The following is a 144,179-nucleotide window of genomic DNA, read 5'->3' on the forward strand; positions in this document are numbered from 1 at the left end:
AAGGTTGTCATTAAGTGGCACCTCTTACTGGGATGGAAGCCTGACAACCTGGGCTTTTACCTATCTTTCATCTGGGCTGTCACCCAGATCAGCCTTCTTATCTTCTTGCTGACCTCTCCTTCTCTGTGGTCGATGACAACCTTTTTCTAGCTCATAGAACAGTGGCCCTCAAAATTTGTTTTTCATAAGAATCCTCTGGAATGCTAGTCAAGGACACACCTTACCGGGTCCCATTCCTCAGATTTTCTGTTTCAGTAGGTGGGGTGGGATCCAGGAATCTGAGTTTTTATCAGACACCCATCCCCACCTTGCCCACCAGGCAATTCTGACTTTGGGAAACACTGCCCTGGGATTTAGAGAAGGCTGACAAAGCCTGGTTGACTTAAAAGCAAGATATTTTCCTAAAGACTAAAACAGAAATGCATACTCCCTCAAACTCCTTTGGATGTACAATTTGCATAGTCATAGCCCCTTTTCATCAAGGGCAAATGAGATCCAAATCAATCCTTATTTTGACCCATAAAGAATGGGTTGGGGAGAGATAGAGCAGGCCGAATGCCATAGGGAAATTAACACCAGCCCACAAGACACCTGGGTTCTGGCTTTGCTCTGTAATTCACTAGATGTGTGGCTTGGCGTAAGCCCGTTAGCATCTCAAGATGTGTTCCCTCTCTTGTAAAATAAAGTGGTGATCCTTGCCCTGTCTGCGTCTCAGGGATGCTGTGGGTTTTGGTAATATGAACAAGTTTTGAAAAGGACAAGCTTCTCAAGGAGGATGGAAGACAAAGAGCTCTAATATTGACTGGGCTGAGAGGAGAGGTTAATTATCTCCTGTAGCAGTTGGCATCTAACCAAGAAAACAGAAAGGAGCTCAAGTGTTGGCAACAGAGGGACTCTGATGCAGGCAATGGGTCATACCAGTATTGGAAGCTCTGTGAAGCCGAACAGCATGGCAAGGTAACTGAAAGGTTAACCGAAGCAGAAAGTCACTAGTATAGAGAGAGAAGGGGAGGAGGTGGTGTTACCAGAGTCCCTGATGGGCTTGTCTGGAGGGAGCTGGAAAGGAAGTGGCTGCTGGAGCCATGCCCAGGAGAGAGGGCGAGGGAAGAAATACCCTGGCTTCCTCCCTCCAGTCTCTTGCTGGCACCCTCACTGGCTGCCTCTGGGCTGCAGCTGGCTGGCAGGGGAGCCGGGAGCCCCAGAAAAGCCTTCAGCCTCAAGTATCAGACAAGGAAGAGGCAGAGAGTGGAAAGGGAGGGAGCCTCTGAAGGAAAAGGGGTAATGGATCTGAGGGCAAACGGGCCAGAACAAGCATATCTTCTAATCTTTTGCCTGGACATAGGTCTACCCACAGATCTTCGTGAGTGGAATTTGTCCCGGAGCTAAAAAAGCTCCCACTCTCCATCCTGTGCCTCAGCCTCACTTAATGACGAAATTCAGAAATTAAAAAAGTCTCAAAGGCAAAGATTCAAAGATTACCTCCACAAAGACCAAGATTCATGAGAAAAGACGTGGCATGGAATCAAGTTTTTATTTGAACCTTCAGTCAATATTAGTTTTCCTTGTCCACAGAGGCAGGGAAGTAAGTATGTGTAGGGAATTCGGCCAACATTTGTCTGAACCCTACCCAGTTCAACAGCAGTCAAATAATGAATCAGATATTCTGGGTCTTGTAGTTTCGGTATCAGCCATGCATGTGTTGCCTTTTTCAAGCCATTACAATCGTATTCTCTCCATTGGGTTGGGAAATGGTCTCTAGATATACTTAGCGCTCTTTTTGTGAAAACATGCTGGGATTTAGAGAAGGGACCATGGAGGGATGGAAGGAGCTGGCAGTGCTCATTCCCAGAGAGTTCTGCTTAAGGGAGCGCTGTCGAATATAGAGGCTGCTGGATACAGAGGCAGGGCTGTGCAGTCCCTTGGAAAACTGCTTACTTACGGGACAACAAGGCCACGGAGGGAGAGAATCACAGAAGCGAGAACAAATGGAGCCGTCCCCCAGTTTGGCTCTCTTGTACACGCGAGGACTGGGTTCCATGGAGGAGAAATGCATCCCCCTCCCTGCCTCCCCTAGTCCCTTCTCCACTGATCCTGCCGATCCAGGTGATCAGGACGCTTTGCCTAGTAAATGATGAGTAAGCAGGGGCCCCATGTGGCCCGTGGAGTTTTGTAATCCAGCTTGAGATGGAACCTCAAGATGAAGGGTCAGATACAATGTGACTCGAAGACCACATGTGTTGGCGTCAGGTGCTGCCCTCCCAAGCCCCTCCTCCATCCGCCTCCCCACACTGCCTTCGACACCTTCCCAGACCGAAGACTCAGACTCTGAGGATGGGGGCAGAAATTCTGCCCTTTAAACAAGCCTCCCAAGTGATTCTTACACCTATTAACAAGAGAAGGAAAAGTGCTGAACGGAAAAAAAGTGAATAAAGCAACAAATGGGGAAGCCGTGGATTTATTTATCAACGTATGTATCTGTTCTCCTACTGAAGTCCTTTCCCCAGTTGTTCATTTTACTAACAGTGACGTGATGACTCTCTGGGTACTGTCACCTTGCGAGCAGGCGCTGAAGTGTCCTGGGGCTCGTACCTGGATGTGCGTTCACGACTTTGCGGGCTCTCTGCTCAGCGGTGAGTCTGCTTCTCCCTCTCCCTCTGCCTCTGTGCTCTTTTTCTCTCTCTCTCTCTCTCTCTCCCTCTCTCAAATAAATAAATAAAATCTTTTGAAAAAAGACCATAAGTTATACAGACACTTGGCTTTTCTTTCTCAATTTCGTTTGTGCAAAAAGAGCCACGCCCCCTGGAGGAGACAGTGGGAGTTGCAGACTGAAAGTGCGGCTGGGGCAACCCTTAGAAAGGGCTGCCTCTACCGGAGAAATGATGGATCACATCTGCAAATCAAGGCAATCTACCCAATCCAACTTTCCTCTGCTATGATTTCCACGGATTTCTCTGCTGCTGCCATCTGGTTCTCTTCCTTGGGTCCTTCCTGCTGTCTGAAAAGAGGGACTTTGTGACCCAGAGTTGCCTCACTTCCAATCTTGGATTCTCCCAGGAGTTATTGGTAGTTGCTGCTGGAAGCCATTCTAAGAGATGCGGGGAAGGCACAAGGAGGCGGAGAGCCTTCTGCCGATGGTGTCATCAGAAGCAAAGGAACCAGGCTGCACCCCACAGCTCTCTCCTGGTTGCCTTCCCTGATGTATCAGTCATAGTTCTGAAATCATTGGTCCCATCCCTTTGCCCTCCTCTTCCCTCCTGGCTTTCCCAAGACTAGTGCTCATGAGTTTATGTCTTCCATCTCTTTTATAAGGCAACCTGTTCCCTTTCCCAAACCAGCCACCAAAGTCAGAGTCATCACCCTCACAGGAAAAACCAGATAGATGTGGTATCACCTCTTATCATGCAGGGACGTCATGTGGAACTAGTTTCTATTGAGCCTGCTCACTTGGATTTCCCACTCCTGTCTTGGAACGACCATGGGGGAAGGGCAGTTTCCAAATATGAGCTCTCTTTCTCTTGCCACTTGTCCAACTTCACTAGCCCTCCTTCAGCTATGTGCTTTCCCCTGGACCAGGCAAGAGCCCAAGACCATGATAGGATAAGCAGAAGGGACATGGGCTGTGGGATGAGAGGTGGGCAGCTCCACAGAAGGGTAGCCCAGGGCAGGAAGTTGGGGGAGAGAGCTGAGAACCCTTAGGTCTCTATGGGTGGGTTGTAGCATGATCAAGAAGAATCTGTTGCCATTAGTCATTTTTATGGAAATGCTCTTCACTGGGGTCCTCTGTCCTAAGAAATGGTGATTAAGAGAACCAAGGCTCTGTGTTGTTACTTGTCTAATTTAATCACTTTGTAGATCTTTACTGAGTTCCTACTGTGTGGCCTTTGTTATGCTGGATAGCTTGGTGGGGGGGAAATAATACAGAGAAAACCTGTCTTCATGTCTGTAGTCACTTCACACAGAGCAGGAACTTAAGGGAGGAAAGGGACAAGAAAGCTTTGATCTTTGCAGAGAGAAATGTCTAAAAGAGAAAATGCTATGGGGAGGGGTCAGAGCCGTGTCCCTTAATGGCAGGAGAGGTGGCTAGATGGTCAGTAGGCCACAGGTACTCAGAGGAAGCACAGCATCTGGGGATGGAAGCTTCTTGATCACAGATTTTGCCTCTACTTGAAGTTTTTGTCTAGACTTGAGAAATGAAGTAGGTAGAGCACCAAATGCAGTACATGGCACATAGCAGGTGCTCAATAAAATCTTGTCTCCCTCTTCTTCTTATTGTTTCTCTTTTCCTTTCTCTCTTTTATTTTTATTCTTTTCCCTTCCTCCGTTCCTTCTTGGATCCAGTTGGATTCCACCCCTTCCTCCCTTTTTAGTATTAGTTAGAGTAGGGTGGGCAAACTTCTTCTGTAAAGGCCTGGGCAACAAATACTTTAGGCTTTGCAGCCTATGCAGTCTGTCACCACCATAGACACACCCCCGAGAAAACGTCAGTGGGTGACTGTGGCTTTGTTCCAATATGACCTCAGTCATGGACAATGCAATGTGCATTCCATATATATTTCATGTGTTCCTAAATATTATTATTCTTTTGGTTTTCTTCTCCCATAAGAAAACACAAAACATAAACATAAAAAAATTCTCAGCTTGCAGGTTGTCCAAAAACAGACCGCACATAGACTTAATTTGCCTCAAAGGCTGTTATTTGCTGATTTCTGATTTAGAGCCATAGTTGTTAAATTTGGGGGTTTACCACCAACTGCTCTGAGGACTTGAGGACAGCTTCATGTCCATTTGGTCAGTCTACACACGTTTTGAACGCTAGGTGCTCTGCCAGCCGTTGGAGTTACAGCAGTGACAGTCACAGGGTCCTGTCTTTGGGGAGGTTATAGTCTATACCTTCAACAAACAAACGAAGCAAGACCTAGTCTGTGCTCTGGAGACATGGTGGGGGGCTGTGGGGAACTGGGGGTGGGGTGGGGATGAAGCTGACTCGGTGAGAGCAGTTAGGACACGCCTCTCTGAAGGTGAGATACTGGCCCTGAACCTGAACTCTGAGAAGGGGCTGCCGTGAGAAGAGCTGGAGAGGAGCTGGAGGCAGAGAGAGGGAACCGCAAGGGCGAAGGCCAGGGGTCCGGGCAGAGAGGGAGCCGGTGGGGCCTGAGCTTCGTGATCCCGGGGTTCACAGGCGGGGTCCCCTTACGTCAGGGGAAGGGTTTGCCCCCACTTGCAATAAAAACGATGGAGCAAACAGGAAGTGAGTAAAGGGTTTTAGGGTGAGATGTGATAAGGTCTGATTCACATCCCTTGGGCTGAGTATAGAAGCCCTTTCCTAGAAAAATGTGCTTACACGTGTACTCCCAATCATTCTGCTTACTGTGTGTCTTAGGGCCTCCTAGATCTCCCTGAAAGTCCCTTTATGGAGGTACAACCTCAACTCAAAAGTCCTGGCATTAAAGAAAGGGAAAGGCGGAGGCGAGACCCACATTCTGGAAAGGAAATGGTCTTTATGTCTTCTGGAAAGTTCTGGACAGTGCTCATCCAAATCGCAAGGGCGATCTGGTCTCCCTCGTGGGTCATCTGAGATGGGGCTGGCTAAAAAGGAGGGGAAAGTGGTATGCTCCAAACTTTGGGGATGTCTGCAAACGTATCTCCTTTCTGATAGAAGCCCCAGAGTCAAGGTTTATACTGAAAGCTCCAGGGGGTGGGCAAAGGCAAGGATGGCGGATGGTGAGAGAAAGTCAGGTCGCTCTTTCCTGGGTCCTGGTTGTCATCCACCTTTCCCCCAAACACACACACACACACACACACACACACACACACAGAGCACCTGCAGACACACCTCCCAGGTGCCCTTCCCAGCAACCCCTGTTAGTGCAGCATCAAACCTCTTGGCTTTGCTCCAGTGGGCCCATGACCCAGGGGCTGCACCTCTGGGTCCTCCCTGTCTCTCGCAGGGAGAGCTAGGCTCTGAGTCAGGCTCTCTTGCTCCAACCCAGTGGCCACCTGTGCTCCCTGGGAGCTCTGGAGGCTGGGAAACCTTCAAACAGCAGTTAATCTCTAACTAGCTGGAGATAAGAGAGAATGAAACAATGGAGAAATGCCCAACCCAGAGCTGAGAGCTTCCCTGCCTGCACACGCCGGGACCTGGCCTCCCAGAGGAGCGGAGATCAAACCAAGGTGCTTCATGGGGGAGAAATGGCAGGCCAGGAGAGCAGCCGCTGCCCCTACCTCACTGGACCCTCTCCCTTCAGCCAAGCCTCAGCCCCGAGGACAAATGTGGGCAGGGAGCCAGGGAGGGCTCTCTTTATCTTGAAGTTCAGGGTCTGGAATTCAGATTGGCCCATTTATTATGCCAGTCTCGCACAAGACACAGAGATCCAAGATCAATCAGACAGGGTCCCTGCCCCCGTTGAGGTCACAGTGAGAAATGGAGAAGAAAGGAACAGACACGAAAAGAAGGACTTCCAGCCGTCCACCTGCTAAAAGAGCAGGATGGATGCCAGGCGGGGATCTAGGAGGGCAGGGTCAGCCCGAGCTGGGGAGGTCATATCAACGGTCATTAACGGGGGTGCCACTGGCCGGCATGCTCCTTGGCACTTCCTGTATGTTACCTCGAATCCCACAGCCTCTCTGCACAGGAGGAACTAGCCCCACTTGACCGACGAGGAGCTTGGTGTCCTGCCCAAGGACACACAGCTGGCAAATGCTGGAGCCTGATTCAAACTCAGGGCTTCCCTACCTCAAAACCACATCACTTTCCTTCCAACTGCCCCTTCCCCGTGGCTGACGTAGAAAATGTTCTTAGTGGAGTGTTTCTCCTTCAGCCAAAGACTTGGATTCCGGGGGAAAACAAAAGTCCACACTTTCACTCAGGCTGTTGGGAGCCAATCGTGTCTCTGTGGGCATGATGTGGATGGGAGGTGACTTGCTGGGGGACAGGAAAGCTGGGCGGGGGTGTGCCAGGAGTAGAGATAAAGAATCCCCCAGCCAGAGAAAGAGGAACCAACCTCTGGGTACCTGGTCTCTAGTTTTTCCCAAGCCCTTGCTGACCCGATGACCCCAAGGACTCTGAATTTATGCCTTCTGAGAACACCCCTGATAAGCACGCCCGCCTTCTTTTTGACGCTATCTGCAGGGTTCTATAGAGCTACCGCATAGATCTTTATTACCTTCCAGCTCTTCAGGATCTTGGAGATAAAAATGTTCTGCCTCCTGAAAGCTTGGAGAGGCTTTTAGAGAAAACAGATGGAAACGACTGCCAGCTGGGACCTCAGCCCTCCAAGGGGGAGCTCTGCTCTCTGCCTGCTGGGGCACTGTCCTCTGCTCAACTCACGCCAGCCACAGCCATAGGGGGTGAAGGGGGAGGGGCGCATGGTGCCCTGGGCCGCGGGACCGTTCCGTGGGCGATGCTGGCTTATCCTTCTTGGCCCAAGACTAGCTGGATGTCCAAGAAGAATGTGTTGACTCGTCTGGGGTGGGTGTCTGGGACAGAAAGCAGGGCGATGGCCTTATGATAAGAAAGGCTCTCCTCTACTTTCTGATGACAGTCCATAGTTTCTGATGTCTTATATGTGCCAGGCACAGAGCAAAGTGATTAACATGTGCTAACTCATCACCTCCCGCCTCCAGTGACTCTGCAAAGCAGGCACTAGTACCACGTCTCGCCCCTTTATAGGCAAGAAAACCAAGGCACAGTAAGTGGCTCAAGCCTACACGGCTGGTGAGAAGAAGAGCTGGGCTTCGAGCCCAGGCAATCTGGCTATATGATGTTCAGGTTACGGTCCGGGGCTGGCCGTGTCGGCATCACCCAGAAGCCCACCAGGACTGCAGAAGTCAGCATCTGCCTTTCTTGCATGTTCGGCAGGTGAGTCCCGTACATGCTGCAGCTGGTGAAGCGTGGCCCCCACCACATCCCACACTTTTCTCCCTGTAGTAGATTTGGTTCCCCAGCCGTTCACTCATTCCCCCATTTGTTCAATGGGCCATTTACCAGTGAGTAGTTCCTGAGCTCTGGACGTTGTGCCAGGTGACTGATGGCGTCTGAGAACCAAATGTCCTTGTGGAGCTGTTGCTTGTGCCTCTTATGTGCACAGTGTGTGGGGGGTGGGGGGGCGTGGCCAGGGCTTGGATCCACATCTGGCACCCCCAGTGTGCTGGCTGGTGGCAAGACCAAGGCTGAGTCATTTCACCTTCTGGGTTCCAGGTTGTACAAAACGAGGCAGGGGAACCAGAAGGCTCCCAACCTTGTACTGAATTTTCGATGCACAGGGCAGGCTAGCCAGCAGGCCATGTGCTGCAGGAGGGAGGGAATGAAGAAAGAGGTGCTGATCCCCAGCATGGGCTTTCTGTTTGTCCCTCAATTTCCAAGTGAAGAAAAAAGTACTTCAGTGTAAGAGACCCAGGAGGGCCTCCTCTGTCGGGGAAGAGGCAGGCTGCCCCAAGCCTCCCATCCATGACATGGGGTCCTAGGTGTCCCCCTCCATGCTCCTCGATCCCTCAGTGTATTTTTCTCCAGGAGAGGCTGCCTCACGTCTGTGGGTCACTGGGTAATGTTGGGCACACATCACTGTAGGCAGAGAAGTGAGGAGGGACAGAGAATCCCAGCCTCCGGCTTTGGGAACCTTACAGCGCGGGAAGGGAAGGAGCAGAAGAGTCTGGACCGCAGCAGTGGTTTGGGCTCTCCCCCTACCTCCTTCCCACACTTCTTCCTCTTCCGCCCTTGTCCTCTTGGCAAACCGCTGTGACTCCCTTTTGGTTACCAAGATAGAAACCCAACCCTGTGTTAATACTGGCCCGTACTGGGGCACCTGGGGGGCTTAGTCAGTTAAGCATCTGCGTCCTGGGATCGAGCCCCCCATCAGGCTCCCCGCTGAGCAGGGAGTCTGCTTCTCTCTCTGCCTCTGCCTCTCCCACCCCACCGCTGTGCGCTCTTTTACTCACTCTTTCTCTCTCTTAAATAAATAAATAAAATCTTAAAAAAAAAAAATACTGGCCAGTATTTCGGTAGTTCCTTCTTGAAGCCAGTCACTGAGCAATGCCCTTTTCATACCTCGTGGAATCCTTCAAACAATCCGAGGACGCACAGGAGCCCCTGCTACCCCCCTTTCACAGCCCAGACGCTGTGGTTCAGAGAGGTTGAGCGGCTTGCCTGAGGCCGCTCAGCCCCTGCCTTGTGCTGCTTGCAGGATTTGAAAAGAGCTTTGCTCAACTCCAAAGCCCACATCAGTAAACCTCTCCACTTACTAACTTGTGAAGATAACTGTGGGTCCTCCCTCAGCCACACCACCCAGCTGAAAGGCCAGCTCTGGGAAGAGCACAGAATGCTGCTTGCCAGGCCCCCCCTTGGGCGACTCTGGCTCGGGGAGTCTGTGTGGAGCCCTAAGGTGCCTTCATGGTGCGGTCGCGCTCCCCAGGAGCTCCTGATATGGAGCCTGCGCGGGACCCATCCTCCCCCCAACCCCTTCCCCTGGGAGAAAGCCAGGTTCCCCAGAGGCTGGCCCCAGTTCTTCCACCGGCTGAGTAGGAGAAGAGCCCTTGGCTTCTAAGAACGAAGGCCGATTACCTTCTAGAAGCTTCCCGCGAGGGACCCTTGTCCTCAGTGAAAGTGTGGAGATTGAGATAAGGGAGATAAATTGCCGGCGTCGCTGGCGGTGGCGGGAAGGTCGCGGTGTTTGCTGTCGGGCTCCAGGCCCGGCTCCCGTGGCCTCTCTCCCGGAGACTGCGTGGCGCGAGCCAGCGGTGGCGGCAGGGCTGGCAGGGGACCGCGGTGGCAGGTGCAGCTTTCAGGAGGGCCCCAAGTCATGAACCTCGGAGCTCTCGCGATACTGGATCCTCATAGGCCAGGAGCCCGGGGCCAGGAGCGCGTGTGGCTCTTGGGAAGCAGCAGGGCTCCTGGCCACGCGCGTGGCGCTGTCTGCTTTCAGCTTCCCCGACGCCCAGGGCTCTGCCCCGGCCACTGACCACCTGTCCTGGCCGCCTCTCAGGTGCTTCTTCAAAAATGATGTACTGATCAGAGAATTTACCTTTAAGAGTGGCCGTATCACCACCTTTCATGGAAAATTAGCATCACTTGCCCCCCACACGCGTTAACCGTTAATAAGCGGGATGAGAACCCACAGACGGAATTAACTTCTCGTGGGTTCCTGCAGCTGCTCCCTTTTCCTTGAAAGGGGTATCCGCAGACTGAGGCCTCCTTCAAAGTCTGGAAAGGATCGAGAGACAATTGGAGAGGGCACACCTTTCTCACCAGGTAATTCAATATTGTTCAATTCCAGGCCCATGTGTCATCTAAAATCACGTCATTTATAGCTACTTATAAAAACTGCAGCACCAGAATATAAGCTCCAGGAGACCTGGGTTTCTTTGTCTTTCTTCATTTTTCTTTCTTCTTCTTCTCCTTTTTCTCCTCCTCCTCCTCCTTCTTCTCCTTCTTCTTCCTCTCCTATCCTTCTTAATCGTTTTTTTTTTTCCCCTTCTTAATCGGTTTTAGTCCCTGCTCTAGTCCTAGAGTCTGGAACAGTGCCTAGAACATAGTCAGTGTATTTACTCATGTATTAACTGTATTTACCGAAAACTCATGTATTTACTGAAAACTTGGACTGCGGACCATGTGGGCTGGGTGGTCCCATCCCTCACTTCTTCCTGGATGGAGAAGCAGAATGTCAAAGTGTGGATGATGTCAGACTAGCAACTAAATGTCCTGGTTCCTTGATCCTAGCCCAGCCACCTATTTAGGACTGGGACCTCTGGGAAACCAACCCAAAGCCTGCCACGGCCTGAGCTTCTTCCTAGTCCGACGCCGCACGCACCATCCTGGTTTTATGGGGACCCGATGAGATCATGGATGGAAGAGGACTTCAGGCGCCATAAAGCCCTGTGCGTGGGGGAAGGGCTGAGGTGTTTGTAAATGGTGGGGGAGATCGCTGATAGTGACACTGATGACTTTGTGTCCCTAGGACCTGACTCTAGAACATTTTCTTTGCCCTCTTAAGGAGAACCCACTTGCTTCCCTTTCCCTGGCATTGGGCCATCCTGTTAACATCACGGATATAGTCAGACCTCACACAGTTGAAGCCATGTTGGTTCCATGGTCCAATGACTACTGGGAGGTTATGACACCATTTTCCCTGTGAATGCTTATTTTTAATGGAGCCATTATTATACAGCTAATAATAATAATAATAATCTCCTATTAATAATATAAGGAAGCTCCCATCTGTCTGTGATTGAACCAGTCTTGCCTGGAGGCAGGGGAATGGACTCTTGACCTCCTGAGCCTGGTCACAGCCATCAGGTTCTATTACCACCTTGTAAACATGAGGGTGTTCTATTTTTACTTCCAAAGAATTGTGGTTGGAACCTACCAGAAATTTCTCACAACACACCTCCCGACTGTTGCTGCCCTTCATAATAGACCTTGTCATTTAAGACTTAATACCTCCTAGACAATGGCAGAGAGGAGCTGGCCGTATGCATCAAGGCAGCAGGATCTAGGTGATGCCTGCCAGGGCTGCCAAGGCCAAGTTCCACTGCTAAAGACAGGTACCTGTCATCTACCATGGGGTGACAGCCATACCATGCCATTCTTCATTCATTAATTATATAGTTAGGGATTCCTATAACACATCAGCCACGCGGTGCTAGTCCAGCGGGGAGAGACACAAGCAAATAAGTCATTACAAATGCAGTGTGGCAAGTGCTTGAGAGACAAAGACTCGGGGAGAATGGGGGCACCCACTCAGTAAGTGGGTTGTTGGGGATGTTGGCAGGGGAGGCCTATCTGGAACTCTCCCCAGAGGAAGGCAGAGTCTGAAGCATGCAGATCAGTTAGCCAGCAGAAGGGGGAGTCAAAATGCTCTGGGCAGATGGTACAGATTATGGAATAGTCTGGGAAGGAGGGAAGACAGAGCAGGGAAGAGCAGGGGAGGGAGGCCTGCCCATTGAGGGTACTGAGTGACGTCAATGCACAGAATGTCGGGGGAAAGTGCCTGGAGATGTGGCTTAGAAGGGGATGGCAGATCACAAGAGGTCTTACAAATTATGCTGGGGAGGCTGGACTTTATTCCAAAGGGCATGGGGCCACTGAAGCATGTGAAACAACTAGGTGCTTGTTATAGAAAGGCCTCTGAGATCTCTACTCCTATGGTCGCTCTGAGGACAAACCCTTGTGGGTGTCTTGAGCAGCAGTTCATGCGGCATACCTAGGATGGAAGTGCTCCCACCACCACACTGGGGTTTAGGCCTGCCTCCATTCAGCTTCGAGCAAGGTGGGGATAAATGACTCATTCCCAAACAACGGAGCCATCCTGGGATGGAGGCACATGTTGGGGTGTGCTTACCTGGTTTGCTGATGGAATTATTAAACAGGATAATTAAACAGGATGCCAAGCATCTTGTCCTTCTCAAACCTTTTTAATCTCTCCCCTACTGCTTTTCCCCTCCCCCAGCCCCAACACCATCCCCCTCAGCTTTGTTAGCAATGCCAAGGTACTCTGGTTTTCGCCCTGTGCTAGAGAAGGTGGGAGGCCAGCATCATCTGATCTGGGCCAGGGAAGGAGTATTGCAGGTCTCGGCTGGGAGGGCTGGGAAGGTGCCACTCTTGGAGGAGGACAACCTGGGCTTCTCGCCCTGGCTTTACCCACTACTAGCTGTTTCCCACGCCGCTGAACCTCTTCTCCTCTAGAAGCCTGTCTAGGAAAGATGGGGATAATCAGATGGGATAGTGTGAGATTCCAAGGAGATTCTGTTCATGAAAGTGCTTGGTAAACTGCAAAGCACTGAGGAAGTGTTTATTTGGGCGTGATTATGCATTCTTTGCTAGAAGAATCTACCAGAGGGATGGTGGGGAGAAAAGCTGAGATCCATTGTGTTGGGATATTTTTGTCATGTAGACATAAATACACCTGTCACAAAATCTAAACAAAGACGAATGTGAACTTTTCCCCAATCCCACTCCTGCAGGAGCCACTGTTCCTGCATTTGTCACATATTCACCCAATGATAAAAATACATGTGTTTAAACAAAAAGAATGCATCATATTTTAAGCTCTATGCTTAGGCTTTGTTTTTGCACTGTTTCAGGTCATAGCATATAGCTCTGTCTTCCTAACAGGACTTCATGGTGTAAAGGGACCATAGTTTATTTAAGTATCCTACCGATGAGCACTAATGTTATTTTCGATTTTTCATCATATATTTCTGTGGCCTTATGTACATATCTCTACAGGAGAAATTCTAAGTAATGGGATTGCTGAGTCCAAGGATGTAAGCATTATAATTTTGATAGATTCCCCCAAAGTTTTCTCTATAAAGATTGCACAAAAATACACTCCCACAGTGTTCCTGCTTCCCCCTGCTTGAACCAACGCTGGGTGCTGCCCGTTCTGTTGGGGGTTTTAAAGCAATGAAATCTTCCTGCTCCCTGCACTGGTCCTGGGGCCACTGGCCAGCAGTATTCCTAGCTCCTCTGCTGGAGTGTTATATGACAGCTGTGGACAAGTGCATGCGACAACAGGTCACCCAATAAAATGATAGGCACCAGGCCTGAGCTTATCTGGAAGGCTTGCTTTTAGGGCTAAATGGAGTATCTCCATTTCCAAACAGAAAGTCTAGAAGCAAAGGGTAATCTACTTGAAGTACTTGGCACTTAGTATCTGGTCAGGATGGTTTCTGTTATTCTAGAAAGTTCTGACTTACAGATCTCCGTTGTGCTCAGTGGGATGGTAGTTAGAAGAGGAAGATGTGGAGGCTGAGGTGTTAATTTTTGAAAAGTGTCACTTTGTCAAGCTGTGCTGGTCACGTGTCCTGGTCACATCCAGGCCTGGGGTGTCACAAAATGCAAAACACCAGGTAACCAAATTACATTTCCATGGAAAGAGCCCATGACCTTTGGGAGTGAGCACTCACAGTGAGGGGAGGGGCAGGAGAGTGGGGGCAGGGGGAGAACGGGGAGTCTTTTTAGTCTGTGAAACCTAAAACAAGGGGCCACTGGAAATTTCCAGGACTGGATTACCGACAGCAGAGGCCCCATGGCTGGCATGTCTGGGATAACCAGAGACTCAGCAACCCGAGACCTGGGTTGATGACCAGTTCAACTGGCTCCATTTTAAAAGTCGCCCAACTCAGGCAGGGAGTCAAGCCCAGTGGTCTATGGGGAGACAGTGACCAATGGCAGTTGTGGAAGATGGATGGCTAAGTACGGGGAATAAGGAGGCAGAATTCAGCATTATAGAAATAATGCAGAAAATAACTGACAAAGTAGCTCTTTACATAGGTTATCTAAGGTAATCCCCTTAGTGACCCAACACAGTTAGTACTGTTACAGTCCGCATCTAACAGATGAGGAGGCAGAAGCTCAGAGAGGTCAAGTCACTTGGTCAACATCACACAGCTGAAAATAACAGCTCCGGAACCAAACTTACGTCTGTCAGACTTAACAACCAAAATGCCTGGTAGAGCCTCTATTGCGGTGTGGCGGGGCTCACTCGGCGGGGTGGGGGATGCTGTCCCAGATTGCCCGATATGATAGCGGCAGGTTTTCATTTTCTATTTTGAAAAAGGATCTATTTCTGCCTGGTGGTAGGGCCGCACGAAGAACCACGACTTCCGTTTTTCAACCACATGGCTGTTTTTTGCGTATTTGACAATTCTGTCACACTCCCAACAGTGCGATCCCAGCCATCCTCCCACACTTTCTGAGAATATTGGATGAAGTTGTGGGGGGGGGGTGGGGAGGGGTGGTTGGCATTGGATTCTTTGGCACCAACTTCCAGGGGAAGAGAGGCAAGTGGGTTGTGTGGTGTACTGGTCAGGATGGGGGAGGATTTACTTTTAAAATTCCAATGGGGTCTATAATGGCCAGGTAGAGCCCTTGGCCTTCATGGTGCCTCTCCTGACTGTAATTAGCAAATTAGTTCTGCCACAGGCTGCTGCCTGGCCTTCCTCTACAGGCAGGAGCTCATCCCTGAGATGCAGGTCCTTTGGGATTCCTGTCACTCCCGGGCTCAGATGTACCTACCGGGACTGAGGAGTCAGTGCCTCACTGCCACTGGGGAGGGTGATGCAGTTGGGAAAGAGCGAGGTGCTCCCACGGCAAGGGTGCTCCAGTGGCGAACCCCTCTCTTCTCTCTCGGCACTTGTCAGGAGGCAGGGCTGAGAACTTGGGGAAGAAGGACGTGACTACAGGGGGCCTGTGAGTGGGGCACGTTCACATGGGTCACTTCATGGAAAGCCATGGGGTAGGTACATGCTACAAGAGATAGGATGTGGGGGTAAGGAGGGAAAGCAGGAGAGAGGGCAAGGGTCTTGGATGGCCTGGCTTTCAGACCCAGGCTGGTTCGTTTACTCCATGTTGACTTTGGCTCCATTTCCTAAATCCTCTGAGCCCCGATTTCCTCAACTGTAAACGGAGATTAAAACAGTGACTGCATGGGGCACTGGGTGTGATGAAAAAATAATGAATACTGCTATGCTGAAAATAAATAAAAAATAAATTAAAAACAAAACAAAACAGGGCGCCTGGGTGGCTCAGTGGGTTAAGCCACTGCCTTCGGCTCAGGTCATGATCTCAGGGTCCTGGGATCGAGTCCCGCATCGGGCTCTCTGCTCAGCAGGGAGCCTGCTTCTCTCTCTCTCTGCCTGCCTCTCCATCTACATGTGATTTCTCTCTGTCAAAAAAAACAACAAAACAAAACAAAACAAAAAAAACAGTGACTGCCTCAAAGCGTTTTTGGGAGGAGTTGAGGCTAAGATGCCAGTATCGTGCTTCACATAGTGTGAATTCTCCATGAGGGATGATGTTATTGCTGATAATCCAAGGGCAAAGTTCACACCCACTCTGCAGATGGGAAAACTGAGACTCAAGTTGTCCCAGGTGGCATAGTTACTAAGTGGTAGAGTTAGGATGAAAACTGTCTGTTTCTGGAGTGCCTGGTTGGCACAGTGGGTTAAGGGTCTGACTCTTGGTTTTGGCTTAGGTCATGATCTCTGGGTCCTGAGACCGCACCCTGGGTCAGGTTCCACGCTCAGCAGGGAATCTGCTTCTCCCCCTCTCCTGGGGCTATTCCCCATGCTCTCACATGCGCTCGCTCTCTCGCTCTCTCGCTCTCTCTCAAATAAATGAATAAATCTTTCAGGAAAAAAAAAAAAACACCCTATCTGTTTCTAAGTCAGGAAACCTTTCCCCTGTGATGGACAGTCTTCAGGAATGCGTCTCTGTATTAGACCACTGAGGACTGAAAAACAACCCATTCAATCTGGCTTTCATTGGTGTGAGTTGGTCCTATGTTCTCTTCTCAGTCTGAAGCCAGGAGCAACGTAATGAGATTATGGAAATATTTATTCAGGGTTCTAGGAAGCCCAGCAGGGTTTAGGGCAAGCCATCCCCCAACAAGCAAGGGCTCACCTGCTACCACCTCCCCTTCTCTCCAAGGCTGATGAGATTGCTCGGTGCCCTGTTTCCTTCTCGGTGCTGGTGGAGATCAAGTGTCCACTCCTGCTGATGCACAGCAAGAGGATGCTTCCTATATACGGGCAGGTGGCGGCGAGGGATCTAGGTTCCAAGGTCCAACAGGCTTGGTTTCTGTCTGTCCTTTCCAGCAGTGTGACCTTGGGCCAGCTACTAAATATCTCTCAGCTCCAGCTTCCTCATCCTTAACATAGGGGATTATAACGCTACCTTGAGGATTAAGTGAGAAATCACGTGGAAATAAAGTGTTTCGTATCTGGCACGTAATAAGTGCTTAAGAAAAAGAATAAGGCAGTGTGGAGTGGATTGTGGGTTTGGTTTACAGTGCTTTGCCAGCAAGTCTCTTTTTTCCTGCTCAATCAGGGACCCTGGTGAGATGCTATCTGTTTTGGCCACAAGGTCCCTGGCACACTGGCTCATAGGTCCTTTGATTGAACTGCAGCGATCCCTTTTTACACAGCTCCCAGTCCACCTGCAAAGGTATTCATGGCAGCACTTTATGGTGCACTGGTGGCTGTCTAGACCTCTTACATCACCTCTTTAATTCCTGTGGCAGCTCTGGGGGTGGTATCTCCATTTGCAGCTGAGAAAATAGAGACTCAGAGATGGTGAGTAACTGCCCAAGGTCACACAGCTGTTAGAGAAAAGCAGAATGTCTGTGCGACATTCAGCTAGGCTTTCCTGGGCTCACAGGGTTTCCTGCTAAACCCGGGGGGAAATCTGGGATGAGTGGGTTACTCTATCTGCAGCCTCCCTGCCAAGGCTTGGCTGTGGTTCTGGAAAAGAGATGGGGGTGAGACAGAGGAGATGCAGGGAGAGAACAGGAGGAGCAACTTCACACTGTTTCTGGAAAGATGTCCAGGGCTTTTCCTCCTCCTGATAGGATTCTTGGGGGGGAGGTCCTCCTTTTCAGCAGTTGCGAAAGAACTTTGCACAGAGAGGCTCAAGACCCCCATAGGGTCATCAATTCAACTATCTTGGGTGTGTCACATGCCCCAGGATGTTGGGAGGCTCTAAGAAGATACACAGAGGGAACAGTTTCTAAACCACCACACATCCACAGGGTGTGGGGTTTATATCACTGCTTCTAGAACACTGACCCCCAGGTCTGGAGTTTCAACCTCTGGGAACGGCCAATTCAAAGTCCCGCTGCTCGAGAGGGAGTCAGGTTCAGTCTTTCTGGGGATAGGACAGTGAAAACCCTGTCTGTCTGCGTAAGGCAGGCTGGCTGGGGGAGGGGGAAAGCAGAACCCCAAAGTGACCCCACAGAACAGAATAGGGAACGTGCTGACATCTTGCTTCATCAGATTCTACATTCTGTGATGGCAGGAGCTGTACCTTTTTCCCTCCTCCTACGGCTGCATCCCCATTGCCAGCCCAGAACTTGGCACATGGGAGAACCTCAATAAACTTTAGCTCACTGTTGGCTGTTGAGTGGTTCCCAAGTACAGCTCTTCTTTGATGCACGGTGGGATTACATCCTGATAAACCCATGTAAATTGAAAAACGATGGAGTCCGTAATGCGCTTCGTAAGCCTGACCTACCAAATCTCCTAACTTAGCCTAGCCACCTTCAGTGTTCTCCGAGCACTTACGTTGGCCCACGTCGGGTAATATCCTCTAACACAAAGCCTATTTTATAATAAAGCCTGGAATATTTCATGTAATTTCTTGATTACCATACTGGGAGTGAGAGACAGAATTGTTGGGTGGGCACACGAGTGTTTGGGGTGTATTGGTTGTGGACTCCTGGGGTCATGGGGCTGATGGGGTGGCTGCCCCACCCAGCATCACGAGACAGGATTGGACCACGTATCATTAACCGGGGAAAACATCCGAATTCAGAATCTGAAGTATGGTTCCTATGGAACGTGGATTGCTTTTGTCCCACCACGAAGTTGAAAAATTATTTGACCCAACCATGGTAAGTTGGGGCCGTCCGTACAAACGAACTGTTCTGGGTGATTTCAACCTCGATGAAGCAGTTGTAGGAGACCGAAGGGAGGAAATGGGATGCGTCCCACCGGGCAAAGATGGGGACGGGATGGTGCAAGGGGTGGGACATGCTGGAAGCTGATGAGCTCGTGACGCATGCGCAGGAGTGGTGGGAGGCCACCGCGCCTGGGAGGCGCCCAGTGAGATGCAGCTGGGGGCCCACGGACTTCGGGCATCGGTGGGGACCAAGTAGGGGAGGGCAGGTAAGTGGCTTGCCCTCAGGGAGTTAGGACTGTGCGTCTTGAAGCCACTATTTTCCCAATTTTCATCTTATATTTTCTGAACACTATTTTTGCCATGTCTGTGTACTTCCCTATTTATTCACTTCGTAATTTTCACATTGACTTACATGGACCCCCTTTATGCTATACTAAATTTGACTTCACGTCAAAAACACAGAACTGTTAAAACATACAAATTATGATTTGCACTGAAAGTCCTCTCTCGCTTACTACCCTCTGTAAGGTAGACTTCTCTCTGAGGAACCAGGGAGTGGAGAGGTGGCAAGGGTGCTGACTGAGGGAAGGATCTAGTGGCTTTTTGAGAAGGCGGCAGACATGAAGAATGGGAGCGTGGGCATGAAACTCTCGTACAGTTGTGACAAAAATGGTAAGAAATATTACCAGGGTGAGTTTGTGGGGGCATTTCCCAGTCTGTCTGCGGGCATCAGGATAAAACACGCAGCTGTCTCTTTCCTTCTTGGTCTCGCTACACCCTTTTTCCTAGCAGCTCAGCCCTAAGACCTAACGCTGGCTGCTGGGAGCCTGGAGAATGACGCCTGCGGTTAGGGGAATGGCGCACTCTCAGTGAGGCTGTGGGCCGTGTAGTGATCCGTGGTGGCTCTGGAAGCCTCTTGACTATATCCACACTGGCATGGTGTTGTGACATCCTTAGACTTGTCTTACCTGGTTGTTCAAAGAATCTTACCCCCAGCCAAGGCTTGCAGAGCATTGACCCATCCCCTAACCAGCCTATTTTCCGTAGCTGTGCATTCAGCTTCCAAGTTAAGGTGACCTGCCAAGCTGGAAAGAAAAGAGATCAGCAAAAATCAGACATTTGCCAAGGGTACCCCCCCTCCACCTCAACCCCACACAATTGTGAGATCTGGCGTTGGAGGCCCTGAGGCTTTCTGCTCTGGTGGCTTTGCAACAGCAACGTGGAGACCCACAAACTGGTGAGTTTGAGGACGGTAAGCCTTGGACAGACCTTGAAGTCCTTTGGAAAAAGTCCATCAACACCGAATTTGCTGTTACTGAGAACCTCCCCAGGAAGATGACCGTGACTTTCTCACACAGTCACCTTGTCAGAGGTTTTTCCTGCCCCTCACCCTCTGTGTCCCCTTCCTTCTAGCACAACAGAACTCGATGGCTTCCATGTTTTCCACTGTAAGGAAGTGGATAGACTGTGGCTGGTCCCTTTTAAAGTAGGGCTGCCCCCCTGCCCACTGACAGAGAAGTTTTCAGATGAACCAACAGTATAGATTTTGGGTTAAGTTTGTAGAGAAGGAGTTCCTCATTTCAGTTTTACTGTACACCCACCTACACAATATTTTTTGGTTCTCAGAATTCCGGAGCCGTTAACCTCAAACCTTAAATCGAGATTCTCATAAAACTTTCCTGGGGCACTGTCATAAAAGAAACTAGGTCTCAAAATATGACTGTGTGGTACACTGTCCTTGTCCAGGAAGACAGACTGAGTAATTTCAAACCCTGGACTCACATGTAGTTCCTAAGAATGGGGGTGAGGGAGAGAGGGGAGAAAAATCATAGACATGCCATGATACACGAAGGAAAATTTCATCTGGACTTCCCCCAAATATGGGATAATTATTCAGAAATAATTCTGAGGGCTTCTTTCTTGACATTCCACCAGTGTGCAGGTGCACATATTTTGAATGGACTGAATGGATAATTTATTTATGCAAATGAGTTTTTTGCACAGTCCCAATGAATGTGCTTGTCAGCTCCCAGATTCTGTTTCCAGGAGGTGTCTAGATGCATTCTTTCCAGAGGCATGAGCAGACCCAGAATTCCTAATTTCTTTTTTTTTTTTTTAAGATTTTATTTATTTATTTGACTGACAGTAGATCATAAGCAGGCAGAGAGGCAGGGAGAGAGAGAGAGGAAAGGAAGCAGGCTCCCCGCTGAGCAGAGAGCCCCATGTAGGGCTCGATCCCAGGACCCTGGGATCATGACCTGAGCCAAAGGCAGAGGCTTTAACCCACTGACACCCAGGCTCTCTGCCTAATTTCTATCTGGAATGCATTTAGGGGCAGAATCTGATTAATTAGCATTTAATATTGCCTTGACTCACTCTCAACTGCTTATGGAGAACTGGGATGGAAGAAGACTAGGAATTGATAGCAATTCGTACCCTCGACTAGATTCCACTCAAGCTTCATAATAATGGCTTCATCACTGCACTGACTCTTTGATCTACACCTCTGCCATTTCTGGACCAAGATGCCTACAGGCTTCTCACTGTGGTATTTAGCCTGCCTCGTGCTATTAAGCCTGGTGGGTGGCACAGTGACCTTTGTGTCAAAAGAGTCTCATGAATTCCCAGGCGAGACCAAGTCACAGCTTTTCCAATGGGTTTCCCCTCTACTCTTACTCTGAGCATTTAGCTTTTTACGTATTTGGTACTGAAGGGCAGGGGCTGAGAACTTTCATAATAGGATCCAGACCTGTTTATTTCATACTTCTCTCATTTCAACTTTACCATCTCCTTCTTCCAAGAAACATTCACATTTCCAATTGCCTTCCAGAATGGAGCTTGGTTTTCCCTGCCTCAGTAAGTTATTATAGTCCAAATTTCAACAAGCTGTTAAGCTTCTCTTTTTTGGTAGAGGGTTGTGGTTTGGAGATCTCGTTTTGGAATGACACTGACTGTGGTCTGAGCTCTAGCCTTTAGCTTTACTGTGTGGCCTTGGTCAAATTACTTCTCAGCCTTATGAGGCTTAATTTCCTCATCTGTGAAGTAAGAATGCTAATAGCACCTTTCTGATGGAATTTTATGAGGATTCAATGAGCAGATGCAAATTAAATTCTTGGTCTAGTGACCAGGACATGGTTAAAACTTCATAAATGTGAGTAGTTATTATCACTCTCTGTTCTTATGACTTTTCCATCTTCAACCCCCTTTTCCTCTTTTCTCTTTTGAAACATGGAGAATTAGTTTGCTGATCACTGTACACAGACAGCCTCATGTATCATTAAGGAGATCACTGAAGACTGAAGGTTCCTACTTAGAGGAGACAGTACACATTTCCCGAGAGCCCACTGAATCCTAGGCACTCTGCTAATGCTTTACACAATTTCTCACTTAACTCCCTACAATTCCCCCAGAAGTCAAGATTCCAAAAGAACAGCTAGGGAAACTGAGACCTAAAGTTTAAGTAGATATGACAAGGTTGTTCTGACTCCAAAATCCATTTCCTCTCTATCATACCAGGCTGCTGTTGAGAAAGCTGAGCCATGTTGTTTTTTTAGGGTGAGAGAATAGGTTCCGAGCACCAGCCTTCCAAAATGATGGGTTCTCCCAAGTCATTAGGCATCTAGGTGGTGATTTCACACATTTTCTCCTTGGGTCTGAGAGTCTGCAGTCTCTCATAGTCCCTGGGTTAAAGAGACCAAGCAGGGAGACCTTCACCCAAGGTCAGGTCCATTCAATGTCCTTTTAGATGATAGGAACCCAGGCTTCTGGTTTATCATGAATGGAGTAATATGGGAGCCCACAAAATATAAATAGATCGTGATGAACAAAAAATTGCTTATTGTCTCTGCTGTCACCGACCCCTGCAGGTGTCACTCTGGTAGGCGTGGAGAGAGCCTCTGGAGTTGTGAAGGTGATTCTGAGGCTCCGTCGGCTTAGAGCAAGGAACAGAGTCAGAAGGACCATCTAGCAGAAAGCTGTGTGCTGCCGGGGGAAGCCAGGAAGGGCAATAGATTAGGGGAGAGGCCAGCTCTGTCCCCTCGTTCACACACAGCGGCATCTCTTCATTCTGTTTTCTGTCTGGAGGCTCCGTGAGAGTGGCACACAGGATTCTTATGCTAAAACAATATAAAACATCTGCTATAATTGTAAGAAACCTCCCCAATCAAAACAAAAAAAAAAAAAAGAAAGAAAATACTGGCTGCAAGCAGATTGCCTGGAAGTGGCCAACTTTTGCCTCGTCTCCTCACCTGCTCTGAGAATGAGAAATGTGCCTTCTCGAAGTCGCTGACGGGCATACCATTTCAACACTCAAAGCTGTTGGGTTGGAGAACCGAAGTGCTTATCTCAGCAGTGGAGTTGGCACTGAGCATAGAGCTGTTCGCGAGGAAAGATAAGGTAAGAAAGAGCACGATACCTTGCAGGTGAAGGAACAGAGCAGGGTGATTGAAGTCAGGCAAGAATGGGTATGTTGAGAATAATTAAATATGAAGGGGGAGTTCTGAAAACTCTAGTCTGTGCATGGTTGAGACTGGCGATTTACTCCGTGACCCGAAGGGGAGCTGTGTGTGTGTGTGTGTGTGTGTGTGTGTGCATACATGCCTGTGGGAAATGGGTCATCCTTTCCAGACAGGGTAAGCCACCCTGTCCCTTTCTAGCACTAGGGTTGTCCCCCACCTCAGAGGCTCATGGTATGTGCCATTGGTGGAGGATTTGCTCAGCTTGTAGGCACAGAAGTGATGGCAAAAGGCATGATCAGAGAGGTGCCATGCATCTGTTAGGACAACTGTCAGTGTCAAATCTCCTAGACAGAACCTTCTCCTCGGGGCATTCGAAGATTCCTGGGAATCTAATCTAAGTCAAAATGTAAGGATTTGGGGAACATGGCTTTTAGAGAGGAGTAAGCTAAGAGGCAAGACATTATTTATGAATCCTAGTTCTTTATTTGACTCTAGCCAGCATAATTGGTGATCATGTTCTGCTCTGTGTAACCCTCCTTCCACCATAGACAGAACTTCTCATTGCTGTCTGTCCTACAGTGATGTTCTCGTGTGGCTCTCACTACACAGTTGTCAGGTTCTGCCCTGGAGGTAACTCCATGTCATGAAGAGGGGATGATAGAAATATACACAAACACACACTTGCCTTCAAAAATAAATATAGGGCCTCTAGTTAAAAGGTGCTTTCTAAAGTAAGCAAGCATCCTCTTTCTTGCAAAGCAAGCACGGAACTCTCATTAACCTTGTAACCACAGCCTGTGTTGGTATTAAAATTCAGACCCCTTAGGGCTTTATACTTGGCTTGAAGAGATTCTTTATCTTGGCCTTGTTTTAGGAAGTAAGGTCTCCTGGGGTTCTTTGGTTCTATGTCTACTAGAAAAGGGGAGTCTCCTAGTAGACAACCCACCTGAACTCAGGGTCCCGGGCTATTGCCCACTGCCTGGTCTGGTGTGCTCTACCTTTCTTTTCTTCTGTGGGAACCAGCATCAGGACCTGATTTGAGGGTCTTTGTGCAGATCTGGGACAGATCTGGGTCTTTGTGCAGATCTTGGGTCTGCAGGGAAGACCAGGAAGAGTAACTGGGTTTGTAGAGCTGGTTCTCGATCCCAGTATTATCTGGATCTTCACCTGAGAGCAACCTACATTTTCTTCCTCTCTCTTAAGACTTCCCATCTGTAAAGCTTGGGCAGTCGACTCTGTCTCAGCACTCTGTTCACATTCCTGTGTCTTCTCCAATCTCTCCCCATGCCACCACCTCCACCCCAGTCCTGGGAACACAGAATGGAAGGCATCTGTGTTAGGATTAGAGGTCTGACATGATAATGAGAACCTTGCCTGATTTCTCCTCAAGAAGGTTATGACTTTTAGGAAACAAAGGACATATCTGTGTAAAGGCTCTGGTGCATGTGATGTTTTTGTGGTTACACTTGTAAATTTCATATCCAGGAGAGACGTGCTCGATGTATTTTGAGACTCTTGCAACAGAAGCTCTCAGCCCTAAATCCAACTTACAGCATTCTCAGTGAACAATCAGGACTTCCACCCATTTTTTTCTCTATCGATCTATCTATTGATCTATCATCTATCAGTCAATCATCTAATTTGATGCAAGTGCTTTCTTGCTGAAACTGACCATAGGTAGGGTGAAAGACCTTATACTCTGAATAAATTTCTCTATGGATTTAACATGCCAAAAAAAAAAAAAATCCAGGTTTGGGTGTTTTTTGGGTGGGGGGAAGGAGAGAGGAAGTATTGTTTCTGTCCTTCTTCTAGAAGGTTCAGCTAAGATCCAGGTAAAGAAAAGAACCAATACTTGGTTCTAGAACCAAGTACTAGATACATAGAAGAACAGAAGAACCCAGTACTAGATACATCGCTATTTACTTTATATACATGAAGACTCCACAAATAGAATAGCTGGTGAGTATGAGGTAACATCTTTCCATCCCCTTCCACTGCCACCATCCCCAAATGGCTCTTCTGGGGACTGCCTTATGGGAGTAGTCCTTTGATGGAAAATAGCAGGAGAAGAGTGAATAAAGGAATGCAGATGTACTCGGAACTCTTCAGCTAGGAATGAAAGGGAATGTAAATTTTAAGTGGTTGGGCCTGGAACAGTGAGCCACACCACTTTTGGGATTGTCTTTAAGTGTACCCTCTTGACCACACAGCCCCTCGCTGCCACCTGCCCCACCGTGGTCTCAGGTTCATCTCAGGCAAAATCGTCAAGAAGGCCAAGTTCACTTCCTGGAGTCACACTGGCACTAATAACAGCCCACAGCACCCCGCCCCGAACACACACACACACACACACACACACCCTCACACACATGTGCACGTGCGTGCACACACGCACACACACGCGCGCGCTCAAGTACTCGCCTGTGGGTGGTGGTGCTTCTTGAGATTGCTCCTGATTCATCTCTCAAGCTAAACATCACCAGTCTGTTCCCTCAGGGCTCTGCTCTCAGATCTGGAGCTGATAGACTAATTGGGGCTAATGTGATAATGCGCAGTAATGACATTTACTGTTTTTATCAGACATTTGCATTTTAACAGGGCCCTTGGGAAACACACAGGTGGACAACAGGGGAGGGTGGCGATGTTTGGTGGAGGCTAGGAAGCAAAGGGGCTTTTCAGCTGCCTAAATTGCACTCCCCAAACCTTCCAAACATCTGAGACCTGCCTGAGTTCCAAGACCCTCCCCAATGCACCCCTGCTCTCCCACCAAGTTTTTCACACATTCCCAAACCTCTGCATTCAGATTACATAAAGTAGGAACATAGGCAAGGAGGGAACGTTGCTTCCCCTCACCATTCCACCTGAATAGCACAGACACTTACTTCTTGTTCTATTCAGTCTTTGCCCACATACACACTTTCTTTTTTATACAAGGAACTTCTTGGTTTTGATCACAAAATCTTTGTTTCTTTGCCAAAACTCAATTTCCCTTTTCTTTCCCACAAAGGGGAGTTCTGATGAGTTAAAGAAGTCTGCATGGACCTTTGGCTCATATCAGGCCAGTGTCCAGGAAGACCCAGGAGAGAAAGTTAATGGTTAGGGGGTGGTATTTTTCCTCACCAGCAGCTGTCACTCACCTACGGGGCGGGAATGCATTTGTGACCCAGTGAAGCAGGCCCTTGGCCCAGGGGAATGGCGGTTGCCAGGGCACTTGAAATTAATGGATCCTCTCCAGGATACCCCCTTGTAGAGACTGGGACTGTATAGTTCTTGTGCACACTGTTTTCTTTAAAGATTTTTTTTAAAATTTATTAATTTGATAGACAGAGATCACAAGTAGGTAGAGAGGCAGGCAGAAAGAGAGTGGGGGAAATTGGCTCCCCACTGAGCAGAGAGCCCGATGCAGGGCTCGATCCCAGGACCCTGGGATCATGACCTGAGCCGAAGGCAGAGGCTTTAACCCACTGAACCACCCAGGCACCCCATTGTCCACACTGATTTGTTTTATTTCCAGTTTCAGCTCTTTTTCTCTCTAGTTCCTTCCTATAGGGAGTGTCAACGTAAAAAAAACCATGTTAAGTGTCAAGAAGGGACAGTCGCCAAACTATGGAAAGAACCAAGATGCCCTTCAACGGATGAATGGATAAGGAAGATGTGGTCCATATACACTATGGAGTATTATGCCTCCATCAGAAAGGACGAATATCCAACTTTTGTAGCAACATGGACGGGACTGGAAGAGATTATGCTGAGTGAAATCAGTCAAGCAGAGAGAGTCAATTATCATATGGTTTCACTCATTTGTGGAGCATAACCAATAGCATGGAGGACAAGGGGCGTTAGAGAGTAGTAGGGAATTTGGGTAAATTGGAAGGGGAGGTGAACCATGAGAGACTATGGACTCTGAAAAACAGTCTGAGGGGTCTGAAGTGGCGGGGGGGGTGGGAGGTTGGGGTACCAGGTGGTGGGTATTATAGAGGGCACAGCTTGCATGGAGCACTGGGTGTGGTGAAAAAATAATGAATACTGTTTTTCTGAAAATAAATAAATTGGGAAAAAAAAAAAAAAAAAAAGAAGGGATAAAGAAGCTGGGTGATCCTCCAACTGGATCGTCAGACCTTGAGGGTTGACTGTTCCGCCTGAATAGCTCAGAGTGGACCCTCCCTCTCAGGACTCTTTCTTCAGATTTCCCAAAGCTCTTATCTGGAGCTGGGGTCAGGGGGAGCGTGACTTTTCCAAGTCTATCGACATTGCCAAGTGTCTCTATCAAAGACGTCATCATGGCGCCTGGGGAGAGCCCCATCAGACCCTGATACCTGCACAGCCAGGACACAGGTCTTAATACCAAAGCAGAGTTGACTAAATACAGATTAGTACACGAGACAGGTGTTTAAGAGGGCCCCCACTCCCCAGTACCATCATATATATCCTCCATGTTTGAACCTCTGCTTAGTTCGCTTCTACGTGTCTTGGGGGAGATGGTGTCTTTGGGGGGCTAGCACGGCCCTTTTCACCTGAAACAGTCTCTAAGCTGTAAAGAACAGTCACCACCAAATCAATTCCTCATCCATTAACAGGTCGTCTCTCTGTTCTTGAGACACAGGCATAACCTGGTTAGACCTGTTTTGTTTGAACACTAACGTGTGAGTTGGCCAAATGCAAATGAGCCAATGTTTGTAATCCTTTATTTTATTTTTTTAAAGAGCCCAGCAGCCAATCAGAAGAGGGGGAAGTGACTTAGGGAATTCCCGGTTGGTGGCTTATTGCTTAACATCCTACAAAATGATTTAAAATTATTGTCATATGCATTTATCTTCACTCTGATGAGGGCTCAGACGTGATAACACCCGTGGTTCCCTGTCCCCGTGGGAGCTGGTGTGCGTGCTGCCTGCTGCCCCCCCTCCATTAGCCACAGCTATTGGATTTCCCACCCAGAATCTTTAGGTAAATGAGGTAAGTCTTTTATTTTTAAACCTTCTTTGGAACCTGGAATTCAAACACCTGAGTGGAAAGGGCAGCCTGCCTTGAATCAGATGAAAATAAAACAGGCTCCCGGAGGCAGCTGGCAGGAAGTGCAGCTCGCCTCACCTGTGCTTACCTCACTGGGGCCGGTTAGAGTCTTATTTTGGGAGGCAGCTGGGCTTCTTCGGGTATTATCTGTGAATATGCTGCATTGAGTCTGGACTTCCAACCACCACGAATTTAAAGAGCTCCCTGGTTTCCCTCTCTCTGCGTGGCAAAGCCGTGTCCCCGGGTTGAGTTCTGAAACAGACAGGGACAGGTGACTTTGCGATTAACTCAGTGAAACACGGGGTTGGCTGAATAGCCATTGGGGCTCAGAACACATGTTCTCACTTTCTAGAGACGTCTTCTCTTGGTAGTTTTTCTGACTCATCGGTCAGAGAGAAAGGCAGATTTGCCTTTGGTGTAATCTGTTGTTGGAAAATGGCTGGAAACGGGTGGTGGCGTAGGCACTCACACTGGAAAAAGTGGTCAGGCAGCCCAAGGAGGCAAAGACCCTGGGGAGAGCGGAACACTTAAAAATGGCTCTTTCCAGAAAAAATGACAAAGGATTTTGCCACATTGCAAGGGGACAGACTAACCCTTCGTTTGTGCCATCATGGGCTACTAAGACCGGACAGGCGGACGTGCCTCAGCAGCACCAAATGCCTTCCAAAACAGGGACTCTTTTCATTTGTTTGACCACCAAAGGGAAGCGTCGTTGGTCTCAATGTGGGTAGAGCTGGGAACAGTGTGGACTTACCTTGGGAGTAAATAACAACATCGAGTCAGGAAAGTAACATTTTAACTGCCTGCCTTTGAGTTTTGTGGAAGGTTGTGTCTTTCTAAGATGAACTGGGAGACCCCGTGCGTCTATGTTCACAGGTGTCTCTGCTAGTCATCTGCGCTGACCTTAGTCACAGGGAGAAAGTGGGGGATTTTGGATTGAGAACTTTCCAGTGGGAGGACTAAATCAGGAATTGATTCTGCAGGCATGGGTGTGAAGACGTCTTCAGATAGAGACTTTCAGTGTGAAAAAGGGTAGACAAGAACCATAAGTGGCCACGCATTAACGCCATTGAGGTCAAGGGACATGTTGATTTCCAATAGGGAGGATGAGGTCATTAGGAAGCACTTCATAGGTAAGATGTCCCACCAGAAAAAGGCTCTTCAGAGATTTCAAGAGTAATTTTAACAGCTGTATTTGAAGTTGACAGAAGGCTTCACTTGTCCTCTTTTGGAGATGAAGCATTCTGAGACAATGAAACAAGTCATCCATTCTGTGTTCTTATAATCCCGCGTGGCGTAGGACCATCATTTCTACACCAACTGCTGATGACTGGTGTGGATGGATGTGAAAAACCATGGGAACCTGAAATGAAGGTCCCTGGGAAGTCTGTGATCACAACGGAAAAAATAGCAAATATAATGGAGACAATCCTTCTTCACGTTTTTGAAGTATTTTATAGAAGTGTTTTAAAAGAAAATAACTTGGAGGGCATGACTGTTGTAGGTTCTCTTGCATTGCTGTTCAGGATGGCGGCATTAGGCCCCTTCTAGAATGACTGGGCAGAGCAAGGAATTTGATTCAGGCCTTGTATGTATGGAAGATCGCAAATTAAATTCTATTTGTCCTTTCGTGTTAGAAAGCATCTGTTTGTTAAATTCAAACAACAGGTTTTTGATCATTTTTCTCCATTTTTTAATATATTGTAAGCTCCCCCAAACAGAAATGTCTTGGATCTTTCTGGACCTCTGAGAAGCCCTATATTCACACTTAATGGTTCCATGCCCTTTCGGCCCCCATTAAATTACCTCTTTCAATATCTTTTTGACCCTTGAGACGCTGAGACAAAAAGGAAATTGCGAGGTTAAAATATTTACTCAACTGTATTCAATTAGCTAATTGGAAAGTGGAAGAAACTCAGATTGGGTCCCAGGTCAGAATGTGAGTGCTTTGGGCCAAAGTTCACTTCTAGGAAGTAGAATTTAGCTTTCTGGACTCTTGTAATGTTTTATGTTCTTCTCATTCTCCCCCTGCTCCGCAAATTATAATTTTAGCTCTGGGCTGTATCCTTTAGACCACCTCTGCTCAATGCCAAAGCATCAGGCACAGACAGAAAAGGTTAAACAAATCATTTGGAAGCCCTGCACTCTGTTCCCCTTTCTCCAGGTGGAGGCCTCTCTACCCCCTTTCCAACAGATATGATTTTCAGAGAACCCTGCGTGGTGGGGTGTGGGGGGAATACCAAGAAAGTCATGGCAGAACCGGCTAATACATTTGAGGAGTAACGCTACGGTTGTAGGAAACCAAATGTGAACTTGGAACTTGATACCGGTGACAACTTTTGGTGGCTGTTTCAGCCCATTTCCCTAGTTTGAGATCTCTTTCTGATAAAACTGAAGTGATAGTCATTCCTGCTTGGGTGGGGCTCTGGTCAGGAGGCATGGAGTCCACTGTGGGCTCTGTGTTTAGAGACTGCGCGTTGCCACCCTGGTTTGTTACCGGGTAACTGATGCCGCGTCAAGGCTTTCAGCTTGAGTAAACTGAGTCTGCGGTAGGGAGTTGCCTTCCGAAGACAGAGGGAGGATGTCAGGCACAATCTTGCCAGTGTTGTCTTAAATCTGTTGCCGAACAATGGAAGAGATGAGGACGATAATAAATTCTATTTAGTGTTTTTTTGTCTTATTTTTAGTAATATGATTTTAAATAATATGATCTGTTTTAAGATGCAGGTGACTGGGCTCTCGCTAGACATAGGTGCCTATCATGTTCGTTTCTTTTGATGGGGTTTTAAAAGACCAAGTTACTGGGGTGTGCAGGGAACAAATAATGCAGTGGGGATATTGGCTCCCACAGCAGCTGATATTAGGGTGAGGCGTATGTTCAAGCGAAATGGCATTAATGTCAGATTCTGAGAGGTGCTAGAGTAGAAATTTCTATGGATCCCTCAGAGTTATTTGATATAAAATGTATCGGGCTGCAGAGGGGAAGAAAAAAAAAAGATATTTCTTCAAGAATCTTCCCCCAAAGAATTTCAGACTTTTGGAATGATGGGAGTGGAGTGTGCATAAGGCAGTCCACCACTCTCCCAGTCAGGAGACCTGGCAGTCAGGAGACCTGGTTTTCTAGTCCTGGCAAAGCCGGGTGCCCAGGGCAGCACACCCCACCTCTCTGGGCTTTAGTTCCTTCGTCCAGACAAAGGCATTTGAACCTGATTACTTGTAAGATCTGTTTCCACCTTCAGATTCTGATGCTGGGAGAAGGCAGGTAAGCCTAGCAGTCAGCAAGCAGGTGTGGCTTGAGTCTGCAGCAGCTGAGAAAGGCTGGGGGATACCCTGGTAAGGATGATACAGGCAAGAAGGTCAGTGGGAGCCCTTCCTTAAGGTCTTCGGAACTTAGCTGAAGGGATCTCCCCGGGGGAGGTACGAAGCCCAGATTCCTGGAATCTTCATTAAGGGTGTCAGCGTCTGCTTGCGTGACAACGTCTCATCTCTATCAGTGTGCCTCGGGCATCCGAGGTGGGTGGGGGTGTGCAAGTGGACCAGAGCATGTGGCCACGGGGCGCTCTGATGCTGTCTTCTGTAGGACACCAGAGTAGCCCGCTGAAAACATTCGGGCACCCAGAGGAGCCCACTCCGTTTGTGGGGTGCTGATCAGCTTGCTTGACTGGCTGCCCAGCGATGATTGGCCAGAGATGGACTCCCATCTCCTAGAGGGGAACCGAGACACAAGCAGAAGGGGAGCATGGCTGGCCCAGCTGCTGGACAGCCCCCCCCCCCCGGAGACTTGGTGTTCTCAGAGGGCCTCAGCCTGAATCTGAAGTAACCAGACCTTGCAACAGGGTCAGACAGAGTGGCCCATTTAAGGAGACTCTAGGGGGGTTAATTGGTCTTGTCTTGAAAGAGACACCCTGTAAAATATTCCTTTGAAAATTCATTTCGCTAGCACCTAACCATATTCTGTCTTCGGTTTGTTTTGTGGGCTGGGCGCCCTGTTCTGGTTCATTGGATTCACGTTATCTCTCCTCTTCCTAGCTTCCTGCACGCCCAGACCCTTAGAGCCTCCTTCACTGTCTTTCTTAGAAGCATCTTCATCATTATTTAGAGTATCTACCTATTTATTTAAAACACGTTTTCTGAGGAAAACAAAGACAAAAAATAAAAAGGAACCTAAATACTTATCATAATATTTTTAGACACCTCCTCATTAACCCCATTATTTTACCATAGCTGCTTATTTTTACTTTTGTCTGACCTCATCTAGATGCCCACTTTTTTTTTGAAGTTGTTGTGATTGTGGTGACCTTAAAATTACATCTTTTGTCACTTCCCCCTCACTCTGTGTCATGGTCACACCACAAACAATCTTGGGGGCTGGGTCTCATTGGGTCAACCATGGATAAGAGAAGTTTCTGCCAGCCTGCCTGCCCTCTCTCAACTTGATACAAACGTCTTCTAAGAGCCTATTGGGTCTTTCATGGAATACAGAGAGGGTTTTCTATGTTTTGTATATGACAATGGAGTTTGGAGAATATGGTTGTCTTGTAGAGATTATTTTGTGATCCCTCTCCGGAACCTTTGAAAATACTCCCTCAGGAGGACCAACAATAGATTCTGGTAGATGAGGTTAGTGAGGTCTGGAAGGCGAAGGCTATTTTCGGCGCAGTCCTCATGATGACCACTCACGAGATTTGTTCTGTCTTTGCAGGGGGCTTCAGACTGGGCCCCAAGTTCAGTCAAACATCCCAGCTCACCTTTTACCCGTCTTAACTCCACCAGCTGGCAGGCTGTGGGTGGAAAGATGTTGACGAACAGTAGTAGACTTTGGCCGCTTGTGTATCTGAACCAGGCAGGAGGCTATGAGATTTTGGTTACCTGGAAGCAGCTGGAATGTGTTACAGAGAATACCAGGTCTAGAGTCAGAGTACCTGGGTTCAGTTTTGACTCTGCCGCCGAGTAGCTGAGTGAGTTTGGGTGAGTTATGTAAGCTCTAGATTATAAGTTTCCTCATCTGGAAAACGAGGTTAATGGCATCTGCCCATGGCTGTTGTCAGGATTAAATTATTACAGAAAAATCTGAAAACACCCGGACAAATGCTCGTGAGTAAATAATTAGTAATCTGTAGAGTGGAAATTGAGGATAAGTCTTCAATATGGGGCGTTCTCAGAGGACCTCTTTTGGGTCAGACTGGATGCAGAATTCTGGGATTCTGTTTTTCAAGGTGATCGACGTAGGTTCTGCACTGTGACCTTGGGAAAGAAATGCGATAAGGTTTTCACTGAGGAAGACAGGCAGCAGGGACATGGGATGAACCATCTCAATGGGGGACCTCCGGATTGAGCTTGTCTTGAGCTGGCTGCAAACCACAGCCTGGGGGAGTACCACGGAAGACCTGATGTGGGCACCCAGCACGTTCCTGTCTGTGCGTTTCATGCCTGGCATGTAAGGGGCTTCCAGAAGAAACTGATTCCCCTCCAGGCAGTTCATTTGACTAATCACAACATCATATACCATTGCCCAACCTTAAAATTCTTAATAGGGTCTCCAGATGTATACTGACTACTACCCTCGGGGTTCTAGAGGCTTTGAAAAAAAATCATCAAGACACATGGGGTCTGCCTCTTGGTAAATTGTTCAAATGAAACTTGTAGTGTCTGATAGTTTGTTTTAGTCATGGGGACATGGTTTCTAGCAGTTGAACAAACAGTCCCTGCGGTTAATAAAAGAGCCAGAGTCTTTTTTTTTTTTTTTAAAGATTTATTTATTTATTTATTTGACAGAGAGAGATCACAAGCAGGCAGAGAGGCAGGCAGAGAGAGAGAGAAGGAAGCAGGCTCCCGGCTGAGCAGAGAGCCTGATACGGGGCTCGATCCCAGGACCCTGGGATCATGACCTGAGCTGAAGGCAGCGGCTTAACCCACTGAGCCACCCAGGTGCCCCTTAAAGAGCCAGATTCTAACCTAGGATCCAAGAGACTCCTTGTGTCCATAGAAAAAATTCAGGGAGTTGGTGAACTTGGATGTGTAAGAGAATGATGTTTTTATTCTTAATAACCTAACTAAAATTTAACATTTTCTCTCAATATAAATATAGGCAAAATCTAGGATAGTATTAGCTGTGACTGACTGTCCCCAAGAGAGATTAACAGACATTTTCGTATCACATTATGCCTGTTGCTGATGTCTCAAAATATCAATGTTCATTACTACTTTGATTTCCTGGACGTTATTTGAGCTGCACTAGATATTCTTGTTTAATGTTTAATAAAGAAGCACCTATATTATTATGATTTTACACATTAATTTTAAGAAGTACACTCATAATCGTATTTCAATATAAACTTCCTTTCTAATCTTATAATTTTAATTTGTCATTTAAAAGCATTATTTTGGGAAGGGGTCCATAGGTCTCAGCAGACTGAAAAATGGGTTCATGTATATAATTAAAAGTCAAAGAACCTGGGGCTCCTGGGTGGCTTAGTGGGTTAAAGCCTCTGCCTTCAGCTCAGGTCATGATCTCAGGGTCCTGGGATCGAGCCCCACATCAGGCTTTCTCCTCAGCAGGGAGCCTGCTTCCCCCTCTCTCTCTGCCTGCCTCCCTGCCTACTTGTGATCTCTCTCTGTCAAATAAATAAATAAAATCTTTAAAAAAAAAAAGTCGAGGAACCCTTAATTTATATCATTCTCTTGCATGGGGCCATTGAAATGATTTGTGAATGATGTCAGCTAATAGATGGTCTCTGTTAAAACAAGGGTATATGTTCTTCCCACTCATTGTTTTTGCCTATGGGTGGCTCTGGAGTTGTGGAGGGATCTTGGCATAATGGAGATAATGATTAATAATAATTAATAATGATAATAATAATAGTAATAACAGCTAGCGTTTGCTGGGTGCCTGCTGTAAGCCAAGTGTTATGATAGGCATGTTCAATGTCATATTTTGTTTAATACTATCACCTACTTCAGGAGGTCATTTATGGGGCAAAGACAAAAGATTCCCCCCTGCTCCCCATGGTGGCAGAGTGTTGCTGCAGATAAAGGGAAGGGATGGGACTGACCCCCTGGACAGGGTCAGTGTCCTGGATATCAAACCCATGCGGTAGCACAGGGCTCCACGCTTAGAAAGGTCTTGGGCATGGTTTAATGCTCTGCTATTGTGGTCTTGAAATTCTTAAAAAAAAGCTTTTGAATGCGGGATACCGAGCCCTGTGAATTACAAAGCTTGGTCCATTCCTGCGTGTGATGAAGTTGTAATGTGTAACAGCTCCTGATACTGGGAAGCTGGGAATCTGCTTGGAGATCCCCCTTACTCATCTAGCTGACCTTTGGTGAAAAGCTGAAGGATGCTGTACTTTCTGAGTTGGTGAATTTTGTGATTTTTTTTTTTTTTAATATAAAGATTTCTTTCCTCCAAAACAACGGGAGGAAAGGCTGAATAACCGGCTGGAAGGTACCTGGTTCCTTGGAAAGTCTTTCTGGTAGGGAGTTGCTTACCTTCCTATGATTTTTTTCATTTCTTATTCTCCAGGGTGTTTACTACATACACAGGGAGCTAGGAGAAGCAGAGCAAAGCGTGTTACTGGAAGGGAAAGTGAGACCGGGTGCGATGAGAGTCTATCATTCTTGTTAAGAGGGTGATGTGCATGAACTTGGCCTTCTTGGCTATTGTCACTTAATGATTATCTGTGCAGAAAGAAGACCCTATTTCTTCTAAAGAGGAGATCCTCTAATCTATGTGGAAATTCAGATAGTAGTTGCTTCTCAAGTTCAAAGATGCTCATGGACTAAGCCTTGTGAGATTCCGTCTGCATTCTATTGCTATGTTTTTACAAACTGTTCCAGGGTCGTGGACATGGTGGAAGAAGGGGGGTTGGAGCTTTCCTAGATCTGTTGGTCAGAGTGATGGAATTCAGGCTCCCAAATGACACTTCCACAGTCTGTCTGTCCCCGGTGTGATATCTACAACACGGCACAGCAGGTCTGTCATCAGGATCCCTGTGTGACGGCTCAGATGTCCAGGCTCTTCTAAAGGAGCCATAACTTCCCCTTAACTTCTCAACAGGTTTTTTTTTTTCCTTGTTATTATTACTGCTCTTTTATCATGGCTAATAAGTCTGAGGTGGCTTCAAGCAGCCGAGCCCAGCCCCTGAGTCAATCTGGGGCTTTCAACAAGAAGTCAGACTAAAGTTTTCACAGGTGGGTTGGAGTGGCCATGATCTGCTCTTTCTATAACGCTGGGACGGTTGGACACCTAAAGGAAGTTTTACTGTCGGGCACAAGGAGGAGAGGTATGATTCCTACTCACATTTAGGGAAAAAAAAACAATGGGAGCCATTCTAAAAGAATCTCAGTTCCCAAAACGGAAGTGTGAGGTTCTAAAAGACATCCTCTTCCACTTCAGAAATACAAGGATCCATTTTCAGTGACAGAGAACGATGTTGCATTTCCTGTCATTTCCATCCTCCCCAACTCCCCAGGACATTCATTGTAATATATCCAGTCCCTTTACTAGCTCTGTGTCCCTGGTTAAGTCACTTAACCTCTTGGGCCTCATCTGTAAAATGGGGATAATATGAGTACCCGTGTCCGGGAGTATGGCAAGGATTCAATGAGATCATTCCTGTAAAGCCTAGCTCAATCAATTCCTAGCACACTGGGGATGCTCCAAGAATAGAAACTATCATCGCTGTCGTAGTTTTGGTTGTTATTTTGCCATTAGTCCGTGAGATGCCCTGTAGCTGCTATTGATGTTTCTTTGGCTGGAACATCTTGATTTTTTCTTGGAAAGAAATTTCAATCTCGAAATGGTCAAATCCATTGTTCCAGGCCCTCCCAGCCCCTCCCTGGCTCCAGTCCCCACCTCTTACCTCTCTCCACCCTTCCCGCATTCCTGCACAGTTGGTCTTGTTTATTTTTCAGTCAATGGAGGGTGTCGTTAAATCTCTTATTTTTCTGGCTGCCCAGTTTGGTTCTGAGGCTCTCCACTCCCTGCCCTGCTCACTACAAGAATGCCGGGGATTGCCCAGCCAGCCATATCCCTCCTCTGTCGGAACACCCTGTTCTTCACGCTCCTTGAGAAGCGGTGTTTCGGAGGCCTCCCCTGGCTGCCATGACTCCCCCATTAAGCCAGTGGTCTGGTGGTAACGAAGACCCGACGGCTGAGAGAAAGCCGGGGGAAGGTGGCAATCTAGCGGGGCATGGCACATTGCGATGTCCTGCGCTTTCTTCTCAGGGCTTACAAAGCGGTGTCAGGAGGCTTTCTCTGACTGTGTGTCTCTTGAAGGCTGCGTGATGATACCATTGCTTAATTAGTGTTGTTGTGATCTGCATTGGAGTGATTTGTTTAGCACTTTGTGGCCCTTTTTGGCTTGAGCTCATCATGTGATATTGACAAACCAATGAGAAAGGGAGTGTGGTGATGCTTGAGTTAACGCAGAAATCATACCCTGAACCCGGACATCTCAAGTCCTTTCTACCTGGGACGTGGGATCTCAAGTCACTTGGCAGGACATGAGCGAGTCTACACAGCCCACCTTCAAGGTAGGTATGGCTAGCCTCGTTTCACCGATGGAAAAACTGGTCCAGGGACCAGAAGTTTTCAAATTATGCCTGCTGCACAGGGCTGGACGTAGGAAGTCTGTGGGAGAGGCTGGATGGGGACTCGGCACAGCACGCTAAGTCTCTGCTCTAGGTTACCTGTAGACCACACCTACTCCCTGGGCCGTGTTGACTTTCGGAAGTCAACCATTGGGAAGGGTGTGGTTTGGGTTTTGATCATATCCCGGCAGTCCCTTCTCTGCCCCTGTTGATCTGATTCATGAGCTTAACCTAGGCTGACTGGAGCCTGGCCATGTCGTTCTGCAGATCTTGGACACCCCTCAGTGCCCTCACAGGACCAGCCAATGGAAAAGTACAGTGTCTTCTGGCTTCCTGGCCCTGCCAGCTCTGGCGGGTCAATTCGATACCTCCTTTTCTTCTGAGGGAGTGGGAAGGTAGCATCCAAACTGAAAGCACAGGTTTTTCTTCGGTTTTTATAGGAAAAACAAATTGGCATGAATGCTTAGCCGAACCAGCTCAGGCTGTTTGGGCAGATGCCTTTCTTTGCTTTTTTCTGTTTATTTTCCAACAAATCAATGCTTAACTGCGTTGTTATTGGAGCAGAGCAACAGGTGCAAAAAAATAACTCTGCTGCCAACTCAAATGAAAAGGTAGGGCTTATACCCTCTGGGAGGTATTCAGAAGATAACAGAAGACCCTGCCAGCAACTGAATTAACAGCTCTGTTTAAGGTGGGTTTTGTGTTAACAACCTGCTCCCTACCCTCCCACACATAAACACGCCATTGTCTCGGGGAGAGACAATCAGCCACCCAGACAACTAACTACTTTATACTGCCCTGAGTGGAGACTGGTTTTGGCTGAGGCTGCTTTGTGAAACTCAGGGCATGATCCTGGCCGCCAACTCGACAGCTCAGTAAAGGTTTCCTGTGAAGGCAAGGCCCTGGGGTTACCGGACAAAAGAGGACCTGCTTTTCGACATAGTCACAGTTCTTTCCAAGGCTGGTTGCTTCCAAATTCCAACAGGTGGCCTGGCCCCCTCCGGGCAAGCTTCACTCTGTACGCAGCAGGAGGTGGGGAATGAGCTCAGAAGACTTTGGAAAGAGCCACCATTGTTTGGGAAGCGGTGCCTTTGCTGAATTAGTCCCATCAGGGCAAGCAGCTCTGTGTTTTGTTCATCGTTGTGTCCCCTGCCCCTAGCAGACTGCCCAGCATCTGGTAGACATTGAATAAATATATAGTAACTGGAGGGGATAAATGAATATTTATATTAGCAAGACAAGCACGTCTCCTTGACCCTTTCTCTCCACTGAAGGCTAAGACGTCAATTTTTCTGGGGTATGAGGCCTGCAATCCAGCGGGGCTAAGTCATCTTTTGAAGGTCTAAGATGGGGGCGGGATTGGGTAAGGGGTGTCTTGGCCAGGTATGAGATTCTCTGCATGGAAGTGATGGTCGTAGAAATCCTTGGCAAATGCTGTGTTCTGAGGCCAGGTTTGCTCACTCAGCGATCAGAGTCTGGTACTTGTGAGTAACCCAGCGCTGGTGAATTTCACGGATCGGTGGTACTGAGCCCCGGGAGCTGATCTATTTCAAGTTGACGAATAATACATCGACGGAGTCTCCACAGCTGGTTTGGAGCTCCCATTCTCTGGATGGGATGTGTTGTCTCTGGCTTTACATGGATTTCCATTCATAGGTGTTTCCTTCAAGGATACTATCTCCTGGAGTCGGTTATCTTCTTGTGAACATCGAGGGAAAACGAGAAGGTGAGGTTCTCAACCATGAGAATGCTTGAGGATTGGTTAAGGGAGGTTCTAAAAAATGAAGATTCTGGTTCAGAGGTTTGGGGTAGGACCCCAGGAAACCTGACGTTTTGCCCCTCCTTGGGTGATGATGATGGTGGTGGTGGTCTATAGATCAAACCTTGAGAAGCCCTGTATGGCCTCTTCAGCCTGGATGGAAATGAAGCATCCTGGGAATCTTGGGTGCTCCTGTCTCCGTATCTGTGCCTTTCCAAAGACCTATAGAGACCTAAGAGTGTACAGGACGCAAGGCCTCTTTCTCTTCTCCTATTCATTTTCCTCTCTATTTTATGATTACTTGGTTTTAGACTAGAGAAGGGGGATTAGCAGGGAGACAGCGATGTGGGGAAAATGGTGAATTCATTACTGCATTGCCAAACAGAGGTCCAGAATGGCCCTGCTGGTCGCAGTCTGGTTCCTGCTTCACCTGTCAATGAAGAGGGACAGTGGGGCTCTTCCCAGTGTCACTGTAGGGGAATAAGCCACGCCCATGCTAAGAGAGAGGGCAAGAATAAAATCTCTGAGGCTTTCTCTCATAGGTTGGAATAAACTTACATCTCGTAATCCTGACTCCACTACAAAATTTTCTTTAGATTTCAATCCAACTTGGATGTAAGAGAGATTTCTTAAAGATCCATGAGGTAGGGGTCAATGATCTGTAGAGATGGTCTTCAGAGTGCCCAGCACCCCCCAGAATATATGCAAAGCAAGGTACAGATGAGTGTAGATGAGAGCCCCAGTGTCAAAAGGCTCTATGACCTTTTAGAGTCAAGCTTGCCTCGTTCTTCTTAGTTTGCCACATCTGAAAGGGACTGATAAAGGCCCTGAAAGTCATGTAAGGCGATCTTGTCTTTGGATCGACTTTGGTGCCTGCCCTCTGTCAGTATCTGCGTCTCGTCTGGGTCTGGCACCAAGAATGATAATGATCGCATAACATGTATATTTCCAGATGGCTTACCGTCAGGAAAGTGTATCTATCATGGATCAACACTTGGCTTCCCTACACGACATCATCACTCATGAAAACGCTTGAAAGCCCAGGAATAATACTTCAGATGTTGCTCCTGGGAACATGAAATGTCTGTTTCAAAACACATTATGAGGGTATGAAATTACCTGTGATGTAATCCCGAGAGGATCAAATGCATTCCCTAAGCTTGATTCACATCTTGATTCATTTGGAAAGCATGAATTATTGCCTGTCTTAATCCAGTTAAATTTCACATGTTTGTGGATTTTCTTTTCTCCTCTTTGTGAGTAGTTCTTCTGAAATGATAGTCATATTGAAACAGGAAGTCAGCATGCTGTTGCAATATCCTTAGGGCAAATACTGTGAATTCACCTGCTGGTAACTTTGATTAAGGCCTGAGAATGGTCTGTATATCGCTGTCATCACAAAAGTAATTATTTAAAATGCCTAATTGCTCCTCTGGCTTGAGGAGTAAAAATACCCACAAGATAGCCAATTCTGTGGCAGTTCAGGGATGATGTGGTTGAGTGAATAAAGGAGTCAGGAGGAAGGCAGACCGTGACTTTGACTCATAGTCCTCTGAGCCTGGTGACAGGGAATGCAGGCCAAGCCTTGCTTAAGATCTGCTCTGTGACCCTGATTGCTCCCAGTGTATTTTCACCTTCACAGCAAACACCAGGCTTTCTGTCCTGAGGTCTAATTCAGCTGAAGAAAATAATTATGGGTAGTTTATTTCCAAAATATAAAATAAAAATAACTTTGAGTCATAGGAAAAGTATTTATATTATGTATGTATGCATGGTATATATGTTCATATATATGTGTGTACATATACTGTACATATACAGAGATCTATTCTAATGGCTAAAGGAGTATCACGGCCTAGCTTTTAAGCCACTAACGCATTCCTACCTGCTCATATCATGAAGTGGCGAAATGAAGGCAACTTTCTATTCTTTCATTCTGAAGGCTCGCTCTGATACATTGCCAAGAGAGATGACTTCAGGTTGATCTGACAAAGAGGGAAGAGGGGCTCAACCAGGATCCCAGCATAATTGAATGATCCAGAGAGTTTTATAATTTTGGAGAAGCTTGGTAAAGGTGTGAGGCCCCAGATGGCCCAGGGAGAAGGCTATGACTATGTATGGACAGCAGGTGGGGGTGAGGATGGGCTGAAGGCGACTTTGTACTCTGGCAAAGGATCCCCTTCTCAGCAGAAAGTGGCTCATTTCCCACGGTTTGTTGCTAGACAGTCCGAGTTTGAAATCTCTTCTAGTTCTAATTCTTGTTAAGCTGTGGGACCTTGAACAAGTCACCTGGCCTCTCTGAGCCTTAGATAGGCCATCTGTTTAATGATATCAGACCTTACAGAGCTATTGTGGGTATTAACTGAGATAATGCATGTAAAACTCAGCACAGAGCTCACACATCTTAAGTGTTCAATAAACCCCAGCTTCCATAGTATAGTTATTACATATGTATGTGTGTATGTACGTATGTATTTTTATAGCTTAAAGCGTCCAGTCCTTCACACCACGAAGCAAAAGGCATACCTCCCTCCCGACCCAAGCTGGTTGTGTTTGTCTCTGCTGGCAGGTTCTCTCTGTATATTTAAGAAGAGAGAGCGGCCGAGCAGTCCTTGGCCTTGTCAGGGGCCCTGAGATGGGCAGAACCTTCTAGGTTCTGGGGTGAATGGCTCCAGCAACCTGCCAGAGTCTCAGGGGTGCCTCCTTCCCACTGCTTTTCTGTCCCTGTGAGCTGGAATCCCAGCTTTGCAGTGACGGAGGGCTCCTTGTGCTAAGGGAACCTGGAGGACAGAGAAGCTCTCTGGCCACCCTCTGCCAGGAACCCCCATTTTAGACCTGTTGCTGTCCTTTGCACCTGCAAACCAGATGACAGTCCGATGCGGAGGCCGGAACACAGAGCCTGTGGGGCTGTGGCCTCCCATGGTTCCTGGCAGTCCCAAGCATGGTGTGTCTGCTGAGAGGAAGGGGAGCAGGGGGAATGGCTGTTAGTCCCTGAGCAAGGACCATGCCCAGAGGACCATAGCACGGCTTCTGTGAGCCGGGGCCAAGAGGGGCGGTTCACAGCTGAGCCTAACAGCATTTCCACACAGAGGCCCCAGACGAGGGGTGGGGAGGCAGGAGGTCCAACATAGACTTGACTGTGCCAGCTAAAGCTAGAATTGCAAAACATTGTGTAGATGGTAGAAGTTCCAGGCCTTGCTTGAAAAAACTTGGCTGTCAATTTCGTCCTTGGAGATTCAATAAAATCCTAGTAATAACACAATAAATAAATAATAATAATAATAATTATAAAAACCAGCTAACATTCCCCAAGTCCTTACTACGTGTTGAACACTTTTCTGAGGATTTTATAGGCATCGTCTCATTTTGTCTTTCAACAACCCTTTTCATATCATCTCCAGTTTATAAATGAGAAAATTAGGGCCCAGAGAAACTGAATAACTTGTCCAAACTTGCCCTTTTAGCAAATTGGCAAAGCCAGAATGTGAATTGTGTTTGTCTGACCCCAGAGCCTGGTGCTCCCAACAATTGCACTCTCCAATCTCGGAAGGGTCTACCCTGACCCCAAGACTGTCCTTGAAGCCAACCAGCACACTTTAAAGAGAAACTCACGGGCAGAACTTCTGACGCGTGGGGGGCACTTGTCACGCACAAGCTAATATGTGAGAACTTTACAAACATTTTCACTTTCCCCACACATCAGCACCATGTCCCCCCACTTTTTGTCATATAGGGAAACTGAAGCTTTAGAGAAAATAGTACTTCCTGGAGGTCAACACAACCTGCCAAGGTTCAGAATGAAGATTTCAACCCCAGGCACCTGGGTGGCTCAGTCACTAAGGGTCTGCCTTCAGCTCAGGTCATGATCTGGGGGTCCTGGGATTAAGCCCCGCATCAGGCTCCCTGCTCAGCGGGAAGCCTGCTTCTCCCGCTCATTCCCACTGCTTGTGTTTCCTCTTTCATGTGTCTCTCTCTGTCAAATAAATAAATAGAATCTTAAAAAAAAAAAAAAAAGATTTCAACCCTTACCATCAGAGGCATGAGCTCTTCCTCTTAACGAGCCATTCTTGAGAGGAGGAGCAATGCGAGGCGAGGTCTGGAGCTCCCCACACCTTGACTATATAAGGGACATTCGGTCTCTGTGGCTAGGCTCCACCATCTCCCATTTGCGTCCCTGAGCAGAAGCCAAAGTGTGAGACTCTTAAACTTCAGGGCCAGGCCAGGTGCTGGGTCACCCCGTCAACCCTTTGGCTCCCCCACTTTCCCCACCCCCACCACCCACCCCATCCTCTGCGTTGGGGTCAAGCTGGTATTACATGGGAACTCAGGCTTTGTCGGAAGCCTGGAGGAGGACTGGCCACGAGGAGGGTGGCGCGTCTCTGTGTGAGTGTTGCAGACGTGGTCCAAGTCCTTATCGACTAGGGCTCTGTGGGGATTGTGTTTAACCTGCAGCTTTGAAGTGGTGGGGGGAGCAGGAAGTGGCCTGTCTCTCCCCCCAGAACATGGGCTGTGGCTGCCCCAGCACACGGCAGTGCTGTCTCTCTGCAAAAATGCCTTTGGGATTGGCCAAACTCTAGCGGCTCATCATCTGTAGGGGAGTTGATGCCTAAGGTCAAATAGGTCCTGATTGGAAGCCTGGCGTGAGAGGTAGGCGTTGGTGCAGTCTACTGGCCGCGGGCATGCTTCCCCCTTTACAAATGAAGAGCAGGCTTCTGTCTCCAAAAGTGTTGGTCTTAGAAACTGCAGTGCAGATCGGGGCCTCTGGCTGGCTCGGTTGGAAGAGCATGTGGTTCTCAATCTCCAGGTTGTGAGTTTGAACCCCGTGTTGGGTGTAGAGATTACTTAAAAATAATTTTAAAAAATCTTTAAGAAGAAAGAAAGAGAGGAAGGAAGGAAAGAAAGAAAGAGAGAAAATGAAGGAAAGAAGAGAGGGAGGGAGGGAGAAAGAAGGGAAATGCAGTGCAGAGGGTGAGGTCCTAGCTGAGTGTGGTACTGGGGACCAGTCGCTGGGGCACAGAGTCAAATACCATTCTCCCTGATGCCTCTTGTGAAGGGAGGGAGGGGTAAGAGAATGCAGATGGAAAAAAACCTCTGGATAATCCACATTTCATTTCACTTTGGGTTTGAAAGAAGTTTCTGCTCTGTTCCCAGAACGCACAGCACCTAGGAAGAGACAAAGGTGGCCCGGATGCCCCTGCATTTTCTTCACCACCACTTACCAAGCAATTATTCTTTATTTGTACCAAGCACTACATGGGGCGGGGGCTTTAAAGCTCCTTATCTTTTTTAACCCTCTAGCAAACCTCTGTGGTAGGTCCTAATGCCAGGCCGGGCCTCCCAGGAGAGGCTCTAGCAGCTCAGAAAAGTTAGGGGACAGCCCAAGGTCACCACACCAGCATGATCAAAGCCTGCAGCCACCACAGACTCCCTTTCTCCGGGGTGGGGGGGGGTGATTTGGCCCCAGGGACGTTTTGGGGGGAGGGGCCTGGCAGGGGTTGTGTCTAGCTTGCAGTGGCTAGAGTCTGGGGAGACAGTTACCATCCCGCCATGTGCAGGACAGCCATGGAGCCCTCGCAGCCCAGGATGTCAGTTTCACAGACGCTGAGAAAGTCGGCTTCTCACCCTGAGCACGAGGCCAGGGTCATTGCCAGAATTCCCCCTTGAGCTAGAGATGAAGAGACGAGGGTTCTTTTCTCTGCTTGCTTTTGATTCAAAAGGTGGAATCGTTCTTATTGAGGCTCCGAATTTACTTCTTCCAGTCTTGGGAACAAGCTAAATGTGGTGGAGAAACCCCTTCAGAATTGATGTTTAAAGAAAGGGAAAGAAACTAATTTTTGCTGGAGGACACGTGTGCCGTGCTGGACTAGCCAGCTCTCTTTCAAACCAGTAGGTTATTCATCCTTCAAAACAGGACATCGACCTTCCCCTCCATACCCCATTGAAGGCCAGAGAAGAAACTCATTTTGGAAAGGTTATCTTGTTCAAGGTCATGTGGTGTATGGATGGGACGTCTGCTCTCTGCCTGTATCTAAGTGATGCTTTTTTCTTCAAGAAACAATAAAATCTACTCTGATGGTAAACTGGGAAGCTTACAGAGGAGCATTAAAAAATCCCCCTACTTTGTAATTAAAAGGATCGCTTTTTATATCCCATAAAGTAATCCCTACGTGTCATAGAAAGTGTACTTTAGTATATGGGAGTGTGGGTGAGCTGGTTATAATCATGCTTTTTTACAATTCTCCAGGGACATTTATTATCTATTATCTCATTTGATCTCCTCAAGACGCTTGGGAGGCTGTTAGTGGGGGGCAAATGTCCTCATTTTCCACCTGAGGGACTGGGCCTCAGAGGGAGTAGGACTTGGGGAGAGGCTCTGAGGGATGCTAGCCCTGGGCCTCCTGGGCCCACCCCAGGGCAGTGGCCAGGCAGCATCATGACGGCTGACCTCCTTTTCTCAGGAACCTGGGTGAGCTCAAGTGAACTCTGACTCAGTAAGGGTTAAGATACATAAAACTCTTTTATGAGTAGTAACCATTTACTGTGCCCTGTAAAAAAAAAAAAAAAAAAGGCCCTTCATTGAGCTGGCTGTTTTGGGGGGGGTGGCTGGGGGGGATGGGGGGAGTGGGGGAGGGGAGCAGAAGGGAGCAGTGCTCTTGCTCATAGGCCAGCCTCTTGGTGGGGGGGTGGGGGGGTGGCGCGCAGTGTTGGGGCAGCTGGGACCGCCTGGTCCTAAAGGCTTCTCTGTGGGTTGATAGTAGTTCCAGATGCCTTCAGGAGATGGCAGAGAGAAAAGAGCACCTGCCCCAAGGGAAGGGGCTTGTGGGCGTTCGGTCACAAGTGGAGAAGTGGCCCGTGCTGTCCTGCGACATTTATTGAATTCCTTGTTCTAACCTGCTAAGCTTTCCACACGCATGACCTCGTTTGATTCTCTCAGCTTTGAGTCTGGGGTTGTTCTCATTTTATGGCTGGGGAAAGGGAGGATCAGAAACTTTTGGGGGCTATACAGGCTTGGGACTGGCTTGACCTCATGCACGGCAAGTGGGGGATGTAGGATCTAAGCCCACCTCTCCCCAGATCCAAAGCTGGGGTGCTTAGCCCTCATATCAGCCTGCCTTCTAGATGTGGAGGGCGGGGCGGGGGGGCGGGGGGAATGGAAACCCTGAACTGGCTGAGGAGTAGCTAGGGCTTGGCCCAGGGCCGGGCCTGCTCCCACTGAACTGCCACTTGGAAACAGCCCTGCAGGCAAACCCTTCCAAAAGCGTTTCAGGGAAGGTTTCCTCCCCCCACCCCCCCACCCCAAGCCCAGGCCTAAAGGCCGGTCCTTTCTCTCTACAGATGGGCAGGGCTCCCAGCTTCAGCTCTTTCAGGGTTAAACAGTAACCTTCTACTGCTTGTGGTTGAACAAATGCCGCAAGGAACAAGCCCAGCCTTGAGCAAACAGGACACCAGGCCATGCCCCTCCCCTCCCCCAGCCACCTCTCTGGGGGACCTGCAGGTTTTCTTTTTTTTTCTTTTTTTCTTTTTTTTTAAAGATTTTTATTTGTGGTTTTTTTTGTTTGTTTGTTTGTTTGTTAGATTTTTTTCCAATTTATTTATTTTCAGAAAAACAGTATTCATTATTTTTTCACCACACCCAGTGCTCCATGCAAGCCGTGCCCTCTATAATACCCACCACCTGGTACCCCAACCTCCCACCCCCCCGCAGGTTTTCTTTTGCCCTGGAGTCCCCCCATCGGATTGCTTAGCTGAGGGCAAGTGTTCTAGAAAGCTGTATGGGAAAAAGGAGAGGAAAGTTTGATTTGGGCTGGTCTCCCTTCTCCGAGATTGAGAAAAAGAGGCTCCGGATCAGGCACGGAAGAATCAAAGTAGTCACCTTCTTTACATTTTTGTGCGGGGAAACTGAGGCCTGTGATTGTTTCTGGTTTGAGTTACCAGAGGGGGAGCAAGTCTCCTTCTCATCTCACAGGCCATATAGCTGTGCCTTACTTCGTGCTGAGCACTCCAGGCATAGAGATCCACTTAACCATCCAGCCAAAGCACACAGTAGGTACGGCGACTTGCAGTCTGCATGGGAGGAAACAGGTTCAGAGAGGGTAGTGACTTGTCTGGGTTAGTACTAAGCATCTGGTAAGGGGTAGAGCTTGGAATGAAGCTCTTTCTAGCTTTGAAGCTCACATAGATGATGCTACCACCCAGAACCCGGCTCTGCCCTCTTCCCAGCCCGTGGTCTGCTGGGGTCCTATCTTTCCTTCTCCACCTGCTACTTAGGCAGAATTCAGGCCTAATTACTTGCCTAACAACCATGACACTGTTAATAATCATCACAAATGTCCTGTTTGGACTAGCTTGACTCCCAGTCACTTCTCTGTCCCTGGTCCCTGGAATAGTACCCAGCCTGTTGTAAAGCGGGTAAATATTTGTTGAATAAATCAATACACGAATGAATTTTTATACCTTTGCTAGACCCCTCTTCCTCTCTCTGAAGCCCTACCTAGAACCAAGAGAAGTAAGAGCTAAGTTAGAGGGAGGGGTTTGGGGGGCTGGAACTGCCCTGTTTGATCAATTTCAACCCTGAGGACATTGGTGACACCCAAGGATGAAGATTTCCCCAAAACAGGCAGAAAAATTTCCATGAGCTGCTGCTGTAAGGTTCCTTCCTCTCCCTGCCCCAACAGCTTGAGCAGGTTATCTTTACAGGCCCTGAGGGACGCTCGGTCGCCTTCTGGAAACAGGCAACTCTTCTTTTGAGTGATTGAACACATTTCTAGGGCTTGAGTCTGAAAGGACGAGAGTGACCGGCCTCAGGGAAGGGAACAATATACACTCCGAGGACAGAGGGGACTGTTTCTAAAGTGTAACATTTTTACGTCATTTCAAAAAAATCCAAACGGCCCCATGTGAGAAAGGCTCTTCCTCCATGCCCTTTCCTGCAAAAATGAGATGAGAAAGTCACGTCCAGGTTGGCTTCGAAGCCTCTGGTTTTCTTCTAGGGCTCTAAAAGGACAGAGAAAGTTGTCAGAATTTTCACCAGGAAGGAAGGACAGGGGCAGTGTCTTGTTGGAGAAACCGACTGATCCCTGATGTTATCATGGAGCCCAATACTGGAGGCACTCTAGGGACACAGGACTCAAGTCCTCAGAGGTGTGGCCATGGCCGTGGCCGTGGCCCTGGGCCGTGGCGGCTGTCTGCACTAAGGAATCTTAGTGTCCACGTGTCTGAGTGCAGGGCTGCTCTGCTGTGGGGACTTGTGAACGTCGGATTTCAGATCCGAGCTCCCGCATAGGTGCCCGGGGTTGGCCGCTACAGGCTTGGATTTTTATTGATTGTAATTCCACTTCACACAAAATCTCTTTGGTATTTTCACTTTTGTAAAAAGGAAAAAAAAAAAAAACCCAAAACCCAAAAACCAGCTCCGTGGCTGCTGGCCAGACTCGCCCTGCGAGCAGCTATTGCCTTTTCCTCTGCTTCATTCCTGATCAGAGATTATTCATTTATGAATAAGGGGCTGTAAAAACTTGCCTCATGCATATGAAAGTTGAACCTGGAAATTTTTAATTGCCGGGGAGTTTTGCTTTTACTGAAAGCGCTGTGGTAACACGCTTTGGAGGCAATGGATGGAAGGACAAATTCTTTTTTTTTTTTTTTTCTTCCTGGGTTAACTCTATGATCTGTGCTCTCAGACGACGTTAGTCCAGGAGGCCCTGACTGAGCGCCCTGTTTGGTCCCCTTACAGATCATGATTCTGGAAGGAAGTGGTGTGATGAATCTCAACCCCAGCAACAACCTCCTCCACCAGCAGCCAGCCTGGACAGACGGCTACCCCACGTGCAATGGTAAGGGGACCTAATGGGTGTCAGTGTCACTCCCCCCGGGGACTTTCCCCCCTCTGCTCTCATTAGGCTTCATTTCCCAACTTCATGTTTGAAAAATACAGGTTTTATTGAGCAGGGGTGTGGGGATGCGGGGAAATGGAGAACACATCACGCTGGAGGTCCTCAAGGGCTGCTGGGGCTCCAGACAGAAGCCCGTTGGAGATTTTCCATCGTTTCTTCCCCGTATCCGAGGCAGCCTGGCAGAGAAGGTGCTAGAAGATATGCCAGAAGGGAAGGCCACCTGTTGATGTTTTTAACAGTGTTTGGCTGGGATATCAAGATAGGATATCGAGAAAGGGGTGTGTGTCGGGGGGAAGGTGTGTATGTGTGTGCACACGTGTGCATGTACGTGCATGTTTGCATTCATGTGTGCGTGTGCACCTGTGTGCATGTTGTGTTGTGCAGAAGCATGGAACTTAGGGAAGACAGGGTCACAGCATTTTATCCTTTCTGCTTCATCTTCCAGTGGCCTCCCTGTGTAAAGGGAGAGATTTGTTAGGAGACCATGTGCCTCCCTTAAGTGCTTTCATTTAGAGCCCTAGGTCAGAAAAGGGAGGGCCTGCTTCTGGGGCTTAATAGAGGGTTTGGGGATCAAGCTGTGGCTTACTGTGGATGCGAGCAGAATTCAGATGTTGCCCAATCTGGCCCCACCCCCTGCCATGAAAGCCTTAGGTCTAGGCAGACTCCGGTGCCTCAGGCTGCCCTGGGTTTAAGGAGCTCCAGGCCATCTCCTGCCCTATATGTGCTGTTGATCTCCTTGAAGGAGGTCCTGTTGCTCCTGCTTCTCCTGAGGAAAGAAGAGCACCTGCCGCTGAGAGGAGTCTGTAAAGCAGGAGGCGGAGGATAATGGAAGGGTTGTATTCTCCAGCAGAACCCCAGTCAAACAGGGCTGGGAAGCGTGGTCAAGGGACCTTCCCTTACTTGGTCACTTAGCCACAAAACTGCTGTCCTTTCTGGGCAGTGAACTTTGCTGTGGCAGTCCTCAGCTTCCTTGTGAGGCTCTCAAAGGAGGGTTCCCAATTGGGTAGGAAGTTTCTTCAGACTGGAAAGCCTTTGGCGTTCCCAGTCTGGGCCCTGGATCATGGCAGCGTTCCTCCTGTGTGCTTTGGAGAAAGCTGGAGCAGTGTGCTTGTCAGGGAGTAGAATTGGGGTTCCACTCATATGTTTTAACTTCCAGAGGCCCCAAAGAAGGCCCAGCTCCCAATCATGATTGAGGCTGTGAGGGAGGTAAGTTGATCAACAGACAAGAGCTGAACTCAGAGGCATTTCACAGCTTCTCCTAAAGCTTTGGGAATGTAAAGAGCCCCCCAGCCCCTAAAAGAATCCCCTGGTCGATTTGAGACAAAATCCTCTGGTTCTCCCAGGTTCTAACAGGATATAATATCTGGAACTGTCCTTTAGTCTGGATCATGTGAAGTTGGAAGAGGAAATAGAGAAGTTTATTGTTGGGTTGTTGAGAGTTATTGTCTCTTGTTGGCAGACTCAGAGCTGTACTGTCATAGTCATGAAATTATTTTGGAAAAAAAGATCAAAGCCTCAGGGAGCTGTAAAACCACATCCCATCCTTAAACAGCTCTTTTTGTGAGACACCCCAAAATTGGAGGGACATGGAAGTATTCCATCTGAGTTCCATGTGTTTGTGTATTTGGCAATATTTCTGTAGGATTTCTATAAGGATTGTTCCGATCCTTGCCCCTGTTCCCCACCACAACTGGCTTCCCCTCCAGGCCCCAGGAAGAGGGTTTTAGGGCTGCTTTTGTCTGGCCATGATGTATGAGGAGTGAAGATGTACTGTGAGTGGTAAGCATGACCCATGACACTCATCTTCATCCCTAAATGACCTCCATCTCCTGCTGTTAGTGCTCCTTAGGTCTGGAAGCAGGGGATGGATTCAGAGGGGATGAGCACAAGTCGGACTGGGTTGGACACATTCCCCCTTCAGCCTCTCTGGGGGTGCTGAGGGCCAGGGAATGGCCATTATGAGACTCAAACCTTTGGAGCTCTTTAGCTCCTTGGCACTCAAACCGTATTCATGGGCCATCATCTTCATCATCATCATCATTGTCATTGTATGGAAGCTTGCTAGGAATGCAGAAACTCAGGCTTCACCCCAGATCTATGGAATTTGAATCTGCATTGGAACAACATTCCCTGGTGATTGACAATCACATTAGACTTTGAGAAGTACTGATCTAATGTGCCTTTGAAGAAAAAAAAGTAGGGACAGTTTTCTTGCCTTCTGTTTTCCGCTTTGGTCTATCCTTAAGTTCAGTTCCCTACTTCAGCTCAGTGAGCTCCAGTAGTGTCTTCCCCTCATCCCTGCCCCTCATCATTCCTGGATGCGAGTTCCTCCCTGTGACTTCTGTTTTCAAGGGGTCGGTAAGATCTCAGGTCCGTTACCATGTGCCCAGAGGATGGCTCTCTCTTCTCCATCCCCTCCCAGCACTTTGGGCTAACTTTGTGATGTTCTCTGAAGGGAGCACGGGGAAGTCCCTTATGTAGAAGTTTAGCCCATCTCCAGTTCAGCAATATTGATTAGATTGGACGAACTTGACTTCTTCACTGGTATTTAATTTAATCAGGTTGTGATTGCATCTGGAACTCTTCTAGATTTCTACATTATCTCTTCTTTGGAAAAAAATTCCACCAAGAAATATACAGAGAGTACTTATGATGATGGCATAGTCTCTGAGGTGGTTTTTGTAGGAGAGGCAAAGATGACTAAGACAGAGTCCATGACCTTGGCTTTACAATTTACAAAGGAGAATAAGCCAAAACCTAGAGATGCGTAAAGCAAAGCAGAACATGACAAAAGCCATTAGGAGAAATACCAAGAACATCTGTTGGAGAATCAGGGGACATCAAGCCCTGAATAATAATTTTTTTTGGGGGGGTGGTCTGTGATGAGTTTTTGGGGTGGCCAGACTCTGCAAGCTGGGTAAGTATTCAACAGGGAATGACTGGCAGAATATAAACCAGGCTGAAAGAACCAGAGAAAAAGGGCAGAACTGATGGGTCACTTGGAGGAGAATTACGGAAGAGCCTCAATGCCTGGCTTGGCCATTTTTTGCCTAATTTCAGTGAGTAACGGGAAGCTCCTGAAGGCAGCAGAGTAGGGAAGTGACATCACAGCGGCTGTAATAACCGGTGTGGGGCTGGGGTAGATCAGCACAGTTAGCTGGCGGCTAAGCAGGACCACTCTGGGGAGGAGCAAAGGCATCATGGAGAAAAAGAATCTTACTCTCAGGCCTCGGTTTTGGTTGAATATGGTCTGAATTTGGGATTATGAGTGTGTGTGTGTGTGTGTGTGTGTGTAAGAGACAGTTAAAAATGGGAATGAGAAAAGAGAGGAAGGGAACTGTGTGGGTGTGGATGATAGGTAATAGGTTGGTGAAACTGTAACAATGTGTTAGCCTTCTCTGTACTTTGTGGGATGTGCTCCTAATCTCGGGGGCATTTCAGGTCTGTGTCCTCCTGAAGCGCCCAGGGCTAAGTACTCTGCTAGGGAGGGCGGGAAGAGTCAGGGAGGCACATTCCAGACAGCCTCCTCTCTAGAGCCCGTCTCATGCTCCAACGCCCCCACTGCCATTGTGCCCACACTTGGCAGCCGAGCGGTGCCTCCCTATGTCTGAGATTATGTCCCGGAAGAACCACGGGTCACTCAAGGGACCGCCCCCTGTTTTACAGTTGCCAGCGGGTTTTTCGGAGGCCAGTGGCATGAAATCCATCCTCAGTACTGGACCAAGTACCAGGTGTGGGAGTGGCTCCAGCACCTCCTGGACACCAACCAGCTGGACGCCACCTGCATCCCTTTCCAGGAGTTCGATGTCAACGGCGAGCACCTGTGCAGCATGAGCCTGCAGGAGTTCACGCGGGCAGCGGGGGCTGCGGGCCAGCTTCTCTACGGCAACTTGCAGCACCTCAAGTGGAATGGTGATTACCTCTCTTTACCCCGCTAGACATCCAAGGCTGGGGTGGGGGTGTGTGTGTCTCACCTCCAAATCACTGTCTCCCGAGGGAGGGAAGGAGAGAGGAGGCGAGAGAACAGGTGCAATCTGAGGTTCCAGGTGTCTAAACCCACAGGAACTCAAGGTCATTGCATTTCTCCTTCTGGTTAATTTTTAAGGAGACAAGGCTAGTTGGGCATTCACAGAAAACCTTTTCTTGGGTCGCCTGGGTGGCTCAGTGTGTTAAGCCTCTGCCTTTGGCTCAGGTCATGGTCTCAGGTCACAATCTCAGATCATGGTCTCGGGGTCCTGGGATCGAACCCCGAATTGGGCTCTCTGCTCAGCTTCCCCCTCTCTCTCTGCCTGCCTCTCTGCCTACTTGTGATCTCTCTCTGTCAAATAAATAAATAAAATCTTAAAAAAAAAGAAAACCTTTTCTTCTTTTGCCCCCTGCCCCACCTCTACAAACAGGTTTGGATAGCTTAGTTTCCAGTCACTTGCTTGTTGAGATCATCATGGGTGCTTTTTCTTTTCTTTAAACTTCTAGACCAAGGTTCTTAAGATGGGACTTACATGTGGTAAGAAGTGATGGAGGATTAATTAGGTCTGTGTTTGTTTTGGGGAAGAGAAGGCTCTCAATATTTCAGCAGATTCTTAAAGAGTCCAAAACTCAAGGAGAGAGAGAGAAGAGAGAGAGAGAAGAGAGGGAGGGAAAAGGTTAGAACCAGTGGTCTTGACACGTGTGAGACATTTCTGCAGATTTCTGGAGTTAGTGCTGCCCTAGAGCCCCCTATGTGTCTCTCTGGAGGCCGCACCTAGAGCAGAGGCAGCCTAGTGCCTCAAACGCTGTCCGTCTGCAGTAGTTTCTTCACACACATTTATCCTGGCTTCTAAGACACGTCAGGGCAAACAACCAGTCTTGCAGAATGTCTTTGACACTGACATAAGGTTCTCCTGACAATGCCAGTAAAAAAAAAAAAAAAAAAAGTAAGTTCTTCTGGGTGCTTTGAGCATCTTGGAAGACAGTAATATTATACAGGAGTAGTGCGTTGGTCTGTCCATATCAGAACAGGCACGTCTGAGCAGAACCTACCTTTGGGCAGGCAGGTAGCTGGAACTTTGGGAAGCGTGAGGTCCAGGGCTATGAACCAGATTCGGACCCTGATAGCTGCATCAACACTAAGAAGGACCCAGGGTCTGGCCGTGAAGCTGGCAGCTGGGGTGGCCATTTTGGATGACCTCATTCAGTTCCCGGGCACTCCCTTCTTCCCATCCACCTCCCAGAGATGGTTGCTCATTTTTCTTTTACTAGAACCAAACCAAACAAGGATCTATAAATATCCCCCAGGAGTCTTCAGAAGGAGCAGACTTACACTTGAAGATGAAAATATACTTACCTCCTTACCTTCAATTAGATCCACTCCTTCAAAGCTTTGCCCTGATTGAAGCCAGGGGCAGAGGCTTAAGAGGCAGAGAGCAAAAGGGTGGTGGCCATCTTTGACCTTCCCTCTTTGCCCTTCCATAACTTCTTTGTCCCCACTTCATGCTGTTGGTGCCTCTGACTGTCTAATGACCAGATTTCTCTCCTTTGTTTCATTGTTTGCCTTTTTGCAGACATTCTTTTAGCTGATATTCATTGAGTGTTAATACTGGACACTCTAAGTGAATTGATTCATTTAATGACCTTATGAGAAAATAAACATTGTACCCATTTTACAGATGGGAAACGTGAAGGTCGGAAAGGTTAAAGTTATGACCTCTGCTCCTGAGATATTTGTAAAAACCTGGCTAGGGAGGAAAAAACATGCTAAACTCATTCACATGTGTAATGTATATATGCTTTTATATTTAATATATAAATATATATATGGATATATATATATAGTTGCAAGGCATAAAAGAGGAGTATTGCTTCATTTATCCAGATATATCTCATAGACTGGATCTAATCAAAATGGGTTTGATCACATTTAAGATCGAAGAAGAATCAAGCTGGTAAAAATGATTCTTCCTGGATTTTTGCTCTCTTCCTGTATCCTATGTTAGTAGGAGAAAGCACCTTGGAAGCCTTTATTGACTTTATCTGGTTTAATCCCCTCCATTTCCAGACGAGCTAACCAAGAGCCAGAAAGGCCAAGTGCCTGTGACTATCAGTGGGAGAACTGGCCTTCTGACTTCTTAAGTTCTATTTCCACCATCCTGGGATAGCTTCCCTCGACACAGTCAAATAATTGCATCGGATGTAGATGCTCTAGTTCCTGCTTTTCGGGGCCAGGGACTCCAGGCTCCAGTTTATAAATGCTGAGAGGGAAGCCCGCTGACCTAAGCGCTCAGAGGTGGATAGGCGGCAGGACTGGCAGAAACCCTTCCAAAAGGCTAGCTTTGTCCTTGTTGGATCTTTTGCAGCTGGTTTTAGTTCTGGCTTCATATGGTCCGGCTCTGACTTTCCCCATCTGTCCTCCGCAGGCCAGTGCAGCAGCGACCTGTTCCAGTCCACACACAATGTCATCGTCAAGACAGAACAAAGTGGTGAGTAGGCAACTTAGGAGGCCAAGCCTGGGGAGGACAGCTGGGAGGGCGTCAGGAGAAAGTGGGAGCAGGGCGAGTCTAGTGCTCTGGCAGGAAGCCAAGGGGTGCTTCCTCCTTGGCTCTCTCCAATGGGCCACCGCACCGTGAGTCTCGTTCCTTGCCTTGGGGACCAGGGACCGCCAACTATTTCCTATCGAGGCTGAAGCTGTCCACACCTCCGTCCACACCTCTCGCTGCTGGTTAAGGCATCCTCCAGGCTGGAGTCCAAGAGCTGGGGAAAATGCAGGGTTTGGGAGGGCCTCCTTCTCACACGAAGCGAGTCAGGGTCCTGGGCTGGGCCAAGTTAGGAGAAACAAGGGGCAAGAAAAGTTCAGCGTCTCCTCCCTGCTCGTCCTTTGGGGGGAGTGCATTTCCCAAAAAGGAGGAAACTACAGACTCACTGTTGCAGTTTCTATAGCTTCTGGAGGGTCTGGGGGACATCCAAAAGCAGCTGCGGAACCCATTCCTACCTCAGGCGCACTTTTAGACAAATGACACTATTCTGGACTCCGAGTAGGGTCTGCGGTCTCATAGGATCTACGTTTATTTTTTGTTCTCCTTTCCCGATCCAATCCGTCCTCCTTTCTCTGTCCCAAATCTTTCTCCTGGGGACCTGTTGGACTTGTGGTGGGGGTGGTGAGGGGGAGGGGCAGGCAGTACTGCCTGGAGAAATGTGCCCCCGGGCCTTGCCTTGCATCCATCAGAGATCCTTGCATGTTGACCTTTGACCTATGACCTCTCAATCCAGGGAGAGCTCCGTTAAGTCCCCCAGGGTCTCCTGGCTGCCCCCAGGGTCTCCTGGCTGTGATAAGACTGCAGCTGCCCCAGAGTTGCTCCCCACATCCACAGCAGTGAGACTGGGAGCCATGTCGGATGGCCGAGGTCGCCACAGGCCTCCTTGAGGCATGCATGCGGGTCACCATGGACAGAATTTGACCCGGGGTGGTTTGAGAGTTGCTAGGGTCTGAAATTGGCCCCATGCAGTTATTTACTCTTTTATGAGGGGCTAGTCACCATTATTAAAGAAAAAGCAATAGCTGTTAAGCATGTTCATTAGGTCTTCCTGGCCTTGCCCCCCATCCCACCCTGTACAACCCCCAACCCCCACCCACCGCAGAAGCCAGGGGTTGGGTTCCCCGATGGCCTGTGTTTCTGGGTCTGACTGCCCTAGAGGCAGACACAGGATTTGGCCCAGAGGCTGGGGCTCCACCCCCACTCCCACCGGGACCTGACAGATAGCCCCACTGGAGGAGCCTGCAGGTGTTGGAGAGGGCCCAAATAACTCGGTAATTCCTCCTGACCATCCAGACATTCTCGTGTTGCCAGTTCAGAAAAGCTGAGCCAAGGGGTGGAGAAGAAAGTCCACCCTAGGAGGAGGGGACAAGAGGCTCTTAGAGGGGCCAACACCCCCCAAACCTTTTCGGTTCAGTTTGTTTTCAGAGACAACAACAGGTGTACAAGGTGACCCAATGAGGAGAGAGGGTGTAGCCCCAAAAGATCGGGCTTGGGGTGCCCAAACACGTAGCTATTAGTTAAAATACCAGCTAAATCCCTATGTCGTAAACAGGAGGACTTAGCTGGTGAGTCAGGCTTTATATTATTTATGCTATAAAAACAAAATGAAACTCGGCCAGTGGCTTACCACCCTGACCCTGAAATTCAGAAGGCAGACAGGAGGGGAGCTGAGGGCAGCCTCCGTCTGTGAAGGGGGGAAAGCAGGAAGTTCCTGGTGGGGACCAGGTGAGAACGCCTGCCCGGTCTCACAGCTTTTGGCCAGGAAAGAATATGCTCCTGTTGGAGATCAGCCCAGACGTGGGGGTTGTGTAGGAGCTGGGCTTCATTTGGGGTAGGTGGACAGGAGTTTCCTTGGAATCCAAAATCCAAAGAGTCAGACATGCTTCCCCAGCCACTCTGCAGGGGTGTGGTGGGGGGGAGAGGGAGCGCTCTTCTTTTTCAGAGATGAGGCAATGGGGCTTCCCTCTTAAAAGTTGTCTGCTTGATTTGGTAACACTCTCTTTGCCTTCGCTTTTGCTTTGTTTTGAGAATTTTATGTCATCGCTTGAGTTAATTGGAGAAATGCTGAAGGAAGGGAGGTGTCACCCCACTGGAGGGAGAGCTTCCAGAATTTCAGTCATGAAAACACCATGATAAAGACTGACCAGACTTTCCTGAGAGAAACATTAATTCTCCCAGGAAGATATTTCTAGGAAACGAAGGTCATTAATTAAGAATTATTTGACCATAATAATTTTTTTTCTACTGTAAGAATATTCCGGTGATTATACAATAGCAGGCAGGATGAGGCCAGGCTCCAGAGCCCACTGCCTGCTGTGTGCATGCTGGGAAGATCCCCAGGAAGCCAAAGCATGGACCTAGGACAGGGTCTCACTATAGTGTTCCCTTCATCTTTCTAAAGAGGCATAGGTGTAGAACACACAGTTGGGGCCAAAACAAAGCCCATCTCCCATTGGACACTGAAAGAAAAATGAGTTAAGATTCTTATAAAATAATATGTGGTAGAAGCAGAATGTTATCCTGCCTCTCAGAGGACCACCCACAAGGTCCAGCTCCTCTCCGATGAGCAGTGAGTTAGAAAAGGCAAACTCATCACCTAGGAAAATATGATGACTGATCATTCCCATTTTCTGTCTTTTGTAGACCCCTCCATCATGAATACCTGGAAAGAAGAAAACTTTTTATATGACACCAACTATGGTAGCACAGTAGGTAACTAACTCCCCAACACTTAAGGGCCTTTGACATTCTTTTTATTCTGTTTTCTAATAGCCACAGAATTACATTCTAAGGAAGGGGCTCTTAATGTCGTTTATCATTTCATTGCTACAGATTTGTTGGACAGCAAGATGTTTTGTCGGGCCCAGATCTCCATGACGAGCACGGGTCACCTTCCTGTCGGTAAGCTGTCCTGACCTCAGGGGCTGAGGGTGCCTCGTGCAAGTGCTTACTGAAAACTAATGAGAATCACAATACCCTATGTTTCCACTTTGCTGGAGTCTTTCTCGTTAAAACACTGGGAAGGGAATGGAGTTACTATTTTTAAAAGGTCTGTTTTTGAGCCAATATCTGTACATTGAAAATGACTAGCAAGGAAGCCTCTAGGACAAGTGTTTGTCCCCTGTGAAATCAAGTCACTCTCTTGTGACAACAAAAAATCCTTTCAGCAAAAGCTTGCTCTTAGGGAATTATCTGATAAAAGTGTTCGGACTTGGGTCTATGTATGGGGGAAGAAGGCTGTATTGAATCTTCAACAAACTAGTCTGACTTCAGAGAAAGAAAACCTAAAAGTGGCCTTCAAAGGTCAGAGAACCTGAAGGGATGATCTCTGGGTAGTGGGGTAGCTGTTGGAAATTTCTAGAACCCTGTCTATCACAGATCAGCCTTTAAGCCTGAACCCTGATGGCTCATTAAAACTCTGATTAGTCAGAGCCCCTGTGCTTTATGAATTACTATGACGATAGTTGTGCTTGGTTAAAAATGGATGCAAGTGGGGGCTATCCTTGACTCCCAGTCAAGGTTCCCCTGATAGGGTTGGTCCCTCGGGAGTTCGGAGAGGGACTTTCAGATGACAATTCCCCCTCCCCTTACAAAGAAGCCCATTGGCACATGCCCTGTGAGCATGAGCGCACAGGGGAGGTGAACAGAGGGTTTTCTGGTGTCCCTTGACCTGGGTGCGAACTTGTAAAACCACTTGGGTCTATGAGATTTGGAGCTTAGACTTGTCATGGGTCAATTGCTGTTTTCCTGGAATTGAAGCTGGGGCGTCTTCAGAATCGGTATTTAAATGCATGCTTGTGAAGAGCTTGGAATCACACAGCCTCTCCTCCCTGGAAAACTTCCCTTGTTTCTGCTTTTGTTCAGTGTGTTTTTAAGAAATGAAATCATGAAGTTTTGAGGTTTTGAGTGAAACAGGGATGGGAACCAATGTCAGTGGTTCTAGAATTGAGGTTAAGAATGAGGGGCAATTCGTTTTTCGACTTCCCCCAGTGGGTACCGTGTTAGGTGTCACTCTTAGTATTTGTTCAACTTTGGAAGCAGATCAGATACTGGGAAGGCTCTAGGTGGGTCTGCTGTTCTCGGGGAACTGAGCCGATCGGGGACGGGGTGGAATTTCTGCAACGATCATTGTCACCCAGTCAAGACCAAGGGTTTCAGAACCAAGGAAACCACCAGGTCACACACTGACTTCCTCTCCCACCTCGTCAGGTGGCACCTCCTGTGTCCTTCCAGTTCTGTCTCTGGCTTATGGCAAAAAAATTGCAGCTTAGAATAAACTTGCACCAACCACTTCCTGAGCCTCGAGGCCTGTTGGGTCCTGAGGTGCCTGGAAAACAGAAAAGCCATAGTCACAACCCTCCTGCCCTCTCTGCCTAGCTGCCCTTCTCTCTTCTGTGTCCTGACTTAACCCTCTAGAATTTCACAGTCCACACGGGACCATTCTGTTTTCATATCTGCAGGAATAGGGAATTCACTGTCCCCTTATTCCATTTTTACATAATCCTTAAAACGGGCTTTGCAGATCTGCACTCCTTTATCTCCCTTGACCCTGGATTCCCTTGTCGCCCATTCCTATCCTTGGATTGTAACACGATAAAGAAACCGGGGACCTCTACTGGAATTATTCCTTATAGAATCAGCTCAGCGTCTGGGGCTGGCAGCTTCTTTGGAGTAATTACCTAGCCCTGGGTCCTCCAGAAGGCTAGTTAATTACAGCCTTGCCTGGGGGTCCATTCCTTTCGGAAAGGTTTAATCTCTACTGGAGGGGACCAGAACACCACCTTGCCTAAAAAAAGGACCTTTGTCATTTGTCAGAGTCTGTAGATTTCAAGTTCCCATGAAATCGGGTGCAGTTAAACATCTTGCTATGCTCTAAAGCAAGTTACAAGCCAAGCAGGCGAGGCTCGGCATAAACTGATGCCCTCTGTGATAAACGCAGGTGGGGAAGCGGGCTTTGTTTTGATTTCTCTGTCATCTGCCCATTTCACAAAATGGCCGCTGCCCATGTTCCTGATCTGCCCGATAGTCCTCGAGCCAATCACGCCAACTCAGGCTTGATGTGTTTATTCACTGACTTGTTGAGCCTAGAGCTAGGGTGTCATGGTCTCTTATAACACTGACATTTGTATATCCCGTAAAGAAATGGCTCACAGCTGAATCACATGCAAATGCTTCTAATCTTCGCTTCTTGCAAAGCGGCATAGCTGAAGTCATGCCCTGGCTCTTGCGTCACACACCCGTGGCTTGGTGCTCCCCTTGCCCAGACGGGACCTCGGCCTCAGGTGCCTGGGAGCAGAGCGAGAGAAAGCCGGGCCGGACAACTTCCCCAGAGCAAGCCATTATTTTACAGGAGTGAATCACTTAACCACACGGCTAACTTCAAAGCTTTTGGCTTTTATTTTAGGGTGAGGGGAAGACATGGGGGGAGAGGCCATCGTATTAAGGGGAGGTTTCAGATCAAAAGACTTCAGTGCCAAGGCAGGTTGGTGATCCCACAGCTTGCCCACACACACTGGGGACGGGAAGAGGAGGCTGGAAGAAATCCGAGTTTCTTTTGCCTTTGGCTGCATATTCCTCCATGTGATGATGGAAACATTTTTATTGGGGGATTTATTTTGTTTTCTGTCTTTGGTTTTTCTTGAAGCTGGATGGAGGTCCATTCTGGGTAAATGGCTGGCATCTCACAGAGAACATTCCCTCATGGTCTGTCTGGTCTGGGGTCTTTAAGTCTGGAGTCCACGGACTCGTTGAGAAAGCCTAGATCCCTGAAGTTGCTTACAGATTCTCACGAGGATACACATACATGCGTTTTTCTGGGGAGAGGGCCCACGGTTTCCGTCTTAGTCACAAAGGTGCCTGAGCCCCCAAAGTAACTGATTCTATAACAGCTTGAAACGCCTGAACAGTGATGGAAGCCAATACGCTGAAAACCCTTGAGTTTTCCTGAATTCAACATTGGCTCTGAAGTAATGGCCCTGTATCCCTTCTGGATGCCTCTGGAAAATGAACTTTGCTTGTGGCCTCCTGGGTAAATGCCACCCTTTGTCCGCAGAACAACGCGGCCCTGTCAGAGTGATGTATCACTTGGAAACCGGGGTGAGTGCCAGACCTGTCGCAATATTGTCACATCCTGACGGGATGTCGCAATCTCACCCTGAAACCTACAGGGCGGGAGAGCGGAGTCTCCTTGCCTTTCCTGCGAATTTGCCCTTCCAGATTTCAGAGAAACCCAAGTCAGGTGCAGGCCCGTCTGCCGACAGTGCGGGGGGAGAGATCCTCCGCCTGAAGAAGAGGTTTCTCAGCTGACCAGAGCTTATGACATCCCTGTCCTCCTCCTACCACGGCTCACGGAGAAACAGCCGGGAACGCTGAGCCGTGATGAGCCGGGTGCTCCATAGGTGACTGTGTGTGAGGATGTGTCCATGCATGCTGGGGAATCCAGAATCACTGAGCTGGAATTACTTTTTCCCACAAACTCGGGCATTAGAGAACTGAGCCTGATTCTCGGCCGGAAAGACTTCTGTGAAATCTCTTAGGTGCTTAATTCGTCTCTGGGATTGGTTCCAAATGGTGGTTGTGACCGAAGCCTCTGGATTTGAATCATGTGTCTTCACATCATGGCGCCACTTTCAGGCTGTGTGACTTTAGACAAGTCACCCGACCTCTCTGTGTCAGATCTTTGGTTCGTAATAGTCCCCACCTCAGAAGCCTATTGAGTGAGGTGACTAGGTCATTCTTGTACCAAGCCTAGCACAGTGGTGGCACATAGTAAGGGCTCAGTAAATAGTAGCTCTTCTTCTTAACCGTCGTAGTAGGACCTAATGGTTATTCTAACTTTTTCGAATCATCAGCCACTCTTGACAATGAAGTGAATGCCATGGGTCCTCTCCATCTACATGCAGTTTCAGTCAGTTCATAATGCCCTGGAAGGCCACATGGGAATCAATGAACCCTAGCTTAGGAAGCGCTGATGTACTATGCACTGGGAGATGCATTTTACTGGCCCGGTTGCTTAACAGGATTGGCTTGCATTTAGGGACTGCTCTGTATTCAGATTGCTGGGTTACTGATTGAGAGATTTTTTGGTAAACTATGCCTTGGTCTTCCTGACGCCTGAAGTGCCCACTTACACACACACACGCACATGTGTGCACAGGCATCGCTAGACCACTAATTTTTCTTTTTAAGAAGTTTTATTTCACTAGATCTGCCTCTGTCATTGTGTCTTTGGTGATACTCACAAGGGTTACCATAATGAGTCATTTGTTAACTAATCTGTGTTTCCATAGTCCACTGGTGGCCCTCTGTACTGAGTGCAGACCAGTCAATGGCCCCTTTGTCAGACTGATTAAAATATAACTTTGCATGCCAAAAAAGGGCACTCCTCTGGCTTTAAAGCCATTTTTCTTTGTTATAAGTGTTTACATTTTGTATTATGTAAAAACACACACACATATACACACACACATACTTCTTTCAGTGTTCTAAATCCTTCAGTGGCTTCCTCTCTCTCTCAGAATAAAAGCTAAAATCCAAAAAGAGTCCCACAAAGCCTTACTGACCTCAACCTCTGCCCCTTGTTTACTGTCACGTTGGCATCCTTCTATTCTCTGAATGTACCAAACACATACTGACCTCAGGGCCTTTGCATTTACTGTTCTTATTCATTGGCAGTTCTTCTGCAAGCTCTCTGCGTGGCTGGCTTTCTCCCTCACATCTTCTGGTTCCCTTCTCTGAGATGTCTTCTGTGACTGCCTTATATTTAATGACAGATTATTTCCACCTTCACACTCCTATCCCCATTTCTTACCCTGCAAGATTTTTCTTCATAGTACATATCATCTGTTTTGTTCTGCTCATATACCACACACGCAAACAGTGCCGGGCATGTAGTAGGTGCTCAATAAATATCAATTAAATGACTGGATGAATGAGTGGCATGGATGACTGTAGGTGACAGGTAAATTAAGCAGCTCTCACTGTTCCTTCCAGCAGAGTCACCTGAGATGAAAAAGGAGCAAGACCACCCTGCAAAGTCCCACACCAAAAAGCACAGTAAGTCGGCTGGCTTTCGGGTGGCGGTTGCCCATTCCCTTCAGGGTGGGTGTAACTGGAGGCCTCTAGTTTTTATGCAAATATTGCCTCTGCCTGTCCCCTCCTCTTATTTATCTCAGCCTGTTTAGGGTGAGTCAGTGGGAGCACCCCTGGCTGGCACGGTGAGTCCCTCTGTAGTTTCTCAAAGTGGAGATCCCCTGGATATTTTCTCCCTGTGCTGCTCTTTTTGTTCGAAAACTGAGACACCCAGTGAGTGAGAACTGCTTGCAGGCACCAGGCTAGCCATTTCCCTCTCTCCAGAAAAATGGATGGGAAGAGAAGATGAGCAGAAACAATGGAGATGTATTCTTTTTCTCTTTTGTTGACTGTTGGCTTCCTACCTTTGTTGAGTGATTGATCCAAGAAAGGACAGTTTACTCTTAATAGTCAACAGTGTTCTTGGGAAGTCGTCATTCCCCTGATAATAAAACCTTATGAAAATATAGGAGCTGTCAGAGCCGTGAAGGGGAGGGCTCAGAAAGAAATCAACTGGACATTGTTACTATTTGTTACTCCATGTCATTCCCCAGAATGAATGAACACAGCACAGTAAATGGCAGGGAGGGGTTGTATAGGGCAGGTCTTGTGGGGGTCAAGTAGGATTTGGTTGCTAATCTTACTGTAGTAGCTGCTTCATTGTCAAATTGGCCCCCTCAACTCCTGCCAGACCCTGTCCCAGTATAATCTAGGAGTTCAAGTTCTAGAGCCCTGCTGACGTGCATTGGACTGAACCCCAGTTGCTGGGTGAGAGGGCTTTACCTGGGCTGAGGTTCTAAATGAAAGTGGTTGAAGTTTGCTCTTCTGGGAAAGGACAGATCGCAAGGAATCCTGAGCAAGGAATCCTCCAGTAATTAAAAGAGACTCCCCTGGCATAGGAGGTCTAAGATCTATTCCTTTGTCTTAGCTTTGCCACTAGCTAATTGGGTGATCTTGGTTAAGTCACTTGAATTCTCTGTGTCTCCATTTCTTTTTCTTTTCTTTTCTTTTTTTTTTTTTTTAAGATTTTATTTATTTATTTGACAGACAGAGATCACAAGTAGGCGGGGGTGGGAGAAAGCAGGCTCCCCGCTGAGCAGAGAGCCCATGCGGGGCTCAATCCCAGGACCCTGGGATCATGACCTGAGCCGAAGGCAGAGGCTTTAACCCACTGAGCCACCCAGGCACCCCTGTGTCTCCGTTTCTTGATGTATAAACTAAACAATTGTGCCAGTTTGTTCTCAAATGCCCTTTTAAAAGATATAATATTTGGTGATTCTGTGATCTGACTGTGCCTGTGGATAGGGGAAATTTGAGTCTGTTCTCCTTGATAGAAGACGTGGCAACTCTATGCTTCCTCTCCCCCTTCTTTGCTGTGACTTAGGCCCTTTATAAATTCCTTTTCCAACTTGTCCTCAGATCCACGAGGGACCCACTTATGGGAATTCATCCGTGACATCCTCCTGAACCCAGACAAGAACCCAGGGTTAATCAAGTGGGAAGACCGGTCTGAGGGCATCTTCAGGTTCTTGAAATCAGAGGCTGTGGCTCAGCTATGGGGCAAAAAGAAAAACAACAGCAGCATGACCTATGAAAAACTCAGCCGAGCGATGAGGTGAGGTGTTTCCAGCCCTGACCATGACCGCTTATTTCCCCTGGTGGTCTTTGTGATGGCCACCTTATGTGATGTCCTTTGTTACAGATATTATTACAAAAGAGAAATTCTGGAACGCGTAGACGGAAGAAGACTCGTATACAAATTTGGGAAGAATGCACGTGGATGGCGAGAAAATGAAAACTGAACCTGCCAACACTGAGCACGAACCCAAACATTGCCCCAAATGATAGCCAGCCAAGAGCTCCTGGACATAAGTATTTCAAAGACTACTTTTCTCTGATATTTATGTACCTTGAGGGGGAAAACCATCTACTTCTAATGGGAAGAAGGAACACTACAGTTGATAAAATTATTTTGTTACTTTGAAGTATGTCCTATATGGGGGACAAACGTACACAGTTTTCTGTGAAATATGATGCTGTATGTGGTTGTGATTTGTTTTTGCCTCTATTGTGAAGTTCCTTTCCACGGCGAGACGGGCAGGATTTGTGGCCTTGTGCCTCTTGCTAAAAGAAAGAGAAAAAAATTAGAGGGCATTAAATGTTTTTATATTAGGAAAAGGTGACATGTCCTCTGTGTGTAAGCATCCACGTGGCCTCATCGGGAGAGGCGGGAGAGGTCACTAAGGTGAACTCCAAGGTCTCAGATTGACAGGATGAGCCCAAGGATGCTGGGAAGTTTAACCTGACCTTTTGGAGCCAGTGAGGGAAGCATGAAGACTTCCAAAATCCAAGTGGACTATAATCACTTCATAATCACATGACTTGCCATGCTTAAATCAGCAGAATAATGGTGAAGGCTTTCTACTCTTTCAAGAATGATTTACCTGACGCCAAGGCTGTCTCTCTCCCTCCCTCGTTGATGACTGGGGGAAAAAAAAACTTCAAATGCTGTCTCTGCTCATTTCTAGGTATTTAAGAGAGAGTTTAGCCTTGGTTGTGTTCAATCCCAATTGTTTGAAAATAAATGGGAAAAAGGAAGTGGTGATGAGTTTGCTCTTGTATTTACAGCCCATCGATTCTCGATGAACAAAATGGATGTTTTTGGCTGAGTAATTCTTTTTTGTGTATTATTTGGCTGTCTTGTGCTTGTAGGTTGTTTAGCGGGATCTGTGACCTTTACCCACTGGATGCCAGTTGCCCTCCCTTCCCCAAAGTTGTGACATCTTCAGACGTTGCCACATTTCCCTTGAAAAAGGGCAAAATTGTCCCTGATTGAGAACCACTGAGGCAGCCCGCCGAGACAAAGATGGCGATTTACTCTCAGAACAAAAATATGTGTAGATCTTTCAGTTCCCAGAGTGAAGTAAAAGTAAGACTTCAAAGTCAATCAATTTTTACATTTTAAAATATGAGGGACAATGGGAATTTTAGAAATGGGAAATCTAGAGGGGATTTTCAGAATCCCAGATGAGAACCAAAGTCAGAGAAGTTAAACAGAGTCATGTAACAAGAATTATAATAGAAGACATTTCACTAGAATGACAAAGCAGAGTAAAAATTACATTGCAAAAGGAAATGCTGAGGGAAGAATGAGAGGGGGAAAGAGGGAGAGAGAGAGAGAGAGAGAGAGAGATATGCAGGGAAAATCTTTGTTCTTTTGGATAATTTCTTTCTTGTCTTATCGGGACTCATCCCAAAGTGAATGGTGTGTTGCCTAGATTTATGTCCAGAGGATTTTTTTTTTTTTTTAAAGACAGAAAAAAGAAAGGTAGATGGAAGAGAAACAGAATGCTCAGTTCAGGGGCTATGGTCAGTAAGGAGTTGGGGATTTCTCCAGTGGCATTGCTCTGGGCTGCCTGGCGACTTAATCCTGGGCCTTGCAGCCTGGGAGGAACATGAGCCTGTAGACACTTTGAAAATGGGTTTGAACCCTGAGATCCCTTTTGCACCTTTTCTTTTTGGCTCCCCACGTCCTTCACTTTCTCCCCCCTTTTGCCTCTCTATTTTGAGCAATAATATGGGGATGGAGACAGCTAATGTCATCAACGAAGAGAACACCCACCACGGTGTCTCACCCAACGAAGGTGAACGAGTCATAGTCAAAGGTTGTGGAGTGTTTGTAATGTATTCAGAAGGTTGGAAGTAAGAATTAAGAATTTGTCCTGATCATAACGAGAACCATTATGGACTGCGACCTTGGAGTGGCAGCTTAGCGAGAAGATCTTCTGAAGGTACAACCAAGTCCGTTTTTGCTTCTGCCTGGCTTGGTCACTTCCACAGAGGTGTTACTGGGTGTTGTCAAGTAACAGTTACCGAGGGACCTGAGAGAAAAAACAATGAGCCACACAGACCCGAAGCACACTGTCTAAAAGACACACCTTGCTTTCCCAGCGAAGCTGAAGGACTCTGAGGCTTTTCCAGCATTTTACTACGTTTCACCTGGAACAAATTAAACATCCAAACATCTGAACTGGTATAAATGCATAAATGTTTGCATGTCTGTGTACATCTGAATCGTGTGGAGCTATTAGGGACGTCTGTTATTTCATTCTCTGTTCTTTCTTCCCTGGCTTTGCCTATTCATCATGGGGGGCGGGGGAGGCGCTAGATCCTTCCCTGAGCTCACCCTTCCCCAAACCTGCAAGTTTCTCACATTCCTCCAAATTGGGCTTGGCTCTTTCTGCACCCTCCCCCTGAAGAGCAATTTCTGCTCGGCAGTAAGAAAATCTGGGGAGTACCGATTGGAACAGTTCTGCAGATAATTAACAGATTGTGCTATTTGTTGAAAGTGACGGTTTCTTGGCACCCAGTTCCTGCTTAAATAGGCTGGAGTATTAAGTTCTCAGCATATCTCTCTATTGTCTTGGCTTGAGTTGATGCATTTTCTATGTGCTATTCGTGACTTGGAGAACTCAAGGGAATTGAGCCATGCCAGCTTGGGGTGTGAACAGAGTACTTCCCACCACAGTGTTGCAAGGGAGAGCAAAATCCCAGAGATAAGCCAGCATCAAATGAAGCCTCCCCCCAAACCCCAGTCTCTTGGGGACTCACAGCTTCTTGCTCAAGAAGCTTAGCTCTGCTGGATGTTCACAACATCCCTACACCTGGTCTCCTTGAGCTCCAAAGCTTAGGCTTTAAGCCTTTTTGCCATTTTTATGGGAATCTGAGGCAAGAAAGGTGTTGCTAAGATTTTACCAGACTCACATAATCTGAGTCTCCTGGATATTTTTCTTGAAATGTGAGCAAGATCCTGGATCCCAGAGACGTACACCCACAGATTCTTGAACTTGCCTTCTGAACAGGGCAGATACGGGTGATGAGTTTTCCTTTGAACGTGCTGGTTCTTCCTCAAAGTTCATGCCTTTCTAGACTGTAAGCTCTTAGAGGGCAGGAACTAGATCTTATCCATATTGTTTCCCAGCACCTCGCATGGGCTCGGTCCTTGGTAAGTATGTGTTGACTTAATAAATGAACGTCTTCTGGAAGACTTATCCATATCCACAATCGGGATGTGAATCATTTCTTTACTGGAATAAGAGCACAATGGCCAAAACTTCGAGAACATATTATGTATTAGCAGAGCATTCTACTGTGAGACTTTTTACTTTGCCTTCCTACTTGTCCTGAAATGAAACCAAACCGTCAGGTTATTTGGTTCCACAGTCAACATATGTTGAATGAGAATTCTGTTCCCTTGTTAGGAGCTGTGAGACTGATCTGGTACGAGCAGCCAGTAATGGACATTTGACCTGTTTTAACCAATGAAGGTTATGAATGTGTTTATATGATGTACATTGCTATTTAAGTGTAAAGCAGTTCTAGTGTTTAGGGGTTGGTTTATATATATATTTTTGTCTTTTTGAAAAAAGGGATCTTTTGATAAGGTTAGTCGTGCATGTTAGATTTTAATTTTGCAAGTGTGTTGCTTTTCAAATCTATACAATAGAGGCAAAGGTAAAATAGTAAGAGGGAAAGGCAATTATCTTATTATTTTATAGTTTAAAAAATCATTTGTTGAGAGCCTACTGTGGGCACAGAATGGAGCCATCTATGTGAGGAGTGTCTTTAATTCTACAGAACGTAAGAGATGTTCCACAGGACGCTGTTGCATGGATACATGCGGTGTGAAAGAAGGAACAGCATAGTAGTCACAATACCAGAACTGGATTAGCTTCAGCACTGGGTCTCAGGATGCCTTTTCTGGAATAGGAGATAGAACATTTAATAAAAACCCATTGGGACTGTGCCTTATGAACCATTGAAACGAATAAGCCCTCACAAGTTTAGCTTAATTGGGATTAATCTTTCTGTAGCTATCTGCACAATTCTTGCTTTTCTTCCATTTGGCTTCTGGGTCGACCATTTCTGGGAAACAATCCTACTGCCACTATTTAAAAAAAAAATCAGAAATCTTATCCTTTAAACTATGTGAAATTCAAACTGAGTATTTTTATTGTATGAAAGAATTTTATTTTTGGAAGTATGGGTTTTTTTTTTGTTCGATGGGTCCCAGAAAACATGAATAAAAAACACAGAGATCAGCCTGTAATTGTGTGTTTCATGCTTCAGCAAATCGCCCAGAGGAAATGCAGTTGGTCTACAGCAACAAAACGCATGCAATTCTTGCACATATTTATTCTGTAAGCATTTATTGAGCATCTTCTATGTGCCAGGCACTATCCTAAACTCTAAGGTATGGTAGAAAATAAAAGCGATAAAAATCTTGACTTTCATGAAGTTCATGTTTCTTGGATAGAAACAGACAAGAAACCAAACACTAACAAGCAAATATCAGAGGTGTCATAAAGAAATGTGGAACCAAGAGGACTGGAGAGTGCTGGGATATATAGGGATATATGCAAGTTTCACCAGGGGTAAGGAGGAAGGATTTCAGTGAAGACCTGAAAGATAAAAGGAAAGGAACCTTGCGGATAAGGGGGAATGGTCACATACTGAAGGGACCAGCAAGTGCAAAGGTCCTGAGTTTCCTTCAGGTGTTCTTGACCTGTCCAAAGAGCAGCGAGGAAGTCTATTTGCCAGAGCAGAATAAGCAATAGTAGGAAATGATGTAAACTAGTCACTGGCAGGCTAGATGACATAGAACACAGAGAACATTATGAAGCCTCCAGGTTTTCTTTTGATTGAGGTGGGGAGCCACAGAGAAGTGACATGCTCTCATCTCTGGTTTAAAAGAACCCCTCTGGCTGTTGTGTTGCAAATGAATTGCAGGGAGTCATTCAATGCCGAGCATACGTTCTTATGGAAGGATGAATGGATAGGGAAGATGTGGTCCATATACACTATGGAGTATTATGCCTCCATCAGAAAGGATGAATACCCAACTTTTGTAGCAACATGGACAGGACTGGAAGAGATTATGCTGAGTGAAATCAGTCAAGCAGAGAGAGTCAATTATCATATGGTTTCACTTATTTGTGGAGCATAACAAATAGCATGGAGGACATGGAGAGTTAGAGAGGAGAAGGGAGTTGGGGGAAATTGGAAGGGGAGGTGAACCATGAGAGACTATGGACTCTGAAAAACAATCTGAGGAGTTTGAAGTGGCGGGGGGGTGGGAGGCTGGGGTACCAGGTGGTGGGTATTATAGAGGGCACGGATTGCATGGAGCACTGGGTGTGGTGCAAAAATAATGAATACTGTTATGCTGAAAATAAATAAAAAATAAATTAAAAAAAAAAAAAAGAAGGAGGTAGAAAAGCTCCCACTCACACCCAGGCTTCCCATATGATGCTTAACAAAAATTTCAAGGTAGTCAGTGAGTTCTATGTGTTCCTAACATAGGTAGAGCTATGTTGTCTCCTGGGGCCCAGAAAGTCTCATTCAGTTCTTAACTTCATAGCCTATAATATGAAAATAATAATAAGTGAGCATTTGGAGAAGATCCTCTTGTTGCCGGAACCATGAGATGTGCTTTACATACATAATTATATTAAATCCTCCCACAAGTCTCAGATATATAGATATGATCTCCAATTTTCACATGAAGGAAACAGTGATCAGAAAGGTTAAATGACTTTCTTAAGGTCACACAGCTAGAAATTAGCAGTAAAGCTGTCCTTGTGCACCCAGACCTCAGTTCCCCCAAACCCATCTTCCTAATTCTGATGTTCTCTAGTTCATTGGGATGGTAATTTATACCACATGCACACACACGGCTTCATGGTTCAATATATTGGAGGAAGACTGAGTCACACAAAATCTTATGAAGTTATTCTTTAAGAATTCTTAGAGCCTTTATGATAATGGTATGCACTGTGAACCCGTAAGAGAGGAGAAAGCATTCCCAACTTCCCAAATGAACGTAAAATGGACCTTTTTCATCAAGGGACACCCAGGGAAAGGATGATATGTAGAGATGACTTCTCTGACTTTGGAGAAGCAGTATTTTCCTGTTTGGGCCAAATTAGTATGCTGGTAATATTCATGCATATCACACTTGGCCAACTTCAAATACATTCTGTTTCTTTCCCATTAGGAAGAAATTCCCTCTCTGCCCTGGGTGTTATTTATTTGCGTTGATGCATTGGTCAGCAATCACAGTGGACTTGCCAAGTGTCTCCTTTTGGGGAACTGTGAACCCCCCTGAATTTTTAACTCTTTAGGACTATCTGTCCCAAACTATAGGCACTAGCCGCATGTGGCTGTTGAAGTATCAATGAGTTAAAATGATAGAAATTAGTCACACCCCCATCTGCATTCCAAGCGCTGCCCAGCCACATATGGCCACTGGTTCCAGTGCTGGACGGTGTTGCCATAGAACATTTCCATAATCAGAGAAAGATCGAAGGGACAGCCGGGATCTAGAATCTGACTGGGAGGAGGAGGTTAAGGGTGGAAAGGGTAGTGAACAAAACTAACCCAGGCTGAAATAAGATCCAGGGAGCCTTGGAAACTAAAGGTGACCCTGAATTGTAGAGAACAATCAAAATAAAGATCCAAAGCCAATCTCTCTGTGTTTGCTGGAATGGTGACAGTAGCTGCCAGTGCAAACAAGTTTGATGCTGTCAGTGGAGACTTGAAGTGGGAGGATTTTATTATTCTTATCTCCAAACCCCACACATACCCTACAGTCATTAATACGAGTGTTCTAAGGATGCGGCTTTCTGGTTGGGAATATTGGCATTGAGGGAAGATCACCGAAATGGGCAGGGAAATGAGAGGTCCGTAAGCAGGAATGCCTGGGAACTCCCACTGTCTGCCACAAATGATACTAATGTCATTTTCTTCCTCTTTTTCAAGACTCACTTTTTGAATCATCGTTTACCCATTATTGGCTACTGCCTTGTAAGTCCATGCTTTTCCATTAACTAGCGTGATCTGGTCTCTGTGCACATCAAGTCACTGAAAATGCTCTGTTGAAGGTCACAGCCAAACTCACTGCTGCCTCAGGGGCTTTGCTTTAGCTCTTCCCTCTGCCCAAAAAGCACCTTTGAGTGTCACGTGGCTGGCTACCTCCAGTCATGTGGGTTTCAGTTCAAAAAGCCTCCTTTCCTAATCAGTTAGAGCTGGAAGATCATTTGGTGCAAAACCCTGTCGTAAGAGCACAGAGAGCTTAATGCATAGACCCAAGGTCACACAGGCTTTTAGCTAGGAGGGGAAGCCAGTTCCCTTGTTTTCCCATTCATGAATCCTTACAAGTACACGTTACAGGTTCTCATAATCACAGGGGTCTTCCGTCCCCAACATGGGTACATCCTCAAGGAACCTCCCTTTCCTCTGTCTCCAGGGCGATGCCATGCAAATTTCTTATGCTGATTCTTTGAATCCAGTCGACATCCTCTTCCCTCTGGAGCCTAGCCTGGTCTGGGAGGAAACCCCTCACTTCCTCGATGTCAGTGGAAGAGCAGATGAGACCAAGTTAGAGCTGCTCAGAAACCATAAATGCAAGGGTCCTTGGCACTGCTGAGGAGGGAGCATGGAGAATACAGAATCAAGTAAAAGATGTGATGAATCATCAGCTTTCCGACTTCTCTGCTCAGCGTCAGTGTGTGTGTGTGTGTGTGTGTGTGTGTGTGTGTGTATGTGCGCGCGTGCACACCTTCCTTGCTCTTACCCTATGTCTCTTTCAGAGTTCTCACTTCTTTCCCATGCCTTTCCTTCCTCTTGCTCACCAGTCCCTTTCAGACTCCTTCCCGCCTCAAACCCGTCTTTCCAGGTTGCTGAAAGATGGAGGGCTGACAAGAGGACAGTCCTGAACCAGGATTGGTGCCACCTCTCTGAAAGCCTCAGTGGTGACAATAACAAATGGTATTTACCTAAGAGTTATTAACACATCAACTGTTCTCCCTTTGACTGTTTAGTCATGTCATTCAGCATTAATGGACTTTTCCAAAGGCAAACAGAAAGAGAAGAAGGAAAACAAACAGTGTATTCACACTTGATAGAGTCAGTGATCCCTGCCAAAGCTGTGAAAACAGAGGTGATCTCTTAAGTTTGACCTGAGGACATGACTCACCTGAATGGGGATACATAGGATTCTGGGGCCATGTTGGATTTTCCACTGAGTTCCTGGTGAGATGGAAGGCAAGAAGTAAAGGATGTGGCAGCATGGCACAGAGGACAAAGTACTTCACTGTTTCCAAGTACATAATGATTACAGCCAAGGTGCCAGGCACTGTACCAGGCACTGCCTCAGAGCACACGATGGACTCAAGTCAAGATCAAGTGACTGGTCCTGGCTCACAATGCAGATTAGTGTGGGAGCCCATGTCACTTCTGGTTCTACTCCACTGTGCTGTGTCCATCACTGTCCATGTTTTCTCTAGGAAGGAGATACCCTTATGTCACTGGAACTGAAAAACAGGCCAACAGAGTACAAAGCATAGGCTTTTGAGTTGCAACTCCAGCTCCGAATCTCATTCCTTCGACTATAAGTTGGGTGACTTTAACCAATTGACTTAACTTCTCTCTTTAAAACTCGAGTTCCTCATAAACAAGCAGGAGTTCCTAAGCTGGAGCTTATGCTTTCTGGGGAAGACAGACAAATAATTGGGTATGACATTGCAGTGTGCTCAATAATAGGAGAATGCAGGAAGGTAAATCCTGGGAGCTGGTCATGGCTCCATCACCAACTAGCCATGGTCCTTCAGGAAGTTTCTTCGACCCTCTTGCTTTGGTTTCTTCATTTGTAAATTGGCAGTTTGGACTAGATCATCTCCGGAGTCATTGCAAATAGAAAGATCCAGGAATTTATGAAAATAAGTTTGAGTCTAGTCCAAATATCATGTAAATGTTTATGATTCTGCCCTGGGGTGGGTGGGGTTGCTAAAGTGAACACGGAGGCGTCTCTGGTGGTTTTATAGGACCGTAGCAGTGGGAGAGGAGTGGAGACAAAGCAGCAGAGTCTGGACCCCCGGATGTATATAGCCAGTTTCAGCAGAAGCCATTCTTCCAGATCTAAGAACCGTGTCCACCTGGTGAGTTTGCTCCCTGGGGAAAAGGCTCATCAGTGACAGTGATGGCTGATGTTTATTTAGTGCTGACTGTGTCAGGAAAAGTACCATACACTTTGCTTGTACAATCTCATTTAATCCTATGAGGCAGGTAATATCATTATGACCATCTTCCCCTTCGGATGAAGATACTGAGGACCAGAAGGATTAGAGCGTTTGACAAGTGGCAGAATTAGGACTTAAACCTAGCTCCCTTGCAACAATGTTTCTACTGCATGAATTCCTAAGCTACTCAGGAAAGAACCACCTGAGGTTTCAACTGCTGGTTGAAGTCCCTTTTTTGAGTAGGCTTTCTTAGAAATAGAAAGTAGAATTTTCTAAAAGGGCCAAAAATAAGCAGGTCCCTGAGGTATTGAGTACAATTTGAAATACAAAAACTCATGAAAGATACCACCTTTTCTTGAGTCTGATTGATCCCAGTAATGCTAGTGGTGGAACCACAGATTGGACGCCCAGGGAGCTCCTGCAGGAGGCATGCATTCTATGTCCACAAACAACGTTAGTCTCAGGGAATATGTGTGTGCTGGGTGAGTGGTGCGGAGGAAGGGATGCAGACTATGGAGAGAAGAGGTCATTTCTGGTCCTGACCACCTTCAAAGCCTTCACAAGAGTGGGATTTAATTGGCCATTGCAGGAAAGAAATTATTTTCATTTTTAAAAAAAGATTTTATTTATTTATTTGACAGACAGAGATCACAAGTCACAAGTATGCAGAGAGGCAGGCAGAGAGAGGAAGGGAAGCAGGCTCCCCGCTGAGCAGAGAACCTGATGCGGGGCTCTATCTCAGGACCCTGAGATCGTGACCTGAGCTGAAGGCAGATGCTTTAACCCACTGAGCCACCCAGGCACCCCAGGATTTTCATTTTAATATAATTTTAAAAAATTATATTAAAATTTATATTTATATTTATATAATAAAAAATTATATTAAAAAATTATATTAAAAATTAAAAAATGATGTCTAATATATATATGCATATATAATACATACATATCCAAATATATATATACATATACACACCTACGTATATGTTATATAATAGAGAGGAAAGTTAAAAAAAACATCAAATTCCCACACTCAAAATAACCAGTGTACACATTTGGTAGACATCCATTCCGGGTCTCTAGAATAATAAAAAGATAGATGGATTGAGAGCTGGGAACTAGGAGGGTAGAGGATATGGGGGAGAGCATGACTTTTCCCTGTGAAACTTTATATCTGAACCATATTAATGCATTAATTACTCAATAAAAAATAGGTATGTAGGTGGAAAGAATTTTATAAAATATGAGCTTAAACATTATTTAACAAAAAAAATCATTCAATTTGACTTGAACTCAGTTTGAAGAAAAAGAAACAGAAAAAGAAATAGAAAGGATATCTGAATTCAAATAAATATTTCTTTAATATAAAATATATTTAGTTCAAAAAGATACTTCTACGTTCAAGACAATAAAGTAAGAATATTGACCTTGGAGCGATTATGCTTTCTAAAGGTACATGTTGCCATTTTAGATGGGATTGGTTGACTCCTTATTCTGAAAGGCAATAAAATTAACATGTGTTGTCCCTCATATTTCCCTTCCCCCATTTACTGATTCAAGTTAGTGGGTTTTTTTTCCATTTTGCTATTGCTGAGGATTAAATACTTCCATTCTTTTTGATAAAATCAAAACCCTGATTCCCAAAGTTGTCTAGTCTTAGATCTAAATTTAAGTGTGTTAAATGTTTGCCACCAGTCCTTTTACATTGGTTATCCCTTTTTTTACATATTTCTTTATTTGGATTCACCTCTCAGATGTCTGGGTTTCATAATGTGGTGAATTCCTTTGAATCCCTCTTGTGTATATATTCTCTCTTTCCAGTAGTTCTTGGTCTCCACCAGGGACCCACGTTGTTTTGAGGAAACTAGCTCTTCCTTGAGCTCCAGGAATGGAGCCCATGACCCAGGCTGAGCAAATCAGAGTATTCTATATCTTTGAGGAGGGTTATCTTTATGATCTAAGCTCATGCACTCTGTGACTCTCAGTAGAATTTTCTGGGAAGGTGGGGATTAGAACTCTCTTTCTCAGGATTGTATGATGTGAGGATATGAATCATAGAACTACTGCAACTATTTGTTTCTTTCCATAAGGGAAGTTAGCCTGAGGATAAAGTTACTGTAGTGGGGAGAGGCAGAACAAATCAAATTACAGAGGACGGATACTGGATCCCTGATGATATCATGGACCCTAGATCAGGCTGCACCTGAAGCCCTCATACTACTGGACTTCAGTTACAGGAGCATAAGTTCTTCTTTTAGATTTTTGAATTTTCTGTTGATTTCAAAGTGAAGAGTACTAGTGAATGAAATAATAAAGATAGCTGGTGACAGGAATTGATGGAAAGAGCATTCCTTTAAAGGCAAGGACAAGGGGCATTAGAGAGGAGTAGGGAATTTGGGTAAATTGGAAGGGGAGGTGAACCATGAGAGACTATGGACTCTGAAAAACAGTCTGAGGGGTTTGAAGTGGCGGGGGGGTGGGAGGTTGGGGTACCAGGTGGTGGGTATTATAGAGGGCACGGCTTGCATGGAGCACTGGGTGTGGTGAAAAAATAATGAATACTGTTTTTCTGAAAATAAATAAATTGGAAAAAAAAAATAAAGGCAAGGGAATGAACAAAGCTTTAGAGGCCAGAGAACAGTCAACATGTGGCTTGGTCTTTGCGAGCTTAGTTTTTTCTCAAGTTACAAGGGGCCTTATTCTTGTTAAAGAGGAGTAGAACCTTGGACTGAAGACTTGACTATCACAGCATATATTTCCTTGTAAGACGGTCTTTAAAAAAATAAAAAAAGATTGATTGATTTTAGGGAGAGAGAGAGAGAGATAGATCCCGCCTGTGAGCCCAAGTGGGAGGAGGGGCAAAAGGAGAGGGAGAGAGAGAAACCTTAAGCAGACTCCCCACTTAGCATGGAGCCCCATGACCCTGAGGTCATGACCTGAGCTGAAATCAGGAGTCAGACCCTTAACTAACTGAGCCACCCAGGCTTCCCTCCTTCTAGGAAGATCTTACCTGGTGCTGGGAAAATGTAAAAGAGCCAAGAACCTGGTGGGGATGTGGGGAAACAGGGGAAGGAATTATCCTGCCAAAAGGATGAAGCTCATTTCTTTCTCTTGTGGAATGTTATAAGGCATTCGTTACAGTTCAGTCCTGGGACAAGTAGAGACAAAATCCTGAGTAAGAGCAACCTTCCCTCATATTAATGAAGCTGACAACCTCTTATCAGAAATTCTGATTGCAGTTTGTCTATCTACAGGACAAAGTCCTGTTTTGTAACCTCCTGAAACAGTCCAGCTTTGGAGCCACGGATTTCTAATCTGGTTGGAACTATGAGCCAGGACAATGGTAGGACTTGAGTGACTGTGCAAGATCTCTATTGTCCTTAAACTGACCTGCATGATGGAGAAGATTGCCTTTGTAATACTTGACTTGGGGAATTTCAACAATCTCTGATTCTTAGAGAGGCAGTATATTGTAGTACTTAAACACTAGGCTCCAAGGCCAGATTGCTTGAGTTTGAATCCTGGCTCAAGCATGGTCCTAAAATCCCATTTAACCTGTATAATAACTCTATGTGATATCAGTACCCCCATTGTACAGGTTGCAAAAGATTTTCCGAAATCTTCTGATGCTATGAAATTCATACAATTAGTTAGTGGCAGAGATAGGATTTAAACCAGGGTCAATCAGGCTCCAAAGTCCTTATTTCTACCCCTCATTTACTTTTTATTGCTTCTGTTAGAAGTCACCCATAAGCTCACTATTGCAGGAAAAACACCTTTTTCTGATTTTTCTAGAGCAAGGAATGGGAGCCTAAAAGATTGGGTCATTTCTCAAGCAGATAAGAGCTGGGGGAAACAATGGCCAGTTTCTCCATTTTCCGCTTCTTTCACCTCTATTCTATTTCATACACTCTTACCAGGAAACTATGTAATACACAGCTCCAGTCATGCAATCACTAGGTATTAACACCTTCAAGATCTTTCCATTATGGGGGCAGCTGGGTGGCTCAGTTGGTTAGGTACCTGCCTTTAGCTCAGGTCATGATTCTGGAGTCCTAAGATCGAGCTCTAAATGGAAGCTCCATATTCAGTGGGGAGTCTGCTTCTGCTTCTCTCTCTCCCTTTGCCCCTCTCTAACCTTGCCAGCTTGAGCTCTCTCTCTCTTAAATAAATTAATAAATAAATAAATAAATAAAATCTTTTAAAAAGTCTTCCCATTATCTACAAATCAAACTCTAGCTGCATATTTCCATTCTTACCTTTCATAAAAATAGATGAAAATTATGGTCCAACTCTCCAAATTTTATCTTATTTATTATTTTTTTTTCAAATTTTAAATCATACTATAGACTCCTACTTTCAACCAGAACACAGTAGCTCATAGCAGGAGGACTAGAAAGGTTCGAAGACACTGAGAGCTCCTAAGGCAACCAGGAGTTGAAGGGACAAAGTCCCACGGAAGATGGAATCATGCCAGGTGAATTGACATTTTGAGTGACTTTCTAATCTCAGGTCATTTTCAATTTTTTTTTTAAGATTTTATTTATTTATTTGACAGACAGAGATCACAAGCAGGCAGAGAGGCAGGCAGAGAGAGAGGAGGAAGTAGGCTCCCCGCCGAGCAGAGAGCCTGATGTGGGGCTCGATCCCAGGACCCTGAGATCATGACTTGAGCCAAAGGCAGCGGCTTAACCCACTGAGCCACCCAGGTGCCCCACGTCATTTTCAATTTTGGATTTGAGACAAAAAGCTCAGGTAGGAGGCAACTACCAAGAGGCAGAGAAACCGGAGAAGTTTTGATAATCTTGTGGGGCTGGTGAGAAAAAAAGCGGAAGCTTAAGGAATTAGAATAACAATGAGAAGAGAGGACTGAAGAACTAATCCCAACACTCCATCAGATTCCCCACCCCTCACAATTTGCCGAATTCTGAAACTGCTTATGGTAAGAGATGAATAAACCTGGGCTCTGAAAAGCAGAATGGAATGTGGTTAGTGTCATAAAGCTAAAGGGCTGAGGATTAGGATTCAGGACCAAGCAGGCAGAAAAATATTCAATAAACATCTGAGGCTTTTATTGGGAATTCCGGAAGGTGGAGTTTACCCAAGTGGTGAATCCTTGCCATAATTGTAAATCTACTTCACATCAGCTAATTACTTGATTGGTGGAAGTTGATAGCCCCTCATCTGTCTGGCTCACAAAAAAAAAAGAGAGTAAAGCTTTTCAAGAGGAGGGTAACAGGGACAATTGGGTGGCTCAGTTGGTTGGGCATCCCCCTTTGGCTTGGGTCGTGGTCTCAGGGTCGTATGATGGAGCCCCAAGTCAGGTTCTCTGCTTGGCAGGGGTCCTACTTCTCCCTCTCCCTCTGCCTATTGCTCCCCCTGCTTGTGCTCTTTCTCTCTCTCTGTCAAATAAATAAATAAAATCTTTAAAAAAAAAAGAGGAAGATAACATTTTTCAATGTCTTGATGGTTTTTCATACATACTTCAAAAAAACATTACTAGGACCAAAAGACAAAAACCTAGAAAAAAAAACTAAGTAATAGAAAATATGTATGGAGGCAGTAAATAGGTCTAAAAATTATATAATTGGAGTGCCAGAATGAGAGAAGAGAGAATGAACCAAAGCAACATTGAAGAGGTAATGGGCAAGAATTTTCCAAAATAGATGAAACCCACAAGGTCAGTGATTTCTGCAAACTCTGAGAAGAAAGAAACAAAAGAAAATGACACTTAGGCTTCACTTTTACACTCTGAAAAACAAAAAACAAAGGCAAGAGACAAAGAGAAATTCTTAAAAGTAAACAGCAAAAAAATTAGTTCCATGACTTCTCTTCAGAAATAATGGAAGCCAGAAGACTTTGGAATGGAGTAGCTTCTATAAAGTTCTGAAAAAGTTTTCCAAATTAAAATTTTGTATCCATCAAAAATATCCTTCAAATGTCAAAACCAAATAATGACTTTCCAGACAGAAAAAAATTACTGGAATGAGCTACCAGCATACCTACTATAAAATTAATACTAAAAAAAGTTCTTTGGGAAGAAGGAAAAACTATCCCAGTTTAGAAAGGACCTCAAAAGAGCATCTGGTCCTATCCTCTGTCTCTGGGAGCACAGAACTCCCTACTCTTGAAGATGCTTAGAGCCCAGTGGTAATCTGTATAAAGTTTGCACATTGCCTGACATAGGGCATCCACTCAATAAATGCAAGGGATACTTGCACTATGACTAGATTTCATCTAAAATCTTGTTTGATGAAGGACAACAAAAAATTCCTTTGTTCAGACAAAGTCTTAGAATTCTACAGTTGTCTAAATTGGGACAGTAATAGTCAGGTTCACTGCCTTGGGGCAAAGGCATTGAGGATTATAAAAAAACTTGTGGTAGCCAGCCTCTAAGATGGCCTCCCAGTGATTCCCCATTCCCTGGTATTCATATCCTTGTATAATCTGCTCCATCCACGTACCAGGTTTGGTCTGTGGGAGCAATAGACTACAGCAGAGTAATAGTGTGTCACTTCTAACAGACTACAGAAGAGATCCAGCCTTCCTTTCTCTTTCTTTCTTGTTCGGACTAATTCCTCCAAAAGAAGTCAGCACAGAGAGGCCTGTGTAATGAGGAACTGAGGTCTCCAGACAATGGCCACATCAGTGAGCTTGGAAATGAATCCTTTGGCCCCAACGTAGATTTCAGATGATTAAAGCCCTGGCTGACAACTTGACTACAATGTCATGAGAGATTGTGAGCCAGACCCACTCAACTAAGCAGCTCCTAGACCCCCGATCCTCAGAAACTGCGTGAGAATATAAATGTTTCTTATTTTAAGATGCTAAATTATAGAGTAACTATAATCAGAGATACTAATACACCCCTTATACATGCTTAATAAATATTTGTGGAATAATTTAAGGCACCTATATTTGGTTTCTCATCCTAAGTTCAACATATTCAGTAACTTTCCCAAGATCCCACACTTGCCTCTTCCATACCCATGAGTCATCTTCTTGTTTCTTGATCATGGCATTTCCCGAGATCTTTTTCCGGCTCACATCCTGCCTGCAACCGGATGGGGCGAGATGGTTAGACTGTGGGTCCCTTGACTCCGCTTGATCCTTCTCCACTGCAATGCCTGGGCCTGTTCTCCTTATGAGAGAATAATTTTGACCTTATTATGCACCCAAAAACTATGGGAATTATTTCCCTCCAGGTTTGTTTTCATCTCAAATTTCAATACGTTAACAGAAAGCTTATGTCTGAGCTCCTGAAAGAAGCAACATTTGAAAATTATTCCATTCTGTTCTTCATATTTCTTTCCAGAGAGTAGGTTGGGGTGGAAGAGGCACATGTGGGAAAAAAAAAATAAGGTTTTCAGGTTATCCCCTTATACCAGACCTGGGCAAAATCAAGGCAGATGTTGATAATGATCAAGGAAAAATACCCTGTTGAGAAGACCTATATAAGAAGCCTCTGGTGTTTTTCCTGCTTCACTAAGAACCAGGGTAGAGATTCCCAGAGTCCAGGACTCAGGGCTGCAGTGTTGTCATCTTTTGCCACACTGAGAGGAGTTTGGAAATTTCCTGTGTGTGTGTGTGTGTGTGTGTGTGTGTACAATTGTGCATACAGTGGGCTCTAAGTTCCTCTAGGACAGGTAATAGTCCTATTGTCTATCCCATGTTCTAGGCACAAGGTAAATGTTGATGAGGGTGAGGATGTGCATTTTTCAGCTTTGGTGATTATGTATGCTTGTTTTAAGATACGTTTTCTTTATTCATTTTAACCCTTACAAATTTCTTCTTCCTTCCACAAAAACAAAAGACAACAAACCACAAAAACCAACCAAAACTAAAATTCAGTTCAGTGAGCTAATAGTGAACATTTGTTTCCTCTTCTCTCTCTTTTTTTTATCTTTTTGAAGATTTTTATTTATTTATTTGACTCAGAGAGAGCAAGCAAGACAGAGAGCAAGTGCAAGCAGGGGGAACAGCAGGCAGGGGAGAAGCAGGGAGCCTGATGTGGGACTTGATCCCAGAACCCTGGGACCATGACCTGAGCCGAAGGCAGACTCTTAACTGACTGAGCCACCCAGGCGCCCCAGTTGTTTTCTCTTCTTCTCTGTGTTATTTACTGTCTGAGGCCAATCTCATCTATTACTGCCTCTTTTTTTTCCTCTCAACTTTCTTGGGTTGGGACTAGAGTGCCATTTTACATGGGAGGAGATATGCTCAGAGAGATTCTTTTCTTTGCCCATACCACGCACATCAGAAATGGAAGAGCTGAGATACCAACAAGGGACTTCAAAGCCCAGGCACTTCCCACTACCCATACTGTCTGTATGCACGTGCTGATGACGTAGTTCTTTTGCCGCCAGCTGAATGGCCACCATCTTGAATGAAGAGGTGAATATGTCAGGGCTCCTTGGAGATGCTGAGACTCTGGATCTCCCACTCATTTTTAGCAGACTGATTCTACTTTTGTTGACTTTTACACTTTGTGATTTCCTATAAAATTTCATTTGAGCAAAGCTTTCCAAAGCCAACAAAGTCCATGTAGAATGAACAGATCCACTGACGTTAATGATTAGAAAACTTCTAAGGTTCCTACTACACAAACCTATTCCAGTTCCTTCCTTCTGAGCCATCAGTCTTCAGTCTCAGAGGCTCCTGGCCATGATGAGTGAGTGTGGAGCCAGACCTCCCTTGACTCAAAGCAGTATCACTGCCCTCCTGCTCGGCTCAGTTTTAGGACTCAGGCCCCATGGGAAATGGGAAAACCAGGCAACTTTAAACTGAGACTAGTTAGCAGGTCACAACTTCCCCTAGCAGACTGAGACCCAGTATATCCTAATGGCTAAAAGTGCAGGTTTTGGACTCAAACATATCTAGTTTAAGTTCTGCTTTCCATGGATTGTTTTTACCTATGGCCAAGTCCCTTTATTTTTATCTGTCTTAAGTGGTAAAACAGAGGGAGTAGTAATAAATGTTTTATTGAGTTGTTGGAAAGGTAAAATGAGACCAGGTATGTAAAGTGCCAGCAACTACCATTTATTGAGAACTTACTGTATGCTGTGAGTTCTGCTGAGGGTTTCAGCTAGGTTGCCTTATTGCAATTTCTCAACAAATCTGTGAGGTGGGAATGCTTGGCCTATGACTGGCTACCCAAGAAGCCACCAGTCAGTGGGAGTTGTCATTATGTGGTTATTGTTTTACAGTGACATGGTTGGCTCAGCAGTGCTGGTGACATTAGTGAACCACAGAGCTAAAGGGTTTTTCTCAGTGAACTCTTCTTAATGGGGTCTCTCCTTTCTTGGCCCCTCCTCAACCTCAATTCCAACAAGGTCCCCGCGGCTAGCATTGATAGATAAGAAGGCACAAAGAATTTTCAGAAAATTAGATTTTAAACCGGAATACTAACTGGGTCCCAGCTCTCCCACTTTCCACATGGAGAACAACATGTGTCATTCACCACTGATGGGGGAGACCTTTGGAAAATTATAAGATCTCTCCAAGCCCTACTATCCATAGCTGACAAAGCTGGAGAAGGAACGAAATGTTCATTGAGCATTGACTACACACCAGGAGATCCAGATAAGCTACCTCAATGGTTCATATCAACAGTCTATAATTATAGTTACCCTTTTACAGATGATAAAACTGAGGCTCAGGGTTGTTAAGGCTCACCCAAGATCATACTGTCATTAGGTGACAAAAGTAGAACTTGAATGCAGGTGTTCTAAAACCAAGTCATATGTTCTTTCTGCCATGCCAGCCAACATTTCCAAAGGCTGTCCTGGAGCTGCTTCCCATGCTTCCCATGCCCACTCTGGGTATATGGAAGGACGATATCTCCTCTTTGCTTCAGAGATAAACATCTGTCCCTATGAACTACCCACTATACTGGACCCTTCATCCTTTCAATGGAGTTTTAAGGGCTAACATACTTCCCCTTAGGGCAGCCTACCACTCATCTCTTGCAGGTAATTTCAAATAATATGACCCCCTCCTTTTTTCCCATGAGATTGTTTCTTCTCTGAATCCACAAGCTTAGATACAAATGTAGCTTTGGTCCCTGTAAACAAACACAGTGACCTAGCCACATGACTCATCCACCAGTCACTTCCAAAGCTTGGGCATGGCATGACCCTGACCACCTGTTCTGTCTCCTGGGGAACAGGCTTTTAGGACATGCCTGGGAGGACTTGTTCATGTATCAGTCACCTGCACTGTGCCTTCCTGGTAGAGCAGATCTGAAAAAGTAAAGAACAAAGTCTGAAAGTAAGAAGAATTCATGGCTTTGCTGGGAAAGAAAGAGGTCTCCATTTTTTTTTTTTTTTCCTAGAAGAGATTGGTCATCTGAAAACCAGTTGATTTAGAACCTGTTGAGAGTCAGATGCCTGGAATATAGAAAGGGATAAAAAATAAGAGGCAAAACCGAGGTTGCAACCCATTGCCTGATCAGCACAAGATATTCAATATTATGACTGTTTAGGAAGATCTGGAATTCTGTGATAGGTTTAAGACAGGGGACGCTGCCATTAATTCTACAGCCTTTTGTTAAAGGAAAATTTTTAGTTCTTGGGATGGAAAGCCCCCTCTTCCCAAATCTCCTCTCCCAAATCTCAGGCACCTTGTGTTTAGACTGAAGTTTTGATCTAGTGATGAAATATGGCAACAGTTAAGATGTCAATATCCTGGGGGAGGAATGACGCATGAGACCAGAGATACCTTTCACCCACAGTGCTCTTTCATTTGATTGGAAAGAAAGGGCCGGCAGATTGTACTGAGAAGGACTGTCATCTCAGTTAAGATTCAGGGGGAGAATCACAGGGGCTGTGCCCAATTAGCAGCGTCCTTCTTGGGCTGGAAGAAGTCTTAGGACAGATGCTCAGTAGGCACATATGTTGACTCTACAGTAAGAGCATTTCCTTACTCATTCAGTTGCAAATGTGTGAAAAGAAGCTTTCAAGTGTGAAAGAAATATCTAGGAGTAAGTCGAAATATAGTCAAAATTTTTTTGTGATTATAGTCATTAAAATGATTATCATAGAGAAGTTAGGAAAATAAGAATAAGGTTAGGAAAACAAGAAAGAAGTTCGGAAATAAGGAAGAAGAAATAAGGTTAGGAAATAAAGTTAGGAAATAAGAAAGAAGAAAAAAATAAGAAAGAAGTTAGGACAATAAGAAAAGAATAAAGTTAGAAAAATAAGAAAAGAATAAAGAAAAAAGAGTAATTCATAGTTTTGCTTCAAATGCGTGTTATATATGTTAACACATGCTAATATTCATATATTTTGCTGCAGCATTTTTTCTTTGTTTTACTTCTTTTGAATATGTTGAGATTGGGGTGCCTGGGTGGCTCATTGGTTAAGCATCTGCTTTGGGCTCGGGTCATGATTCCAGGGTCCTGGGATCGAGCCCCGCATCAGGCTCCCTGCTCGGCGGGAAGCCTGCTTCTCCCTCTCCCACGTCCCCTGCATAAGTGCTCCCTCTCGCTGTGTCTCTTTCTGTCAAATAAATAAATAAAATCTTTAAGAAAAAGAATATTGTTGAGATTAAATAATAGTAATTTTATATCTTGCTTTTTTATTATCATTATGCCATGAGAACATTCCATACTATTACAAACTTTTTGTTAATCCTAAAATTGCTAATATATTTTAAGAATTGAGGGCGAGTATGTGCTAGATATGATGTAAATACTTTGCATTCACAATCTCATTTAATCCCCACACAAGCCCTTTAACTGGTACTGTTATGGTGTTCCTGTTATAAGAGCTGACACTGAGCCTTAGAGATGTTAGCTGGTGTGTTCATAGCCACCCAGCTAGAAACAGAAGAGCTGGCGTGTAAATCCTGGCTCTCCAGGCTGCTGCACGCGCATTGTTTTTTTAAAGGATGCCATTATGTCATAGCGTAACTGACAGTGTTTTTTCTTACTTAATGATACATAAAATAATGGAGTATCTTACAATCAATTAGCATAGATGAAATTTAGTAGTTTTATACCAGGATTACGCATTATACCTCTACAAAGCTCTACACCCGCACCCGATCAGTTTTGCAGAAATATGTTATTGTATACTTTTGTCCATGTGTGACCTGCCATCGTCAGCAACGATCATTCTGAATTCCGAAAGGGTTGGTAGAGGTGTGGACTTCGTTAAATGAAACAGTGCTTGCAGAGCAGATGAGACAAATCCCTAGGATACCAGCAAAACAACTCACCGGGGAAAAAACGAGTTGTCCTTGAGCATTTCTGTTATTTCCATGTTTCAGTGAAGATGGGGGAGGAATTCTCGGCAGGTTGCGGCGGGGCAGGGGGGAGAATAGGGTAGGAGGAAATGTTCATTTGTACCCTAGTACTTTGTACTTCTACAGGGTCATCTTAAAATCTAGGAACATAGGCATATATGCATAATAAATGGCTTATTGATATTACATAAGCTATGTTCATCTTGCTGTCCCTAATTATCAATGCATAGTCCAAAGTGCTGAAGAGAATTGCAGTGAACACAGTACCCTTAATGCAAACCCATGCATCCCTACACATGCATTTGTGATGGGTTGCCTCACATAATTCTGCTCAGATTTTCAGCATGAACTGTGCCATTACATACTCTCAAAAGGAGAAGTCTAGGGAGTTTAATCTTTAAAAAAAAAAAAAAAAGATGGCCATTCCATATTATTTGCTAATATATCCTGTAATATGGTTTCATCACAGTCCACCTGGCTTGATTGGAACATCTGTATAATAAACATCTTCTCTTTGTCACTTGAATTCCTTAATACATAGAAAATGTCTGACTTTTGTAGTATCATTTTCCCTATGAGACTGAGGCCTTGGAGGGTAAGGATAGCTTTAGTGATGAGCTAATCACACTCTGCAGTTTGCTGAACACAATTATTAGTGGTCCCCTAAGCATCTCTTTCTGGTTTCACTTACTTATTTATTGTATTTTATTTTCAGTCCCACTTTTATGGGCAACCATTCTATTCTACTTAATGTGTTTGTTGTTAGGGTACACATTTAGTTTTGTTTTTTTTTAAATAGTTTTTTTTTAAATATATGTTCTTCAAATGTGTTTTTGTGTGCTTTTTTCAATGTTATATAATTTCTATTCCATTATATATCTTGTTCCATTTTTAATTTTTTTAATACTAGGTATAACTTTTTTTAAAAAGCCTCTTCATGTTACTGTCATTACACCGAATTCCTTGCTTCTCATTGCTACACAGTGCCCCAGGGTAAGTCTCTCCCATAATTACCCTCTCTCCTCTTTCACTGAGGGACCTGCTAGTTGTCTCGAAGGCTCTGTCACTGCTGCAATCACACAGCAATGAATATTATGGTACCTGGCTCTTCTGGGACTGGGTTAAAAAATCATCTGAGATATATACCTGGGAATGGAATCGCTGGGAAAGGTTCCCACAGTGCACATGAAGATTCTAGTGGTTCCTGGTCCCCACCCAGTCTGCCAACGTCCAGCTTTGGGAAGAAGTATTTGGTGTGAAGTGATAACTTTTCCTACATTGCGTTTTCTGGTCACTCATAATTTTGAGTCTTTCAAATACTAAGTAACCTTTTGTTTCCTCTTCTGTAAATTGCCTTTTTATACCCTCTGCCCATTTTTTCTACTAGGGCTATTGTCTTATAATGAGTTTCCTTGAAAATTTTATTGGTTTTGGCTTCAGAGACTGCAAGTTCCATCACTTACCCATTACTTTTGTTCATGGTGTCCTTCTATGAACAAAAGTTCTTGATTTTGCTACAGTTAGATTCTTCCTTTCTCCTTCCTTCCTTCCTTCCTTCCTTCCTTTCTCTTTTTGCCATAGCATGTGTATTCTGGAAGTTTTATTATCTGCCATGCTCCCATCCTTCTCTACCTCCAACTCTCAGGTTACAAAGATATTCTGCATTTTAGTCTATTTATTTTATTGTTTTACTGCTCCCATTTGGGTCTTTAGTTCATCTAGGATCTACTGTTATTTATGAAGTTAGACGGAGTCTAGCTTTGATTTGCTTCCCATAATAATCTGTTTTCTAGTTTCCCAATGCCATTTATTAACCAAGTGTCTTTATGAACTTATCAATAAGTCTATCATCTGTCTCTCTATTATCAGTCTATATAATTTCTCTTCCATAACCTGATTTGTCTCTTTCTGAACAAATACCACGCTGTTTTTATCACTGGTCTTCTAATACGTCTTAAAATTAATGATGTTTTGATTACTTGTGGGCCAACATAAATATCAGATCATCAAGTTCCTGAAAAACAGTCCAACTGGCATTGTAATTGGAATTGCATTAATTTTACAGGTCCTTACCTGAAGCCCAGTAGTGTTTCAGGCGCTTGGTGACCTTGTGACCGTTGGTCATGGGCTGGATGCCGGGCTCGGCATTAGGGGAAGGGCTGGGGATACGAGCACATCTGGTGAAGCCTGCCCTTCAAGGCACTCTTCAGGCTCCTGGAAATCCTCACCAATAGGGATGACTCATGGTTTCGTGAAAAGCTGCTGATCTCATTAGTTTCAGAAAAGATTGCATGGCAGGGCAGGGCCTCTTGGGAGATGCGGTGCTGACCGAGTGTCCCTGAAGCAACACCTCTCACTTCTCCGAAGATGGTGAAATAGCCAGAAACTGGTTCCCATCCAAACCCTGGAAACCACCGTGGGTGAGGTCATTCCACACATGCCAAGACTTTTGTGAGATTACCATCAGCATAGTCCAGAAAAATCACTTTTCCACTGAACGTTCTTGATGATTGATGGAGAAAATATTTCTCCAGTTGTAACTGCCATTACTGTTACTGGAGGACAGTGTGCTGTATCACACATACGCACACAGACACACATGTCCACAATATTCAGGTAGAGAAAAAGCCCAATTATTTCCTATTCAGGAGAAGATCGCCCTTTTGGACAACAACAGAGACAAAAAAGAGAGAAAGAAATCCTAGAATAACAAGCACAAAATAAACTCACACACCCAGAGATGATTGCTGTTAAAAGTCTTGATTTTACTTTTCCTTCTGAAAAAAAAATTTTTTTTGAGAAATCGTTTACAACAACAAATAACAGGTGGAGCCCCCGTCCTAATTTCTTCCTTTGTTCCAGGGAGATAAGCACTCTCCTGATTTCCCCTGCTTCATTTGCTACTCTTTTATTTTTCCATTTTATTTTATTTTATTTTCAGTGTCCAGAATTCATGGTTTATGCACCACACCCAGTGCTCCATGCAATACGCGCCCTCCTTAATACCCACCACCAGGCTTACCCATCCCCCCACCCCTCTCTTCTCCAAAACCCTCAGTTTGTTTCTCAGAGTCCACAGTCTCTCATGGTTCATCTCCCCCTTCAATTTCCTCAACTCACTTCTTTTCTCCATCTCCCCATGTCTATTGTGTTATTCCTTATGCTCCACAACTAACTGAAACCATATGATAATTGATTCTCTCTGCTTGACTTATTTCACTCAGCATAATCTCCTCCAGTCCCATCCATATTGATACAAAAATCCATCCTTTCTGATGGAGACATAATACTCCTTTGTATATATGGACCATATCTTCTTTATCCATTCATCCATTTGCTACTCTTGCTGTCTATGTTTTTATCCCTAAGCTAGAAGTAGAAGTTTTGAACATTTAAAAATTTTATGCAGATGGCCTTACACTGTCATTCCATAACTTATCTTTTATCAGTATTGGTAAGTGCTGCTCATTCATCTTCATTTTAAGTGCTGAATAGTATTCTATTATATACTTAGATTGCAATTTACACATTCTTCTCTTGATAGATATTTAAATAATTTCCAAACTGTTGCTCTCACAAAAAAGTTGCAATAAACATTCTTGCACATGCCTCCTTAAGTACGCATTGGAATTTCTTCAGCATGGTATACTGGAGAGTAAGAGCACCTTCGATGCTCCAAGTACTGCCAAGATGTCTTCCAAAGCAATGATATCAGTTTAGCTCCCCAAGAGCAGGCATGAGTGTTACCACCGTTCCCTTACAAATACTTGGCATTGCCATAATTCTGAATTTTTATCGATGTAATGCTTGTGAAATAGTATCTCATTATTATTATCATTTGTGTTCCACAAAAGTTCATGAGGTTGAGCCATTTTCACATATTTATTGTCTTTGCAGTTGTTCTTACCTGAAAATTGCCTCTGAATATTCTTGCCCCACTTCTTTGAATTTATTATTTTTCTTATTGTTTTGCAAGAATATTTAATATTCTGTAGATATGGACCATATTTTTCTACATACATTGTAGGGTTCTATACTTAATACATGACTTGACATTTTTTAAAAAATAAAGACCTATTTTTTTTTAAAAGCAGTGTTAAGGTCACAACAAACTTCACAAAAAATTTCACCACATAAATTTCTTTTCTACTCCCCATTCCTCATCCCTATTCCATACATAACCTTCTCCACCATTGACATCCTCCCCAGAGTGATACAGTTGTTCTACCTGATGGGCCTACACTGACATACCACAATTACTCAAAGCCTAGAGTTGACCTTAGGGTTCATTTTTGGCATCACAATTACTGGAGCATATGCTAAGAATATGCTGATTTCGTAAGAAATCACCAAACTGTTCTCTAAAGTGGCTGTACCATTTTGCATTTCCATTGGCAAAGATTGAGAGTTCCTGTTGCTCCACATCCTTACCAGCATTTGATGTTGTCAGTATTCTGAACTTTGGTCATTCTAATAGATATGTAGGGGTATCTTGTTTTAATTTGTATTTGGTGACATATGAGGTGGGGTATCTTTTCATATGTTTATTTGCCATTTGTTTATCTTCTTTGGTAAGGTGTTTGTTAAGGTCTTTGGCCCCTTTTTAAATCAGGTTATTTGTTCTCTTGCTTTTTAGTTTTAGATATAGTTCTTTATCAGATGTGTCTCTTGCAAATATTTTCTCCCACTCTGTGGCTCGTTTTCTCATCCTCTTGACATTGTCTTTTGCAATGCAAGAGGTTTTAAATTTTAATGCAGTTCAGTTTATGAATTATTTCTTCCATGGATTATATCTTTTGTTCTAAAAAAGTCATTGTCATATACAAGGTCATCTAGGTTTTCTCCTCTTTTATTTTCTAAGAGTTTTATAGTTTTGCATTTTATATTTAAGTCTGTGATGCATTTTGAGCTTAATTTTTGTGAGGGGTATTTATTTCAGTTACCTTTGAATTTCAGATAATCAATGAGCAACAGTTTTAGTGTATGTATGTCACAAATATTGCATGAGGCATATTTATACTAAAAATGGTTTCCTGTTTGTTGTTTATCTGAAATTCAAATTGGATTGAATACCCTGTGCTTTATCTGGCAACCCCAGTCTGGAGGCACAAGAAAAAAGATCATGGTGAGGTTCACACTGAAACCTTGGTAAAGGCTCTGAAAACTTCCATTTGACCATAATACATATTATTCCCAATTACATTTCAATGGCTGCAGAAGTCAAATAACCAAACCCAATGTTAACAATTTAGAGAAGTATTGTTATTTCAAAAGAAAGCCAACTTCACCAGAAACAAAAAATATGTTGAATGGAATTTTAACTTGCCACACATATGTAACTGAAGGTTGTTTTCTAAGAATTTCTAAAGTTCATCAACACATTGTATGTCTACCCTTTCATACCAAGACTCAGAACTTAGCACAGGATAAACCTAATTATTGCAAATCCTTCCCTTGTTTGTATTGACTGAGTTCTACTTTGACCTTCTAAAATACACAAAATGCAATTTTAAATTAACAGATAATTAGTTAAATTTATTGGCATGTCTTCCAGTCTTGTGATCATCATCACTCTCACATCCTTGTTAGGGGTTTGATTTTCTTCTTACTGAAACATGTCTTTCAATAGTTTAGAGTCTGCAGTGTAGTTTCTCTTGGTACTTTTATGCTTAAAAAACATGGTAAAATTTCATAACATTAAAGGTAACTAAAAATATTAAAAACCAATGGAAAAGGCAGTCTTAATTTTGCCCTCACTTAAAAAAAAAAAAGATTTTATTTTCTCATTTATCTGAGGGAGAGTGAGTGAGAGAGCATGGAGGGGAGGGGCAGAACGAGAGGGAGAAGCAGACTCTCCACTGAGCATGGAGCCCAACTTGGGCGCCATCCCAGACCCTGGCTTCATGATCGGAGCTGAAAGCAGGCACTTAACACACTGAGCCACCCAAGTGCCCCTTTGCCCTCCTCTTAACTAACTGCTTAACTGGTTATAAAACTTTTAACGGACAAGTATTTTTCCTCATTAGTTTGAAGAGATTGTACTAATGCTTTTGGAAATCAATATTGCTAATGACTTGCTCATTTGTTTGTTGAACTGCTTCAGAATACTCAAGTCAAAATTCTGCTCTGACTTACAATAGCACCAGAGGACTGGCTGAGCCCTCCATGAAGTGATTCTCTAAAAGGTACTGGTAGTGTGACAGCTACATCCAGGTTGCCAATATTTATTTTTGCCCTCAGAATTGTTTTTTTTTTCTTTTTAGTTAGTAGCCAACATTTAAAAAGAGAGATATTTACTTTAAAAAAAAAATAAAGTGTATGAACCTGGCGATTTACAGACCTGTACCCCTGGGGCTAATAATACATTATATGTTAATAAAAAATTTCTTTTATTGCAAGAATGCAAGATTTATTGGAAGATTTTATTGCAAGATTTTTCAATAAAAAAATTTTAAAAATATGATTTCTAGCTTTTCTTTAAAAATCCTGAGACCTCATCGCATGTCCCTACAAAACATTTTATAGGAACAAGCAGAGTAGTAACTGCTTCTCTAGACAAATCCTGGGACCTCTCTTCCCCACAGGTCCATACAGCCCATTTCTTTTTTATATGCTATTTTTTAGACTCTAGTATTTGAGTTTAAGTTCCCTCTGCTGAAGGCAAAGTATGGAACTTCTTGATAAAGATAGAAAAATGAAGCCATATTATGTACTATCCTCCTCCAAATACTCAACAAAATGAATACAAAGGAAATTTAAAGGAAGCAAAAAAAAAATTCAGAATTCAGTAGTTACTAAATAAAGAATATAGCATTATATTAAAAAATGTACATTATACAATGTAAAAGGGAAGGACAAGAGAAGAAATAAAAAATCTTGAACAGCTCATCAGCATTTTTAATGTCACTCTTGCCCTAAATAAACAATCCTGAACATAAACAGACACAGTCTTGGGATTTTTTTTTTTTTGTCATGATTCTTCGACTTAGGGAGAAGCAAACTGAGTCAGTGCAAGACAGACTAAGGAAAGTTATGTGAAACATCAATGTGAAAAGAAGTCCCTGCCTGCCTCTGCATAATCTCAGGATATCAGGAGAGGCAAGTAAGCCCATGAAATTTCACCATTTTTCAAGATCATGCACTGAGCTGAGAGAATGAAATCTGTAACCAACACTCATGTAATGATAATAACTTCCAGTAAAAAGAGATAAAAGGCATAAAGAGTGGATGGAAGTCATGAAAACTGCATTTCAAATGAAAAATTTCTTACGTAGGAAATCCAAAGAAATCTACAAAATGACCATTATAATTAATGTGAAATTAGCAAAGTCACAAGATAATAGGTTTATATACCAAAAAATTTTTTATCTTATATAGTAAGAACAAATAGTTGGATAACAAAATTGAAAAAAATGTATTAACAAATACATGAACATAAAATTCTTAGAACTGGACTTAACAAAAGATGTGCAAGATCTCTACACCTTAAACTGAGAGAAATGAAAGAAAACTTAACTAAGTATATGGAATTATATACCATGTTCATGGACTGAAATCTCATTTTTTCCCTTCTTTTTTTTTTTTTAATTTCTTTTCAGCGTAACAGTATTCATTGTTTTTGCACCACACCCAGTACTCTATGCAATCCTTGCCCTCTCTAATATCCTCCACCTGGTTCCCCCAACCTCCCACCTCCCGCCCCTTCAAAACCCTCAGATTGTTTTTCAGAGTCCATAGTCTCTCATGGTTCACCTCCCCTTCCAATTTCCCTCAACTTCCTTCTCCTCTCCATCTCCCCTTGTCCTCCATGTTATTTGTTATGCTCCACAAATAAGTGAAAGCATATGATAATTGACTCTCTCTACTTGACTTATTTCACTCAGCATAATCTGAAATCTCATTTTTAAGACAATGTTCTCCAGATTGGTTTATTGATTCTGTACAATCCCAGCATAGTTTTTTTTTTCTGTAGAAAATGACAAAGGAATTCTAAAATACACATAGAATTGTAAATAACTTAGAATGTCTAAAGCAATCATGAAAAAAATCAAACCCACATGACATACAAAGTTTTAAGACTTACTGTAATAAAACTATGCATAAGGATCATATTAGTTTCCCACACACAAATGGGATAGCTTAAAACAACAAAAATTTATTGTCACACAGTTCTGGAGGCTGGAAGTCTGAATTCAGGATGTCAGCTGAGCCATGCTCTCTGATGGCTCTAGAGAAAAAATCCTTCCTTGCCTCTTCCTAGTTCTTGGTGGTCCTTGACAATCCTTGATACCCCTTAGCTAATAGATGTATCACTCTAGTCTCTGCCTCCATCATTACATGGTTGTTTCTTTGCGTATTTCTCTTCACATGCCATCAAAGGGTATCATATTGAAGTGTTGGAAATTCCTCTTTGTTAACTTTATTTAGTACAAAAATCCTAGGTCCTTTCCATGACACTGTCCTAGGACGCAACTGAGAGAGCCTCTTGATCCAGGCTCATTCTTTCAGGAGACTCTATTCTCAATTTTCTCTGGCTAAGACTCTCCCTGTAAGGTAAAGGGTCCATGGGACCAAAGGAAAGGGCTCACCTGAAGCCTTAGCCTTCCCTCAAGATTATGCTTCTAGACCCAATAATTTCCTACCCAAATGGCCTTGAACTTGCTTCAGGGGCCTGTATATGTCTCTTTCTTGGATCTATTCTCCTGAAGATAGACTGTGCCTCTAGGAGAGGAAGCCAATGGGTATTGATTTTGGAAGTACGATGGAGCTTGGATATGTGAGCTAGGATATTTATATATGTATACAAGGCACTTTTGGTGAAGGATGGAGTCAAAGGTGGGAAGAGAAGAAGAAGCATTCTTGGTGAATGGAGTACCTGATTCTTCTTGAGCCACCATCTTGCAATGTGTTAGAGAATTTCAAATTAAAACCTGGTCTTCTATATTGTTCTCAGGATGTATTTGTCAAGGTGGTAGAATGGAACATATTTTTTTTGTAACTATGTGTGAACTTAATTTATAAATTTTAAATATTTGGAAATATTGTATGTGGGTCTTCACTTTAACTCTTGCTTTGAACTTACTTGAGTGTCCTCCTGCCCCAGATACTTTGTCTTCCAACCCAGAATGATTTGGGGCCAATAGTCCTTGGCATCCATTCCTTATGGAAAGAGCAGGGAAGGGGTTAACGATACCACACTAACTCCCTACCTGAAGAGCTTAGACAGTTGATGTTACCCAACATGGCCAAATCAAGTTATATAGTTCAGAGCTTTTTATTTTGTGCCAGATTGGTAGGTTAACAGTACTAAGCTTGAAAAGGTGCTGGGTATTGGCTACCTGTCCAAAACCCTGTGAACCTGTGGTTTGGCATGGTTGATTTTTCAAAAATTCTTCTCTTGGTAAACCAGTTTGTAGTTTTTTTCTGACGTCATTGCGGTTTCTGGTCTGGCACAGTCTGGTTGTAACTTTGCCATAGAAGTAAACTGTGGTCTTGGGGAGCCAAGGTGGCTCAGTCAGTTAAGCATCTGCCTTTGGCTCAGGTCATGATCTTAGGGTTCTGAGATTGAGCCCAGAATCAGGCTCTCTGTTCAACGGGGAGTCTGCTTCCCCCACCTCAAATAAATAAATAAAATATTTTTAAAAAGAGAAGAAAATAGTGGCCAAACTGAGATTCTACATAGTAGAAAGTTATCAAGCTAAATAAAATATATCACTTGCCTTCATGTAGTTCACATACATAGGATATAAATGTGGATATCATACACCATAGGATGTCAACACCATAATGAAGATATCAAGTGGGGAAAAAAGGTAGTAAAATACATTCTATACCAAGGGAGACTTCATGGACAAAACCTTTGGGAAAGAAGTGGGATCTAGACATTTTGACAGACAAAGGTGGTGGAGGACAGGTGAGTGATAAGGACAGATCAGACAGACGAAACCAGTTGAGCCCAGGCATCATCATGGTCACATTCAAGGGACAATGATTGGTTCCTTGTTGCTACACAGAATGAATGAGAGGATGAGCTGTTCCATATGCCGAGGATGCTGCTGTTCCATCAGAGCACCAAAGTATTTTGCTGAGCGTCTCTCCGGGCTTCTATCTTTTCTTTGTAATACTTATCACGATATAACTAAATAATTATATAATTACGTAATATTTGTCCCCCTTTGCTAACATACTCCATGAAGACATGAATCATATTTGTCTTATCCATGGAGATAGTCCCACTGTTCGGCATAGAGTCTTGCATATAATAGGCACTTGAAAAATACTTAGATAGGAAATGTATGAATGATGATGATAGATAGCTAATATATTAATTAACAATGCAATGATTGAGTAATAAACCTGGGAAAGGAGGTTGCAGTTAGATTGTAAGGGTACTTGAGTGAAATGCTAATGAGTTTGGACTTCATTTGGTAAACAATGGCGTTTTATTCGTTTCTGTATTGAAACTCAAATAAATACGCATTTAACTGTTCATTTTATGTTATGTTATGCACTGTGTTAAACATGGAACCTAAAATGATAATTAAAACACTCTGCTAGGAACTTGTAGAACAGTAGGAGGAAGCAGATAAGCAAATAACTAAAATAAAAATGTGGGAGATCTTTATTAGATGTTCCAAGTATGCGAGAACACAGATAATGGACTAATTTATTTTGCTTTGGCAGTGAGTGGGACAGTGAATGCTCCCCAGAAGAATCAACATCTCAGTGAGGAATTTGAGTATGAATGAGGGCTTTTTTGGTGGGAAAAATTGGGATGAAGAACCTTATAGAAATGTTATATTTCCAGCAATACAGAGAACTGAAGAGAGCAAAATCCTTCTGCAAAAAGGGAAAAAATTTTTAAATGTTGGATAAAATATAAAGTAGAAATCTTTAGGAGCACCTGGGTGGTTCAGTTGGTTAAGCAACTGACTTCAGCTCAGGACATGATCCTGGAGTCCTGAAACTGAGTCCCACATTGTATCCCTGCTCAGCAGGGAGTCTACTTCTCTCTCTGACCTGCCTCCCTCCCTCTCTCATTCTCTCCCAGATAAATAATTAAATAAATAAATAATCTTTAAAAAAGTAAAGTAGAAATCTTTCAAGGAGCCTAGCCAATATTGCAAGAAAAGAAGAGAACCCCTCAGATCCTAAACCCGAAGTTGGAATACAAACCCATAGACAGAGGTAAGCATGGCAGCTTCTCCAAAAACCTACACCCTCAGTGTTTGGTTTTGTTTTCTTTTGCGTTTTTGACAAGTGGATTTGTAACATCTGAAGATAGGAACAGGACTTGAGAATGCTCAAGGTGGATGTCAGAACAGAGATTCTTACATAAATTAGGACTCTGAGAAGGTTGTTCTGTCAGTGAAACAATGTCTAGGAAAGTAAGATCCACTCAAGAAGAGGGTTGGCAAGGAAGGAGATGTGTCTCAGCTTTGGACTTCAGTAGAGAGAAAAATTGCTTCCCCCAAAAGTACCTATCTATGAGCAAGTCCTCAATACATACTACCTGTGCAGTACAAAATACCTCAACACAAATATCAAAAGTAGTTCCTGGGGTGCCTGGGTGGCTCAGTGGGTTAAACCTCTGCCTTCAGCTCAGGTCATGATCTCAGGGTCCAGGAATAGAGTCCCGCATCGGGATCTCTGCTTCCCCCGCCCCTCTCTGCCTTCCTCTCTGCCTACTTGTGATCTCTGTCTGTTAAATAAATAAATAAAATCTTTTTTTAAAAAAAGTAGTTAGTTTTCTCAAGTAACTGGCAAGAGTAAATACTAATCCTTTCTCATGGATTGCCATTTAAACCCAACCACAAAGAATACCCATAGGTAATGTTTTTATGCTCACATAAATAAAAATCCCAATATACATGAGAAAACAAGGCACAATAAAGGAGGAATAGATCCAGATCCAGAATGAAAACTGAATATTAAACATATGATGACGACGAAGAGTGAACAGGATGACCAGGCTGATTTAGATGATATCCAAATAGGACTTCAAGAAATGAAAACAAAAATGGTAAGAGGAGTCAGAAACCTTACAGAAGGCAAAAGCTGGCTGGAGAGTTAACTATTTGACCTGAAGATAGATCTCAAGAAATTACCCAGTATAGAGCAGAAACCAAAATGTGGAAAATATGGAAGAACTATGAAGAGACATGAAAGGATGAGAAGGGAAACTGGGGAAGTGCTAACATACATCTGACCAAAGTTGTACAAGTGGAGAGGAGAAGGATTTAGAGAAAGCAATATTGAGAAAATATTGAGAACTGACGATTTTCCATATTTTAAGAATTATGTCCTACTGGATTCAGAAAAGCCAATGAATCACAAACAGGATAAATCTAAAGAAATCAATCAAGCTAAAGTCACTGTGGTAATTTGCACAGCACATAGGAAGAAGAGAAGACAAGAGGATGAAGGAAATAGGAAAAAAGCCCAAACAAGAAATTAGAAATGACAGAAGGGGACCACACTCAGATGCAGCAAAAGCTCTGATGATAAGAAGATAAATAAATGTGAAAGCTTAGACAACACAGACCAAAATTATAAATAACAAATAAATACAAATAATAAAACCAATGTCTTTTTTTTCAAGATTTATTTGTTTATTTTAAAGAGAGAGAGTGGGGGAAGGGGCAGAGGAAGAGGGAGCAAGTGCATCTCAAGCAGATTCCCTGCTGAGCACAGAACCCTACAATCTCATGACCCTGAGATCACAACCTGAGCTGAAACCAAGAGTTGGATGTCTAACCGACTGAGCTACCCAGGTGCCCCTACGAAACCAATTTCTGAAAGAATGAAACATCTGAATTGCTCTATGACCTTTAAAGAAAATAAATCAGGAATTAAAATCCCCCCCCAAAGAAAACATCTGATATAGGTTGACTTTATAGGAAGTTCTGTCAAACATAGTCAAGGGACCCATCATTCTAATCCTCACACAAACTTTTCTAGAGAAAAGGCTAAGAGGTAATACCTGTCAATTCATTTTATGTAGCTGGTATAACTATTAATTCCAGTCAGATTAATGCAGTACAACTAATTACATTCAGATAAATGTAATGTCTCAGGACAGCACCTGTATAAAATTGACATGACTTCATATCAGGAATGCAAAGTTGGCTTAACATTAGAAAATTATTAATGTAATTTACCACATTAACAGATTAAAAACCAAGAAATTCAGATAGACTTTTTTTTTTAAGATTTTATTTTATTTATTTGAGAGAGAGAGACAGTGAGAGAGAGAATGAGTGAGGAGAAGGTCAGAGAGCGAAGCAGACTCCCCATGGAGCTGGGAGCCTGATGTGGGACTCGATCCCGGGACTCCAGGATCACGCCCTGAGCCGGAGGCAGTCATTTAACCAACTGCGCCACCCAGGCGTCCCCAGATAGACTTTTAGACACAGAATAAGCACTGATATAATTCAACATATATTCATGTAAAAAGATCTTATTAAACTTAGCTCACAAGGGAAATTCCTTATCTTTTTTTTTCCAATTTATTTATTTTCAGGAAAACAGTATTCATTATTTTTTCACCACACCCAGTGCTCCATGCAAGCCGTGCCCTCTATGATACCCACCACCTGGTACCCCAACCTCCCACCCCTCCGCCACTTCAAACCCCTCAGATTGTTTTTCAGAGTCCATAGTCTCTCATGGTTCACCACCCCTTCCAATTTACCCAAAAGCACATACCCTCCCCAATGTCCATAACCCTACCCCCCTTCTCCCAACCCCCCTCCCCCCAGCAACCCACATTTTGTTTCATGAGATTAAGAGTCACTTATGGTTTGTCTCCCTCCCTATCCCATCTTGTTTCATGGATTCTTCTCCTACCCACTTAAGCCCCCATGTTGCATCACTACTTCCTCATATCAGGGAGATCATATGATAGTTGTCTTTCTCCGCTTGACTTATTTCGCTAAGCATGATACGCTCTAGTTCCATCCATGTTGTCGCAAATGGCAAGATTTCGTTTCTTTTGATGGCTGCATAGTATTCCATTGTGTATATATTCCATATCTTCTTGATCCATTCATCTGTTGATGGACATCTAGGTTCTTTCCATAGTTTGGCTATTGTGGACAATGCTGCTATAAACATTTGGGTGCACGTGCCCCTTTGGGTTACTACGTTTGAATCTTTAGGGTAAATACCCAGTAGTGCAATTGCTGGGTCATAGGGCAGTTCTATTTTCAACATTTTGAGGAACCTCCATGCTGTTTTCCAGAGTGGTTGCACCAGCTTGCATTCCCACCAACAGTGTAGGAGGGTTCCCCTTTCTCCGCATCCTCGCCAGCATCTGTCATTTCCTGACTTGTTGATTTTAGCCATTCTGACTGGTGTGAGGTGATATCTCATTGTGGTTTTGATTTGTATTTCCCTGATGCCGAGTGATATGGAGCACTTTTTCATGTGTCTGTTGGCCATCTGGATGTCTTCTTTGCAGAAATGTCTGTTCATGTCCTCTGCCCATTTCTTGATTGGATTATTTGTTCTTTGGGTGTTGAGTTTGTTAAGTTCTTTATAGATTTTGGACACTAGTCCTTTATCTGATATGTCGTTTGCAAATATCTTCTCCCATTCTGTCATTTGTCTTTTGATTTTGTTAACTGTTTCCTTTGCTGTGCAAAAGCTTTTGATCTTGATGAAATCCCAACAGTTCATTTTTGCCTTTGCTTCCCTTGCTTTTGGCGATGTTCCTAGGAAGATGTTGCTGCGGCTGAGGTCGAAGAGGTTGCTGCCTGTGTTCTCCTCAAGGATTTTGATGGATTCCTTTCTCACATTGAGGTCCTTAATCCATTTTGAGTTTATTTTTGTGTGTGGTGTAAGGTAATGGTCCAATTTCATTTTTCTGCACGTGGCTGTCCAATTTTCTCAACACCAGTTGCATTTCTCTACACCAACAACAAGACAGAAGAAAGAGAAATTAAGGAGTCAATCCCATTTACAATTGCACCCCAAACCATAAGATACCTAGGAATAAACCTAACCAAAGAGGCTAAGAATCTGTACTCAGAAAACTATAAAGTACTCATGAAAGAAATTGAGGAAGACACAAAGAAATGGAAAAATGTTCCATGCTCCTGGATTGGAAGAATAAATATTGTGAAAATGTCTATGCTACCTAAAGCAATCTACACATTTAATGCAATTCCTATCAAAGTACCATCCATCTTTTTCAAAGAAATGGAACAAATAATTTTAAAATTTATATGGAACCAGAAAAGACCTCGAATAGCCAAAGGGATATTGACAAAGAAAGCCAAAGTTGGTGGCATCACAATTCCGGACTTCAAGCTCTATTACAAAGCTGTCATCATCAAGACAGCATGGTACTGGCACAAAAATAGACACATAGATCAATGGAACAGAATAGAGAGCCCAGAAATAGACCCTCAACTCTATGGTCAACTAATCTTTGACAAAGCAGGAAAGAATGTCCAATGGAAAAAAGACAGCCTCCTTATCTTTTTTTTTTTAAGATTTTATTCATTTATTTGTCAGAAAGAGTGAGCACAGGCAGACAGAGTGGCGGGCAGAGGGAGAGGGAGAAGCAGACTCCCCGCTGAGCAAGGAACCCGATGTGGAACTCGATCTCAGGATGCTAGAATCATGACCCGAGCTGAAGGCAGCCACCAAACCAACTGTTCCACCCAGGTGTCCCAGAAATTCCTTATCTGAAACAAAGTTTATCACATCTAAACCTACAGCCAACATCTTATTCAATGGTCAAATCAGGAATAAGACAATCGTGCTCACTCTCACCATCTCTACTGAACATTCTGTTCCAAGATCTTGCAAAGCACAGTAGGTAAAAATGCATACATAAAATATAAATATTCAAAGACAGAAACACGAATGTTATTAATTGGCTATATGACTGTCTACCAGAAAACCCAAAGCACTTAACAACAAATTATTAAAAATACTGAGAATGTTTGAAAACATTGCTGTATGTAAGCACTTAAAACTTTTAAAAGATAACAAAGGAAAATATTTTATAATTTCAGAGTAGCAGAGGATTTTTAAAACAAGACACAAACAAAGTAGAACCCTTTAAAAACTGAAGAATTCAGTATATTATAAACAAAATATATTCACCAAAGGGCATTTGAGTGGAAATCAAGTCACAAATCAGGATAAAATATATGCTATACATGTAACTCACAGAGAGTTAGTATCCAGACTATCTTACATAGAACTTCCAAAACCCAAGAAGAAAGACAAATAAATCAATATAGAAAAAGAGTCAGAAGCTATGAAAAGGCATTTCACCACAGAGGGAATGCAAATGGCCAGTAGCCTATAAAAAGGTGTTCAACCTCATTAGTCATCAAAACAATGCAAATTACAACCACAATGAGATACCATTTCACATTACTAGGTTAGAAAAAAATTTTAAGCTCTCACAATGCCAATTCTTAGGTAGGAAGTAGAGCAAGCAATGGTTTTTCCATATGCCACAGGGAGCTGTGGATGTTGGTACCACTTTACCTAGCAAAACTGCAAGTGTCCATCACTACAGGAAACAGAAATTCTACTTCCAGGTATATAATGTAGTGAACCTCTTGTTCATAGGTTCTACAAAAAACATGAATGAAAGTATTTTTGAGTAAGGATGGTTCCTAAGGACTTAACTTTTATATGAATGGGAATTTGAGAATAATAGCTAGTTATAAAAAAAAAAAAAAGGAGAAAGATACCACTCGTAGCTTTTGTGTGTTGATGACAATGCTTCCTCATGGGCTTCAGACAGGCAACTTGTTGACCACCTGAGTAACCTTTGGCAAGCTGTTTCTACTCTCTAAGCCTTGGTCTTTGCCTCTGTAGACTGTGGATAGGAGACTATCTTAAAGATTACGGCAAGAATTAGGTGTATGATTTGCAAGACACCCAGTACACAGCAATGTGCCCCGGATGTCAGCTAGTGTGACTGTTCCACTGAACAGACTGGACAGGGACCCACTAAATGCAGAGAGGAGAGGAAGGGAGCCAACTACTTATGGAGCATCTCCATCCAACATCTCAGGCACTTTCGAAGGGAAGATAAAATCTTTGGGCTGGGTAAATTCAAATTAGAAAAGAGTATTCCCTGCAGGTAAGATGTGAAGCTCGGGAGTGGGGGTGTGGCAGAAAGAGCGCGGAGACTCAGGAGCTTCCTTTGAGTCCTGCCTCTACCCCAGGCTGAATCTGGAACTTTGGCAAGTCCTTGAAGCTCCTTGGGTCTCAATTTCTTCTCTGTAAAAAGAAAATAATCATGAAACAGGCTGCTGTGAGGATCGGGCGAGAGAATATGCACCAAAGCTCCAAACTGCAAAGGGTTATGCAAAAAAGTCTTACTATCAATAGTCACCATGTTTCTTTCTACTTGTCACCTTCTCTTGGAACAATTCCTCCCACTCTGCAACTTTTTGGAACCCAACATTCTATTGTTGATTTCAGGGCTCCTGCCTCCTTGAGCTGTCCCCATCCCCCGCATTCATCAAAACTTACCCCCCACCCCAAGTCTAGCAAGGTCTTGCTAGAAAGCAGGCTGATTTGGTGGACCAATGTATATTGGCCTATCTGTAGGCCACCATGGATTCCCCCATTCCTCTCCCATCCATTGTGTTGGCTATCATGTAGGTGTTTTAAAAATGAACCTTCAGGAGGGAAAAATCCTTTAGTGAAAACAATGACAAATGCTTAAAATTTTAGGTGCTGTGGCTGTGTGTTGGGTGAGATTCCCTTTACCCAATAGGGCTTCCTCACATGACAACCCAGACACATCTTCTTCCTCATTTATTCCTTGTGAAGTTTAATGACTTCTCTGTCCTCAAAATTTGAGAAAGCTTCTGGAAAAATGGATGAGAGCTTCAGATTTTGACCCTGAAGAGCACAGGAATAGAGATAATACGCAACTAGCATTTTATGCTGCACAGAGAGCTTTCGTATGTATTATCTCATTTAATCTTTACATCAATCCCAGGAGGAGAAAACTGAGATATGCTCTGTGGTCCCCAGTCTTGTAGATAAAGAAGCCACAGCTCAGGAGGTTTCACCCAAGGTTAGATACCTCTCTTGGCTGAGTTTAGCCACACTTTTCTTGGACTTGTTTTCCTTTCCTGGTCACCAGAGCACTTGGTCACACCTGCTACTGGGGCCACACAAGAAATGATGGGAGGTATGGAGTTATCACAGACTAGTTCCTCTTGTTAGTGCTTGGTATTCCCAATTCTTGGGGCCACTAATGGCCATGTGGGGTCCTGGTGAAAAGACAACAACCCAGCCAGAAGCCCATAAAGCCATTTTGGACTGCTGCTACTCACACCTCCACCACCACTGGCCACCATTGTCCCGCGGGATGGTATCCTGGACACAGAAAGACCCAGTTTTCCAGGATGGACTGAGAGCAAGTGATGAGGGCTATCCTTGTATCCTTTCCACATTTCCCAAACTTTTTCTTAGCTCTCTCTCCGGGCTCTCCCCATCTAAAGCCACAGGGGGTTATCACCTTCCACAAGCAACTTTTGAAATGATAATTAATCATTCCTCCTAATGACTTAATAAGCACGCCGTGTATGTCCTTAATTAATTCTGCACCCAGCTGCCCCGAGCTGTAGGTCACCTTGATCACCTTCAGAGGGTGGCTGAGTCACTAAGTCAGGCTAGGGATCTAAGGTCACCCAACAGTGTCTGCAGCCCAGTCACCTCGCCAGGCTGTAGAAATCAAGGTTATGAAGTCAGTTCTGCTCACACTCTCCTCCCCAGGGTCCAGTCCTCTGGTCTGCCTTGTTCCCCATTTCCCTTACCCGGTGAAGCCTCCCATTTACGCTCACACGTGCTGGCCCCCTGAAGGTCATGTTAAATAATGAAACAGTCCAATGCAATCATTTACATTCCTGATTCACTAATTAATAGGCCTTGTTTTATTCTCCCTCACAAGTATGTGCATCTTTTTGTTTTTAAAAAGATTTTATTTATTTATTTGACAGACAGAGATCACAAGTAGGCAAAGAGGCAGGTAGAGAGAGAGGAAGGGAAGCAGGCTCTCCGCTGAGCAGAGAGCCCAGTGTGGGGCTCGATCCCAGGACCCTGGGATCATGACCTGGGCTGAAGGCAGAGGCTTTAACCCACTGAGCCACCCAGGTGCCCCAAGTATGTGCATCTTAAGAGAGGGTCTTCTGCAGCTCCAAAACTTGAATCCACAGAGATGAAGTTCTAGTGGTAGAATTCCAGGCACCTGTCCCCATTGGTAGACAAGCCACTTTAGCAATGGAGCTTTGGGGGCAGAAGATTCTCACACAACCCTGCAGGTCAGGTAAGCTGGAGGGTCTTGCTGGCGCTGCCCCCCAACACCCCTCATCATGCCGGGGCTTGGTCATTGGCACACTCTGGAGGGACTAGAAAGGAGCAGGTGCAGCACATAAACTAAGAGCTGGAAGCCAGTTCTCACTTAATTAATTCCAGCTGAAGTCACATCCCTCCACGAGCCAAGCTGTGTGCCAAGCCACCCTTTACCTTGGTGTGATCTGGGCCGGCCCAGGTGTGGTGCCAGATTTCGGGATACTCTAACACATGACTCACATGCATGTATATGTGTGTAAACACATGCGTGCATGCATGCACACGTACACGTGTGTGCCCGTGTGTGAGGCAGAGAGGCAAAGGCGACCACCCAAGGAATGGATCCTACCCAAGCTGTTGGGAACCAAATGAATGAAGTCTAGTAAAGGGCAGATGTGGATGGAGGGCGGTGACAGTCGGTTCTCACATGTTCTGATGCAGGGGTAGGGAGGCACGGGGATGCAGTGGCTAATCCCAAAGCATTTACAAGGGGTTTAAGAGGAGCCAGTTGGTTACTGGAAGATGTCTTATTTGTGCTCGAGCTATTACTATTGAAACGCAATTGGCTGTAATTGGAAATCAAGAGAGTAGGCAAGACTGGGGGTGCCCAGGGTTTGGGAAAGCCATTCTGAATAGTTGTGGCTTCCTTCCTGCTCCTTATCCATGGGGGAGGAATCTGGGTGGAAACTATTGGCTACAAATCAGTTCAGCTAACGAACTGAGAAGATTCTGGAGCGAACAGTCTTATCCTAGACTAAAAATCTTCTGTGGGAAATTTGCTCTCTCCCCTTTTTCATCTTTGGGGGCCGTGCTGGGATTGGGTTTTTGAATCAAATAAACGTGGGTTCGTATCCTGAATTCCCCCCTTACAAGTTATGTAGGTTGGATAAATGACTTAATTCTCTAAGCCTTGGTTTTTTTTCATCTGTGTTAATTTGGCAGCGTTGCTGCGATGATTAAGCAAGATAATAGTAATTATGATTCTTGTTTATGATAATGATAATTGTCAATGTGTACTGAATGTGTTTACATTTATAATACCAGTTTACAGATAGCTTGTAAGATACAGAGAAGGAAACAAGAGTTCAGGGACTGAACACCCAGGTGTTTCATGAATATTCATTTTCTCTATCGGATGTGCAAAGTCATTGCATTTTGGCTAAATTGAAAAGTGTGTGTGTGGAGATAAAACAGAAAGGACATTAGGGAACATTAATTGTGCTTTTATTGAGGGAGCGGGTCTGCATGTGAACCTTATTTTTTTTCTTGCTTAGCAATTCGTATATTCAAAAATTATGACTTGTCAGTTTGATAGTGTGAAAAAAAAATCATAGGTGGCGTCGAGAGCGATGAGCCAATACCCTCTCTTTTCCTTGCAATGTGCTCCCTGGTGATCTGTGAGGGGAAGGTGGTCTGGCGGCTGGCAGCCAGTGGCGATTTTGACGTGCAAAGCTGGCCAGACCCATGATGGTCTTGTAGCCCAAGAGAGGGATGACATTGGTGCCGTCTCTGGGATTTGGGGATGCTTATCCCAGCATAATTTAGCCCATAGGAGTGGATAAAGGTTGTTTTTGCCTTTCTGATCCTTACCATCGTTGGGGAGGGAAATAAAAAAAATGCACACAAAATAGTCAAAAACACACACAAAATGTTGTGCATGATAGTCATGGTGGAATGAGCTGTGTGTATAGCTTAGTGTGTACATCCTTCCAGAATTTGTGCATATATTCAAACATGAACACCTATAAATACGTAAGTCTCCAAAAGATACCTCTTTTTAGGAAAATGGGATCACGTTCTACACATTATTTTATTATTTGACTGTGATATTTGTGAGAAAGGGCAGTTAGCTCTCATAATGCTGTAGAAGGTGGGCATTGCCCCTTTTTAACAGAAACTGGGTCTCAGAGAGTTGAAGCAACCTTTTTAAGGTCCCTCAGCTACAAGTGGTGGAAGTGGGACTTGAACTCATGTCTCTCTGGCTCCAGAGTCACGGAATAATGCAACACATTCCATACTGTCATGAAACAGAAAACACGAAATACCTTACTCGTATAAGACAGCCCACGTGGAGCAACAAACCAGTGCCTCGATCACGTGCATTCCCAGTGTTCTGAGAGGAGAGCTTGCTCTGTGTGCAATGGGAGAAAGGCTTCACAGAGCTTGTGGGGCTGGAACTTGACCTTGGAGGAAGGGAAGCCCTTAACCATGTGTTAATTTATCAATGACTCTTTATTAAATGCCTCCTCAGAGTCAGGCACTGCAGACAGTGTACATGGTGTTCCCTAATGTCCTTTCTGTTTTATCTCCACACACACACTTTTCAATTTAGCCAAAATACAGCCTTGGAGGTAGGAATGTTCAGGAACAAAAGGCAGCCCTGGCTGACTGGCCTTGAGGACTGAGGTGAGGAAAGATGGCTGACAAGGCAGGACAGGTAGGGAAACAACCAGAGGAGATCTTGGTGCCTTCCTCCATCACAGCCCACGAACAACCTCCAGCTGGGGAAAAATTTTGAATATTCTCATGGGCAGTTAGGAACTCAACTCCTACTCCAAGGCTGATATGAGATGATGGGGCAAAGGGTGGGAGGAGATGAAAGAAAAGTTACAATTCTCCCTTAAGGTGGTTTGACTAGCACTGAACTTGAGTTTTATTCATTCATGATGGCTGAGTATATTGCTGGGCCCCTAGTGAGAACCAAAGGAAGGAAGACACAGCTCCTGACATAGCTAAGAACTATAGTACCCATCACAGGGTAGTATAAGGTTGATGCTCGAATATGGACTACTGATGGAAGGGGGAAGGGTTGAAAGGTAGCCCGGCAGGTGTGGAGTGACACAGACCTGGTCCAAACCCCAACTCTGCTCCTTCTTATGAAACCCTGGGCAAATTACTGAGCTCAATTTCCTCCTTTGAATAACAGAGATAATAATGTCTTATTTGCAGAATTCCAAGGATTGGGAACCATGCCCATAGAAAGTCTAATATCATGTATGGTGCAGAGTAGGTGATTAAAAATGGCAGTGGCAACATCTCATTCAGAGAGTGAGCAGTTAATTTTGGGCAGAGAGATCTGTCACATCACACAGATTTGAGCCTGGTCGCACATAAGCTGTGAACCAACTGGAAGGCAGGTTAAATGCCCTTCAGGACCTTGGAGTGGTTTCCAGAATCTGTCCTTGGGAAAATCTTCCTCTACCAAATCAGCACAGCATCTTTAGTAAGGGCTTCTAATGGCAGATGACCTCTCTGTGACCTCCAGGCTCAATGCTTGGATGCTTCTTGCAACAGCACAAGCAAGCTCTGACTCACCAACATTATGTGGGTGGGTAGGACCCTGGTGGCCACAGCCAACACTTAATCTCCTGGCCACCTGCAGCCAGGTCTATTCAAGCCTATGCTACAGAAAGCCAGAAACCATAAGTTTCTAGAGTGATGAGTACAAAGAGGGGGCTTCTGGGAAATTGTGCCTCTTGGGGAAGCCTCTTTGAAGATTTGCCCTTTCTTCTTTGGTCAAGATACTCAAAAAATACATTTTATTGTTGTTTTTCTTATTCTAAAACTAAAGTAAGATTATGGTGGAAAATACAGATAAGTGAAAGAAGAAGAGGAAGAAGAAGAAAGAGGAGAAGAAGAAAAAGGAGAAGAAGACCCAACCAAACACTATTCCACCAGTCCAGAGATAGTCACTCTCAACTGGTATTTTCCCTATCAATCTTTTTTCTGAATACATGTATATATATGCACATAAACATATGTGTATAGGTACACATACATGCAAAAATATATGTATAAAAATTGTTCCCCATCAATGCACACATATCTTTCAAAAATTTTTGACTGGTTGGTTTTTCATTGAATGAGGGTGCTGCTCAAATTTTTGATCAGGGAGATATTTAAGCTATTTCCAGTTTTTACCTTTGTTTTTTTTTTTTTTTTAAAGATTTTATTTATTTATTTGACAGAGAGAGATTACAAGTAGGCAGAGAGGCAGGCAGAGAGAGAGAGAGGAGGAAGCAGGCTCCCTGCCGAGCAGAGAGCCCGATGCGGGACTCAATCCCAGGATCCCGAGATCATGACCTGAGCCGAAGGCAGCGGCCCAACCCACTGAGCCACCCAGGCGCCCTATTTCCAGTTTTTAATGTTATAGTAGTGTTTCAGTAAATATCTTTAAGATTGTATCATTTCTCATGTCTTTCATCATTTCATAACTTCTAATAGCAAGAGTTCATATCTTAGTTCCTTGGGATAATTTCTAGCAATGCTGTTGCTGGGTCTAGAAAGAAATACATTTTCAAGGTCAGTAGACTTGAGTTTTGGTGGGTTACCTTTCTTGTAATTTCACTAACTGATCATGAAAAACATCTCTGGGAACGAAATCAGAAGTGAGGGTTGTAAGTTAATGTTTCTTTCTTTTTGTGTGTGTGTGTGTATATGGACCACATCTTCCTTATCCATTTGTCCATTGAAGGGCATCTTGGTTCTTTTTTTTTTTTTTTTTTTAATCTGAGCCTCTAGCATGGTTCTAGTGTTCCAAATAACTGTATTTGAGTGGTATTTCCCTTCTGCCTTCATTGGCAACAATAACGACTAGTATTTTTATTGTAGTTGTTGCTATTATCACTGTCTTCTGTGCTGTTGTCCTCCTCGGAGATCCCCTCTGGCTGGGCTCCTGAGAGAGAAGCGGGCCATTTGCTGAGAGCCCCACAGACCCTCCCATGGAGTGTAACACAGAGATACCAGTACCTTCCTTGTCTAAGCAGGTGAGGTAAGCTTTTCCTGACCCCACAGAGCCCCTCAACTCTAGACAATAGGTGTTCTATACTGTTTGCACAGTGACACCTGCAAGAGTCTGGTGTTCATTATCATGCCCTTCTCTTGGCAAGCTCATCTATTGGGTTTGGCTTCTGCTGACTAAAGTCAGGGAAGCTGACCTAGTTGAGGAGACTAGCTTGAAAGAAAAGTCTTAGTGTTGCTCTATGGCCTAAAGGCTCCATGTGAACCTGTCAAAATAAATCCATATGAATTAATCATCCCAAATCAAAACAAGTCCCAGCATTGAGCACAGTACATGGCACATACTATAAGGTATTTTCTGCAAGGGTTTGCTAAATGAAAATATGGATGGTAAATGAAGGATGGTGGTAATTATCTCTTGCCTTATCTTGCTATAGATGGCATGTCATGCACCCAGAGTCAGATATTTATGTCTCCAGAAATCCTTTCAAAAGAGAGATAGAAGATAATGCCTCATATTCAAAGTTAAATGCACGCCCATTCTTCAGCTCTTGGGCAGACGAAGAGCAAAATGCACGGTCCTAACAAGTACCATTAGGTTTGCGGTAAAGAAGAAGATTGACCTGCCAACTATGAATTGTGTCAGCATAAAATAAAAAAGAGTTTTCAGATATCTGTGGTCTCAAAAGAGCCACTTCCCAAGCAGCTTTTCTTGGGAAGCTACAGTAGGAAGCATTCTACTGAAAAAAGGGGGCACAAACCAAGCCATAGAGTTTAGAATCCAGGGATGGAGCCCAGGTGACCAGGAGACAGGGAATTCTTCAGATGACAATGAAAGAACGATCTTAATTGTGATAGCCCAGAGGACTTGTGGAGCCATCTGCCTAGACTGGAGGAGGACCCAGGGTCTCCAGGAGGGAGATATCTGCCACTCCCTGCTCTCCGCAAAGAAAATGAAGCTCTTTGGTTACAGAGCTATAAAACTTCTAGCTCTGTGTGAGAGTCTGGGGATTGAATTAATATTAGATACACAAAACTGCAATGGAAAAACGAGACCATTGTTAACTATAGGGAAAAAAATACACAAGAAAGGAAATAGAGCCACGTTATATTATGTGGCTTGCCAATGAAAAACACGTTCATCGACGTTACCAGGTAAACAGTTAGTATTGGCTTGTTAACAAAGTATCAGTGTAGTCTTATGTGAGTGAACAGGCAAGGGGAAGAGAGTGTTGTCGGGAGATACAGGAGAAGCAGAAGAAAGGAGGTGTAAAGGCCTGGGGCCTGATCCTCCATGATAGAAGAACCAAAGATAAATGTCTAAGGTCGAAAAATCAAGAATGAGCAGGATAAGCCTGTCATTTCAAGACAGAGAGGTAAATTCCCAAGAAAGAGCTAAAAAGGCTGAAAGTTATTGTCTTCAGGAGAGCAACTTAAGGGGAGAAAAGAGGAGAGTGGGCACTGTTGATTTTCATTCCAAGACTGACTTTTTAAAAATGATGTACCTATATTATTTTGAAAAATTAAATTCATAAAAGTGCTAGAGGAAGGGTGACTGAGAGAAGTGATAGCTATGCCTGTGTTTTGTATTGCTTTGTTTGGTTTTATTTAAGTCCTATTTTCTATGGAAAATGCTTTAGGGACAGTCACAGAGGGAAAAGGGGTAACCAAGAAGGCAGTGCCCTTCAACATTTTTATTGGTTTTATGTGTTGGGGTTCCTGGTGAGACTGCATTTTACTTAAAAGGTCAATTGCTTTAAGAGTACATTTTTTAAATGTTTGAAAGCACAGACCTGGACATCATTTTCCAGGGAGATTTCTCTTGATAGCCCGAGGACTCCCTTACAAGAGGTAACGCATTGTCCTTCATGCAAGAGAAGGACCCTCTCTCATCACAATGGCCTTGAGCTTTTCTATCCGGAAGGAAGAATGGATTCATGATGAACTCTCTACACCTTTTTTTTTGTTCCCTTCTAGGACCAAAGTCCTGTGGCTGTGAGATAAAAGATTTGGAATCGGGAATGTGATGTGATTCCAGACACTGAGCTCACTCGCACTCTACCCTGGCATCCCTACTGGGCTGAACCAAGCCTCTGTGAGCACAAACCCAGGAGCTCACCAACATTGCCAGCCATCGGTGCATCCTTGGGACTTGCCAGACAATGTTCTCAGCTCTTCACCTGCGCTGACTCCCTTCTTCATCAAAACCACACTAAAAGTACTGTTTCTCTTCCCATTTTCCAGATGGAGGGCACTGAGGCACAAAGATGAAATGTAGCACACCCGAAGTCACACGGCTGGCAAGTGACAGATTTGAAACTCTGCAGCCAAGCCCGGAGCTCATGCTCCCAACCGCTTCACTCCGTTCCCTGTTACACACACTCGAATATCCCTTTCCCTTAAATGCACCCATATGTCCTCTCCTGGAGACCTTCAATGAGGTATTCTCTGCCCTTTTCATGCTCTCATTGTTCTGGTTTGTTTTTCATTAAACTGGAGCTTCAGCAAACATCGGACTCACCTAAAACCAAAGCCAGGAGAGAAACCCTTCATTGACAAAATGTCTGGCACACACAAGCAAACCACTCGGAGTCATCCGCAGCAACTGGACACCCATGTCGTAATGGCTTGGAATTAAGAGTTTAAGTCTCACACCCAAGGGCTGACACCCAGAGAAATCGCTTACTAATCTCTGTGCTTGGTGCTTGGGCAAGGATGTGAGGGGCTGGGTTTCTCCTGGGAAGGCCACTGGAAGCCGAGAGCCCCTCCACAGGCAGAAGTCAGAGACTCACTACTCAGCTCCAGATGGACTTTAACTAGATAGACCCAGGCACACAGTAAGAGGCAGTGCACTGTGGATAGGGCTCGGGGGGCAAGAAGGAGGCCGGAGATGGGTCCTGCCTCCACAGCCTCCTGGCATGACCTCCATGCCCCTGTCACTCACTCCAGCCTCAATGAAACCTCTTTGTATTTCTCCAACATAATAGGCTTGTGTCTGCCTCCAAGCCTTTGCACCTGCCATTCCCTACATCTAGAAGGTTCCTCCCCTGCATCCTTTTCCTCACCTGCATCTCACTTCAACTTTACCTGTTCAGAGAAGCCATTCTATCCACCCCAATGTAAAGTAACCACATACTTTCCACACTTGTTTTTTTCCCATATTCTGTTTTTGGGAAAAATAAACCTTCATAGCACTGAATGCAGGCTGAATTTACTTATTATTTTATTTTGCTTATTTATTTATGTTATACATCTTCTTCGGCCATGAACGCAGAGACTTTATCTCACATAAATTTCATTACCCCAGAGCCTGGAACAGTGCTGATAATAGAGTAGAAATCCGGGGACTATTTCTTGAATGAATGAATGAATGAATGGTGTGCACAAACTAGATAGGTAGGAGGGCTCAGTCTTGAGCCCAAGGACTCTAACGGGAGATTTCTTTTTCTCATTAGACTTCAGCTGTCATCCCCATTTCCAGTCTTTGCTTCTACCTACCCAACATTGAAACCTTGCTTTGTGCTCAGGGAGAAAGAAATAAGTTCCTTATTAGGAACCCATTAAGGCCATGATTATATCTAGGCAGAGGGATATCTGAATCCCATTTAGTCCTATTGTTGGGAACGTTTTGGGAGGAGGTCCATGGGGGCAAAGGCCGCCATGGATGCCTTCATGGATGCCTCCCTAATTTAATGGCCATGTAAAACTGGGACAACATGGCCTGTGTCCTTGATCTTGGGCTGTCTATTTAGTGCTTTCCTGACTGTTGTTCTTCTCTTCAGAGGTCTCTGGCTAAGGGTACCTCTAAGCTGATGAGCAAGGCCAACAACTCTTGCACAAAGGGCTGAAACTTACATGTGGAGGTATTCCTCTCCCTTTCTTGTATTCTGATCCCCACAACGAGCACACTCATCTCTAAGACATTCCTGCCTTCCTGCCTTGCCAGGATTATGGGGACCACGACAGTAGGGGAGGGGAGCCTGACTTCAGTGGGGCTTTCAACCCAAGCCATTTCCTTCCCTCCCCTTACGCCCCACCCCAGTATGGTGCAACCCCATCCCAGTGGGTCACCAGACTGGTGAAACCTGAACACCTGGAGGCCAAAGGAAGCACTTGATGACAAAAGGGTGGGGAGGTGAACCAGTGGAGGAGGTGTGGGGGCTTTAGGAGAGGGCCTGGGAAGGGCATGGGGCAGGGAGAGGCTCTACTGGGGCTGGATTTTATATTTCAACCCCACCGCTTTTATCATAATGAAATCTTGTGAGGTTGATGTGAACGGGGCCCTGGATTCATCGTTATGCTCTTTGGTTTTGATAAAAAGTGGCATTGTACAAGATGTCCCTTGGCCACGTCAGACCTCGCTGCGTAGCTAATGGTGGCACAGAGCCATACCACAAATTGTGCAAGGCAGGGGCAGGGAAAATAGAGCTGTTTCTCAGGGATTAAGGCTGGTATTTCAATTTGAACTTTAAGAAAGAGACTGAAAGAACCAGAGCAATAGCAACAGAGAAAAAGAAAGAGGGGGCAGAGAGGAATGAAAGGCAGGAATATGGGAAAGAACCAAGGCAACAGGAAGAGAATAGCTACATTTAATGAGGGAAGGGTCTTTCTGTAAATTAGAAAGAGATGAAATGTATTTGCTCTATTTGCAACTTTCTTTCCTGCCTACCTTTGTTCCAAGGCATGGCTGTATTTCTAAGTGTGCTCTTTTCTTTCCTTCTTCCCACTTAAGAGTAGGAGGCAAAATGTCTGAGATGCTGCTGTCAGTGTTGGAGGTTTGGAATAGTCTAGCAATGTTCTGTCTTCAGCAACAAAACCCAGACTTCTCTCCTCATCTAAATCTAAACCTGGAACTCTCCGTGGTCTCAATGAGATGTGTGGAGAGGAGGAGACGACCACTTTGCTCCTCATCGCTTTCCTTCCATTTCGGCTCCTTAGAAGCAAATACTAAGACCTATCAACCGAAGGCTCATTGAGAACGTCACTCAGAGGCAAGGTGGTGTAGCGGGAGGATCACGACTTGGGACTCAGAGAGGTGTACACCTGAACATCACGCGGGTGTTGGGGTCTTTAAAAGCACCCAGTACATTGTAGGTGTTCAATAACTCTTGGTTCCCTTATTGACAGCTCATTTTATCACACTAAAAAACTGTGGATCATCGTCCTACAAAAACAAAAAAACAAAACAAAACCCCTTACTGTCTTAATCTCTAACTCCTAATGTTGCACTTAAGCAATGAACTTACAGTCAGTCAAAAATCTGATGCCATTTCTAAGGAAAACTTGACCAGACAGCTTTCACCTTGTGCTCTCTGTAATGGCCATGACCTGATTTGGAAAGAAATCAATCCAATTGGAGCTGAATCCCTAGAAAGCCCTGGAGAACCATGTCCACCCCATCACACACAACAGAGCTATGATCTGCCAACGTGAGCAGCTGGCAGTTGAGTTGGGACAAAACAAGTTCCTCTTCTGTTGTCCCCAACAATTGTGCAGCATCTGAAGTCCTTCCTTCCCAAGCAGATCAGCATTTGCTGAAAGAAAACATGCCTAGGACTTCCAGCTCCTACTTTCATTGGGTCACTACACTGCATGCTCCACTCCTAGCACTTTGACCTTGGTGTGGTTTCCAGATTATACAGGACAATTGTGCATACCTAGGCCTTTGTGCATGCTGCTCCTTCTGGATGCCATCCCTCTCTTCGCAACCTCTTTCTGGTGACCACCTACACATCTTCCAGGCCCCTTGGCTCCATGCAGCCTTTCCTGACTCCTCCCTGAAAAAACCCACCACACCTTCCTCTAGACCTCGAATGTACCCAGAACAGACTTACCTCACAGCTCTATGCCTTCTTCCATTAATCTGGAAACTTTTTTTTTTTTAAGGATTTCATTTATTTATTCGACAGAGAGATCACAGTAGGCAGGCAGAGAGAGGAAGGAAGCAGGCTCCCCGCTGAGCAGAGAGCCTTATGCAGGGCTCGATCCCAGAATCCCAACATCATGGCGTGAGCCAAAGGCAGAGGCTTAACCCATTGAGCCACCCAGGCCCCCCAACCTGGAAAGCTTCTGAGCCTAACAACAATATCTGTTTCATTTCTGTATCCTTAATACCTAACACTGTGCCTGGCACACAGAGGGGATCCAAAATTGATTGTCAAATGAATAAATGAATGAGTGAAGTTCATAATAGGAATAAAGAAACATTCAGAAAATCTGTTGAGATATCTACAAAAGGAATAAGCCAGTTTTGGCATTGAATTATGATAACCTTTGCTATCACTGCAAATTCATTTAAACTCTCTTCTAATAAATAACAAGTACCATCACAGGCAATAGTACTTGGCATACAACACTATGAACATACAAGTTCAAAATAAAATATGCTTCCACATAAAAGAACAAGAATATAAGTTTTTCCATATTACATGGAAGTCTATTATACAGAGAAGAGGGGAGGAAGGATGGAAGAAAGAAAAAAAAATAGAAGAGAGGAAAGATCAAAATCACTGGGCCAGAAACTTTATTAGATTTCACATGTAGAATTTCATTTGCTCTTCAGAAGGAGCCTGTAGAGGTGGGCACTGTTATCTCATTTTACACATAAGAAATTCTGGCCCAGAGAATTTGGATAGCTGGTAGACATCGAAAGCTAACCAAATCATGTCTACCTTTCCATTCCAGGGGCAGTAGAATTCTAGAGTTGGAGTGTGAAGCATCTAGTCTTACTCCTTGAATTAACAGATGAAGAAACTCAGCTCAGAGACATGGGAGTCTTGTCCTGGGTCACCCAGGAGGTGATGGTGGAGGCAGGTGGGATTCAACCTCAGGTTGAGAGCTCACCTTTGCGAGGTTCCTGGGCAGTTAAAAGCCATCCCACTATAGCATCTGGGGCAGGTGGATGTGCCTGGAGTGGTTAACACCAGGGTCTGGGGACAAAAGCAATTAAAGAAATTTTAGAAATCAGCAACTTGCAGCTGATTCTGGGAAAAGGGAGAGAGTAGCCTGCATATGTGACCAGCCCGAGTGTAAGTTTCCCCCCCGGCAAACAAATAGTTACTTGTGCACTGTCAGAAAGCAGTACAGAGTAAATTGCCATTTTAATCCATGCCCCATCTGTATGTTTCACTTTGGGGCTCAATGCTGGTCTTTTAAAGGTGCTTTAAATGGTTATACAGTTATTCCAGCAAATTTAGGATTTGCTCTGTCATCTTCTCTTAATAAATAAATAATATATTTATTTATATTTATTTTTATATAAATATTTTTATATTTTATTATTATATATTATATACAATAAATATATTAAATATACTATTTATATTTTATATAAATAATAATAAATAATAAATCTCTCTTGATAAATATCAAATTTCCAGAATTCATGAAAAAATTTCTTTTTTTTTTTTTTTCGTGCTTCATTCTGCAGAATTCTTGTTGGCTTCTGGAGATGAGCTGACTTGGTAGGAAGTCCAAACACACACCCAGTGCTGGCTCTGTCCTTGTGCTCTCCCTCACGCCTTGTAGGTATTATTTAATATGATGGTAATAAGAATCCATGAACCATTTTTTAGGGAGAGAGACAGAGGGATGGGGGAGGGGAGGAGCAGAGGGAGAGAGAGACTCTCAAGCATATTTCCCGCTGAGCATGGAGCCTGACACAGGGCTCAGTCTCACTACTCACGAGATCATGACCTGAGCAGAAACCAAGAGTCAGAGGCTTAGCCAACTGAGCCACACAGGCACCCCTATTTCTTTTTTCACATCAGTTTTATTGAGATAAATTTAAATACAGTAGAATTCACACTCTACAGATGTACATATATAGAGTTTTGATAAATACATACATACTAGTACTACATGGCAACCGAAACACCAAATATTTCCATTAGTCCCGAGAGTATGTTTACAGCCCTTTGTAGTCAGTCCTGTCCACTCAACTGTCCCAGGTGTCCACTGATGCCTTTCTAGAATGTCACACAAGTGGAATCGTACAGTATGTAGCCTTTTGTTCTGGCTTCTTTCACTTAGCATAATGCTTGAGAGCTTCGTCCTTGTTGTGGGTTACTTACTTTTATGATCCCACTTTACATAAATTCCAGGCTGCTTAAGTGACTCACTCAAGTTTGTGAGTGGCAGAGTCAGAACTCACACCCAGCCAGCTTGATTCCAGCACCTGCGCTCTCATTCAAACTCTGCACCTCTGTACTTGGGGTCAGGGCTCAGGCTTGTGTCATCATGTACCCAGGGGTCTTGGCTAAAGATTTTGGATTTCCTCCCATGGTGTGATCATAATGGCTGTTTTACATACAGATCCCCCACATGTTGTGCAAAGAACATGAGCTCCTTCTTTCCTTCCTTCCTTCCTTCTTTCTTCCTTTTCTTTCCTTCCTTCCTTCCTTCCTTCCTTCCTTCCCCTCCCTTCCCTTCCTTTCCCTACCCTTCCCCTCTCTTCCCTTCCTTTTCTTTCATTTTTCCTTCCTTCCTTCCTTCCTTCTTTTGATATTCAGGTTTTAAGGCAATGGCTTCATAAATCTATGTTGAACAGCTACATGAAAGAGGATATAGTTAAAATGGAGAAGTAGTTCCAAAACCACCATAGAAAGATAAGAACAAATGATAAATCAAGAAAATCATAAATCTGACTCTGGTGGTATTATGAACAGGAGCTAATTTGCTTCCCTGACAGTGTGCTTCTGTGTGCCCGGTTCCCTTCTAGACAATGTTGGAGCCGAAAGTTCCCACTGAACCAGAAAAATGAACGGTTCACCTGCCCCCTCAGGAGGTATGTTTGCGCCCTGCTCCCTGAAACTCTGAGTCCCAAGCTTTAGCTCCGCCCCACCACGTGGTTGGGGTTGAATGAGTATTTACCCAGCAGTGAATACGGCTCCTGTCCAGTCACCAGTCACCAGTCCCTTGCTGCTGGGTGACCTTGAGCAAGTCACTCAGCTGCTTGATGTCTTGTTCATAATATGGGGTCAGTATAAAGGATTCCTTTCAAAGACCAGGACTCTCCTTTTTAAGAGGGAGAAGGAGAATCCCTCTACTACTCTTCAGACGAGCTCTTCACTCCACGTTGCACACGTCACCTTTTCTGTATCTTCATTCATTTCTTTCTTAAGTCAGAGGTTCCCAAACTCTTCCATGAAAGGGACCCTTACTGTCTCAGCAAACTTTTCAGTGCCCTAAGCCAAGAGAGATACCTCACAGTTCAATTTCTAAGTAGTTAGATCCATACAACTTAATAGACATTTAATAAGCATACAGCAACCTAGCAGCTGTTCGAAGAAATAATACACGTACATCAAAAGAAAAAAAAGTTTCATTCTTAAATAATCATAATGAATTACTAATGAGATGTATATGCCTTTTAGGCCCTGCACAATCTCTCAAGCTTTGGAATCCGATTGGAAGCCACTGCCCTAACTCCCTATTCCACAGTGAGCTTCACACAACTGAGGCCATTATACACCCTAAGGTCTTCCACATGGATGCTGGACCGTAGAACTGGGAAGAAACTCTCCTGACCTAATATCCCGACATAGGATGTTGCAGGCATTGGTTCAAAACTTTGGACTGTCAAGGTAATACTTCGGTCCTTCCCTTCTTGTCTGCAAGATGGCTGCTCCAGTCCCAAGTATCAGATCAAAGCAGGAGAGGAGAAGGACACCGTCATGCCACACGCATCTCATCCCTTTTAACAAGGTAGCAATAGCGATTTCAGAGATGGCCTCCCACCCCAAAAGATGTCCCCCAGTAGATCTCCAGGGCCAGAAACGGTGTCATCTGTCCATCAGCGGCTGCAGGGAAGGCTGAGAGAGTCAGCAGGTCACTGGGTACAAAGTGCCCCGAGTCAGGGCTCAGGAGCAAGGGGGAGGGGTGGGTTTTGGGTGAACAAACAGCACCTACTAGAGAGCCATGTGTACCTCATACAAAGATCAGTAGGACAGGAATTAATTCCTGCTCTCAGCCACCTCAGGTCTAACCCAGAGACAAATGTGACCTTCTCCAAAATTTTGACTACTACACAAAATGATCAAGAGATATCTATCAGGTAGCTGTAGGAAGTTACTTGACTCACCTGAGAGGTTCAGAGAAAGTTCTGGGAAGCAGCTAACCACACTGTAATAGAAAGGCATCTGGGGAGAGGAACAGCAAGCACGGGGGGCCTGGAGATGTGAAGGAAAAGATGTTACACGATTTTGAGTGATCCGGTGACTAGAACACAGGAGGGATGGCAGGAGGACTGGGATGGCAGGAAATGATACAGAACACATCATGGAGTCAGCTAGGGCTTTGCATGCCCACTAGCTCTACGGAGAATATGTGAATCGAGGAAATTGCGCCTTTCACTCTGCAGGTCTGCCAATGACATTGCCCAGCCTTCCATTTCCTGCAACCCACGCGTAACCAGCGTCCTTTGCAGGGGCATTGATACAGATGCTGAATAAGACTCCATCCTAAATTAGATGCAAACCTGGAGAGCTAGTAGCCATATTCTCCTCCTGCAGAGAGAGCTTGCCTGGAGAATGGGGCTGCCTGGAGAGAGCTTGCCTGGAGAATGGGGCTGCGGGATGGGGGAGAGACGGGTGGAACCATTCTAACTTCCCGGATCTAACGGACCTAAAACCACCAGGAGTAACTTAAGCTAGTAACATTTCTGTTTTTATTTAAGCCGGTTGAAGCTAGTTTCTATTAAGCTAGTTCGAGTTAGTTTCTTATCTCTTGCAGCTGGAAGGGTCTTTATGCAGGGGCCATAATTTGGAAGCAGGATGACCCATCAGGAGGCTCTCGCCACATTCACTTCCCATACCTGGCTGCAGGCTGGGGTTCACAGGCCTCGGGGCTAACTGCCCTGGTCTCTGGGGAGAGAAGTATAGCTTCCCAGGAGAGTTCCCATCTCCGTCTCCACGGGCAGCCTGACAGAGGCACTGATTCTCACCCAGCTGGCTGGATGGCACCCACTTCCTGTCCTACAAACCTGGGCTGCCTTCCTGGGCTGTTATCTGACTCCACTATCAGCCGGTGGCATCCAAGAACACCTCGGACTTCTAGGAAAGATGATGTTCTACAAGAGCAAACGCACACAGCCAGAGCATACGGGAACTCCAGCAGCCGTGCCCACAATGAAACCCCAGACGTTATTCATGGACTGTGGTAATCAGGAGCCAGGAGGCACGAGCTATCCGGCTCACGGACAGGTGTTTCTCAGCTGCTAACTCAGATCCTCGGAGGCTGGAAGGCTCATGAGGTAAGGGCATGTCATTGATTCCAAGGAGTGGCCACTGCGTGGTGTAGTGCTTCCTGCACCCCAAACCAGCCCCTGATGAGCTGAGTGAGCCTGGGAAAGTTACTTCACCTCTCTGAGTGTCCACTTCTTCCTTTTGATATGGGCATGACAACAGTGGTTGCTAACAGACACTCAGTGTCTACGTGTATCAGGCATGTTAAGCCATGCACATGTGATCTGCAAAGACTGGCACATTTTTTTAAAAAAAGATTTTATTTATTTATTTGTCAGAGAGAGAGAGAGTGAACACAGGCAGACAGAGCAGCAGAGGGAGAAGTAGGCTCCCTATGGAACAAGGAGCCTGATGTGGAACTCTATCCCAGGACGCTGGGGTCATGACCTGAGCCCAAGGCAGCTGCTTAATGAACTGAGCCACCCAGGCGTCCCAAGACTGGCACATTTTGAGATTTTAATCTGGGTTTGTCATTGTTAGTATTATCTGCGGTACCAATGGGGCCAACAATCTCCATCTAATCTTTTAATGAATGAGAGCCCTGACATCACGGAGCAGAGAGTGGCTTGCCTAAAGTCATACAACATAATCGGTATAGAGAGCAAAATGTCTAATCAAAATCAGAACCCATGTCTTATCCAGATTCAGGTACATACCAAAACCCACAAAAATCATAGGGCAATCTAGAAATCATTTAACCTAGGATATTTGTGACTTCTATGGAGAAAACATTGAAATTCTAATGAAAAACGTAACAACCGATCTGAATAAGTAGAAAATGGAGATAGTCTCTGCCCTTGAATGGGCAATTTCATATTACAACGGTAATAATTATTCTCAGGTTAATTAATAAATTAAATTCCATCAGAGACCAGCTGGGCTTTTTGAGGAACTTGAAAAATGAATTCTAAAATGTCTTTGGAATTTAAGTCTTTAAATGTCTTTGGAAGATAAGTCCATGAATAGCTAAGTTAATTTTAGAACAGAAAAAGAGGGGAGAATTGCCTTAGGAACTGTGGGGACATATTACAAGGTGATAGTAATAAAAAGTTGTTGGTATGGGCACAACAGAATAGACAGATGGATTGGCAAATCCTCATAGAAGAATAGACAGATGGATTGGCAAATCCTCATAGAGAGAAGAGTCAGAGCTATGTGCATCTAGACCCTAATATATATATGACACAGGAGCCACCACAATTCTGTAGGGAGAGACCAGATTATGTAGTATATGGGGCAAAGATAAAGATATTTGTAATATCTCAAATTGAAAAGGCACGTATGATTTAGAGATCGCAGGTATGATTTCCTGCTACCCAACTAGAAGAAAAAGCAGACTCCACTGGAAAATGGGAAAAGAAAATCTAATAAAAAAAATTAAGAGGATGGGGTACCTAGGTGGCTCAGTGGGTTAAGCCTCTGCCTCCGGCTCAGGTCATGATCTCAAGGTCCTGGGATCAAGTCCCACATGGGGCTCTCTGCTGCACAAGGATCCTGTTTCCTCCTCTCTCTCAATCTTTCTGCCTGCCTCTCTGGCTACTTGTGATCTCTGGCTGTCAAATAAATAAATAAAACCTTAAAATAAATTAAATAAATAAATAAATACAAAAAATTAAGAGGATGAAACCTTACAAAGTAATAGATAAATGAAGAAATGCTCAAAATCATGAATAGTCAGTCAATGAAAGTTAAAGCAATAAGATGCCCCTTTAACTTAGTGTCTAAAAAAATTAGAAAACTATAAAATGCAGGTGTTGTTTAGGTACAGGGATAAAGGGACCCACATGCACTGAGGTACACTGATGAGAATGTATCTATACTAATCTGAGTTATTTGATGCAATAGAGAATATGCATGCTTCCCTATCATCCTATCAATCACGCTCCTGGGCATAAATTCCGAAAAAATTCTTACTGAGCTCTAAGAGGGGTAGATTTTATTATTGTTTGCAATTATTTGCTCCCTTTTCCCCATAAAAGGACTCCCACCCATCTCTGAGTGATTTTCATTAGTACACTTACTTCTCAGCCTATGGTGGGGGCCGGGGGGAACGTCGGCCACGTGACTTGCTTCGGCCAATGAAACAGGAGTGGAAGTTCTGTGCGCCATCTAAAGCACATGCTTCAAATGCGGTTGTTTGTTTCTCCAGCTCTGTTGCTCTTTTTTTTTTTTTTTTTTCAATGCCAGGAGTAGGACTTGTCCCAAACAAGGGCTGTTCCTTCAGCCTGGATGCTGCAATGAAGATACATGGAACAGGAAGGAGCCTGTTGCCAGCAGCTGGAACATGTGGCGTGACCAAGAAAGGAGCCTTTGTGGTTGTAAGCCACTGAGGTATTTTGTTTTCCTTTTATTGTAGCAGCAAAACTGACTAATACGGGGACCTGTGGGCTAATTGTTCATTGCAATGCTGTTCATGGTGAGAGAGAGTCAGGGACAGCCTCAGTGTCCATCACTGCTAAAACATGGCCGGCACTGTGGGCTGCTAAGCAGGTGTAACATGCAAAAAAAATCACACATTCACATGAAAATAGGGATGGACCTTAAAAATGCACTACTTCGTTGTGGAACATGACATCAAACCTAACATTGTACTAGATGTTAGCTAACAGACATAATAAGGAAATAAAACAGGGCACATGGAAAAAATATATAGTGCTTCGTGAAAATATTAAGAAATAGTATCATATATAACCAATGAACTTAAAAATCACAAACTACACAAAACTACATATTTCACAAAAATGCACACCTGTGAAAAGAAGATGTTAGCATGATGTCTAGGAATGAGAGGAGAATGGGAGTGGGATGTGGACATCAGCAGAATCTTTAAATGTCCTATCAATTAAAAAAGTTAAAGAGAATTTGGAAAAAAAAAGAACAAGGGAAAGGGAGATCCACAGTGACTGACAAACTGTTCAGTACTTTTTCTTTCTTATTTTATTGCTTCTTGTATCATTCATACTCCTAGAAAAACAATGAGGTCATAAATCGTAAATTGTTTCATATTTTTTAACAGCAATATTTCCTCTGACCCCTAAAGGACTCTGTAATATAAGGACAGCAGATGTCACACTTCTCATTTAACAAATTTTTAGATGGGGCTGGGGTATCCAGTGGTTTTGCTGGTAAGAGATTAAAAGTGCCTCAACCCAATGTAGCATGTAGTGTGTGACAATTCGGAGCATTTTATCAGCGTTAACACATTTAAATCTCATGACAATTTCAAGGGTAGTTCCTATTACTATCATCATCTCCATTTTACCTCAGGGGAAACTGAGGCACAGTGGCGTGACTTGCCATGCAAATCCTTTGTAGTCGATCTAGGATTTGAGTCTGGACATTCTGACTCTAGAGTTAAGGTGCTATCTTATTTAAAAACTCAAATTAGGACAGCTTGGAGAGTGGAAGTGAGTGCTTATACTAATTAGTCTGGGACTACACACATACACTAGAATGTGCTGGAAAAGCCAGGACACACAGCACACTGACTGTCACATCCGGTTTCCAGACACTGTGCTATGCTGCTTCTCAGAAGGAAATCTGGGCCCCTGACTCTATAGGCAAATCCCTTCCTCATGGCAGGACTTTGGAAAATCAGGTCTTGCCAATTCCTAGGAAAAAAATGGGCAGAAGCTGGCTCTCTGATCATTTAAAATGTGGAAATGAGGAATGCGATCTGGCTTTAGAGCTGAAAAATGGTTTAGTTGGGCCCTCGGGGACTTGGGTCCGAGCTGTCACGGGCAGGACTATAAAGTCCCAGCCAGCTTTTGGTTTTATATCAAAGAAGAAAGAATAAAGAATCTGAAGATGTGAGCTCTTTCTCCTGATCTGAGACTCCATGGGCTGGTTAATCAAAATCACTTAGCTCTAGCACAGTCTATCCTGCCCCTGGAAGCTGGAGACATTTCTATTCTTTTCCAAACAGCCATCTCAGGAAGAATGAACAATTACACTGTAATAGTTACTTGACACATGCTTACTAAGAGGCAGCCTTCACTCATTTGTCTTGTATCTATGATCTCATTTATTCCTTACAATAACCCTATGTGCAAGTATTATTATTATTATTATTAATAGTAGTGGTAGCACTAGTAGTAATAGTATATCCATTTTACAGATGAGAAAACTGAGACTACAGGATATTCAGTGCTTGCTGTAAGTTACACATTTTGTAATAAATCAAGGTTCACTCTGCTTTAGAGTTCATGGTTTAGGACACCTGTTGACCCTCTAAGTGAATTTAGTAGATCAATTCTCCCCCATTGTTCGGAATGATATTCTAGAAGACAAAACAGAATCAGCATCCCTCATTCTAACCCACCTATTCCCCTAAGTTTTAGGGAAATCTTTACACTTTCAGACTTGAAATCTTTGCTGATTGGAATAGAAACAAATATCAAGAAAACTTTTTGGACTTTTTTTTTGAATTTTCAAATATTTTAATAAGATTATTTATGCCTTGGTTATGTGGGATTTATTGTTGGGTTGAAAGATCATCTAATATTTAAAAATCAGTCAATGTGGAGAAAGTATCTGACAAAATTCAACAATTTTCATGATAAAAACATTCAACAAACTTGGCATGAAAGAAAGTATGTCAACATGATAAATGCCATGTATGAAAAACAACAGTTTATATCTTTTGGACATTTTTAAAAAGATTTTATTCATTTATTTGAGAGAGAGATACAGAGTACAAGCAGGGGGAGTGACAGGGAGAGGGAGAAGCAGGCTCCCTGCTGAGTAAGGAGTCCGAAGTGGGACTCCATTCCCGGGCCCTGGGATCATGACCTGAGCTGAAGGCAAATGCTTAACTGACTGAGCCACCCAGGCACCCCTGGACATTTTATTAATACACAGAGAAGTGGGGTTGAATAAGGAAAGGAAAGTCTCCTCTTGGGAGGGAAAAAGGAGAAGGTACCATGATGTAGAGAAATTGAGTCACCAGAGCTGGCATGACATCAAGGCATCATGCTGGCGAGAGAAACACTGTCTCCAGCCCTTGTACATATTGACTCCAGGAGCCCGGAGCCCCTCAGGCATGCTCATCAAATTACTGGAATTATTAACAGCTTCTTGTTGGCACATCCAAGGAGTCTCACACAACTCCAATCTGACCCCTGAAGCTGAACAGTCTTTATGAACCTGCTTTTGAAGATGGATTCAAATGAAAGGATGTGATGTTGGTATTCAAAGCAGCTTAGGGAGAACTTTTCCTTTCTCAGCCAGTCATGGTCTGTCTCCTTCACCCGAGCTGCGTCCAGGAGCGTCCCCTTTCCTGGATATGACATATTACCGAATCATGCGCAAAACAAGCTTACTCCTGTGTGATTCACAGCGAAGACAGACCTCTGACTCTTGATGCTTCTTTCACTGGGTAATTTTTTTCACTTAAATTCAGCTCCTAAAAATCTGAGAGATGCAGAGAGCTATGGTGTATTCTACTTCTGGCCCCATCTTCAACTCAGAGTGACTTCACTTCTTTGGAACGCTGTTTTCTTATCTTGCTTCAACAAGAGAAGGAAAAATGAGACTTTTCTTCAGGCAGGCTTAAAAAAATTCAGAGAGTGAGAGAGAGAGAGAGCCACTCTGAGAATCCTTTAGTTGCTTAGGGGTAATAAGATTAGCTTCCTAATAACAATTTTTGGCACAGGTCTTCAGAGAACTTAACTAAACTCAATAAATAGCTCAATGATGTGGTAACACTGGGGTAAAGTCATGGTGGCCAAAAAAAGTATTTGGTGGTTGCCAAAAAAATACACAAATTTCTGAAGGCAGTACTGACCCTAAGCCATATAGGTAGGACAGAATTATTACTCCTCTTCATGCAGCTTAACTTTCATAATACTCTTCAATGTCGGGAGATTAGCTTAGCAAATGTCCAGGAAGAGAAGAACAGAGCTAGCTTTTAGGTATTGGAATTCCCAAAAGGTAGAGCACAGAAACGGTGTGATCCCAGGGGCAGAATTACCCCAGCAAAAATAGGGCATCACAGATACAAAAATTTACACAAAGGATGAGAGAACTTCTTCCCTCTAAATTGCCTACTTAGAGCCATCTTTCTGAAGATGAGACCATTGGAAAGCAAATTTCATTCTAATTTAGGATTCAGTTGGTTAGGACCTTACTGTTTGATTGATTGATTGATTGATTGGAGGAAACTCCCCCAAGGCACAAGCATCCGATCTCCTCTATTTTCTTCTGCATTTGTATGTTGATATCTCCAAAACTAAGGGCTAAGAAGATTTTATAAAAATCAGGTCTTGGATTCTAAGGATATAATAGCAAGTTGATTTTTAAAAAATACATTATGATTTCTTATTTCTACTTCCCCAAGCAACAGCTATCTGTTGTCTGAAGAGGGTTGGACCAAAATGGGCAGAAACAGCAATATTTTACATTTATTGAGACTTTCCTAGGTGCCTGCTGTTGTTCTGACCACTTGCTACCTGTCATCTCATCTAATTCTCAACAACTTTATGAGAGGATCTCTAGTATTATCCCCATTTTACTGACCAGGAAACTCGGGCACAGAGAGTGTCAGTAACTTAGCTAAGAACAAAGAGCTGGGAAGGTGGAGGCCTGAGATTTGGATGCTCAGCTTTTGCCTTCTAAACTAGGTTTATGGCAGAGAAAACGACAGTGAAAACAAAAGCATTTGATTTTGTCAGGGAGGGAGAATTCTTCCTCTACACTATGGTCTTCTAGCTGGGCTAAGAATTAAATTACACGAGACAAGTTTATGGGAGAAAAAAACCCAATGTTGAATTATATACACACTGAGGTCCACTAATGGAATCAAGACCCAGAGAAGTGACTGAGGCAGGCAGCCTTTTAGACATTTTAGACAAAGAAATGGGAGATCTGTGAGGAAGCTACAGGATAAGAAAGGCAGGTGTTTGGGAGCTTTAATTAGTGAGGAATTCTAAGCAGAATTTGGGCTGACATTAATATAAGAGTAGCTGGGTTTATGTTACAGCTTTCTGGACTTTCAAGTCACTATCTCTGGTCATGAGGATGTCATTTTTGCTTCTTAACATGGAGAGTGTATTTTTCATATGGGAGATTGTTTACTGCTTTCAGGGGAGCTAGAAGGGAGCTTAGTGTCTCTGTACCTGTTCTTTCCCAATAGCTTGCATTATAACATTCAGACATACCAAAAAGTGTAGAAATCCCTTGTACAGATCAGTGACCAGCGTCGTGTAATCAGTACCTAGATCAGGAGGCTCTCCTTCCCGCGTCCTCCTCCAATCCAATATCTACCCTTCGCCAGTGTTTTGACTTTTAAAAGCAATCCAACTATTTTTACATGTTTGGGAGAATTTTATAATTGGAATCCTACACTGTATATTTTGTGTGTTTGGTTTCTTTCACTGAGGATTGTTGTAGGATGCATTCATATTATTGTGTTGTCTGGATAATGTATGGTATCCTGTGTGTGTGTGTGTGTGTGTGTGTGTGTGTGTGTGTGTATACATGCAAAATGCATTTATCCATTTTACTATTGATTGACATTTGGGTTGTTTTCGGTTTGGGGCTCTAGTGCATAGTGTCACTATGACTGTTTTGGACGTATCTTTTGGTGAACACAAGCACACATTTTGCCTGATACATGTCTATGAGAGGAAGTGCCGGCTTACATGCAGTTTCTGGGTTCACTTTTATAGACATTGATCAACAGTTTTCCAAAGTAATTGAAGCACTTTCTACACCCATTAGACGTGTATGAGCTTTCCAGTGGCTCTTCGTCCTCACCAACGTCTGTCTTTTGATTTTAGCCATTAGAGAGGGCAAGACAGGATATATAGTGTGTGGAAACCAGTGCAAAATAAAAATGTGGAACCGTTTATTTAAAATTATTGGAAATTTCAATGCAATGACCATGAAGCTTTAAACCAAGTGCAGGATTCTTTCAGGGCGAGCCCTCTGTGACTGCATGAGCTTCTCGCTGCTCATCTCTGTGGGTGGATATGCAAGTGAGTCACATGGCTATGTTAATTACATCTCTTTGATGATGAACGGTATGGAACACATTTTCATGTGTTTATTAACCTCCTTGATATCTTCTTTTAAGAATAGCCTAGTCAACTCATTTGCCTATTTGAGTTTTTAAAATTTGTCTTTTAAAAATTAATTTGTGTAAACCAGTCCTATTTTTCTAGATATGAGGTTTCTGTTAGACCTGGGTATGGGGATGTGGATATTTCCTGGATATGCAGTCTTATTACATATCAAAATACAAGTATTTGTGTATGTGTGTATATTAAATGCTTCTCCCACTTGGTGGCTTATCTTTTGTACTCTTCATGGTGTCTTTTTTGAACAAGTTATTAATTTTAAGCTATGTTGACTTAAACATTCTTCCTTCTATGATTAGCAGTTTTATATCATACTTGAGAAATCTGTGTTTACCCTAAGTTGTGAAGACATTATATTCTGTTTCCTTCCAAAGGCTTTATTGTTTTACTTTTTCATATTTTGATCTAAAAATTTATCTGGAAGTGATTTTTGTCTGTACTTGGAGACAGATTTATTTTTGTCTATGTATCTGGCTCTCTAACAACTTTTTATGTGGCATGACTTTTTGAAAGGACCATCTTTTCCCTTTTGGCATTGTAGTAACAACTTTGTCACCTTTGGACAATTATATATGGGGCTATTTCTAGATTTTTTCATTCCTTACCCTTGGTCTCTTTGCTACCCTCCTACCAGTACCAGTTAGTTTTAAAAATAGGTCTCAGTATTTGGTAGGGTCAGGCTTCCATCTTCATTCTCTTTCACTAAGATTGCCTTGTTTATTTTTGGCCCAGTGTATTTCAACATAAATTTCAGAATCATTTTGGTGTTTGATTTGGGATATTTGATCTGTTGATTGATCTGAGAACTGACATGTCTACAATATTGAATCAGTTAATGAGTAAGCTATATTCCATCATTTATGTCTTCTTTGATTTCTCTTAATAAAGTTCTGCAAGTTTTAATGTAGAAGTCTTAGATAACTGTCATTAGGTTGATTTATAGATACTTGATTTTTTTATGCTAGTGTTAAGGGTGATTTTTTTTTAAGCTTCATTTTTTATATCTTGGTGGTGAGCATGTAGGAATTCTCTTGCACTGATTATAGCCCTCTCCTGTACAGTATTGAGTAGAAAAATTTGGTAGCATCTTTGTCTCATTCCTGATCTCATGGGGGAAAGCTTTTAGTACTTTACCACTGATTATGTTGTTTACTATTGGCTTTTTAGGTGTTCTTTGTAAATTGAGAAAGTTTCATTTTATTCCTAGTGGGCTGAGGATTTTTTTTTTATCATGAATTGGTTTTACATTTTATCAGTCTTTTCTGTATCTTCAAGATGATCATGTGATTTCTTTTCCTCCTTTTGTTCTAACAGTGTGTAAGCTACATGAATTCATATTCAAATATTAAACTACACGTGTATTTTTGCAATAAACCCAATTTGGTAATAGTATATTATCCTTTTTATATAATATTAGATTTTAAGAGATTGTTTTGTTCAGAATTTTTCCAGTTATGTCTAAGAGAGAGAGTAGTCTGTAATTTTTCAACTGTTATAAATTTTTTATCAGATTTTGACGCTAAAGTTATTCTGAACTCCTAAAAAGAGGTGAAAACTTTCTTCTTTTTCTATTCTCTAGAAGAGCTTCTGTAAGTTTAGTTTATTTGCTACTTAAATGTTTGGAAGAATAAATTGGTCAACCAATTTAGACTAAAACCGAGTTTTCTTAATGAGAAGGAAGGGCTTTTATAATTGACTCAATTTTATTATATAAGATTGTTTAGATTTTTAATTTATTCTTCTGTTAGTTTTTTCTAACTTGTGCTTTTCAATAAATTTGTCCATCATATTGTCAAATCTATTTAAACAGAGTGGTTCATAAGATATTGTTATTGTCTTTCTAATTTCTATAATGATATACCCCTTTTCAATCCCACTTTGATAATTTTTGTTTTTTTTCTTATTTTCTTAGTTTGCTAGAAATTTCTCAATTCATTAATCTTTTTAAAACCAACATTTGATTGTGTTAATTTTCTCTACTGTACTTTTGCTTTCTACTTCTTTAATTTTTTAAAATTTTCCTCCTCTCTACTTTTTTGGGGTTTAATTTGTTTTTCCAGGTTTTTCCAGCTATGAAAACTTTGATCACTGCTTTTTAGCCATACTTATATTCTACAGTACTCATTAAGATAATATATTTCCCTAAACACTCTTTTGGCTATATCCTGAAAGTTTTTATGCATACTGTTTTTATTATCCTTCCATTAAAACTATTTTCTCACTTCCACTGTGATACTTTTTTGTTTCGTGTGCTATTTGGAAAGAATAGTTTGATTTCCAAGCAGTTTGGGCATTTTATCTTTTTTTCCTTTCTTTTTTCTTTTAAAAACATTTTACAACCTCTGGTCAGAGAATATATTCTATAGTAGTTCAACCATTTGAAATTTCTTGAGGCTTCCTTTATGACCTAACAACATATGGTCAATTGTAGTAAGCATTCTGTGTATGCTTGAGAAGAATGTGTGTTCTGTGTCTGTCTGGTACAATATACTATACACTTCAACTAGGTCAAGTTTATCTATTATTTTATTCATACTTCTATATCCATACCAAATTTTTGTCTGCTTGTTCTGTTAGCAAAGTACATGCATTCAAGTTTCCCACTATGGTGAGGATGTTCTACTTTCTTCCTTGGAAGTAATGATTATCATGGTTCACATCTGTTGAAGTATTTGCCCTACCTAGGGAAATAGCCAGATAAGTAGCAGTGCTTAGCAATAATGAGAGAGATAGAAAAACAATAAAATGGTGGTAATGCCCCGGGTGGAACCTACATTCCTCAAATCCCTCCCTGACTTATTTGCTTTGAACCGGACTCCCAGGACACTAGGCATCCATTGAACTATTTGCCTTAGGCACTGCACCTTGGATGTAGTTACCTTTGCTAAATTATTTGATGGAGAGTCCATATGTGTTTATTCTAAAGGAAAGGTTGAATTATTCAGTCCATTTCTACTTCCAGATTTCTTCCTCCAAAATACTTTGGTCTTCTATTCCCAGATATTTTTGTGAAAGCTTATTCAATTCTTCCTCCCTCCCACCTTCTCTCCATTTTTTCCTCCTTCCTTCTTCCCTCCTTTCCTTCCTTCCTTCCTTTATAGGGAAGTAAATGAACTTAAACTGTTAGACTCAGTAGTAGAGTAAAACTTAAATTCAACATTTATAAGAGGAGAAGGTGAAATCATTTCAGTGGTTTCCAACTTGAGTACTCTGAGTTTTTAGGGTCCCATCAATTTAAAAATAATGGTGGTCATTGAGCTCTTGTGACTGTATCTAATGGAAATTGTAATAAAACAATACAAATTAATAGCAATTTCACTTTTATTTGGGAAGCCAGAAACTCCAGGTGCTAGAAACCTCTTCTGACTTGCTGAAGAAATGAAGTTAATTTATTGATTCCTGTGGCTGAGCAGTCCAAAGGTAGACTGTCTTCAGACCCATCAAAATCCAAGTGTTCCAAAAATATCATTAGGACTCCAGCCTGGGTGACCAACCATTCTGATTACTGTGGGACACTGAAAGTCCCCCATCTTGGAAAACCACTTAGTTTTGGCAAAACTGGGATATTTGGTGATCATTCCCCTCTCTTCATCTCTCTGTGTTGGTTATTGGTTTTACTTTCAGGTAAATTGATAGCAAAGATGATCACTGGCAGCTCTTGACTTGTACAATTATTACTACTAGTCACCCCAGAAAAGAAAGGGTACCTGTATCCTAATAATCCCAACAACTTCCTGGGGATCGCTCTGATTTGTCAGCATTGCATTAAATGACCCCTCCAAATCAATTACTGGGCTAGAGGGATCAGGTACTTAGTTGCCCAGCCTGGAGTGGGAGAAGTGAACCATATTTTTGACTACCTATTATATAAGATGGAGTAATTCCCAGGAAGAAAGGGACTGAAAAGACCAAAAAATGGGAGATATCCATTATACTGAGTTACTTATTGAGTATTTACTCCATTCCGGGAACTTACACTATGATTATTACTGAAAAAATGCTTGAGAGGCAAAATCTTGAGAATAACAGAGAATGGGGAACATTTATTTAAAGACTCCTCATTGATGGAAAGATGGGGAAAAACTGAATTTGACCCTGACTCACAAAGCTACAGGAGAAACCTAGAAATGAATCCACAAAGCACCAATTAGTTTGTTTATAATGGAGTACACTTCCAGCACTTCTGTCCAACTCACATGCACAAGATTAGGGCACTGGGGTCTTCCTTTTTAGCATGATAGAGAAACTATCACATCATGCAAATCAAAGAGACAAAATGTCAATATGATCCATCACATGAAATACTTCAGAAATTGCCCAAGGGCCAAGGGCCATTGTTTCTCATTTGCTTATTGGCCTCTGGATACTTAAAATTACACTCACAGAGTTGAAAATGGGTCTTAAAACACAATTAGCTTTAAGGTAGAGAGAATCCTTAGATTGAAGGTTAAACTAAGACATACATGACTAATTCACATCTGTCAAAGCTGGTTTTGGTTAGGGCAGTCAGGTGGTGGTGTTGGAGGGGACACAGCTGAGAAACTTGGGGAAGGAGTCTGAAAGAACTTGGAAAACAAGAGTTTAGGTTGAAGGCAGACAAAGTGGCAGAAGCAAAGTCATAGGTAGTTCACAGGCTCAGGGACTGGGACTCCCCATATCCTTGGAAGGCCTGATCCTTTTCTTTTTTCTTACATCAAGGAGGCTCTATAATGATTACTATCCAGATCTAGCAGTAAGAAATTCCAATTCTGGGGAATAGGGTGGTTACAAGAAGGGGAGACATGTTGTGATCCATCTGGGGAAAAAGGGTCTTCAGAAAACCCCTCCAGATGCCCATGATGCCAATACCCCCTCAGAGGCAGACCTCTGGATCCTCCAAGCAGCCTGGAAAATCCTCACAAAGTGGGACAAGGGACTGCACGAGTGACTTCATGTTTGCTTGTGTGGTGCCTGGCCATGCCTTGGTCATTTTACACAATGTAGGGGTTCATATAGATTGCCTCCGGGCTTAGGGTGTTGGTCCAAGGTTCAGTAACAAACAAACAAACAAACAAACAAGAACTCCCTACAGCAACACTATTTGGATTTGGTCTTATGAATTGTGAGATTTCCTGTAAGGTTTTGGTCAAATGACAGCTTTGCAGTGAAGCATTCATTGAACGCTTGATTGAAAATTGTAGCACCCCACACCTTACTTTCTCTAGCCCTCTGCCCAGTTTTGTCTCAGTAGCATTGATTTCTGCCTTCTAACATACTCTATAGTCTTTTTGTTTATTGACTTCCCCAAGGGAGTGTACAATCCATGAAGACTGAGATCTTTGAGGACTTTGTTCATTGCTATACTCCCAGAACATAACGCAGTTCTGGGGCCCTAATATGTGGTCAAAAAATATTTGTTAAATGAATGAATGAAATTAATTTAAATGTATAAAGGATTTATAAAAGAATCTACTACATATTCAGCATCCAAAAATGTTAGTTTTTAGAAAAAGTGTTAGTTTTACTATTTTCCTTGTTATGTTTGGAGTTAACAAAGTAGAAATTCTTGTTCTAAACCATTTTGGAAATTCCTTTCATGATTTTTTTTTTTTTAATAAGGCCACCACTCTGTCCTTAATGCTCTCTGCTGCTCTTAGCTTTATCTCCTTTGGGTTTAGATCACCATGTTGTTCTTATTTAGCCTTGATCTCTGATGTATATGGTCATCAGGCAAGGCAAGTTTCTAGATAAATATATAAAGAAACTCCATAGAGGAAATAATGGGGTTTTTTTGGTTATGAGTATTAAGGATCAATCAATGATCCATAAACCAATTTTAATAAGGGGCATGGCTCCAGATTTTGTCTGCCTGATAGGGCACAGTAGGAACCGGATAGTGAAATGGACTCATGCCCTCCATGTTGTTAAGGAACCATGTGAGTTCTGCTTTATATACCATAGGGGTCTTTAGAAGCTTGAGGTGTCTTTTTGTTTTCCCTGAACTTCCTCCTTAAAAGCAAACACATGGAAAAATCAGATGCCCTTTCCTACCATTTTAAGAATTAGCAAACTGTTTCACAGATGTGATCTTTGCCAAGTCTCTCAGAGGTAGATGGTGACAGGAGATGAGGTGCCGAGGGAGGGGTCCCGTGGCTTTTAACATTGATCAAAAAGTATTGGGAATATCTGGGAGAGGTTCCTAGTGTGGAAGAAATGTCCAGGACTCAGGAATGGAGTAGAGAGTGTCATGGCAGGGGATGAACTTTAAGAAAAAAGAACTTCTTCTCTGAAGCAAAACTGGGAAAGATGGCCTGGAGTGGTACTGGCTGAACAGTGTCATGGGGGCTTTTTGGGGAATGAATCTTGCTGCCTCCCCATATGACTATTTCATATGGGGCCAAAAGGGGTCTCAAGGATGGAACTGAGGTCAGTCTATATTTGTCTTGTACTTGCTTCTCCTATTGGACTCCTGCCCATGTTCTGTGGGCATACACAACCTCCTCTGTGGAAACTGAGCCTCAGTCCAGGAATGAACAGGACAGTCTTCATCTCAGTAAAAATAATACTGTAGAACCAGTGCCTTATAGTGGAGGAAGGAAGGCAAGAGATGGTGACTCAGTTACTTATCCATGTATTCACACATATTTTCAGGGCAGTGGGCTCGGTGCTGGAGATAACAATAATAATAACAATAATAAGGTAATGACTGTATGTGGCAGGACTGTGTGAGTTGCCTCCCTTGATTAGTTTATTAATTATCCCAGTAATTCTATTGTAGGCATATTATTCACATTATACCACTGAGAAAATTGAGGCTCAAAGAGGTCAAAGAACTAGCCCAAAGTCAAACATCTAGCGAATATAGATATAGGATTGAAATCCAAGTCTGTCTGACTCTAGATCCTCTCTTTGCTTTTAACCACCGTAATGACTTGGGAGGATCCCAGTACTCATGAGGTTCACAGTCTAGTGGGAAAGACAAACAAACAAACACATGAGAGATGTGGCAACTGCTAAGGTATTGTTTGATTTCAGCCACAGCGTAGTAATTGCTATAGCATGAAGATTACTGTCTCAAGCTCTAAGTTATAACAAAATGCTTTTGATATCCCCCGCAACAGGGGTTCTAAATCTTGGCACTGTTCACATTTTGGGCCAGAAAAGTCTTTGCTGTTGTAGGTATTCTGTGCATTGTAGGCCGTTTAGCAGACCATCTAGCCTCTAGATAACAGTAGCACACACCCCCAGTTGGGACAAACAAAAATGTCTCCCCACATTGCCAAATGTCCCCTGGGGTACAAAATTACCACTGCCCTGCAAGATTTCAACTTTTAAAGGGCAATAATCATGTCTTATTCATCATTTCATTCTCCTACCTTTCATCCCAAAACACATAGTTTCATAAAACACTCTATTCAACATCAGTGAAGTAGATTTTTTTAAGCACCCATGGAACATTCTCCAGGATAGACCAATTCTAGGCCATAAAAAAATTCTCAATAAATGTAAAAGTATAAATGTACAAGATAACTAAATTAAAAATCAGCAACAGAATTCATTGTTTTTGCACCACACCCAGTGCTCCATGAATACGTGCCCTCCCTAATACCCACCACCTTGTTCCCCCAACCTCCCACCCCCTGCCCCTTCAAGACCCTCAGGATGTTTTTCAGAGTCCATAGTCTCTCATGGTGCAAAAACAATGAATACTGTTACGCTGAAAAGAAAAAAAAGCTTAAAAAAAAAGATGCATACACACATACAATACAACTGCACATACACGTATAGACCAAAAAAAAAGGCTGATTAAACTTTACTGGGTAAAGAGTGAAACAACAGTGGTTTAAAGTCCATATTATTGAAAGAAAATTTTAATTTATTTTTTAAAATTAAAAAAAAATTTTTTTTTCCATGAAGGAGGTGCTGCTCCATTTATTTTAGGTCTTTTTTTTCCAATTTATTTATTTTCATAAAAACAGTATTCATTATTTTTTCACCACACCCAGTGTTCTATGCAAGCCGTGCCCTCTATAATACCCACCACCTGGTACCCCAACCTCCCACCCCCCCCGCCACTTCAAACCTCTCAGATTGTTTAAATTTATTTTTAAGATTTGGTTTATTTATTTGACAGAGATACAGTGAGAGAGGGGGAGTGGGAGAGGGAGAAACAAGGGAGCCCGATGCAAGGCTTGATCCCAGCACCCTGAGATCATGAGAAAAATGTAATTTCTTTTAGAATGCTTAGATAATTTATTTCATTTCTAGAAAGAATATTCTATCATCTGATCTCCAGTGTATTTTATTAATCACATGAAATGGTCAAATATTTTTATATATTGTTAGAAAAAGTAGTGACACTTTTATTTTGGCACACTAATTTTGTAATTTCTCAAGACAAGTCTGAAATCAAAAACAAAAGCAGAGGTAATAAAAATCTTAGGCTATGTGAGAATCGAGCAAGTTTAGAATGTCTAAACCCAAGATACTGACTTCGCCTTCTGGGTCTATAGAGTTAGTATATTGCAGAATGCAGAAATTAAAATTCTTAAAGATATCAAAATAACATTTGCAGTTGCATAAATGTATGACAAATCATTCACTGATAAAATGTATTCCTGCATACTCGATAGCATAGTTCATGAATTGTCTGCCTAATTGACTCAAATAAGCATTTGCCCAAACACTTAAAATCTCAATTACTAAAATCTAACAACTTTAAAAGCCTTTATTAAAGAGCTATGTACCTTTATGTAGTCTAAAATAAATAAAAATTGTTTCTTCCTTAAAAAAATCAACAACAGGTCATGATCTCAGGGTCCTGGGATCGAGTCCCGCATCGGGCTCTCTGCTCAGCAGGGAGCCTGCTTCCTCCTCTTCTCTCTCTCTGCCTGCCTCTCTGCCTACTTGTGATCTTTCTCTGTCAAATAAATAAATAAAATCTTTAAAAAAAAATCAACAACAGAAAAAATTGGAAATTTGCAACTATTTTGAAATTAACACACTTGTAAATGTCTCAGGCTATAAGAAATTACAAAGAAAATCAGAAAATACCTCTAACTGAAAGAAAAATGCAACATATCAAGGTTTATGTTATGCAGCTAAAGCAGTGCTGAGAGGAAAGTTCATAGCATTAAATGCCTATATTCTAATGAAAGACTTAAAATCAATAATCTAAGCTTTTAGGAAGAAGGAAGGAACAAAGGAAGATGAATAAATAAAATCCATGTCAATAGAAGAAAGACAAAAATAGAGATTGGAGTGCAAATTAATGAAATAGAAAACAACAGGAAAAAAGTCATGCTGAAAGTAGATTCTTTATAAAGAGCAACAAAATTAATAAATCTTAAGATTTACCAAGAAAAAAGGGAAGGCACAAATTATTAAAATTGGAATAAGGTCACTATACTATAATCACTATAGAACATACAGAAATTAAACATTGAAATATTATAAGGAATATTTTGAAGAACTTTATGCCAATAAACTGAACAATATAGAATAACAAAAAATCCTAGATTGACACAAATGATCAAAACTGCTCAAGAAGAAATACTAAACAATCCAAAAGTCCTTTTTTAAATTTTTTAAAAAGATTTTATTTATTTATTTGAGAGAGAGAATGAGAGAAAGAGAGAGCATGAGAGGGGAGAGGGTCAGAGGGAGAACCAGGCCTTCCCGCTGAGCAGGGAGCCCGACACAGGATATCCTAAGGCTCTAGAATCATGACCTGAGCTGAAGATAGTCACTTAACCCACTGAGCCACCCAGGCACACAACAATCCAAAAATCTTAATAAGATTAAGAAAATAATGTAATTCACAATAGCATAAAAATACTTGGGAATAATTTAACATAAGCAGTGAGAGAGAACTCAAACCAACCAAATATGCTGAGGGAAGTTGGAGATCTAAATAAATAGAAATCCATACCCTTTTCGTAGCAATATTGGAAGGAGTTGGTATTAAAATAATAATTTTCCTGGGATGCCTGGGTGACTCAGTGGGTTGAAGCCTCTGCCTTTGGCTCAGGTCATGATCTTAGGGTCCTGGGATAAAGCCCCGCATGGGGGGGTCCTCTGCTCGGCGGGGGGCCTGCTTCCCCCTCTCGCTGTGCCTGCCTCTCTGCCTACTTGTGATCTCTGTCAAAAAAATAAAATAAAATCTTTAAAAAAATAATAATAATTTTACTGAAATTGATTTATAGATTCAACATAAAATCCTACAGAATCCCAGCAGGTTTTATTTGTGTAAATTGGGATATTTATTTCCAAAATTAATATAAAAATGCAATGAACACAGAATAGCCAAAAGAATTTTGAAAAAAGACAAAGGTACACTACTCGAATTTAAGACTTATTATAAAACCTCCAGCAATCAAGATGGTGCAGTATTGGCATGAAGACCAAGCAACAGGATACAGAGTCCAGAAATAAACCCACTTATACTGAGGTAATTCAATGGGAAGGGAGGAAGATAGTCTTTCCCCCAAAAATGAAGTTGGAATAATTGGATATCCATATGCGACAAATGAACTTAGACCCCGCCTCACTTTACACATAAAATAGTAATAAAAAATGGATCACAGACCTAAATTTAAGAGCTAAAAGTATAAAATTTCTAGATGAAAACATAGGAAAATATCTTTGTGACCCTGGATTAGGGAAATAGTTCTTAGAGATGACATCAAAACGCAATCGTAAAAGAAAAGAACATTTACAAACTGGATTCCATCAAAATAAAAAACTTTTGCATTTCAGAAAGCACCATTAAGGGGCACCTGGGTGGCTCAGTGGGTTAAGCCTCTGCCTTCTGCTCAGGTCATGGTCTCAGGGTCCTGGGATCGAGCCCTGCATCGGGATCTCTGCTTGGTGGGGAGCCTACTTCTCCCCCTCTCTCTCTGCCTGCCTCTTTGCCTGCTTGTGATCTCTGTCTGTCAAATAAATAAATAATTTTTTTTTTTTTAAAGAAAGCACCATTAAGAAAATGAAAAGGTGGGCCACAGACTGGGAGAAAGTTGTACAAATAATGTATCTTATAATGGTGCTGTATCTAGAATATATAAAGAACTTTTATATTCAATATGAAGACAAACAACCTAATTTAAACATGGCTAACGGATTTGAAACAGGCACTTCACACAGAAGACACACGGGCTGCAGTAAGTGCAAGAAAAGATGCAGAACATTGTTATTCCAACAGCGAAAAATGACACTGCAGAGATAGCACTACATACCAACTGGAATGACAAAAGTTTAAAAAGACTGATAATACCAAGTGCTGATGAGACAACAGAACAAATGAAACTCTCATACATCACCGGTGACAATGCAAAATGGTTCAGTCACCTTGGAAAAAGGTTTAGCAGCTTACTTAAAAAAATTAAACATAAACACAAACTTACCATATGACCCTGCAATACCAGTCCTAGAAATTGGCCCAAGAGAAATGAAAAAAATGTCCACATAAGGACTTGTACACAGATATTTCTAGCTGCATTTTGCTTTTTTCTTCTTTTTCTTTCTTTCCTTTCCTTTTTTTCCTTTCTTTTCTTAATAAAACCTATATGTATTGAAGGTTTACAACATGATGAATTGATATCTGTATAACATAGTGAAATGTTCACTGCAGCCAAGCTAATTAGCTTATCCTCTCCTCATGTAATCTTTTTGTGTATGAAGAGAGTACCTGAAATCTACTTTCTTATCAAATTTCCAGCACTCAATACAGTTTTCTTAACTGTAGTCCTCATGCTATACATTAGATCTGGAGACTTATTCGTTCTACATTACATCATTGCAACTTTGCACGCTTTGACCATCATTTTCCCAAATCCCTCCACCTCCCCATCCCAGTAACTTTCTACCCCCTCTTTCTATGTACAGTATTCAACATCTTAAGGTTTCACATATAAGTAAGATCAAGCAGCATATTTCATTATGGCAAAATACTGGAGATATTTCGATGCCCATCCACTAGTGAACGGACCGACACCATGTGGAGTATCCAAATGGTGGGATAATCCTCAGTAATAAAAAGATGGGATTTGTGCAACAACATTGACGTCCCTCAAAAATATTATGCTAAGTGAAAAAGCCAGATACAAAGACTACTTATTATATTCATGGACAGAACATTTCTAGAAAAGTCAAAGTTAGGGAGACAGAAAGATCAGTGGGTGCCTGCCATGGGAGGTGGAAGGAGGATTGAATACAAATGAGTACAAGAGAAGTTTTGGGTGAACAAAATAATTTGAACTGGATTGTGGTGCATTGTTTTATAAATTTACTAAAACTCACAGGGATGTCCACTTATGACAAATGAATTTTATGGGATGTAAATTAAATGTCAATAAAGTTGTAAAAAATTAAAAATGATTCCAAAAATGTTCTAGAAGGAACAAATTCTAATACTTGAGTTTGGGCTCTCATTTTCCCTTTTCCCCATTTCTGGAAATAGATGTCTTCCCTTTCAGATTAATTCTGTGGAAGGACAGATAGGTCAGAGAACAAGGGTTTGACCCATGTGCTCATGCTTTCTATCTCACCCTTTCAGTGCTAATCATAACATGGTAAAAAAAAAAAAAAAGTACAGAAGCTTCCTTGAAGTTCAATAGCTTGTGTGCTGAGCTTTCTTCTAAATCAGAAACATAGAAAAAAGAATTAAGTAATGATATGATAACTAAGTTATACATGCTATAGATAATGTTCTTAGAAGTGGCTCTGGGTCTGCAAAAAGTGTTCAAAAGATATCCTAGGGATGCCTGGGTGGCTCAGTCAGTTAAGTGTCTGCCTTTGGCTCAGGTCATGATTCCAGGGTCCTGAGATTGAGTCCTGCATCCGGCTCCCTGCTCAGCGGGGAACCCGCTTCTCCCTCAGCCTGCCGCTTCCCCTGCTTGTGCACTGTCTCTCTCTCTCTCTCTCTCTCTGACAAATAAATGAATAAAATATTTAATGAAAAAAAATATAGCCTATAATCCAACAGTTCCTAGTGCCGGCTTGGAGGCACCTAGATACGACGCTTGACAAGGTCTCTCTTCTCCAGGCTGCTGTATTTCTAAGTGTGATTCCTGGATCTCCTGCATCAGAGTCACCTAAAGACCAACTCCTGCCTTAAAATCTGGGAATATCAGATTCTTGGACCACACTGGAATTCATGAATCATACATTTACTGATCTGTGATGTCTGGTAGGGGGTAAGGGGTAATATTCGGTGTCTGCTTTTTTAACTAAGTTCCTTGGGCATTTTTCATGAACATTAAAATTTAACAACTCTTGACGCCCTCACTTTCCTCATTTGTGAAGTAAAGTAGTTAAACTGGAATTATTTCTAAAAACCATTTTTTTAACCCCATACGTTTGTGTTTTGTCCTGTTACCCATATAGTGTTCCTTTTTTTTTTTTAAATAAGCCCTTAATTTTCCTCGGGTCAGATTTTTTACATTTTATACATGAACATGTAAAGGGTTGAACTTTCTCACTATGGATTCATCCTCTGCTCTGAAAGGCCCCCTTTCTGATCATATATATCAGTTCATATATATCTGATCATATATATCAATATATCAGTTGATCAGTGTGTGCTTTCGGAATTTCTGGATGTCTCACCTCTGATCCACCACTGGGACCAGAGGATGAGCTTTGCACTTAGCAGCCGGTGCTGGTGAGAGTCTAGTTATGGATTAAACAGACCAAGGACTCAGAGCCCACTAGCCACAGCCAGTGGACTTCATTACACAGCTCCCGTCACTACTCCCTTGACTGTAATGCAAAGGGCTCTAGCGTAGGGTTAAAGAG

At 43.9% G+C, this 144,179-nt stretch overlaps 1 protein-coding gene across 5 annotated transcripts; it reads left to right on the top strand.

Moving 5' to 3' along the window:
* Positions 1 to 27,600: 27,600 nt before the first annotated feature.
* EHF (ETS homologous factor) lies at positions 27,601 to 69,789 on the top strand. Of its 5 annotated transcripts, none has more exons than XM_044259063.1 (9): positions 27,601 to 27,801; positions 48,942 to 49,041; positions 52,768 to 53,013; positions 55,494 to 55,556; positions 58,254 to 58,322; positions 58,443 to 58,511; positions 63,603 to 63,665; positions 65,100 to 65,295; positions 65,383 to 69,789. In XM_044259063.1, exons 2-9 carry the CDS (start codon positions 48,945 to 48,947, stop codon positions 65,480 to 65,482), a joined length of 903 nt encoding a protein of 300 aa, XP_044114998.1. In that variant the 5' UTR covers positions 27,601 to 27,801; positions 48,942 to 48,944; the 3' UTR covers positions 65,483 to 69,789. The 5 variants fall into 5 exon arrangements, with proteins under 5 accessions (XP_044114998.1, XP_044114997.1, XP_044114996.1 ...); XM_044259062.1 differs by lacking the exon at positions 27,601 to 27,801 and adding an exon at positions 37,335 to 37,392 and having other exon boundaries at positions 63,606 to 63,665; XM_044259061.1 differs by lacking the exon at positions 27,601 to 27,801 and adding an exon at positions 37,338 to 37,392.
* The last annotated feature ends 74,390 nt before the right edge of the window (positions 69,790 to 144,179 follow it).

The sequence above is a fragment of the Neovison vison genome, chromosome 7 (assembly GCF_020171115.1).
Source record: "Neovison vison isolate M4711 chromosome 7, ASM_NN_V1, whole genome shotgun sequence".
Classification (NCBI taxonomy): domain Eukaryota; kingdom Metazoa; phylum Chordata; class Mammalia; order Carnivora; family Mustelidae; genus Neogale; species Neogale vison.

Excerpts from the sequence above, each read along its gene's own strand:
- EHF (XM_044259061.1), top strand. The coding sequence starts at position 37,363 with ATGAGCGAGTCTACACAGCCCACCTTCAAG. Across the intron at positions 53,014-55,493 it reads GCAGCACCTCAAGTGGAATG|GCCAGTGCAGCAGCGACCTG; the intron begins GTGATTACCTCT and ends TGTCCTCCGCAG. Across the intron at positions 58,323-58,442 it reads CAACTATGGTAGCACAGTAG|ATTTGTTGGACAGCAAGATG; the intron begins GTAACTAACTCC and ends TCATTGCTACAG.